Source organism: Chaetodon auriga, chromosome 18 (genome assembly GCF_051107435.1).
Source record: "Chaetodon auriga isolate fChaAug3 chromosome 18, fChaAug3.hap1, whole genome shotgun sequence".
NCBI lineage: Eukaryota > Metazoa > Chordata > Actinopteri > Chaetodontiformes > Chaetodontidae > Chaetodon > Chaetodon auriga.
In genome coordinates, this window is record NC_135091.1 from 2,464,882 (window position 1) to 2,576,935 (window position 112,054).

At 45.5% G+C, this 112,054-nt stretch overlaps 1 protein-coding gene across 4 annotated transcripts; it reads left to right on the forward strand.

The window, feature by feature from the left end:
* Window positions 1-2,338: 2,338 nt before the first annotated feature.
* Window positions 2,339-96,021, forward strand: hivep2a (HIVEP zinc finger 2a). Of its 4 annotated transcripts, none has more exons than XM_076755948.1 (17): window positions 2,339-2,753; window positions 10,944-11,002; window positions 44,772-44,822; window positions 74,715-74,789; window positions 74,915-76,255; window positions 76,664-78,546; window positions 78,793-79,053; window positions 79,501-79,720; window positions 80,029-80,116; window positions 80,291-82,085; window positions 82,205-82,362; window positions 86,581-86,756; window positions 87,458-87,559; window positions 90,047-90,917; window positions 91,078-91,186; window positions 92,627-92,746; window positions 92,862-96,021. In XM_076755948.1, exons 5-17 carry the CDS (start codon window positions 75,265-75,267, stop codon window positions 93,618-93,620), a joined length of 7,533 nt encoding a protein of 2,510 aa, XP_076612063.1. In that variant the 5' UTR covers window positions 2,339-2,753; window positions 10,944-11,002; window positions 44,772-44,822; window positions 74,715-74,789; window positions 74,915-75,264; the 3' UTR covers window positions 93,621-96,021. The 4 variants fall into 4 exon arrangements, with proteins under 4 accessions (XP_076612063.1, XP_076612065.1, XP_076612066.1 ...); XM_076755950.1 differs by having other exon boundaries at window positions 79,501-79,669; XM_076755951.1 differs by having other exon boundaries at window positions 79,501-79,669; window positions 80,035-80,116.
* Window positions 96,022-112,054: the final 16,033 nt, after the last annotated feature.

Here is a 112,054-nt window from a genome sequence, read left to right on the forward strand (position 1 = left end):
CAGAAACACGCATGCACGTGTGCACTGGACCGCACGACACTGAAGCAAACCAGGAAATGAAAGACTTTTTTATGCACGAGTGAGCAGTTCTCATTCAAATGAATAGGAGTTCATATGATACATCCACGCATGATCTTATCTCCACCTCCCTGAACATCCATGAACAGCGGCAACAGAGAAATGACAAGAAGTGCACAGCAGGGCAGGTTTTTGTAGGTGGACTTGCAATAAATATGTCTTGAAGAAAAAATCTGGTATTTTTCAACTTAAATGTGTTTATCCTGAGAGCAGCGGCTGCTGAGCGAGCGCAGAGACAGCATCAGCAGGCTGTAGTGTTTTTAAAGAGCTGGGATGGAGGAGAAGCTGGCACATGAACCGCCATCAGAGCCGTTAGCAGAAGGTGGCATTCACACCCTGCAGACTCACACCACTCCTTGCACTCCTCGAAATGAAGATCAAGGAATCAAGAAGAATAACTACACACTTCAAACAGCTCTGTTAGCTCAGGCCACGTGGTTGGACTCAGGCCCAGGATGTTTGCTGCCTTTAATACCTTTTTTTGACAGCTTACAGCGTGAATAGACAGGAAACACGGGGACAGAGTGGAGCGATGAACCAGGAACATTTTGGTTATGTGATATATATCTGAACCACTTAGACACTGGACACCAAATTGCTTTTCTGCTTCCCTTCATTGCAAGCCTCCAAAAAAAGATTCATGCGACATAAAAGCTGCGACATCGGTGGAAACAAGAACAAAATGTCACTGCATTTCTAATTGCTCCGTTGTTGACTCCGCCCCTGCTGGGCAGCGTCTTGTCCTCCGCCTCGTTTCCTCTCATCTGGGATAACTTCTCATGGTGCTATGAATTGATGGATGCCACCGAGACATTTATCAGACCATTATGTGTCATTATCTGTTCCCAGGTACAATGAGGGCTATTTGGAGAAGGCTGATATCTGAGAGCTGTGCAAAAGTCTCACTGCTTTATTATCACAGTGGTTGGTTACATCAGGACCTGCACGCTGCATTTCATGTTTCAGGCGTTTGACTGATGCTCTGTCCGTCAGGGTAATCAAACCTGTGAAGCTCCAGGTACAAGACGCTTTGTCTCCGGTGATTTATCAAGCCTGCCACCTGTTGCTAAAAGGCGCTTACAAAAGCTAATGTAGTTTATTAGCACAAAGGGGCAGCTGCATCTGAACCTATCCAAAGGGGAAAAAAGGACTTTATCAAGCCTGATTTAATTTATTAGCAAGAGGGCTGCCTAAATGAGCTCCTCTGTATTCCTAAATGCGTTTTCCAGATGAAAGGACTCCGAGCTGGAGTGGGTTTGTTGTCTGAATACTGAGGATTGACCTAAAATCTGGCAAGAGGTGAACAAGATGGCTTCCTGTTGTTGTGCACATAATGCTGGCTGCAGAAAGATGGAGCCACGGCCCATCTGAATGAATAAATTAAGTCTATAGAGAGATGCTGAATGTATTTGGCTAATATCACTCATTTTCCCTGCAGCGGGATGCTCGTGTAGAACCTTCTTGGTCTTCTTGTGCTGTGAGAAGCTACATCACGTTAGCATAAAGGCTAAATGGAGAACATGAGGAGGGAGTGGGAGGGAGAATGGATGGAAGAATCCAGTCGATGAAGGCCCGACAGCAGGTTCATCAGGCCATGTTCCTGCCTTCAGAGTCCAACAGCAGAATTAACCCTTCAAATGTTAAAGCCCTAATTAACGGCATGATGATCATAAATCATTCATGGGGGGTGGGTGAATCATTTTGAGGGTTTTATCATTGCAGTGGTGAGTTAGGCACACGTCTGCATATTTAACTTAGTAAGAACTGCAGTGAGGATGATGCTGAAGACTGTGAGTACAGCAGCCGACTAGTACAAGAAACCATGTCTGTGTTTGTAATATTTATTTCTACGAAAATCTTTGTATTTCTAAATACTAGTATGTTCATAATGTCGGTGTATGATATGATCAGCTTGTACTGCAAACTGTACATCAGTGTGTTCATTTCCAGTCTTAAGCCGTGGCTGAATATACAGCAAAAACGCGGCAGGCAGACAGTCAGACAGACAGGTCGCTCCAGAGGTGACCGGGGAATCCTGCTCTCTCTGTGCCGGCAGACAGAGCCTCCTCCTCGGCCACTGCTCCTCCTCCCCTCCCCTCCCTCTGCCCTGGTTGCGCGCTGGGGGATCCGACGACGTCACACGAGCACACACACATACACACACATACACACGCCCTCTCTCTCTCTCTCTCTCTCTCTCTCTCTCTCTCTCTGCCACTCCGTCTCTCTCACTCTCTCTCTCCCTCTCCTCTATGCTGCTATTCTGGGAAGTGGCGTTTGGAATAACCCCCGTGTGCGTATGAGTGTGTGTGTGCGTGTGTATGTGTCTCCTGATTTCACCCTCGCACACGCACACATACACACTCATAACACAGTCAGACGCACACATTTACTGTCTGTCTGACTGCAGTAGTGGAGCTCCGGCAGCAGAAATCCGGTCGGAAAGGATTCCTTCCATTTTTACGCGCAACTTTTCCTCCGTCGGCCGCCTCGCCGCGCCGTTTCCACCGCTCCCCCTCGACTGTTGTGGATTTCTAACAACCGCCTCCTGGCTGAATTTAACGGACAATCAGCGAGGTGTCAAGCCCGCCCGGAATCGGATCTCCTGTCACTGGGGTAGCCTGTTGTCATTTTCGCACGGAGACGGAGACGCGCAGCCGGAGCGCAGACAGAAGGTAAGCGCGGGGATGAAAAACGAAACCTTACCGGGCATTTTATCACACGTTAAACAGTGACAGCAGGGTTTTCTGCGCCATGACGGACCTTATGTGCTGTTTTCACGGCATTTGATCTTTTGTTTAGCTTATAAGGGCAAGGCTACGCAGGGGGAATACCCCGGGCACGCATTGCATTGCATGCAGATTACCCGGGTTGCGTAATATCCTGAGGAATTTGCAGTAGCCTGCACGGCCAGGCTGGCTGCAAGGCCGGGGAGAGATATTGAGGGAGACCGAGAGGGAGGGGGAGTGTTGGTGGACTTGAAGCTGTGAAAGTGGAAGCTCGGATAGGTGTGATGGTGTGATTTTGCGTCTGGAAGGTCGATTTTCTGCATACATGCGTTGTGCAGCGACAAAGCAGCCCTGCCCGCATCTGGGTGGCACGGCTCGGAGAAGTTCACTTGCATTTCATTTAATATTCCTACGAGGTGCTTAGAATCACTGTATGGTGCTTGTTGAGAAGTGAGTTTAAGCTGTGACCTTAGCGCACTCCCTTTGGTATTTCCTTGTTGCCGCTACAGTGTGATCGCTGTGACACTTACTGTGTGTTGCTCTTGAGTGTATCTCTAAAATACAAACTGTGTTAAAGGCAGCAGTTCTTTTTCTGAAGGGAGTGACTTTATCTCATATGCTCATCGTTTGTTTCCTCTGTTTGTGTGTGTGTGTGTATGAGAGAGAGAGAGAGAGAGAGAGAGAGAGAGAGAGAAATGGTGGGTGGTGCGCTGGCTGGTTCCGGGAATGTTCCATGACGTGTTGCCGTCTAGAGAGGGGCCCCGGCCGGGGAGACTCCGACGCACGGCCCGGCCCTGCTCTGCCTCTCTCCCTCTTTAACAAGCCCGCTGATTCTCTGTGCTGGAAAACATTTCAGCCTTTTTTCGCTGCATTTCTAGAGAGGAGATTTACAGCCTCATCATATAAGCACGTCGTGTGTTACTGCGCGTCATAATCCTGTGATCCGCTGCTCATTCCTCCAGGGAAGCTCTCTGTTTTCCCCGCGCCTCCTCCCGTCCACAGAGAGGGCAGAGGTCAAAGGTCAGGGTCAACACTACTGTATGCTGGAAGGACAATCCAGCAGGGCGGATGATTGACAGTATGAATGAATAACTGGCTCTTAGATCATTTCTTAGATGTTTTAATGTGTCACAGGAATCACAAATAAAGGAAAAATTAACAAGAAGCACCAATAAAGATCAAACATACACTTGCATGAAGGCATGCAGTAAACAAATCAGTCAAAATATTCATTGTATATTCAAACAAATAAAAACAAGTTTAAAATCAAAGGTTATTTCAGCTTTATTTTCATAAACTGTTGTCACTCTGTTGGCAGTGAAAGCAGCTAATTTTAAACTCAGACTGACACTGAAAAGATGTATTTTTGGAAACAACAAGCTGTGCGCACTGCAGAACAATTAAAGCGAAAGGAAGCTGGATGTGGACAGAAAGACGTGAAGTGCAGAGAGAAGCTGCACCGGTGGAAGCTGCAGAAGAACAGCAGCTCGTCCTGAGCGCGTTTGTGGTGTTTGCAGGTTATACGCCTGCAGCTGAAGAGATCATTACAGTGTGTGTTCTGCTGTCAGGACGCATGCTGTGCACGGCTGGGCGTGCACGTGTCTCTGCTGAACGTGTGTGTGAGAACGTGCACGGGGAAAGACCGACCTACGTACCATCTGTCCCACTGCCACCTCAGATGGCCATCGGGGTGTACTGCGTAGGACCGAGCGTCCGTGCAGGCAGACACACACACACACACACACACACACACACACACTGTTACCAGGGTGGATAGGCGTATGGAGAACGTGTGTGAAGTGTGACTTGATTTTCTGCACTAAACACTCAATTAATTTATTACCTAGGCCTTGTGGGAACTCAGTGTGTGTATGTGTGAAGCGCACTTACCAGTACATACATACTAGAGTTGGACAGCAGCATCCAGTACAGCTGAAACGATTACTGAAGTTCTTTGAGTGCTAACAATCCTTGATTCTACGCCATGGAGACTTTGACAGTAATCACCGTTGCACCATGCAGGGCTTACATCGCGCTGTGTGTTGACTTGTGTGAGACGAAAGCAAACATTCATGGTGCAAAATGGAGGAAAGAGGAAGAGCGAGAAGGGGAGACAGAGTGAAACCCATCACACGCTTTTGGGAGCGTTTCAGTTTGGAAGCTGCTGTGTGAGCAGCTGTGCCACACTGGCCGCACAGGGCTACTATTTACCCACAGCACGGCGAGCCCGCTGGCTTCGTTAGCATAAACATGTTCGCCTAAGTCAGTGCTTTCCAACCCGGACTGGGACCTGAAAAATTCTACCACATAAAATTTTGCGTCTTTTCTTCAGACTTTTCTCTGATCTGAGCTCTTCAGGTCAAATAAAGGGTACATCACCAACCTGTAAACGTTTAGGTGTTGCTGACAAACTGACTGAGATCCACTCACATGTGTCTGTCATATAAGTCACCTCATGCATCAGCATTCAAATATTCCAATGTTACACTACATCAGCTGGACAAAAAACGATCTTATCTCAAGGACCACTTGCTGACCTGCACAGCACTTTCCATCACATGTCACAGCCTCCTCAGAGTGTGGTTTGCTCGTTTGTCATGCAGATAGCTCAGCTGTCAGGTGATAACAGGTGGTTGTATATAGAAGGCTGTTGTAACGTCTGTCTCTATTTAAAGATGGTGGAGATGATGAATGGCCTCCTTGATTGGCTTCTTTACAGCCCTCTGCTCTTGATCTATTACAGCCTTGTGGACACTTTTGTCAGACAAATGCTGCTGTCCAATAAAAGGTGCATCAGTCTGCTCATATGTTTTAGTTAGAATTGATTGATGTCTCTTTATCCGTGCACTTGCATTTAAATCCATTGGATTTAATGTATGTTTTGCTTCTGGTAGCGGTCTGCGGCGTGCAGCTGGCTCTGTATCAGTTAGCTTGCTGCAGGTGTGTCAAGTTTGCATTCGCTGTCAATTAGCATGGCGCTCATATCATAGCTGGAGAATCTGAAATGACTGCAGATGCATGGCATGGTGTGATGAAGTAACACACACTCACACACGCCACACACGCAAACTGTGGTGAGATTTCGTTACAGCTTTCAGTTGCTGGTGTTCATCATGAAGTGAAGTGTTTGTAATGATGATCCACACCATCAGCTTCTAATATCTTGCATCAGGTGCTGAAACATGTAACATGTTTATCAGCGATTAGTATGAACATGAGTCTCCAAACGTTGGAAAAATCATTCGTTACAGCGTCTAAGATGTTTGCTTGCTTCCCTCGTATCATTTTGAACTGATGTTTTGATTGACAGTCGAAACTTAAAACTGATCTCAGTGAGAGAAAACGTTGCTCCACGTTGTATTGTGCTGTTCTCCGTCTCACCTGGTCTGTCCCAGTTATTGTGACATATCAGACACCTCAGAGTGGATTATTACCAACAAATAACAGCTGCATTGCAACCCGGCGCACCTGCAACACGCTAACAGCGCGCTCACTGATTCTCCAGCATGAAGTGAATGGGTTTCCTCCAGAGAGCATTAAAAGAGGATTTTAAGCTTCACACTGAACTGATCCAGTTTATCTCACTGAATTGTGCCGTTTTTGAATGCAACTGCACAGCATCACCTGTGTGTGTGTGTGTGTGTGTGTGTGTGTGTGTGTGTGTGTGTGTGTGTGTGTGAGATCACCTGAGAGCTGTAGAGGAACCTGAGAGCGCTCCGTGACCGAGGTCCTGACAGCGATGGCTAAATTATTAAGATACACACTCACATACACACACATATAGAGTTAATGAGTTGGTTGACAGGCGTCTCCTCTAAATTCTTCTTCTGTGGTTTGGTGTTATACCTTGTTGAATATACACCTGAGAGAGACGATGACAAGAGGGGGAAAGTGGGAGTAGAGTGAGAGGAAGGGAGAAAAGGTGGAGGGAGATTGACATAAGGGGTGAGATGAGAGAGGAGTAAGGAAGAAAAGAGAAGGGAGGAGAGAAGGGTAGAAGAAGAGAAAGGAAAAACTCAAGGAGAGGGGAGGTGATAGGAAACAAGTGGACAACGGAGGAAACAAGAGAAAAGGAAAGAAGAAGAAAGGAGAGAAGAGGTGAGGAAAGGAAATGAGGACAGGAGAAGAAACAAAAGGAGAGGATTTCAGGAGGGGGACAAGTGGAATGGAGCAGAGAGGAGAGAGGAAGGGAAGTGAGAGAAGAACAGAGGACATGAGAGGCAATGAGAGGAGAGCAGAGAAAGCAAGAGGGTAGGAAATGAGGGAAGTGGACTAGAGAGGGTGATGAGGGAGGAGGAGAAGGATGAGGAGTAACAGAGATCAGGAAGAGGAGAGGAGAGAGGATGAGAGATTTCCAAGCTGCACTGACAGAGGAGTGTGTCTATTCTGTCAGCTGCTGACACACTTTTCATTTGAAGGACTTTGCTCAGGAGAGTGTGTGTGTGTGTGTGTGAGAGAGAGTGTGTGTGTGTGTGTGTGTGTGTGTGTTGTCCTCAGCTGTACAAAAGGAAACTCCCTCTCTTACCCCCTGCAACATGTAGATGAGGACATTTTTTTGTCCCTCGGCCAATCAGTGAATGCGTTGCTGCTGACTGGGAAGGCTGTTGCTCCGCGGCAGCCAATGGCACGGCAGCTTTTTAACGAGATGGGAAGCGTGATAGTTTCCCTCACGCTCAGCTCCCACCTGTGAGATGCCTGCTAGAGACCGTGTGTGTGTTTGTTTGTGTGTGTGTGTGTGTTTGGCTATTTAAATGGACGGGGAGATGATGGAGATGTGGAGAGAGAGAGAGAGAGAGAGAGACCTTTACCCAAACTGGCCTACTTTCTCAACAGCTTGTAATTAGTCTCACTTCATGCATTTATGCATCAGACAGTAGAACTAAATCAGTGTTTTGTAATCAGAAAATCCCAACTGACACGGCCAGCGTTCGCTGTGCGCTGCCTGTGAATGGATTAGAACCAACACGCCGTACAAAAGTCAGCACTGTCGGAAGGTAACGAAGTACATTTACTTCAATTCTGCCCTGAAGTACAAATTTGACAACATTTGCTTCACTTATTTCCACTTTATGCAGTTTTACACTTCTGCTTCACTCCTCCTCTACAAATATTGCACTTTTTCATCTGCTTCCTGTCCAGTGAAAACCATGTATCTCCAAATTTGGTGATTTTGAATGTGAGTGTTTGTGATGCACTGAAGGATGAAGTGCTCCTTTATGGCTTACTTAAACTAAATAAACTTTTTTTTTAAGCCTCTTGGATCAGCTGAAAATGCCTCCTCACAAAGAGCTCCTGAAGCTTTTTAGAGATACGTGGTTCTCAACATACGATGATCTTCTAGAATATGAATGCATGTAAGGACCTGTGGCCTGCAGCTCCTCCTCATCATCATCTTCTTCTATTATTCCTTCCTACAGTGTTCAGATTAATGTGCTGAGCTAATGACACCGAGCGTGTCTGCATTTGAACATGTAGGCCGACGTCTAGTGAACAACAGTAGGCTGTTGCTAACAAAGCAGACTTAATCTCAGTGGCTGGTGCTTTTCCAGTAGCTGCCTCAGAACACAAGAGGTTCAGCAGAAAGTTGAAATGTGAAGCAGCAGCAGCAGGAACTTTCTGGTTTGCATTAACAATAAATTAACAGAGCAAATACAGCCGGCTTAAGTTTGCACGTGGAAAAAGGCCCAGAGTTGTTTTCTGATAGCGGCCCTTGATCAGAAGCTCTTTAAGGTGAAAGCTGTGACATTTTGGGACACACAGGACGTTTGGTGCTGTTTTGATTCAGGTGGTATCAGACTCATTTTTTGTGGTCCAGAACATGCTAACCTCTGGAAGAGGCTGAGCGAAGGGTGAAAGCCTCCAACAGCTCCAAAATGATCGAATTTATATGTTGCATCTTGTTAGCGACACGCTAGCTACCAGTACGTCCAATGATCGCTGGGATTGGTCAGTTAGCTTCACGATGAGAGGCGAAGTAGCTGGACCCAGCTGTGTGTATATACACTGTGTTTATATCGAGCTGTGCAGAAGGCATTTTGTCTAAAAGTGTTAAATACATGAGTCCCTCTGTCCCTCTGCTTTGCTCGACCATCCAGCACAGAGATGAAACTGATATCGTTCTTTTCAACTGAGTCCTGGCTGAGTTTTGGTTCTTTGAATGTCAATATATGGAATTTCAGTTCTTAAGTATTAGTTATTTATTAACTAATATTGTTGAGTTACACCTACGCAGATTCAATAAGGGACACACTCATACTGGATCTAATAAAATGCTGTCAAACTCTCTCTAATGCACAGCTCCAACACACAACCTTTCGTAGTTTGGTTTCATTATTTTTCTTATTAATATCCTGTTAACTGCTCAGATGGAGGCCTGACATGACGTCCCGTTCCCAGCAGCTCCGGTGTGGTATGATTTTAGAAAATGTTTCAGTCGCCTAAAATACCCGAAACGGGCTTTTGATGTCAGTGTCTGTGAATCCAGAGCCGCTGTTCAACAGTCATACGGGGAGAAATCAAATTTTTTGCCGCCGCAGATGTGAAAGCAGAACTAGAACACGTTACTTGTTCGCTTTTGAGTAAAAGGTGAAACTCACTTTCTCTTTGTGGGAAAGTCTCACTTTCGTGCTTGCAGTAATTCAACGCCTCGCATCTACGTACATGTAAAACCCTGAGCGCCGGCATTTTCTATGGGGGGATCTCCAGTGGCATTTTGGGAAATGTAGTGAATCTAATGACGTAGGCTGCGTGAGGCGGATTTAGGGAAAGTAGGTGAGCCGAAAATTTAAATTCAAGTCAAATCAGCTGCAGACTGATGGTTTTATGTGAATCTGAGGAGGCTTTTTGTCTTTAACTGTATGACATTTTCTGGTGTTTTCTTACAAATAAATTTCATCAAATCTGAAAGAAAAAACAACACTCTTTAAATTTTGATAAAAATTGGATTAGAAAAATAACATTTTGATGAAAATTGGACGCCAAAAGCTTTGAAATGTAGCTGTTATTTTTTAATTACTATGAATGTGGCATGAAATTGGCAGGTTTTGCCATTTAATCTCAATTTTTCTCTTTGCTTCTTGTTTCTAGAACCATTTTCTGAGCTGTCCTCGCTACAAGAGGACCTCAGCTGCTGTCAGCTTAAATTGATCTGTTTCTGAAAGGAGTATTTTCATTATAGATCAATCAGAAAGTAACAATAGATGTTGAATATACGCGTCTTTGTTGAAGCGTCTTGTTAGTGTGCCGTTCCCAGGCTCTGCTGCCCAGTCTGATGTTATCTGCCACAGTGGAGTTAGCGGCAGCACAGTGACGACGCGGAGGCTGTTACCGCTGTAGGTTTAGGTTGAGTTATTTGCATATCCATACAAAAGATAAGAACACTTCAAAAAATATCAGGGGATGAAAAGAAATCCAATCTCAGCGGGGGAGGTGGAACAGAAACCCTAACGGGCTGGAAAAAAAAAGTGACAAAAGAAAAGTGAAAATCAAGATGACACGAGTGATCTGAAGCTCTGAGACAGAGTGTCATCTGTTTTTATTTGTTTATCGGTGGATTCATCGAGGGGTTTGAAATGTCAGTGTCAAACGCTCAGAAAACAACACAGACTTCGGAGTGTTTTTAGAAATTTTAGATTGCAAACCACAGGAACGGCGTGTCACTTCATTTGTCATGGAAATTTTAGAAAAACAACACTGTTGCTGTTCATTTTCCATCGATACTTAGACGCTGAGAGAGTCTTATGACCTTTACAACTATTAGAATAAACCTTTAGTTTTACTGTAAATGGCCAAAACATGTGGACACCTGAACTCCACAGCAGGGATCTGCTTCCATTCAGCATTCAAGAGCATTAGCATTAGCATTAGCACTGTTTCAAGTCTTTGTGCTCAGCTAATGGATCCGGCTGCTGGTCGCCTTGCAGTATATTTTATGGACAGATATGAAGCTGCATCAACGTAACTGTCTGCCAGAAAGCAAGTTAGTGTCTTTCAGTGTTTCGGATATGTTTGGACTCAGCTCGACTCCAGTCCAGGACGCCGCCATGTTGAATGCTCAGGGCCTGACAGGTGTTTACAGTAGGTGGATTTACATAAAAACGCTGAACGTCTTTGTCATGCTGTCTCTGTCTCCTCCAGGGGCCGTGACCAGTTTGTGGACTTGCTAAACTGGACCAGAGGACAAACAGTTGCACCAGGTAGGATCCACAAAACTAATAACCGTATGTGTGCATGTGTGTGTGGCAGTTGCTTGCAGGCATGCAGAACAGCAGCAGACAGCTGACGGCTGAAATGTGGTCACGAGGTCACGTCAAGTTTAGCTTATAGGGAGTAAAATACCAATAAAGTACCGAAAGTGAAATTGGATGACAGTCACATGCAGCGCAGAGACTGGTGAGTTTTCTGGACTTGGAAAAAGAAATTTAAAAAACCCACAAGGAGAAGGACTAACATCTGAATTTAGAGAGAGGGTAGGACCAACGGGCTGGTGTCCGGACAAATGCACCGTGAGTGAAGCTCCTCTGGATGAGGGCGTCCAGAGGTACGACTGTAGAGTGACTAAAAGGGTCCCAGCGTAGAAAGTGCAGTCTTAACATGTGCCAGACTTTAAAATGTAATAAAACAGACTGAAAGTGATGAGTGGCTGGAGGAGAGCAGGGCTGAAAACAAGGAGAAAATGGTGGAAGAAGCTCCTCTCTGTGACGACAACCATGAATATGATTTAAAATGGCTGATCCTTTTGTTATGAGAGAGGGAGCGGCTCGCACAGAGAAACAGACGGTGAGACGAGGAGCGAGTTGAGCCGTTTTCATTTAACCAGAATTACTCTCGCTGTTTTCTCCTGGACGGTTGCCCCGGCAACCGTCCAGCTTCGTTACCGGAGGTGTGACCTCGGCTGGGAGCGTAAATGAAAAAGCTCGCTTTCATGGTCCTGCTGCCTGCCGCCGTGCAAAGTTTCCTGCGCTCCCGTCTCTTTTGCACGTTTTAGAGCGGGTTGTAAAATGAGCGAGACCTGCGCTCGCAAGAGGAGCCGGAAGGAGCGCCCGGGTTGTTCAGGCAGCTTTGTTTTAAGTTCAGCGCTGAAGACGGAGTGTGTGTTGTGATGCCAGGTGTAGTCGAACAGAGACATGATGACAGAGTGGGATGCATTTCAGTAACGTGAGGATCAGCACAGTTCTGCTGGACGCTTCGAGGATGAGATGTCTTTGATCTTTGCTTCATCCTGTCAGAAAAATGAATGAGTTGATCTGGTCTTTAGATGGTCTTTAATGTAGATTAAACTCCTGGACTCGTCAACAACAACAAACAAGGAGCTCCAGGTTGAAAGTTTAAAGTTCAGACGTTCAGGTGACGTCTGATATCACAGGAAGTCGACGATGGAATAAGCTCCAGTTTCTGTGTACATCATTAAAGCCATTAAAGCCAGGCATCATGAAAAACAGATCTATGAAAGCTTGAGCATCCTCCTCAGTGAAAGGTCAGGATGTACCATACTTACATTATTACAGCAGGGTGTTTAATTTAGTCTCAATCTCGTGACTGTAAAACACAAACTCACATCACCAGGTTGTTCACACCTGAAAGCTGCGCGCGCACACACACACACACACACACACACACACACACACACACACACACACACACACTCTCATAACCACTAAACAGGTAAATGTGACCATTAAGGCTAAACAGCTGCTGTGCTGCTGTACTGAAGATGAGGCTAAAAACAAGGATAGATGCAAGAAAGAGGAGTGGTGTTGGATGCTGAAGAGCCAAGTCTTGGCTTTATAAGTGCGTGTGTGTGTGTGTGTGTGTGTGTGTGTGTGTGTCAGCGGTGTCACTTCCTCTTCCTGTGTAACAGACGGCTTCATATCAGGTATGAGATGAACTATGTCATCCAAACACCGTCTGTCTCTCTCTCTATCTCTCTCTGTCGTTCTCACATCAGTCCTTCTTCTATATACGTTATCACCCATGACTGTGTGTGTGTGAGTGTGTGTGTGTGTGTGTGTGTGTGTGTGTGTGCGTGTCAGACAGTCCGCAGACATAGATCATGTAAAGCAAAGATCACTATCTGCACCTCAAAGCACAAACGAGAGGGTTTACAATGTCATCTCTGTAAAACACACAGTCACACAACAGAAAACATGCACAGGATGTGCGTCAGTGCTGCAGACACGCACACACTGTGAGTGTGTGTGTCTGCACTCTGTGTGTGTGCGTGTGTGTGTGTGAGAGGTGGGTTATAAGGACATAGACGGTGACAAATGTCAATGGCGGCTCCAAACGGAGGCAAGCTGTTCAGACAGACAGAGAGAGACAGAAACTATGTCTCCATGCCAACAAGTCCTCCAAATTAAAAGTCAAAATATGCCCCTGTGGAGCCGCACGAGGAGCTTTTTTAAAAGTCTGACAGCATAATTCGTCTGCGGCTCTGAAGCTGTTCGCGTTGAGAATGAGCCTCATGATGTGACAGCTCTATGGTTAAGCGCTGGTTAACGGCTCAGCGTGGGGACAGATCATTGTTAGGGTTGAAAACATGTGGCCTGCTGCGTTCAGGTTCGGGAACCGCCGTGGTTTGGATTGAAATCACGACCTCGTTAAGGGTAGGGGACGTCTGTCGAGGTTAGTCATGGACCGAGCGATATGTATGAGATATGTCATTTGAAATGTGTCCTCATCATGAGGCTTCATTAGTAAAACCAGAATAAAGTTTATTAACAGAAAACATAGAAACATAATTTGATAATGAATTCATTTTTTTTGTGATGAAAGAATATATTGAATAACATCAACCCAGGCAGACGTGCAGCACACTTTGTCCATCGTAGGTGGGAATTGCTGATGAAATGCAGTTAATTCGCAGGAGAGAGAACTGCTTGAATTCTGTAAACGTTTAAAGCCGTCATGACAGTGTTTACATGGGCGTTTTTGAGATTTGGTCTCAGCATCTGCAACAGTTGGAGAGAACCAAAGAGAAACATAAAGAGTGTTAAATCAAAAGAGTGTTATTCCAGCAGCCGAAGTGTGTGTGTGCTGCTGTGCCCTCACGCACACACAGTAAGGCGACGTCCAGCATGATGAAGAGCAACAAAAAACAGATGGATGACAAATGAACCCAACATAAATTTCGGTAAAGTGTTGAGAAGCTTCAGTGCTCCACGTCATCGATTCTCCGACTCTGTGGTGCTCTGCTGGAGGGACGAACGCCGTTCTTTCGAAACATATTCCCTTATTTGGCGTTTTCACGGAGCGCCGTCGAACACGTGGCTCCGAATCCTCTCTCTGAGTTGAGATGTGGTGACTGTTAGGACTGTAGAACGCACCATCCACGTCGTTTTCACTCACACGATTCAGCGAGCCCACGAGCTTCTCCCCTCAGTTTGTCATCAGTCTGTACAAGAACAGCAGGAAACGACGGCAGAAGGCTCGTTTTGTGAGGTGAATCAAAGGTTTAGAGCTTCTAGGCGGCCAAAAAAGACAAAACATCTGGATGATGAGAAGAGGCCGAGCCGAACGAGATCCAAAAGCTGACGAAATGAAAAATGGTGCTGAAAAACAGCTGAAACGCCACCGAATGAAATAAGAAAATATAGAGAGCGAGGGATGGAGGGGATGGATGCGGGCGCCATGGTAACCACATAGTCAGTACATTGAGAAGTACACTGAAAATAAAAAAAAAAAAAAAAACAGTAGTGGACAGGAAGCCAGTGTGGAGCTTCACATCAGTGTCTGTTCACCGATTGGCTGAAACAGATCAGGAAGTCCGCTGCCACACATTAAAGTGGAGGATGGCCTTTGGGTGAGCATCTTCACGCCTGCACACGCACACACACACACACACACACACACACATCGAGTGTGTGCGGGCCAACGAGCGAGATAACGGAGCATGAGAATTTGAATAGCATTATGGGATATGACTGTTGCCGAGACAACAGCAGTTAGTTTGGTTCCCATTTCCTCCAGGTAACCAGAAGTCCACTGGCCTCTTTATTTGTGCATTCAAATCACATGGAAAGTGTGTGTGTGTGTGTGTGTGTGTGTGTGTGTGTGTGTGCATTTGTGTGAGAGAGAGAGTGTGTAGTGGCGAGCACAGTGCGGTACCATAAGGAGCTTTGGTTTCACTTCCGCATCGTTCCTCATGCAAATGACGGCTTTGTTGCTTCTGCAGCCTGCACACTTCCTGTACATGCCGTGTGTATGTGTGTGTGTGTGTGTGTGTGAGAGAGAGAGAGAGAGAGAGAGAGAGACTATACTGTGCATCAGTGTGCATTTTTGTATTTATATTTGCTGTACGTTTAATGTATGTGTGTGTATGAGTCAGGATGTGTATTTTGTGTCCATGTGTTTGGACACCAGTGTGTTGTGTTTGCTTTACATCCGTTGTACATCTGTTTGTGTGTGTGTGTGTGTGTGTGAGTGAGTGTGTGTGTGTGTATGTGTGTGTTGTTTCCAGCAAATAAAGCCTTAATTTGACACCTGAATGTTTCTCCTCGTCCTAATCCCGGTAAAGTTGAACTGTTTGCGTCGACAAAAGGAAAAATTGGTCCAAAGTTATGAAACACCCTCAAAAGACAAGTAAAGGTGTTACTAGGAAACAACAATCACCTGCTCCCGAATATCACAAATGCAGTAAATATCAGATTTTACACATTTTAGCTTCAGATGCTAACTTCAGATGCTAACTTCAGCATGCTAACAATGACAGTTTGAACATACTGATGTTTAGTAGGGGTAATGCTCACCATGGTCCCTGTCTTTGTTTAGCGTGTTAGCATGCTAACATTTGCTAATTAGTGCTAAACTCAAAGTGCAAACGAGGCTGTGATGGGAGTGCCATAAGGTAAGCGTTTGGTCTTACACTAGAGTAGCTTGGGAACATTTCAAGAGGATCACCTGAGTTATTGTATTTCACCTCGAGGAGAACATGAACTTTTTGGAGCAACCAGCTGACAGGCGGACACTGCCATTCCTGGAGCCCGAGCACAAGTGTGGCTAAAAGGTAGCATGAAGTAAACATTAGGTAAACAGCAATAACAAGTCATAAACACTAATCGAGGGCTGTAAATGCTAATAAACTGAACGTTAGGAAACAGCAGCAAACACAAACAATGATAAACACGAGCTGAACAGAAGAAAACTGTAGTACTGGTACTAGTAAACAGTAGTAGCATCGCTCTGGCTCAGTGGCACTGCGGCACATCTTTCAGTGTGAATGAATGAACTGACTTGTCAAGGCTGAAGCTAACAGGCCTTAGCCACACGCACCAGACGTAACCCTAACTTCCACCGAGCGCATAACGTCCACGATCCATCCGTGGAACAGTAAACACAATTAAAACACACACAGAAACCCGCAGTAGAGGCACAAACATCAAGGAAAAACGTCTTCCGTGAACAGAACAATGAGCCTGACGTGAGCTTTAGTCTTCATTCATAAACATGACCTTCGTGTGTTTCCGCGGTGAAAAGCCCTCCAGAGTCCTCAGGGTGACTCTTCATTATGTCCGAGGGTCACGTGACCGCGGGCTGAAGGAGCGTTCAGAGGAAGACGGGATGTTTGTGGGAGGAGAGAGGGAGTGATGAACGGAGGGAGGACAAAGTCAAGAGGGGGGAGGAGGGATTGTGATTAGGCGGCATCACCTCCTCTGCGTTCTCCGCCTCCTCTCGTCTTTGCTTTTTTCATTTAATCTCTTTCCCTTTCTCCCTCTCCCTATTATTCTGCTCCTGCCCTCCTCTCCTCCTCTTGTCCTCCTCCTGCCCTCCTCTCCTCCTCCTTCCCTCCTCTCCTCCTCTCCTCCTCCTCCTCTGACCACTAACCTCTTTCCTGTCTCATCCCTTCTCTTTTGAACACCTTTTATCATCCTCTTCCTCTATGCCATTGTCTCCTTTCTTTCATCCCTCCATCCTCCCTTTCCATACCTCCTTCCATCTCTTGCCTCCTTCCTTTTTCTGTCCCTTGCAGCATCCTTTGCTTTATCTCCCTGCTTTGTTGACTTTTTATCTTCTCTTTACTTTTGCTTCTTCCTCCGTCTACCCATCGTTCTCACCCTCTACTCCTCTCTTATCTCTTTTCTTTCCTGTCCTATGCCTCATTTTTTGTCACCTCTTCTTTTCCTTTCATCTTCACTTCCTGTCATTGCTAGCTTCCTCTTTCACCTCATCCCCTTCGTTCCCTTGTCCTTTCATCTTCACCTTCAGTTTTTCACTTTCATATACCTCCATCTCTCTCTTTCTATACCTCCTTCCATCTGTGCCCTTTGCTTTGCTTTCATTTTATTCCATTTTCTTTTATCTCTCCTTCCTTTTCTTCTCCCCCTCCCTCCACTTTCTTACCCCTTCCAGTCTTTTTTGTCTCATCCCTCATTCTTTCTAATCTTTACCTCACTCCATGGTTTCCTCTTTTGCCTCATCCACTCTTCCAGTCCTCCTCTTCATCCTTCAGTCTCCTCCCTCTAAATTGCTTTATCCCTCCTCCCTGAGTTTCTCAGTCTCATATCCCTCCATCCGTCCCTCCCTCTGCCTCCTTCTATTGTTCTTTCCTTTCCACTGTCCCATCCCTCCTTGTTTTCCTGTTTCTCCCATTTCTGTCTTCCCTGTCTGCTTTCTCGCTACCTCTCCTTCCTTTCCTCAGGCTGTCCTCCTCCTCTTCCTCTGCTCCTCCTCTTCCCCTCGCTCCCCCCGTGTCATTTCCCCCTGCTGTCATCTTTTCATCACTCCCCCCATCCCTCCCCAATCTCCTCTGCCAGGGAGGAACAGGTGGCTCGTCTCTGCTGTGCCTTTTGGTGGCTTCCTGCCTGAAACACACAGTTGGAGGGAGGCAGGGAGGGAGGGAGAGCTTGTGGCCGATGTCAGTGCCCTGGCGCTCTGGCTTGTACCATGTGATGGACGGAAGGAGGAGGATCGGGAGGAAGTGGAAGAGGAGGAGTAGGCGCCCGACTGAAGGCTGTGATTTTCTAGACTGAGAGAGAGAAAGAGAGCAGCAGGTGCTTCAGTTTGAAGCACTCGTACAGACGCACACATGCACTTAAAGATAAGAGCTACCAAGATATTTCTGGGCCCACGCCAGCGTGACATCACTTCCTGTTGTCAAGTCAATGAAGAGCCTGTGGTGTGTCTCAGCCTGGTACTTCATCTGGGAAATGCTCTAAATGTCTCACCATCTCTGCTTCCTCTAATTTTTTCCTTTCACTCCTGCTCGTTTTCCTCCTCTACCGTCTTTTCCAGCTCCGCCTTTCGTTTCTTTCCAGAGAGTCTTTGCAGAAAGTGCATCGAGCCTCAGATGGAACAAGAGCTCGATGTCATCCAACATTTTCAGTGCTTAGAGCGACCTCTTTTTCCCCTCTCCTCTGCTTTATTTTTATTCCCTTCCACTAATGTTAATCTCATGCTGCAGTTTCAAAAATTGACATATTTGGGAAAACAAGGGATTGGGCTTTTTCCTGTAGCCGCTAGGATTAGCCATTGCTACTGTGGCTAGCCATCTCCAGAGCTAACTCCATATGCGTGGCATTAAGACTGATTAGCTCCACGCTAGCTCACTCATACTCAGGGTATTAAGGCTTAAAAGCTAGCACAGCTGGCTAGCACCTTGCATCTCCCATCCATCATGCGACGGGGGATTAGCACATGCTAACGACAGTTAGTGCTGAGAGCGGCCTAGCAGGCTAAGCATTAGCGCTTCAAAGAGGGGAAATAAATCTGGCGCGACCTGAAAAGACATCCCTGCCGAATTTTTTTTTTTTTATGTCTGGCTTTTCTGCAGTCACAAGTGTTTAACTGTGGAGAGGTGTACATCATAGGCCTACCTATTACACCTGGATGAGGGGGTTAGTCTGCCCCTCGGTCATAGCTTTCAGAGAGGAAGACTTCCTTTTAGCAAGACATGAACCAACACCGGAGGCCTGTAGCTTTATTGGGCAGCTCCCAATCTGAATATGTGGACCAGTAAAAATTTAAAGCTGAACAAAAAGCAGCTTGCGTGGCATTTAGTTGAATTTGACTTCAGTCATGGGAAGCGCTTCTGTAAGTTGACAAAAGCATTTCAGCCTGTATCCTATAAACCCCTTTGGAACCTGGACTGGATAAACTTTCCCATCCATCACGGTCGAGCTCAAATCAAAGCCGTTTCTCTTCACCGGAAGCCATTTAAGGACCGCTCCACCAACAAACACTGAAAGGTTTATGCAGAGTACGGCAGTCCTCATAAGCCCTGGTTCCAAGAAACCCAACTATGCTGTCTGGATATGGTACGAACAGAAAACTGTGGCATGGAAGCACCGTATCCTGGTTTCCAATCCCTGTTGCATCTTCAGTTTCAGTGCCGATGTGAACGCAGTCACAGTGTCTCCGCGCTCCGCAGCAGGAGTATGTAGGTTGTTTCTTTTGGCAAAGCGATGATTGTTTGGAGCACGCTGAGTTCATCACACTGCAGGACTGGTGTGAGACGCTTTGATGCATCCATTGTTATAAATCCAAGGAATCAGTGTCAGTGTGTAAAATGACGACAGGCTCATAATTGCTCCTCTTCGTGGTGTGCGTACACTGCTGCTGCTGGACAAGTTGGTCTTTGTGTCTCAGGTTTAAGTGAACCTGTCACAGTCGATTACCGGCGACACGGCCCAGAGCTGCTTGTTTCCCCACAAACTCCTGGACTGAGCTTTTGTCTGTCCGCGTTTGACATTCGTCCTCGTTCACAAACAGCTTCTTTGTGCGAATCGAGACCTTTGATTTGATTTAACGTATCATTTTCTATCTGATATTGAGAAATGTGATTCTCCTCATTGTGACACGGGTGGACGTGTTTTTACTGATGAAATAACTGAAAAATGTCACTTTTTAACAGAGGACTCTTCTCCTCACAGAGCGTCCCTCACTCTTCTCCTCTCCTCCTCTTTTTTAACTCCTGTCAGACTCAAACTTTTCCCCTCTTACTCCCTATCTCTCACTCCTTTCATCACTCTGAATGTTTCTCGTCGTCTTTTTTCTCTGCTTCTCCATCCTTCTTTCAACCTCTCTGTCCTTTCGCTTCCTGTTTCATCCTTCACTCACTCTGATCCCCCTCTCTCCTCCCTCCTCGTCCTCTTCCTCCTCATCCCTCCTCCTCTTCAAAGCTCTGTCTATCTTTCTCTGGATTCAATCCTCCCTTCCCTTTCATCCCCCTCTCTCCTCCTCTCCTCTCTTCCCTTTCCTTCTCTCCTCTCATCTTGCTCCTCTGCTCTCGTCCTGTCTCGACTCGTCTCTTCCCAGTTTGTCTCTTCTCTGATCTGCTCCTCTCCTCTTTCCCTTCATCTCCTCCTCTCTTTGGTTTTTTTGGCCTCTCGTTTCCTGTTCCCTTTCTTCTCTTTTCTTACTGTTTGACTCTTCTTCCTTTTCTCCTCCTCTAATCTCCTTTATGCGTGTCTTTAGTTCCTTTCCTTTCTCTTCTTCTCTTTTCCATCCTTCCTTGTCTCTTTTCCTGTCCTCATCATGTCCATCCTCCAATTTGTCCTCCTCTCCTTCCTCTCTTATGTCCCCTTTCTAAGTGTCTGTCTCCCCTTTTACTTCCTTTTCTCCTTTGCTTTCTGTTATCCTTCCCTTTCCTCCTTCTTCTCCTTCTCTTTTCCTTCTCCCCATCTTTCCTCCTTTAAACTTTCCTCTCATCTCTATTTCTTTCTTCTCTCCTCTCCATTTTCTCACTGTCCATCTCCTCTCCTACTTCCTTTTCTCCTCTCATCTTAGCTCACCCTTTTCTCCTCCCTTGTCCTTCTTCCCCTCCCATCTCCCTCTTCTCTTCTTTACTTTACTCCTTCCTTCCAATTTGTCTTCCCCTCCTTCCTCTCTTTTAAGTTTCCTTGCGTCTCTCCTCCTTCGTTTTACTCCTCTCTTTCTCCTCGTTTATCTCTTCTTGGCCTCTCCTTCCTTGCTTTTCTCTTTTGATCTAATTTTCCCTTTTTTTTATCTCATCTCATCTCTCCTCCTGTTTTCCTCCCTTTTCTTAGATCTCTTCTCCTCCTTTCTTTTCTGCCCTCTTTTCTCCTCTCCTTTCACCTCATGTCTTGTCCTCTTTGTCTTTTCTCCTCTTTTCACTTTTCCATCTTATCTCATGTCTTTCTTACACATTTTCTGCTCCTCCTCCTTCTCCTCCTCTCCTTTCCTTTTCCTCTCTTTACTTTCTCCTTTTCTTTTAATCTCATCTCCTGTTTTCCTCTCTCATCCTTTCGCCTCCTTCCCTCTCCTCTCTCCTCCTTCCCCTCCTCTCCTCATGTCCTCTTTCATCCCGACGTGCCAAAAGAAACCCAAAAACTCAAAACAGATCCTCCTTTTTCTCTCAGCTGTCAGCTGTACCATCTCTCTCTGTCTCTTTCTTCAGTTTCAGTCTTTTAACTGAGGAGACATGAGGCGAAATTAAAAGACACTTAGATGTGTTCACTGTTTGTTTTGTACCTGATGTGTGTTTCCATGCTCAGAAACACACTCGTGCGCGCGCACACACACACACACACACACACACACACACACACACACTGTTGGTGTCAGTGACAGGATTTGGCTGACAACTCGGTGATATTAGACCTCTCTGTTAACTTAAACTACATAGGAGGATCAGAAGCAGCTGTCAGCCGTCTGTGTGTGTGATCTCTTGTTCGACTGCCTCGGTGTCATCAGTAAATTTTGCTCCGTCCTCCCTCGATCTAATTCCCACAGGATATTAAACGCAGACGCGTTCAGCTGAGGACCAGAAATATCTATGCAAATATATTCAGATAAGTCTCGTTTAGAATAAAATGTAAATACGGAGATGTGCCTTCCAAAGTTGTGATTGTTAGCATGAAAGTAAAGCACATTATGGTGCAGCATTAAGATTATGAGTCATCTGAAAGCACTTGGTTTCAGGTCCATTCTGGACCGTAACAGCTATCGAGGCATATTGAAGTTGCTTGGAAATGGCCTGTAGATCATTATCTTCCTCCTAGTTTGATGCATGTCTGCAAAAACGTGATGTTGAGATGGGAGCTGACGGCCTTCAGCCATGTTTCCGCTCATCGTGCAGGTAAGATGAAGGCCAGAGGAAGACGGAGCTGTAGGTTTTATAATGCTGGCCTGGATGGCTGTACTGTGCATGTGTAGTACTGATATATTGAGGTGTAATCAGATATTTAGGTGGACGTTTTAATTTGTGCACACATTCCAGCGTGAGCAGAAAAGTCTGCTTCCTGTCTTTGTCACCACAGCTGGCTGTCATGTGTCTTACTGTAATTCTTTGGTGTTGTTTCACAACTTTTATGTGTTTTCAAGTCAGAAATCAGCTGCTTTTGACAGCTGCGTGTCTTTATTTTTGCAGCTTAAATTGTTACCCTTGGCCCGGTTTTGGCAGGTTGTAGTGTTGCAGATATACAGCGTTTAAGACACTTTTTTATATCTATAAAAACAGAATTGCAGAGAAGAGTACTGCACATAAACACACGTGAAAATGAGGCACGTTTAAATAGACGTGTGTGCGCCAATATGTGCACACACAAACGCAGGCGTGCAGAGGCACACATGCAGAAACATACGTGGTATGAACCCATACAGAGGCATACATGCTGTACATGAACCCACTCACACTCCTAGTTGGTTTTCACTCCCTTCACCAAACCAAACACTGTAATTTATCTCCATCTCGCTCTCAGTCCGACCTCAGGCCGTTAAAGGTTTCCCGTTCGGTTTGTGGTGGGCAGAAATGTCAGAGCTGTGGATTCCAGCGCTGGGCAAAGAGGCTGCTATGTGGTGGCTGATTGCTATGCTATATATGTTATGTTTCTGTCCGTGGGGTGCTGTTTTTTTAGGCAGCTTGTGTGAATATTGAAGTGAAGGCTGCCTGGGCCTCGATGATCCGATCTGAGCTGGAGCATCCTGGCAGGAAGGAGCTTTCCCGCCCGTGAGGTTTGCTTTGGGATCGGATGCTACGGGACTGATGTCGGCGTTCTCACTGGACCTGCGGGGTCGTTCAGTACATTGTCTAGCGTGTTTACTCATTTGTGAGTTTTATGCTCCTTCTTGACTGTCAAAGACCAAAAAGTGTTGGAAACAGTGTTTTTGTGCGGTTCGTCCCATTGTTCTAGGTTTCAGCTCATCTTCAGTTCTGCTGCTACTTGAAACCATTAAGTGGCCCCCGGGATGGACCGACTGTTGAAGATCGGAGGGATGTAACTGAACTTTGGTGGACAGAAGTGGATGTGAACTTTCCCTGGATGTACAAATGATATAAATAGAAGCAGACTGTTGGAAAACAGTTAACACAAATCTGTAACTTTTAACATTTAGTTCTATTTGGCTTCCAAGGAAAGGATGCTACTCCATCTGTTCGCCTTTCCTCTTCCCTTACTTCACTGTCATCCTCCTTTTTTCTCTCCATATGTCCTCTCCTCTCCTCTCCTCTCCTCTCCTCTCCTCTCCTCTTGTTTCTCCGATGCTGCTCACGGCCAGAAGAGTTATATTTAGTTCCTCCTCCTCCTCCTCCTCCTCCTCCTCCTCCTCCTCCTCCTTCTCTCCCTCTGTTTCTGTGTTTTGCCCCTGCAAAGATGGCTTCATTAGCCATAGACCTCAGCATGAAAACACACACGCACACGCGCACACACACACACACACACACACTGGGGTATGGAAGGGGATAGAGTCTGTTACATAAGAGCCTCTCTTATATAATTTGATGCATATTTGATGCTGAATGGTGCAATGGCAATGCAGAAAGCTGTGAAGTGTGTGTGTGTTTGTGTGTGTGTGTTTGTGTGTGTGTGTGCGTGCGTGTGTGTTTGTGTGTGTGTGGATGAGGAAAGCCAGATTTTTTTACAGTTTGGCCTCTCCTTGCCCTCGCTGAGCTGTTGCGTCATCAGGGAAAGCTAAAGGTGAACGGGCAGTCAGAGTGTGTGTGTGTGTGTGTGTGTGTGTGTGTGTGTGTGTGTTTGTGACTACTGAATCTACAACATACTGAAACATCTTCCTGATGTCTCAGCTCCTGAATCTTTTATCTCCATTTCCTCCCCTGTGATCAATATCAATTTAATAGACAGGAATCAATGAAGGTTAATGGCTTTCACCTGGATTCACCTCATCAGTGCATTTCATCAAAGTGCCCCGGGTGTCTTTACACTCAGGTTACAGCAGCGTAATGGATCGCTTTCATTCTAGATGCAGTTATCAAAGCCTGCTTCACCTGTTTTTATGTTTTTTCAATCAACATACAGACTCCTCTTGTTTTATGCTGCCTTCAAGTCATGTGGGAAATATTAGAGTTCACATGAACAAGCCAACAAAGCCCACACACGACCCAGAAAATGAGAATTTATTGGTTCTTTCTTTATTTAAGACTTTCCAAAAAGCTTGTGGTTTTTTTTATTTTAGGTTGCGTCTGTTTGTTTTGTGGACTTTAGTCAAGGCCCTTTACTGGTTTCTACTTACTGGTTGACACAATTACGTTGAACTCTAATGTTTCAGGACTTTCTTTTTTGGCTTGGCACTCAGGTTGCTGGTTCAACTTCCAGTTTGTCCCAGTATAGCTGTCAGGTCCCAGCAGTGCACAGCTGTGGTTAAACTGGGCGGCTCCCAGGTGGGAATGTGTGGAAATCCCCCTCAGAGAAATAATGGCTGAAATAAAAAAGTCTTCCCACGGCGCCTTAATGAAGCTTTCCCGACATGCTCCGAGTGCCTGCATCCCGAATCCCGCGTCTGTGGTAAACAACCTGTTTTGTTTTTGTCGGGAAGCAGAGGGTGACTCGTCAGCTTCTGACTCCTTTATTTGTTTGTTTTTTCCTTCTTTAATTTCCCGAGGGGGAAGTAAGTCATAGAGAGGTTGGATTCTGCCAAACAGAAGCAGCTGAAATGGGAAAAAAAGAAAATTGAGCTACTGCGACACGCGTGACCTCAAGACAACTCAGACCTCCTCAGATGATGCACATGTACGTAAATCAGAAGGGAAACATGACAGAAAGAATCGAGTGGATGATAAAGATCCTCACGTCCGTCAGTCAGAGGACAAAGTCAATTAAATGTTTCACCGAACGTTATGTTAATAAATGATTTAATAATCAATTTTCACTTTTATCACATCATTTCTGTCGTATGTTGAAAAACAAAATCAATTTTGGGTTGATATGTTTTTTACTAGGACTTCTTTTAATGTCTTCAGAACTGTCAAATTATTATTAACAACATAAAAATGTTATGGATGTTTAAAAACTCTGGTATTTGTTTTTATAGTGTTGTACTTGTATTTGTACTCTTGCAAAACTGCAGTACAGTGCACACCGATGGAACTGAAACGCGTCATCACATGAAAATATAATTACAATAATCGAAACACTTTCCTCTTTTTGCTGATCATAACAGGTAATCAAGTACTTTATATTCCTTTACTCAGTACACGTGTACAAAAACACATCAAGTATCTCATTACTCTGTGCGTGTGTGCGTGTGTGTGTGTGTGTGTGTGTGTGTGTGCGCGTGCGTGTCACACTGTACTGCCCTGACCATCAGATACCATCCAGCCAGCTAGCCATGCTATCTGAGCTAATTTCCTGCTGCTAACAGGAAGGCTGCCCTTCTGGTGACATTGGTGTAACACTGGAATTCTCCCCCCACCCCCACCCCCACCCCCCCTCCCCCTCCCCACGCAGTCGCTGCCAGATAATGAGGTTGCGTAACAGTTAAACTCTTCCCTGTGTTGTTAATATCGATTAGCCCGCTCTGTCTGACGTACAGCAGACACACACAGGGCACTCAGTTGCCAGTCCATCAGCTGGCAGATCAATCAGAGCCTAATGAGATAAACGAGCTCACTAATTAGTTAACGAACCGCTGGCTGACTGACTGACATAAGCACACCCAGAGCCAGCCTGGCAGCTTCTCTGGCTGTCGGCTCAGGGGAGGAGAGAGCGAGAGTTCCTTAACGAGATGCAGCGCAGCACATCCAATTCCATCTTTATAAGCATCATTTTGACAAACAAAGACTTAAAATAACCACTTAACTGAAAGTGCCATCATTATGGGCCCATTTTAGATTTTAACCCAGCTGGAATTATGACTTGAAATATCTCAGCTGGAAACAAAATTTGACTGTTTCTGCAGCAGAATACTATACAATACTAGCAGAAAGCAAAGCTCTCGATGGAACTTTTTATTGAGATGCTTTTATTATCAGCATTTAGCTCATGTACAGAACGACGTGCAGTCAGATCTTCCCTAAATAAAAAAAGAAAAAGAAGCTCTGAACTGGATTTATTTACTGTTGATCCTCAGTTTGTGCAGCGAACGCACAAATTCAGTCCAGCTTACCTTCATGAAATAGTTACATTTGATAAATACGCATGTTTGCTTTCTTTTAATGAGATGATTGACACCACTCTCATGTCTGTGTGTTTATTATGGAGCCGGGAGTCAGTTAGCTTAGCTTAGCACAAAGACCGGAAGCAGGGGAAGACGACTCACCGGGCTCGGTTCAAAGCAGCAAGTCCTCGACTGTAACAAGAAGTCATTTATCTGTCTGATCATTTCTTCTTTGCAGCTTGTTTGGCTGTAGCGTTGCCAGATATATTTGGTTAGCACAGATTTCCAAATAGACTTAATGACACCAAACTGATGGATGTTAACTGGTTAGCTTTAGAGTTGTTGGCACGTGTTTATTTCACATTGCACAGAACCAGGAAGTGCAGGAATGAAATCAAAAAGGATATTTCTCATTCCTTCATTATAATATAATTCAATAGCTCCAAAGTTAACAAATGTTCCTCCTACATTTCCTCTCGGCTCGTCGTCCCCTTCACAGGTACACAAAAAGCTCTTCAACACATGGATGAATAAGTGCAAATGACACGCAAAGCATCATCATCACCACTATTTGTTAAAAAAAGGCATCAGGGAACTTTTAAAGAAGGATTTCACTGTATCCTGGAGAGGCTTTTTATTCCAAACAGTGATTCTGATCTGGACTTTTGTGCCAGATCGGCACCGCTAAGCGTCAAGTTTCTCTAAATATTTAGTTACTCTGCAGACACCGTCAGTCAGCCGGAGCGCCGCTCTGATGTAGGCCGGTGGGTTAGTTTGTCTCAGTCAGCTTTGATTGACAGCGCTGTCCTCCTAACCCTGACACACTGTGATTTATCATAGACCCTGTGTGTGTGTGTGTGTGTGTGTGTGCTGGCATAGTTTGCTTGTCTAAACTGGATACCCCCGATGTCTCTGGGACCAAAGTGGCTTCTGTGAAAAGGACACATAGCTGGAGCGTCCGTGGGGACAGACCTGAATAATTTTAGCTTTGTGGGGCAAGCCTGAGCTGGACGACACGCGGGGGGACGAATAGCTGAGCAGACAGACAGAAATACAGACGCACGGACAGACAGACAGACAAATGGCGGTCACTAAGGTTCAAGCAAAATGGATGCAGACTCTCATACAGCTGATATTCATGAATCAAAGCTTAGTTTTGGCTTAGAGATAAGTTAAAGAAAACACGACATAGGAAAAACAGTAAAGTAAATATGGCTAATTCTGACGGCTGACTTGGTTTTGTTCTTGCACAAGAGGCTCCAAATGTTTGTCTAATCGGGCCCATATATGGCTGCTAGAGTTGGCTGAGTTTTGGGTTGATTTAGGCTGATTGTCAGGACGTTTAAGAGCAACTTTAGGCCACGTTCAACAACCAGAATGTATCTGAGATATAGACATCCCTCAGTTTAAGTGGTCTGGTGATATTTCATCATTCATTCTGTACTCAAACAGGAGGAAATAGTGCATTTGTTAGGAGACTAAAGTAATAATAATACACTATTAGCAGAAGATATGATGTTGGAATTCAACAACTACAGCTGCCATGAGGCTTTGACAGCATGCCGATGGCTGGGGCTCTATGTTGCTGCATGCCAACACATTTTTTTAACGTGTCGTACATGTGATTTTACAACAGCAGGTTGTTGGGAGACGACTGTGTTCATTTTCTTGTTTTATCTTCTTCTTTGTCTTCTCTGTCCTCATGTGCTCCTCTGCTCTCTTCCTCGTGGCTTCTGTTGTGGCACCGTGTCACAGGTGTTGCAGGAAAAAGGTATGTGGGATGATGTGAGTTTGTGTTGATTTTCTGTAATTAAAGTCGGGGATAACCTTTGTGTTTTGAGGTTTGACTCGTTAACTTTAATGAGCAGAAGTTTGGGGTAAACACTGTGTTTTGGCTTTTTTTTTGCAATCAGTAATCAAGCTCATGTTAACCTTTAAGAGCTGACGTCAGCTGCTGTTGTCAGCTGTACCTGTGCAGCCACCCACTGCTGTGTGTGTGTGTGTGTGTGTGTGTGTGTGTGTGTGTGTGTGTGTGTGTGTGTGTGTGTGTTACAGAGGCAGGCAGCAGTCTCTTTAATGAGGGTGAACTCGAGGCTTTGTGCTTAGTCTTCACTCGGCCTGCTGGGAAGGTTGCTGGCATACGGGTATGTGTGTGTGTGCGCGTGTGTGTGTCTGTGTGTGTGTGTGTGTGTGCACATGTGCCTGCATATGTGTTTGTCATCCTTGTTATGAGTGGGAAGCCCCCTATACACATTGCAAGACTTCTATTAATGAACACCAACCTCAAGTAAGTCGAGTGTGTGCGTGCGCGTGCGCGCGTGCGTTTTACCACCCCCAGGGGGCGACAGGTGCTACGGGCAACATGAAACCCTGTAGAGTGACATGGTGAGAGAAGGAAGGAGAGAGGGTGTGAAGTGATGGGGGGAGAGCTACACACATATTCTGAAACCACGAGCCTTAATGTGCTGAAGGGGTTCCAGCAGACTGGCTCCCAGTCGGGGCTCCAGTTCTTCCCAGTGGTGTTGGATGGGGTCGAGGTCTGGGACGTCCACACCAGACTGGGAAAACTGTCTCTGTGCGGTGTTGTGCTGATGAAACAGGAAAGAGTTGAAACATCCTAAAATATCATCCTGTGCTGCTGCGCTAACGTGTCCCGTCCGTGGAGCCGAGGGGCCGAGCATGAAAGACGAGACGGGGTGTCCACATACTTTTGTCCATGTAGTGTTGACAAAATGACGGATCTGATTGAGAGATAGTGGAAGAGAGAGGAAGAAAGAGAAAGACAGGGAAGCAGAGATAGACAAATAGACAGAGATAGTTTTCACTGCTGGAATTAAGGACAGCTGGCCCGTGTGTGCGCGCGTGTGTGCCTGTGTGTGTGTTTGCATGGCAGGGTTGCATAACACTAAACTGGATCCCCCTGTGGCTTAGAGGCTAAAGTGGTCCCTCTCTGTTTCTCTCAGTTCAATTCATGAAGCGTTTTATGAAAAAACAGAGCGAAGTCTTTGGGAGATGACTGATAATCTACAGTGTAAACAATCAACGATGATGAAGCAGAGGTGGATGGAATCGTAGTTTAATCGCAGTGTTGGTCGGAAATATGTCGAGCGCAGGATGAAGGACACACTTCGTTTTTTATTTGCTTCTTTCTCATCAGAAACTGTGAAGAGCTGCTCGGTGATGGTGCACACAAGCACGCGCAGTGTCAGTGTCCGCTTTAACGGAGACGCCACCTCCTCCTCTCCAGGCTTTGTTCGGGAGAAACACCTCATTTTAGGACCGTGTTTCCCATGGTGCTTTGCTGCAGGGAAACTCTGCTGTGGAAAGAACAGCCCTCGCATTTTCTCTGCTCCACTTCCAAAGCTGCTGGCTGCTCTCTGTTGTCTATAGGGGTGTGTGTGTCCGTGCGTGTGTGTGTGTGTGTGTGTGTGTGTGTGTGTGTGTGTGTGTGTGTGTGTGTGTGCGCATTATTTTATGGGCGAGCTCACAGGCGCTCACAGTTGTGTGTGCCCATGAATCTTAAGTGTGTGTTTGAATGTTGTGTGTGTAACACTCCACATGTGGGCACTTGCAGGCGCTGCCATGCAGGTGTGTGTCCGTGTGTGTGCATTAATGTGTGTGTGAGGACTTGTGTGCACTTGTCTGTTTACCAGTGAATTTCTATTTCACAGCGAGGGAAACTGTAGTTTGGATTGGTGTGTGAAGGAGCGAGAGACAAAGAGAAGAGAAGTGTGAGAGGACGTGTGCAGACTGGCCAGCTGTTGTCTTAGTGGATGACCAAGTTTCCTTGGATACAGTGGTCTGCTTGGAGTTGATGCAACACAATTCTGGCAGTGAAAATTGCAGAAGAAGAAGCAATGGAGACTTTTCAGAAGATTAAGAGCCCGTTTCCACACATTTCTGAGGTTGATCAGAGAGAGATCTGATGTCAAAAAAGTCTAAAATGCATTCAAGAAGCATTCAAGACGGATTTAAACTGAGCTGCTCGAAGCTCCTCTGGATGTGATCTGAGATGTATTTGAGCCAGGTGTTTAACAGGTGTAACGTTTGCCTCTCTGAGATGCATCCATAATCTTTACTGCTCACACGTGTAACTACATCAGTCTGTGGAAATTAGCCTCCGACAGCATCTGTCCCCAGTGATCGCAGCAAAGACAGTAACAGAAACGAGCCTTCGTTCTGTCCACCGCATATTCAGAACACCCAGAAGGTGCTCTGAGGTGATGGATCTGATCCCAGATCAGTGCAACCACCTGCCGATCTGTGTGGGTGGGAGCGCGGTGTGAATCAGAACCTGTAAGGACGAGCAAACGGTTGTCTCGCTCGTAGTTCGTAGAACCCGTTTGCTGTTAGCTCGCTAATGTTAGCCAAATGGTTGACGCTGCGACTAAAGTGCAGATGTTCGTACTCGTGTGGCATTTCTGCATCATCATGACCTTCTGGAAGCAAGACAGACTGCAATCACTGAGACAGGACCGCTAAACATGTTAGCAGTAGCTTGTGTGATTGATTGATTTCAAGAAAACGAGCAAAAAGACACAAAGTCAGATTCACTGGTTCTTTCTGGCCTCATGCTGCATTCTCATTGGCTGTTGGATATCGAATGTGTTTAAACAACTGTTGCTGGATCGGCGACTCCAGGGTTTTTGGCTGGATCCGCATTATGTCATGTCACTCATGGGAACAACAGAAACCAAGGCTCGGGATCTGGTCGGCAAACAGCCAGACTGAACCCGGCTCACGGCGAGAGGACGGAGAGGAGGGAGCGAGAAAACACTGACAGGGAGGCATTTGAAGAGGAAGCAGATGGACAATGATTTAAATATGAAAAGGAAAAATTAGGAGAAGCAACAGTAAAAGAAAGTCTGGGAGTCGAGGATGAGAGAATGAAACAGAGAAAGGAAAAGGAGACTGAAACACAAGACACAACGCAGCAGACAGGAAGACTTTTTGGAAGACAGAAAGTGAAGCGGCAGAGACACAAAGAGCGAGACAGAGCCCGGCTGGGGACGAGGATGAGACGCTTCCAGCCATATTTAATCATCAAATATTAATGCAGTAAAGATGGAATACAGGAAATTAATATTCCCCATTAACAAAGAAGAAGAGCGAGTAGGGCTACAAAAGACAAACGGTCTCCATTCAGCGGTTTGATCACGGGGTCCAAATTACGTCTCGCTCCACATCCTCCATCTTGACCTGAACTCATCTGGTCCGTCAGTTTTCGGTGTCCTCGCCGCTGCGTGCTCCTCAGCGGTGTCTCAGCATGAACTCATCCATCAGTGACAAAGTGAATTCAGGGCGATTCTTTGGTCCTGCAGGTGGCGCTGTCTCAGTAACGTTAACTGTCCTACTGAGCAGTTTCGCTTCCTTTGTTTACGAAAACAAACCTGGAAGGACGAAACGCATCACTTCCTGTAGAGCAGGAAATAGATAACAGGCCTTCAAACGATGAAGACTTTACGAACTCGGTGACAGTTTAAGATGCATCATCAAAGTCAAGTCAAACATAAACTGACATCAAGATGGAGAAAAAAAAAAGCCTTGTTTACGATCACATTGTAAACCTTGATAAAATAAGACTTATTTATTATTAAAGACTTATTTTTGCCTTAAAAATTCCCCTGCCAGTATTCGTATGAAAAAACTACCAGTGTCATGTGTTGTATTGCACTTGGGAAATGGTGTTGCATAGAGAGGACATTGAATTTCATGAGTCTATGCATTATGCACAATATGCACAGCTTATGAAAACACTGTAGTACTGTAACATATACTGTATATATGTATACTGTACTGTAACAAATATGGTAATAATGCATCATATAGGCTGTTTTTATGGTGTGATCAGCAGGGGTGAGCACACTGGAATGATACGTTAATAAACCCATAACAGGATATCACAACATCACATCCAGAGAGTGTCGCAGCCGAACGGGAGCTGAAGTTGTTGGACGTCAACGCCGATCGTGCTGAGATGTTCAGGCGATGTGCTCGCAGGCTCGGCCTCCGTCTGACGCTTCTTCCCTCCTCCATCCCTCACTCCTCTCTTCTCCGCTTCCCCTCGTCTTTTCTCTTTTCCGTCCTCGTGCTGAGTGATCCTAACAAGGAGGATTATATATTTTCAGACTGAGAGCAATCCAGATATGATCAAGTATTTATGTAAGCCGCACTCTCGCAGCTCAGATACATACAGAGCCCTCGACTCAACAGCTGTTTCATAATCAGCATCGCTACTCCGTCTGTGTGCGTGCGTGTGTGTGCGCGCGTGTGTGGATGTTTATTCGTCTGTGTGATATCTTATAGTCAACAATAAGGCACTGAATTATGAATGTCCAGTTTGGAGAGAACAGATGTCTACCTGGCCCAGTTAGGAGACGTGTGTGTGTCCACACGTCGCCTGTCGTCTCCATTAAATGTTGGCTTGTTAATCAGATGATATCTGATGATCTACAGTAAGTTTAAAGCAAAGACACTTATTGCATGATGTGAAGTTAAATAATAGGATGGTTATTTATAGATAGATTGCTGCACATGTACATAATTCATACATCTCCTTGTGTGTGTGTGTGTGTGTGTGTGTGTGAATACATAATACATAGTATACATCAGTGTTAAACCAGGTGCAGGCTGCATAGTGCTGAGGTCTGCAAATATACTGCATTGTGTGACACACACACACACACACACACACACACACACACACACACAGTATGCACACATACCAGCGCTGACCTGAGGTTGGCCCGCTGCGCATGAATGTATGATTCATATGGAATGAATATGAAATGCGTTGATGTTTAGTATTCTCAGTGCACAACAGGATGGGCCCCAGTGTCAGTGACACACACACACACACACACACACACACCTCACATGCAGACACTGGGAGTGAGACTGAAAAACATGAGTGTGTTGTAGTATGTGTTCATTGTGTACATGTGTGTACTTGTATTATGCATGTGTTTTATTAATGCATGCGTTAACGGCTGCGTGTGTGTTTGCGGTTTCTTATCGTACCGTCCTAATCCAGTGTATGATTTAATGTCTAAATAAAGATGGCAGAATCTGATATTCTGTGCTGGTATTGGTCCTAAAACATCACATACGTTGCTCCAGGACTGTCATCGCAACTGGCCAATCACGTTGTTGTGATGTCATAGCTTTAATAATAATAATGATAATAAACTTTACTCGTAAAGCACCTTTCATACACGAATTGCACCGCCAAGGGTTTCACACTATTCTGATCCACAGGTGGCGGTGTAATGCCTGATGAAGGCAGTGAGGAAGAAGAGCAGCTAGTGAACATGAATGTAATCAATACAGGATTTAAAATGTTGGGGAAAAAAAAAAAAACTTGCTCTGCAAATGTTTTCTGAGGATGGAGGGATGTACCCGGATGCAGCAGTGCAATAAGATGAACGACATGTTTCATGGTTCGTCAAGTTAACGAGGACACAGTGCGTTTCAGCGTCAGCTCCAAGGTTCCCTCCGCTCCGCCCCGCGCTGTCAGCGCCGTCACTGGTCTTCACACAGTGTGAGTGCAGTGTGTGAGCAGGGAGACGGTTTTTGCTTTCATTTTGGAAATGAAACGGTGACGTTAAGGTGCTGATTTCAGCTTCATTTTCAGTGCGTTTGCTTCCACATTAGTCAGAAAAGTAAAGTGGACAAGTAATTTGGTTGCTTTTTTCAGGGTCTTTTTGCGTAAGTGAAACATGGACTGAGGTCACGTGACTGTCAGCAGTTTAAAAGATACCTATGCACTACATTATTATATACACACAAACATGCTACATGCTAAACACACACACACATACAGCATATATACATATGCCTCCATTTACTGTGTCAAAGTTTTCTAAATCTCGGTGCGTGTGTGTATTAAAGTGTGTATTTACAAACAGGAAAAGTTTGTGTGTGAGCGTGCACGTCCTTGCAAAAGTGCCGTACGTGTTGGCCCAGCGCCTCCCCCCCAGCTGCAGCCCCTCCATCTATTTCTGGCTCTGCGTCACGCCTGGGCTTTACTCCTGTGGCAAGAGGAGTGTTTCTCTAGGGCTCCCACTCTGCTACACACACACACACACACACACACACGCACACACACACCTTCCGACAGACACACTCACACATGCCTGCCCAGTGAACGAGTGAGCGCGCTCGGATGTAAACACACAGAGTGACGGACGGACAGAGGAATGGATGGATGGATGGATGAATGGGTGGCTGCTGACGAACTGGACGCACTGGGAGTTTAAACTTGAGCGCGTGTGTGTGACACAGAGAGAGAAAGTGTGTGTGAGGGTCGGCCGGTCGGTGTGTCTGTGTTACCGTGGCGATGGAAGGAGGGAGTGTGAACACGGAGGAATGCTTTCGGTGAAAGAGAGGCAGAGCCGGCCAGGTTGGTTCACAGTCCGTCCGTCTGTCCGTCTGTGTGTGTGTGTGTGTGTGTGTGTGTGTGTGTGTGTGTGTCTGTGTCTGTCTGTACTTCTTTCTCTCTTTGTGACGCTTTTGTTTTTCTAAGTGTGTTAACGGCTGCCTTTCTGTCTGTGCGTTTATGTGTATTTACATGTGATTGTGTGTGTGTGTGTGTGTGTGTGTGTGTGTGTGTGTGTGTGTGTTGCAACCAAGCAGGGGGGATGTCCTCGTCCGCAGTTGTCGTGGCGATGCAGCAGCCGTGAATGACAGCGTGTGGTAATCGCTCGCGTGTGATTTTGTGTGTGTGTGTGTGTGTGTGTGTGTGTGTGTGTGTGTGTGTGTGGCAAGGGTAGCTGTGACATAAGCTTCTTAATCAGAAATTTGCCTTTCTCTTCCTCTCCCTCTTCCTCTCCCTCTTCCTCTCCCTCTCTGTTCTCCAGTGTCCCTCTATCTCATGATAACCCATCTACCTGTCTGTCTGTCTGTCTGTCTGTCTGTCTACTCAAACCTTCATCCCTCATCAACCTCTACTCTCTCCCAGGGTGCTGTTAATGGACACACACACACACACACACACACACACACACACACACTGGACAGCTGACTGTCTCACACAGTGGTGTCAGTTCCCTCCATTAACCGAGGGGTGCCACCGTAACACACACACACACACACACACACACACACACACACACGCACACACACACACACACACACGCAGGGTGTTGGTCGTCTCGAGCCTTGAGAACAGTGATTTACAAGAAAACAGGCTGACTCTGTGTGTGTGTGTGTGTGTGTGTGTGTGTGTGTGTTGCCTCGCTGCTGGGACCTCCCTTGTACGACAGCTCGTATACACAACACACACACACACACACACACACACAGAAATAAACACAAACACAGCCGATCGTCTGTCAAAGCAAAGAGGTGCGATTACTGTACGGTGACCTTGAGAGCGAGTTCTTGTCATCTTCTTCTCCTCCTCTTTTCTCTCTTTACGCTCTTTCTTCTTCTATTACGTCTTCTTTTTCTCTTGTACTTTTACCTTCTCTGCTTTTCTGTTTTTTGCTTCTCAGTTTTGGTCTTTTTTCCTCTTCACTTTGCTTTTAATTTCCTCCTCTCCTCTCCTCTTTCCTCTTCCTTTTCTCCCTTTATTCCCCTTTCATTTTGTCTCCTTTCTCCTCCTATCTGCTCCTCTGCTGTTTCTCCGTAAACTGTCTGTCCTGCGAGTGGAACAGCCTCTGATCTTTGGAAATGCTTTTATTTTGAAATTTGCCTGATCCAGTTGCACATCATTTGGTTTTAAGCTGCCAAAACAACCTTTTGCTTTAATATACATGTCATAATGGAGTCAGTGTGGATCAGGTGACAGACAGACGGAGAGAGACGGTGGAAAAAGACGCAGCTGTCTGTCTGTTTTTCCAGACAAACGCTGACAGACAGTTCAATAAATACTGTAGATGGAAAGATGAATAAAATGACACAAACGTATGATGGGCTGTCAGGCAGACAGACGGACTGGGAGGCAAGAAGACAGACAGGTGGGCAGATAGAGAGTCAAACAAAAACACTGGCAAGCAGACAGACAAGTTGACATTCAGACGGACAGGTAAACAAACAGAAAAAGACAGACAAAAAACACACACACACACACACACACACACAGGAAGACAGGCAGACAAATGGAAAAAGACACTACGCCATAAACAGCCAGACACACAGACATTCAGGCAAACAGTGAGACGGCGAAACAGTCAAAGTGAGACAGACCGATGAGGCTGACAGACAAGCAGACAGACGGACGGAGGGACAGACAGACAGACAGACAGACAGACAGACAGACAGACAGACAATCACTTCCTCCAGTCCTCTTAGAAAGAAGCGTAGGAAGTCCTGCTGCTTCGCCAAGTGTGTTAAACCATTTTTCCATTCACAAATTCTCAGACAGTGAAGTGAGCTGCTTCTGCCCCGGTATGTGCACGTGTGCGTTCGCTGTGCACGTGTGTGTGTGTGTGTGTGTGTGTGTGTGTGTGATGCTCTGCAGTCGGGTGAGTAGGCGATGTGTGTCTGAGGCCACAGTTGATCGCTTTACTTCAGCAGAGACTCATTTAAATGGGATTTGTTTTGGGGGTTGTTGTTTTTTTTTTTGTGACTCTGAAGAGTCTTCTGAGATCTTCCTTCCCAGAAACGTGCTGTTGTACATCACGAGGAGCGAGCAGAGGCTCCAAATAACTGAAGCATGGGGAAACGGGATTAGCACAAACAGCTACGGCTAACGTTCACTGATGCTGATTAAACCCAGAAAACGATGTTTGGTTCACGTTTCAGCCCATTTACTACAAAAAAGCCCATTACTTTATACGGCTGCTAACGAGTTTCCAAAGACCGGCGGTGTTTTTCCCTGCTTCCGGGCAGGTTCCTGTTCATTTGCGTATGAAAATCATCCTGCAGAGACAGCTAATCCGTCACAGAGAGCATCACACACTATCTGCTTTTATTTTTAAGCATGTTGTGTTGCTGTTGCGTGGTAAAATCTGCGGGGCAGCTGTTTCTCAGGAAAAATCCTCTGCTGCACAGGAAGTGGCATGTCGGCTGTTTTGAATAAACACAAAACCGGAGACGGTTAGCATTCGTGTTAGCTAACAGCAGTTAGCAAAATGGATGCCTACAGAAAAGGAAGAAAGGGTCATTTCAGTGGAGCAAGTAGGATTCAGCTGATGTGGTTGAAGGTCCAGGATAAGCTAGCAGGTGGACGCTGAGGATTTTTCTTTTCTTGGGTCTAATTGTCATGATTTTGTCTTTTCAATCACTTCTAATAAGACTGTTCTCACTCACAACGCTACAATAAACAACGTGTATGCAAACGATCGAAACCGCTTTATTTTGAGGTGAAACTGAAAGCGAGCGCCTCTGAATGAATTACAGCCCGTCTGATCATCTGACTGCTCGCCTTTTTTAACACCGTCTGACTTCTTTTACGTGATGTTGCCGCAGCGTCGCCAAAAACTGGACAAAACAGCAAAAATAAGACTCAGTTTATTAGAAATTGGAATCGTCTTTTAAGGAAACTCAAAACTGATCAGATCTTTGTTTTTTATTTGTCTTAATTTTTCCTTTTTGTTGTTTTTCAAGACCAGCTAACGGCACATTTTAGTGTGAAACACCTTCGTATATACAGAAAATACATTTTCCGTTTCATAAACTCACAGTATTTATAAAAAACTTGGGTGAGAGTTTTAAGTTGTACTTATATTTTTTTGTGTTTTTTGTCTTCTCACCGTCTCTCTGACATCTCTGTCAGTTCAACTCTACCTCTGACCTATATTTGTGCTTCTTCTGTGTGTGTGTGTGTGTGTGTGTGTGTGTGTGTCGTAACTCAACCACAAAACTCATGTTACCAAACACAACCCGGCTTCCTCTTAGTATCCTTAACACACACACACACACGCAGAAACACACACGCTCAAGCAGGACAGGTGGCCGTATCACCTTGACGTCCAGTTTTACGACACACTCCACATTCATCTCTCGCTCTCTCTCACACACACGTACACACACACACACACACACACACACACACACACACACACACACATACTCTCTCTCTCTCTGCAGGTATAAGCCCCTTATACCTTCTGTGCTGCAAATGCTGCCAGGACCACACACACACACACACACACGCACACGCACGCACACACAGCAGGTAGTGGCAGCATATCATAGCCTCTGGTCGCCTGGCAAACAGAGCTTCATGATGGAGGGATGATAGGAGAGAGGGATGGGCAGATGGAGGCAGACAGGAAAGAGAAGTAAGCATGGAAGTGAGGATAGAGGGATGCAGACGGACGCAGGGATGGAGGGATGCGGATGGAGTGATGGAAGAGTCGGAGGGATGAGGGATGTTGAAGGACAGATGAAGGAAAGGAGAGAAGGGGAGACGTAGGTATCGAGTGAATGATGGAAGTTAAGAGGGAAGATTAAAAGAGTGATAGATGAGGGAGGGAAGAGGCGATTGGGGGAGGCAGGAGGGAGGATGAGGAGATAAGAGCGAGTAAAGACAGAGAAGAGGTTATGAAGGGAGTGATAGAGGGTGAAGTGATGAAGGGAAATGCAGAGGAAGGCGGAGGGAGAGTGATCAAAGGGTGATGGCATGACTGAGGTGGAGGTATGGAGGTAAAGATGAATGATGGAACAACAGTTGGAAGGAGAGAGTGATGAGCGATGAGGGAGACGGCAGAAGGAGTGAAAGTATGGAGGAATTGTTGCTTATTGCAGTCAAATATTTTCCTCTGTTTGTTTGTCTTTGAGTCATTTACTCCTCTCCTCGTTCTCCTTTCATCTTTCTCTCATATTTCCTTCAGCCTCCTCCCCTGCCCTCACCTCACCTCTCCTTTCATCTCCTCTTTTTTTCCTCTTGTCCTCCTGTGACTGCCTTGTTCTCAGACTTCTCCTGTTCTCTCCTCATCCTCTACCTACTGCTCACTCTCCTTTTCCTCTGCCCTTCCCTCCTTTGCTTCATCTCCTCGTGCCCATTGACCGTCTGTCCTCTCCTCTCCGCTTTGTCCTCTTTTCGCCATCATCTCACTTCACCTCTTACTGAATGACACATTTCCCGTCCTCTCAGGCACGGCCGGCTGCTTCTCCTTCCTCTCCGTCAAAATGAAAGAGGAACGATAAAGAGGCCCGGCGCTGCGAAGACATGGAAACTTAGAGCGTTAACTGTTTTCTGCCGGCCAAACTTTGTCTGTGTCTCCATCTCTCTCGCTCTTTTCCCAGAGGTGTTAAAGTAAGTGCGCTTGTGTGTTGGGAGTGTGTGTGATCAAGGAAAGAGGCCAGTGTGTGTGTGTGTGTGTGTGTGTGTGTGTGTGTGTGTGTGTGTGTGAGGTTGGAATGTGGAGGCTCGTAAGTCACCTCTGATTTTCCACTCCCGCTGGGACACATCCCATTATCAGTTTTATATGAAACTAGGAAATTCCTCTGTGGTTTGTGTGTGTGTGTGCGTGCGTGTGTGTGTGTGTGTGTGTGTGTGTGTGTGTGCGTGGTGTCTGGCTCCATAATGAGCAGCTTAACAGTGGAATAAAAACTGGGCACTTTCCTTCCCCTCTCCTCTCTACAGTGCAGAACTACCATAAAATCCCAAAAATCAATGCGACACAGCTCTGAAGTATGTCAGTATTGTAATTATCCAGAGTTTGTGGATGTTTGAGATGCTTGATTGACGGGTTGATTGAGATGATGGTTTCATGTTCAGAATGTGCGTTCAGATGGAGGACTGTTTGTTACTTCATGTTCATAATGTGTTATTCATGAGTGCTGTTTATTAAGTAGGGTTCGATGTTAATGAAGTCTTGTTGATGAGCTACTTTTTGGGTTCTTGTTTGGTGGTGTGTTGGTTAATTGGTTCTTCTCAACTCGTTTGTTGGATGGTTAGTAAATGGTTGGATGCTTTCTTTGGGGTTTGGTTGGTTGGACGTCTGGATGGTGACACGCTGTGAACTTGATGATTGGTTGATGTTGCTTAGTTTACCGACTGTGTGGTTGGACAGTGAAGGAGCCACGGATGATACCAAACTAGACTGTGATTGGTGGTAACTGGTCGATAGCATAACTGGATGTTTATTGGTTGCACCGTTTCGGTGATGAAATGAATGCGTCACTTGAAGCTCCTGTGATGTTTACTTGCACGGGTTTGTTGGTGGACGGCTGTTTGTTTGACGGTGGAATTTGTTTGTCTTTTTAATGAATCTGTCCTGTTGATTTTGGTTGTTGGGATTCTTGTCAGAGTTGGTTGAATTGTCAAATGGTTTGATTTGTCAAAACCAAGATTTTAGGCTTTAAAGATGGCTGAGTTTTAGTTGATTGGATGGACAGGTGTTGTGTTGCTGATTGGTGTTTCTGGAGTGACAGGAAACGTGGGGAGAGACATACTGAGATGACAAATTCTGTCACATTTGCATGATATGTATAGGCTGCGAAGCGAGTTAATTGGCCGGTTGGTTTGAAAGAGCCAGAAAAGTTAGCGGATCTGTTAGCTCGTCAGGTGTCGCCTTAGCTGCTTTGGATCGCCTCTTACATGGTAGCTGGTTGCTTGGTGGTTGTTTGCTTGGTTGCCTGGTTGGTTGATTGTTTCAGGATTATAAAACTGGGACACAGCTGGAAAGAATAGGGTGATGAGAAGCAGGACTAGGATACAAACATAAATACGAACAGTGGATGGCTGTAAGTTCGCTGTAGAAGAGAAGAGGAAAACAGAATAGGGAAGAGATGAGAATAGAGTCCACATTTTTCCTCACCCGGAGGCCTTTTTACTTCCTAGTCTGCGCTGAATGGAAAATCAACAGAGGAATATTCCACACCTCGTTGTTTCTCGTTTGCTCTCTCGTGTCTCATCTCTACCTTGATCTTTCCATCTCCAAGTCTGGAAAGAAGGTAGAAGAAGTCGAAGGGGAGGGATGCGATTAGTCAGATTTAATCCCTTGCTTTCACAAAGTCACGTGGCTTTAAAGGTTGTTTTTTACATCAACTGTCTTTTATTGGCTAGCACACTGTGCAGACTATCAGGGAAGATGGGAAGGAGACTGAGGCTTTTTATCTGCCAGCCTTTCACTTACTTCCTTCCTCATTTTGGCAGCCGAATATACTACTTAGAACAGAATCAAACTCCAAATGATGGCTGGTTACCTGCCAGAGCTGGGCCCAGTAGACAAGCCTACCAGTCACAGCCACAAGTTGCCAGAGTTTGGCTGGTGGCTGGTGGTAATTTCCCACCCTGCAGCCATGTATTCCAGATGTTGTGGATTTGAATCCAACTTGTGACCTTGTTGCATGTCATCCCCTCTCTCTGCTGAGTTTTTCCTTTCATCGGTTTGTCCTCATTCTTTCCACACTCACTCCACCGGCTAACGAACAGAAATACTGTATTTAAAACTATTTGAACGCGATGAACGCGATGCTTGCGACATGTTCTTGGTTTGTAATTTGGGGCAGAGAGAGTTCAAAGGATTGAGATATAGTGGACTTAATATTGGATAGCGGTTGGTTGAAATTTCCCAGTCTGGCTGGAAAGTGTGTAGAGAGTAAGTGAAAAACCACATTGACATTGAGCAAGGCACCTCCTGAAACAGCCTCGGTCAGGGCTCGAGACTAACGTCATCCCGTCGTCCTGAAGATGATTTAAAATATGTGCGGAACAGACCGAGACGCCTCCGGACAAAAGGGTTTTTTGTATTTATGAGTGATCATCCTCGCATCAAAAATATGACTTTTTAAAATCAGAAAGGAGGCAGTAAATTCATGCACCCTCTTTTTTCCTCATAATGCTACATACAACAAATTTGTCTTGAAATTGGCTGCTAGCTGTTAGCAGCTGGTGGGCAGCAGAGTGACGTTAACAGCTAACTGAGGTAATAGCGCCAATGGAGCTAACAGCTATGCTGCTAATACCCCACAGCTAACAGAGCTAATAGAGCTAACGGTGCTAAACACCGCAGGCGTCAGAGTTTCTGCTCAGTGGAACATGAAAGATTAAACAAAGTAAATAAATGTACTTCAGCTGAGTACAGTTTGCAAGTATAAGTACTTTGAATGCTAATGCTTACAGCTAACAGCTAGAGAAGGGATGATTGAACACGAATGTTACAGAAGCGTGTTTTTTTCATGCATCTAGTTCAAGATTCTGGTTTTGAAATGATATTTTTAAATACAGGATTCATTCACAATAAGAAATATATAGAAAAACACCAGACTTATGCTTGAACTTGAAGGATTTTACGCTCCTCCATTGCTGCTTGCACTTATTAAACCTCGAGAACATGTTATTGATCAGAAAAAAACTGCTTTTGTGATCATTTGGCAATAAGACTGTGGTGGAAACAAGGGAAACAAGGCGACTCAACGTTTCCCTGAGGAGCTGCTGTGCTTCCTTCATCGTGTCACTGAAACAAGTCATTTCTTAAAATGCGTGAACCAGATTTTTCTTGCTGACTCTGACTATCTTTAGATCGCCTGAGTGCATGAAAGTTGCAGTAGTAGCTGCAAATAAACAGGCAGACTGTGAAGATCTCTCCTTGGTGATGATCCAAAGAAGAAAATGAGATGCAAAATGAAAGCAGTTCCTATAAACGCAATAATTCATGGGCTTTCCCTTTAAAGCCTGTGGTGTCACATAACTTACATCAGCTTCATTAGACCTCCTTAAGTGTGTTTACATTCACACTAATGATCTTAACCTGATTAAGGCTACTGTATAACGCCAGCTGCTGAAATTATATCACCCTCTCTGCAGCTGGCGTGATGCAATTATCATATTTGTGGTTATGTGATGATAGTAAGAAGATAACTCGCTTAACTCTCTTCTCAGATGTGTTATTTTGTCGTTTTCATATTTTGTGTGTCAAAGGTCAACTGACAAAAAGGAGAAGAAAAGACGAAGACTCGTCATTCGTGTCAGTCTGGAAAACGAACCCCCCGCTGCTGTGGTATTATAATCAATGAGCAGACCTGGTCAGTTTCACCTCAGGTCCTTTGAATCGTGGAATCATTCGCTGGACGCGCCGTAGATGGATTATGGGTAAAACATGCAGAGGAGCTGCGTTGTAGATTAAGTGTGATCATGTTGTTAGAAAAAGTCCAATAAAAAAAGATCCAGCGCAGCTTCATTTTCCTCTTTGGAAAAGCTCAGTTCAGACAGATGGAAACACACACAAGTCTGCCTCGCCATCTGTGTGTGTGTGTGTGTGTGTGTGTGTGTGTGTGTGTGTTTTGACAGACATGAAACAGAAAAACAGTGTCATAGTTTTCCCTGCCTTCGTCCTGGCAGACCAGAGCAAGAGGACGACTCGGAAAAATCTGATCTCAAAACAGCCATCCCACTGTGTGTGTGTGTGTGTGTGTGTGTGTGTGTGTGTGTGTGTGTGTGCGCGCTTGCGTACACATGTGTGCACACGTGCGCGTGTGCGGCACATGTGACTGTCCACTTCTCCGTCATTGTGTGTTTTGATGTTTTCCATCCATTACATTGTCGCTATGTGTGTGGATGTTTGTGTGTTTCTTTGGCGTTTTCCATCAGCGTGTGTGTGTGTGTGTGTGTGTGTGTATGTGTGTGTGTGTGTGTGTGTGCGTTTCCGTTCTCTGCCACATCTTAAACCATGTGGCTGAGAGACGACAAATGAGATGAATTGAAGGAACTTTCCTGCCTCTGAGATTTCTCTCTCTCTCTCTCTCTCTCTCCCCCTCTCTCTCTCTCCCCCTCTCTCTCTCTCTCTCTCTCTCTCTCTCTCTCACCCCTCCTTCTGTCTCTATCTCACTCTTTTGCCTCTCCCCCTCCCCTTCGCCTCCTCTCTTTACCTCCCACCTCTCCTGCCCTCTAACATTTACTCTATTTACTCCATCTTTTCTTTCCCTCCTCCTTTCGCTTCTCTCCCTCGCTCTCCTCTCTCTCTTTCTCCCTCACTTCATCACTCTTTCTTCCCCTCTTTGCCTCCTCTTGCTCACTCTCCCCATCCCTCTCTCTTTCTCCTCTCCTCTCTTTACCTCCCCCTTCCTATAAGTCTTTCTCACTTTGTCTTCACCCCTTTTTCTGTCTTTCTCCCCCCTCTGCTCCCTCTCTCACCCCTGTCTTTCTCTCTCAGTTTCTCCTTCTTTACCTCCTTTCTGTACCTCCTCCCTCACTCTCACTCCCCCTTTGCCTCCTCTTTCCCTCCACCTTCTCCCCATTTGTCTTGCCCCCTCTGTTTTTCTCTCCCTTCCTCTTCCTCTCTGCCTCTGCTTTCTTTCACCCCTCTCTCTCTCCTCCTCCACCTCCTCTCTCACCCTTTCTCCTCTTTTTTCTCTGTGTCTCTGTCTAGCTCTCGTTTCTTCCTGTTGAATGTGTTTCTGAATGTGTGTGTGTGTGGTAGTAAAGAGGGAGGGAGGGGTATCTGCTTCACACCTCCGGTGACCACTTCCTCCACCACATCCTGTTTATTTCCTGTTACGATAGTGACCAGACTCCCTCAGAAATGCACACACACACACACACACACATATTTAACCTCTTAACATACAGTTTCCCACCTCACTTTTCATACTGTGGAAGTTTCTGAGATCATCTAATATTTCTTCTTTGCAATTCGATGCACATGTTTTTCTCATGGCTGCATCCAATGGAAGATATTCCACACATTTCCCCCGAATTCAGCCTGACGTGTGTGTTGTTTTTGCATATGGTCACACTGACCTGCGCACACACTCATCATCATTGTCTTGTGTGTCTTCTTTCAGGATGGCCCTGTGAGGACGCTGAAACCAAACGGAGCATGTGTGGACCAACAGGTGAGCAAACCACACGTTTTGTAGCTGAGATGACTCCTCAGCGCTGCACTCTGTGTGTGTGTGTGTGTGTGTGTGTGTGTGTGAGAGAAACCGAGCGTGTTTCTTTATACACATGATCTGAGGTTCGTCCAGGGAGGCGCAGGGTCGTGTCCTTCACCTCTGGATGGTCTCCGTACAGCTCTGGGGTGTTTTCCACTCGATGCATTTAACATTTGATGTTAAAACAACGTGAATCCGCTTCAGAGAAACGTTACTCAGTGAAAACAATTACAGGTTTTTCAAAACCAGAGATGATTTTAGAGTGAAAAACAAAACAGTTTCACCATCAGGTGGCACAAAGTGTTTTGTTGGTTTGGCATTTCGGTTTTGGAATTAAACAACTTTGACCTTAAACTGCTGATTTCCCGCTTTAATCTGAGGGTGTTTACATCACATGGACGGTGAAGAGACTGTGATCCCTTTAAACTGGACATCTTCTTCCAGTGTGAGGAGACAGAAAGTTAGTGGATAAGTTAAGATAAACTTAAAGTGAAGGGACAAAAACCCCTTAAGACCACATCTCATGCTGCTGCTGGTCAGACCAGTGTGTTCCTGAGATGGTTGAACTGGACCTGCAGCTGCTTCTTCCTGAGGTTTGCTTCCTTGCTGTGTCTATTTTACCGAAGCAGTCGTTGCTGAACTGGTTTGACTGGTTTCCATGATATTTTTATTGAGCTCTGCAGCAGTGTGAGCTCGTTTCTGTAGCTGCTGTGAAGTCAAACAGCAGTTGGTTTGACAGCCGATCAGATTTTGACAGGTTTCCTGACAGATTTATTTCTTTTATTTCTCTTTGTGCACCTGGTTCTACTGGTTTGTCTCATATCTCTGACATTTGTCTTTGCTGTGCAGAATGAACAACTGGTTTATGGACTGTTTGACTGGTTCATTGGCTGCTTGTTACAGATTATATTGTAAAAATAGCAATTTCAGTTTATATACTGTTGTAGAGGTGGTTATACTGGTTTCACTGGTATTCTGGGTATTTTTCCTAATTATGGAATATTACCAGCTGGTTTCTGAACTGGCTCCACTGGTCTCTGTGTTGTTTCCACAACACGATCTGGTAAAAAATGAGGTCAAATCCTTGAATCTAAAAAGTCACAACAGCAGGAGGGGTCAGCATTTCAACGTGACCACAACCAGAAATGGAACTAAAAGTCAGCTGTGAAACACACACACACACACACACACACACACACACACATTTTTACTTCTATACTTACAAGGTCCAACTAACCCTGACCCTGGTCCTAACCCTAAAACTAATTCTAACCTAACCCTTAAAACCAAGTCTGACCCTTCAAACAGCCGACCAGCCGAAATGCCCCCACTTTCCAAATGTGTCCTCGCTCCCAAGATCTAAACCTTCAGCTGGTTCTCACAAAGATAGATGTACAAGCACACACACACACACACACACACACACACACACACACACACACACACATTCCAGGGAGCTAAATTACCATCAGTTGAAGTAGCTGGGATGATTTTGGTTTGACACAGACATTGTGGTTGGTGGACCAAAAAAGTATCTTGGAAAGCTGTAAAAGAATATGTTACCTGCCCTAACACGCCTACACACACACACTCACACACACACACACACACACTGTAATATAAACATTACTCAGCGACTGCAAAGATAGTACGAGTGGTACGAGCCAAAATAGATATCATGAAAAACAAATCAACACAAAATGTTGCAATGAGGAGATGTGTTCGAGCTCTCCTGGGAAGTCAGAGTGAGGCTGTGATGATGGCTTAGTGCTTCATGATCACACACATACACACGCACACACACTCACACACGCACACACACTCACACACACACACACACACGCACACACACACAGAAATCACTGGCTTTCAGCAGCCTGCTCTGTGCCAAGGTTATGAAATAATTTGCGTGCGCACGCCTTTCAACACAATTCTCCTTTGCTTCTTTGCCTCCATTCAAGCTGAGACACGACTTGGGAAAGACAAAAATAGAACCTCGCTGACCTCCTCTTTCTTTCTCCTCTCTCTCTCTTTCATTGCCATCTTTACTCTCTCGCCCCTCTCTCTGCCTCCAGTCTGATATTGATGCAGCTGTCTTGCTCCAGTTGGGTAATGCTCATGCTCTAACGCAGGCAGAGGGGTGTTCGGGGTCGAGGCTTCGAGGATTTTTACTCTCCCCGGTGGGAAATGTGGCTTTCATCAACACAATACTCCATCACGAAAAACTAAATATACAGCAACATAAGATCAAATGAAACAATAGTCTGAATAGTTCAGTGATTCACCAGAAAAATGTGGTGCGAGAGTTTGTTTGCTGCAGTTTTGTAGCAAATTTGTGGCCCAGAGTGAAGAATAAACGCGAATGTCAAACTGTTTGAACTGGCTCAAATTACGAGTCACCGCAGTATTTGGATAGAGCTAAACAGCAGAATAATTCAGGGGTAAATGCACCCACGCTCGGTTTATTGACAGCGAGCGACGATCCGGTTGCCCAACCTTCAGAGGCAGTCAGGGAGGCATTGGGCCGCGCTGATATCACCACGAGCATAAATCCGGCTTGTTTTTGCAGCCCCGTGCACGGCAACGACGTAAATGGAAATACATGTTCGCATGCGGACAGCACGAGGAAATGCACGCGAAGCAAACAGGTGGCAAACAGCTGGGATAGTAACTTTAAACTAGCTGCGAGTATTGAAGATATTAACTCATAAAAAAGCGGCAGATTGTTGTGGACGCAGAACAAGCGAGCGTCTGCTCTCAATTAAGGTCTGAGCAAACTTGTTAGCAATGACAACAACTGTGGAAAACTCCTCTCCGCTCAGCTGGGTCCGGGACGACGTTTCGGAGAGCAAGGAAAACAACACGTGTGTCCTGCTCTCTCGGAGGCTCGCAGTCTTTTAAAGGATGTAAATACGAGCAGGTCCAGTGCCAGCGTGTGAGACAGAGCGTTACAGTTTCATCACGGACACAGCAGACGTTTGCCAAAGCTAAAAACATTACAAAATGAGATGGTGTCCACAGATCGAGGGTGTAATCTGGCTGGAGTGTGCCCTGACACATGAGCAGAGAAACATCACGAGTGCAGCTGCCTCCAAACGGGTCACGTGGAATCGCTGAGTGGTTTGATGATTATGAAAAATACGTGAGTCACACTGTATGCAGTGTTTTTTACACTCACCAGATCTCACACAATGGAACACCCATGGGAGCCTCAGTGACAGCGCTCTCCACGACCATCACCAAAACACTCAGCGAGTGAGCGTCTTATGGAAAATGGAGCTCATCCCTCCAGAGGAGACGCAGTGATACAGAGCGCCGAAGCTGCCCTGCAGGCTCGTGATGAAACGGCTCACTGAGACCATTTATGTCGGCTTTTCCTTTAATTTGCCGTCCTTTTGTGAAACACGTGTAATCCAGCTGTAACAGGAGTCGATGGCGCTCCGCTCGGGTCAAGTACATTTACTCAAATACTCTGTCTAAATGTCATTTTGATGTAGTTTGAGGAAGGCAGACTCAGATTTCACTTTCAAAACATTCAGTCAGCTGATTAGTTACCAACAGCTGCTTTTACAATCAAATAATACAGACGCTGTATTAGCTGCTGTGAGTAATCAGTACTTTCAATACTAAGCAGTAGGGTTAGTAGTACTTGAATGTAGGATTTTTACGTTGTGGTACTGCTGCTCAAAGCATCTATTTTTAGAATAATGACGTGTCAAATGACAATGTGAAACCAGTGTGAAAGGAGTCGTTTGTGGAGAAAAACCTGCAGTTCAGTCAGTTTCAATTCCGTTTATTGTTGATGTAAAAGTCTGCAGATCGATGCTTCAGTGTGGAGTCGTGCTGAAAGTTAGATGCTCTGCGCCCTGTTGAACCGCCGGCGTTGTCTCGGATATCGGCGTTGTGGACAGATTGCGGACGTTATTCGTCCAGTGGAATTGAGATAGTTATAAGAGGTGGTCAGCGTCAGGTGGTTCGCGCCTCGTTTCCTGGTTCCTCAACGAGGCTGCGTTTCTTTTCAGGCTTCTTCATCAACCTGCTCTTTGTGCTGCTCGCAATGATGTGGAAATAATAATCAAGTTTCTTGGCTGTTTCTCAAAGGAGACCGCGGACAAGCGATGGATGCTTTAATTTGACTGTTTCTCGCTGTAGCACCTGATTGAATCAGCTGTAACCTTCATCTTTTTGCTGAGTGTGCAGGTGCGAGGAATGAATTATGGGCGAGGGTCAGCGCTGCACAGCGGCCTTGTTACTCGATTAACCTTTATCAGAAGTATGTGAGAAGTACACACACACACACACACACACACACACACAAAGGGAAACTCCGCATCACTTGATATGTGATGATAATGCGTCTGATTTACAGACATCACGGCAACCCTGCAGTTGGCCAATCAGAGATGATGTAATTGACCCACTTCCTTATTCTGCGGAAAAGATGAGAGATGAGTCTTCAGAGAATCTGACAGTTTGCTTGTGTTCAGGTGAAGGTGTTGAACGTTGGTGCTTTGGATCCAGGTTGAACTGCTGTTGAAGACTTTTTGTTCCTCGGGAGGAGCCGTTAAACATCTCAGGTCAGGACTCTCTGAAAACCCCAAGATTTGGGGTGACGAACTTCAACCCTAATAAAATCCCTGAACTTCCTGTTTTCAAGCTATTTCAGTGATTCATTACTTGAAAGAATTATCCATTATTTCACTAGAAAACACAGAAACTGATGCTGATGAGTTCATTAATTAGAAACACAGCTTTCAGTTTCTGTGGATCCTGGTGATTTTCCCTCTGGTCCACTCTGGTTGAAAGACAGAGAGGATGAATGAATAAATGAAGGTACATCTGGTGCAGAGTTATGATCACTGAGAGCCTGAACTCGAGAGGCCTGCATGGTTTTTTCATCAGCGTGTAATAATAATAGTTTTATACCACTAATATCACTTTAGTTTGGGGTTTGCACAACAGCAGAAAATTAAATTTTTTATCATACGTTTCACTTTTTCCATTAGGTAATGGACAAATCTGTAAACGCAGAAGGTATTTATTCTCGCTGGGCTGCACAGCGCGCGAAAACGTGAGTGTGTGCTCTGTACTTCGTCTTTGTGAGGAATCGTTTCTGTTTGAAGCCTTCAGAGAGGATTTTGGTCCCGGTTGTCACCTCTTCAAAGGACTGTTTGAAGGCGCAGACTTGGTTTTAGGGTCAAGGTTTGACTCAGGTTCAGGTTAAGGTCGGGGTAAAGGTGGAGGTTCGGCATGTGGCTGTGATGGTTAAAGTTGGGGGAGTCAGTGAGGGTCCTCACTAGTGTAGAAGGACAAATGTGAACAACTGTACAGCTGTGAAAGCTTCCCGACCTGCGAGGTTTTATTCTGAAATGTGAGCTTCTTAAAATATAGACTATAGAAAAATGAAGCACCTTTAGCTATTGTTCACTGTTACTCTCATTCTTGTTCTTAATATTTAAAGTTTGTGTTTGCTTCTGTCTCTTTGTTTCGTCTCTGTCTCTCTCTCTTCTCCCTCTGCTCTGTTAAATTCAAACATCCATCATTGGCACGACTGTCACTACAGTGTTGCCAAAGCAATAAAATACATAACAATCTGAATCTTCTGTGTGTGTGTTGGGTGTGTGTGTGTGTGTGTGTGTGTGTGTGTGTGTGTGTGTGTGTGTGTGTGTTGATGTATTTCCCATCAGTCCTGGTCATCCTTACCCAACCCTTTCCCAGAATCCACCACTGACTCACTTGAAACAAAGTAGGAGTCAGCTGTTTGACTTAAAAACTCACAACGACACAGAAAACGCTTTAATTGTTGTAAAACGAACACGATGTGCGGCGCGGTCGCGGCTGGCCACACCTGTCGAGGTTTGCGACCTGCACAACTGGAAAGACTCGGCCTCGTTGCTGTTTTTGTGCGCACATTTGTTAAGAATTAAAAAATGCAAAGAGAAGCAGCTTCAGGTTCGTCGATGGAAAAAAATAAACTCGCTGAACGGCTCGGTGAAGCTCTCGCCACATGCAGGAGGTTTGTGGAACGATAAAAAAGGCTCCTCGGGGGTGAAGTCAGGAAAAAACTGAATAGATGCGATGACGTACAAACAGGCTTGATGACACCTGTCACAGGAAGCAGCTGGAAGTCTCCCCGACCATCATGATTAGTGGTTGTTGCTCGGTTCTTTCAATGTGTTTACAGGAGAACCACATCAGTTGCACATGTGGAAAATCCCAAATCGCTCCCATGCATTTAGCACATGGACCGCTCCGTGTGCGGCGGTGCTGTCCGTCACGTGGGTCTGAAACACTTTCGGGCGACGATGATGACTCGTTTTGTGATAACGTGATGTGATTTAACATGGGAGCTCATCTTGTTTAGCTGTGATTCTAATATTACCCAGGGTTCAGCGCGGCAGCTGTCGTCCGCCAATCGCAGGGTCGGGTTCGGTCCCCGCCCCCTCCTGTCCACACGTTGATGTGTCCTCCGTCACTCCAGCTCGAGCTGCTTGTTTCCACCTGTTTGATTCGACTGCTCCGTCTGATGTTCAGTTATGGAGTGACGTCATTATGTTGGTTAGATACTGTTTAGTGTTAATGTTGAAGCCAATCAGACGACTCCACATCTCCAGCTTTCTCAAACTTAACTTCAACTTCACGCACTTGGGGGCTGAGAGGATGTTGTGATACACATCCTCATGTGTGCACAGTCTGTGTGTGCTGCTCACTGGGCCCACACACACACACACACACACACACACACACACACACACACACACACACACACACACCTTCACATGCATGAATACATATAAACACTAATGACGCGAGATGTTAGTTCAACCACAGGTGTGAGTTTATCTTTGGAGTGAGAGGCGGAGTGCGACGCCAGGATGATTTGTCACCTCCCAGGTGTGTGAAGGCACATCCACAGTCCACCTGCACAGGTGTGTTCACTCAGTTCACCTGATTATACCTGTCATACCTGCCAATGCCAGCGTCCCGGCGTTGTCTGACCCGGTGCTTTCATCCCTGATCCAGGATCAGACCAGACTTTACCTCCGCTGAACGAGCATGCTGCTGTCTGTGTAAACACATTCTGACAGGCTGTTCAATAAATCTTTCTCTGGCTCCTCGTCCGGGTCCAGTTCGCCTTTGGGAACCTTAAAAGGAGTATTGACATCGGTTCAGGGGGGTCACAGGGAAATCTATCCACCATGATGAGCCCGCCATTAAAAACATCTGGAAAAATTAAACATGTAATACAGCATCTGATAGCTGAGAGGAGCGATTTTGTGTCCTGTCTGCTATGTGAACCCCAGTCAAGAAGTATTTTAGTGGTATTTGGTATCTGAAACCTAATACAAAAGCATTTATTAAGTACACTTAACATAGTATTTTCTGTGTTTACTGCTCAGTCTGTAATCTAGCAGTGTTGACAGTAACGACTTTTTAATTTGGGCTAAAATTGGCAGTATTTTCTGCAGTACTTGCAATATAAGTCTGAGTTTTGTGAGTATTTCCTGCAGCATTTATAATTTGGCAGTATTTTCTGAAGTAAGCATGATCTGGAGCTGAGTTTGGCAGTATTTTCTGTAATGTTTACTCTCTGGAACTCCAAAAGTTTTTGCAGTACTTGTCATATTAAAGTGAGACCGGCAGTAAAGCTGAGGTGAGCTCTGTTCTGTCAGCATTCCTGTGGACTTACAGCACACCGGACTCGGACTGTGGGGGCTCACTTCAAACTCTTTGGGGACTCAAATACCCAGAATGCCGTGGAGGCGACAATGACAGAGTAAACCAGCGAGATCACATCAGATGCATTAGTTTTAGATGACAGAATGAGGGAGGAGAGGAAGAGTGTCATCCCTCCATCTGGTGTCAAGAGGTCATCATCAGACTCCACCTACGCTCACTGGAACGTGTGTGTGTGTGTGTGTGTGTGTGTGTGTGTGTGTGTGTTTCACAGCATGTGTTTCCCATCTGGTTCCACCCAGTCCCTCAGCACTGAGTTCATGCTGACCTCGTTCCCTCGTCTTTCTTTCCTTCTTTCTTTCTTTCACTCTTTTATTGTTTCTGTCAGAGTACATCTGTATCTCTCTCACACTTCTCTTCATTCCTCTCTCCTCCGACTCCTCGCTCTCACCTCCTCCCTCCATCCTTCCATACCTCCTTTACTTTCATCGGCGTAACACAACACCTTGACCTCGTGCTCGTCTCAGGCGTGTGTTTGACGGCGTGATGTCATCGCGAGATGCCACACACGCGTCGTCATCCTCCATCCCTCCCATTTGTCGCCTGTCATTCCGCATCCTGCGCTGCTAAAGATAACCATCAACATGTAATTTCATCTAATTACAAGTCTTAAGAGCTCACATGTCCGACAGTAAAGGGTGAATCCATGAATGGGGCTGAGATCATCTCATTTGTTTCCGCGCCGTGCCACATGAGATTCTGTAGCAACTTGTGCCAATTTCCACACAATGTGTTTCATTTTCTCGATATGCATGTAGAAATCTGCCTCCATCTTCCCTTTTTTTAACATCCTCACACTCGTTGCCAGAGAATTCTTGAAGCAAGTGAACAGAATTGGAAACAAGTGGAGTTACCTCACTCTGCTGGCAGAGGGTTTTCACTGGCCTGAAGGAAGAAGCAACGATTCAAGACTCAGATCTGAAATGAATTGCTGCTCCAAATCATTGAGATTTGTGTTCTGTGAACTTCTCCATTTCCCTGTTGGCCCATAGAGCGTAAATCACCCAGCGGTCCCCAGCAGATCGCTCAGTGTTTACTGCCGTGAAAGCTTAACATACACTGTGTTTAGTGAGGCAATGCTTAACGCTAACACTTTAGCATATGCTACATGAGTGAGAGTCTGGTATGTTATGTTTCGGCAGGATTTGGACCCAATAGCAGACGTGCAGACAGGGAGGAAGGGTAAGATAGGAGCTTATTGAGTGGATAATGAATGGAGACTCGTAGCTGGGAAGTCCTGGGCAGGTGAAGCACGAGGCACTGAGGTGGAGAGCAGCTCAGAGCTCAGGTGGTGTGAGCACAGCGTGGAGGGCATGTGGTAGCAGTGGCACAGGTGAAACTAGGTGGTGATGATTGAGGACGAGAGGCTCCAGGCAGGTGGAGGTAAGAGGCTGGAGCTGGAGAACTCACTGAGCATGAAGAAAAGAAGGATCAACCAATAAAACTCAGTCACAGGTAGCACTAAGCAGCCGACCCTGCCCCTGAGCAGCAGAAACAGTCCAGCAGCGAGTCCTCTGCAGTCCACAGTCTTTATGCTGGGCTTGATTGTGATGAGTCCCAGCTGTGTTGGAGCCAGCTCCCAAACCACCTGGAGAACCACGCCCAGCCTCTGCCCAAAAAAGGACACAGGAACCAAAGACCCAGCCCTCTCCGCAGCACCAGGTCTGCTTCACATCAGGGACAGTTTGAGTTTTTCAAAGCCTAGATCTGAATTTCAAAGTTTTGGTCCTGATTTGTTTTTGTTATGTTGTGATTTTATTCGCTGTCTTAAAGCAAACCCAGAGATCTGCAGGTAATATCCCCTCAGGATGAATGAGAGAGGTCCCAGGACAACCCCTACATGCCAATTGAACACCTTAAGTCTTTAGGTAGACACGTCTCAAGTCTCAGTCGTGTAGTCAGGTTTCAGGTCCTCGTTTGTGTGACTTGAGTCTGACTTGAGTCTCAAGTTTACAGCTCTGGATCTTATTCAATAAGGTGAATTAAACACAATCATGAGGAAAGACGGCCGCAATTACAAAAACAAGCTTGTCCTTGTACACTTAGTATACTCCTGCAGATACTACCACAACAGAAAAGATGCACATGTCCTCCTTGGACAGAGTAATTACAGCCCACCTTCACCACCAGTCACCAGTAAGACTCAGCTGATTGGTGCCACTTTGTCATATTAAAGCTGTGTGTGTGCTCTTATATTGACACAGGCCTGTCAGACAGCTGATGCACCTGCAGTTCTTTTCGTACCTCACTGTGTGTTTGCGTTCACATGCGGCCTCACAGCTGAACGGACGCTTTAGCATGCGCGCAGCATCGCCACTGTGAGCTAACGTTACACAGCGTTATCATCATTAATATGTCAGAAGTGTCACATTTATCCAAACTGTGAGATCTGGACAGTTTGTATTTATGCGTGGGGGCAAATGAAATGCTAATGTTATGAAAATGTGTGTCCATGAGCCAACGGTGAAGTGACATCGGCCTTAATGGCACTCAAGGTTAATTTAGAGACATTTGTCGGCACTCATTTACGTCCAGCCGGTGGGTGACGTCCACGTCTTCACAGTGAAGGAGGAGAGGGGCGTTGTGACCCTTTGGGCTTTCCATATCTTTACAACTTCCGAGGTCGGAAGTTGGAGCTTACGAGGAGCACTTGAAGGCAGCATCAGTCTTCTCATGTGCTCCCTCAGTGTCTGCTGTCTCCCTGAGCGCTATCATTCATCCCATTCAGCTTCCTGCCCTATAAATATTTGAGCAGCCCCATTAGGGAGTGAGGTAATCTTAACACACACGCTCACGCACACACTCACGGAGGCTGCCATTAAGGCGTAGTAGTGCCTAATAGTCTTGTCGGAGTGTTAGGCCCTGGAGCTAACGGGCTAATTAAGAGCGAAACAGGTTTAACGAGTTTAGACTTCATTAAGGCAGAAACCTGATTAATTAACAGTCGAGGGGGAGAGTTCGTTAACGAGTCGCCTGATTAATTAAAACTACAGATGACAGAAAGTGTAACTTTAAATGGGGAAAAAGGTGAGGAATGATTACTACCACAAAAGGAGGGGAAGAAAGAGGAGAAAAGGGGGGGTGAAATACAAGAAAGAGGAGAAGACGGAATAGAAACAGGAGAAGGACGGGTGGATGAGAGAGGGAGAGAATGGAGGGAGAGAGGAATTGAAAGAGGAGAAAGGTGGAAGAGGAAAGAGGGGAGGTGAAGATGGACGAAGAGAGAAAAGATGGAAAGAAAGAGACAAGAGGAGTGATGTGAAGGGATGAGAAAAGGAGGTAAACAGAGGAAAGAAAAGAAAAAGTGACATGAAAGGGAGGAAGATTGAAACTTTTCCAACAATGGACAACCAGAGATGGGCGAGAGACACATAGAGAGAGAAAGAGAGAGAGAGAAGAGGTGGCAGAGGCCAAAAAGACATGAAGACACTAAAACAAAGAGAGACTGTGGAGAGAAAAACAAAGGCTTAATACAACAACCTCTCTCTCTCTCTCTCTCTCTCTCTCTCTCTCTCTCTCTCTCACACACACACACACACACACACACACTTGATTGAATGCTGCTCCTTTGTGTTTGGTGGTGCAGAGGCCGAGTCGTGTGATTGCTCCCCTCGCTGGACATCTGAGGTCAGGGGAGAGAAAGCTCGAGCAGAAACGCTCCAAAACACACTTAAAAGGCTGAAAAGGTCCAAAATTACAGGAACCTCAAAGGCTGCAGTAAAGTGTGTACTTTGGAAGTTTACTTATTTAGATAATGCTTTGCAGGTATTTTCTCCTTATTTTTCCCTTTTGTAATCTGACAGTTTGATTTTTTTATATATTTGTTTTCCTGAAGGGTTTTGAAACCTGAACCTTCAAAGTGTCAAGGTCAATGTGGAGGACCAGGAGGTGTGGAAGAACAAATCAAACGCACCTTTTCAGTAAAGTGAGGGGTCCACATGTGAGAGGGCAAAGACATAAAGAAGGTAGGAGATGAGAGGGAAGAGAGGAGGTGAAGGGAGGAGGAGGAGGAGAGTGGAGGGAAACCAGGAGACTAGAAAAGACGAGAGGAGGTGAGAGAGAGGAGGGAGGGGAGGTGAAGGCAGAGAGGATGAGGGGAGGAGTGCAGGCTGTGGAGGAGGAGCAGGTGCTGCTGACAGTGCCTTCATCTGTTCCTATGGTTTCCTCACCCTGTGTGCGTATGTGTGTGCGTTATATGTGTGTGTGTGTGTGTGTGTGTGTGTGTGTGTGTGTGTGTGTCCTCACAGACAGAGAGAGAGACAAAACAGTAGTAAAGCCTGCAGGAGTAAATGGGAACAGTGTCACAGTGAGCGTGTGTGTGTGTGTGTGTGTGTGTGTGTGTGCGTGTGTGTGTGTGTGTGTGCGTGTGTGGGCATTAACATTTATGATGTGTACTGCTTCGACTCAGGAAGTTGTTAAGTAACATTTTAACGAGCTTGATTTATGCTTGTGTGCTGGAGGATCAAAGCCTCTTTAAAGGAACAAATTTGAGGTACTTGTACTTTGCTTAAGTATTTCCATGTTCTGCAGCCGTGTACTTGTACTCCACTACATCTCAGAGGCTTTAGTGACATGTTCACTTTATTATTACGTGTGTTGGACGTGTCCTCCCCTCACTCTCTGTCTATACAACAAGGTCTTAAACCTAAAAGACAAAATCGCTCGCTTGTCATTGGCTCTCAGAATGATCATGTGACCACTCCGCAGGTAGCAGCTGTCTTCTGATACTAAAGCTCCCAGGTTAAGGTCTGGTTGTGTTTGGTCAACAAAGGATGGAGCGGTGGTGGTTGAGAGAGGACGGCGTGGCCTCCGTCGCTCGCCTGGAGCTCCAGCTTTCCTCAGTGAAACTTTAAACGATGTTTAAACCTCGACCCTCAGTGAGAGCGCGAGCTGACGGGGAGCAGCGTGAGCCTCCGCTGGCTGTCTGCAGCAGCAGGAGGAATGAATCTTTAATCAGTGTGAGCTCTGCTCAAGTGAAAGGCTCATGGATGCGATTTGAATGAATGGTTTTGTTTTCTGTTTCCTGGAAGCTGAAGTGCACCTGACCTCTGCACATGATCCTCTCGCTCTGCCTCTTTGTTTCGTCCACTGTAAGCCTTATTGTTCCTCCCAGCTTCGCGCCATCTCTCTCTCCCTCTTCTCCTCTTCCTCTGTCACATTCTTCATCTCATCCAGCCTTCCCTCTCTCTCTCTCTCTCTCTCTCTCTCTCCTTCTGTCTGTCTCTTCAGCTGGTTTATCTCTAAAAACACATCGTTGTGGTCGGACTGAGAGCGTTAAAGCCGCTGCTGCCTCGTCACATCTCTGTATTGACAGTAAACATCCATCAGGTTTCCACAGCGACGCCGTGTCAGGACCCCCCGTGCGGCATATTTAGCTGCAATCAGGTGTCATGTACCGGCGGCGTGTAGGGTCTTGTCAGAAACACACACACACACACACACACACACACACACACACACAGTCCTATATACAAGACTGTACACATACACTCAGGCCTGCAGGATACACTCACATGCTAATTGGAGGCTTAAGTGGAGATCGGATAAGTCCAGCGCTAATGACAGAGCTGAAACTGATCCCTTTGTTGCACAGTTACAAAACACTACAGTATGTGGCCAAAAGTCTGCGGACAGCCCTGTTTGCATACTTTTGTTTATTGGTCCACTTTGGACTCTTTACTTCCAATGAAGGGCAGTGTTAATGTTACATCTTCTTAAGATAAGATAAGATGAGACATAAATTTATTAATCTCACACAAGGGGAATTATGTTGACTGCAGTAATCACAAGAATAAAGAAAGAGAACATAGAACATAGAACTATATACTGTAGATCTATATATAGATATATGTACATTATATACAAAAAAAGGCTTTTCTCAATGTAGAATTTGGGATTGCTCAGGCAGGCTGTGGATAGTTCAGTACAGTGTTATGTACCACTGCACAAATCTAAACACAGTAGAAAAGAAATGTGATACTGCACTGGATGTTTGCAGGTGATAACAGTTTGTGTGTGTCGCACAAAAGCGGGTCCATAAATGAATGGTTTCCCCAGTTTCCCCAGCATCAGTGCTGGACCTCCCTGATGCTCTAAATGGGAGACGATCCCTGCAGCCAGGATCCAAAACCTCCCAGAAAACCAGAAGACTGGAAGCTGTCAGCAGCAGATCACGGGCCATGCTTCAGGACTGAGGAGGGTGGGGGTGTTTTCCGTCTTTCTCTCTTCTCTTCATGACTGTTTCTTCTCTACGCTTTGCTGACCTGAACGTAGTTCACATGTCACGTCAATAAAGCAAATTAAAGTTAAAAAAAAAAAAAAAGGAAATTACAAGAGAGAGAAAGGAAGAGATGCAAATCAGTGGCACACACTGAAACAGGAAATGGAACAGGAACAGTTCATATGCAGGTGTACAGTAACAAGTTAGAGTAACACACACACACGCACACGCACACACACACACACACACGCACACACTGTCCACACATGCGACAGTCTGCTGCGTCTTCTTGTATATTTTTGGGATGAAACATTTAGGAAGAATAAATCGAGTGTTTCTTGTTCGTCTAGTTTGCTCACTGAGCCATCTGTGCTGCTGAGAGTTCAAGCTTTTTAATTCTATGAGATGTTAGTCATCCTGCTGAACACACACACACACACACACACACACACACACACACACACACTCACACACTCAGACCACACACCTCCTACCTACCTGCTGCTCTGCGGATGTGAGGGGACAGAGATTAGCTCTGTGCGTGGGTGGACAGTCAGCACTGGCGTGCGTGTGTGTGTGTGTGTGTGTGTGTGTGTGTGTGTGTGTGTGTGTGTGTGAGAGAGAGTAACGGGTGTTGGGGACAGTAGTCATTCAACCACCCGCCCCCATTGTGTCAAGAATAAACTGCAGTGCACACACACACACACACACACACACACACACACACACACACACCCACACACACACACCCACACACACATGCATACACAGCACATACCTTTTTGCTGCTTATAAATAAAGAGCCAGGACGGGAGAAGACGCTACGAACTGGCTCAGAAAGCGCCGGCAGCCAAATGTTGGTATACGTTCTGGCGTCTGAGCCTTGAAAGGTTTTTCTGCTCTGACAGCCAATTCTGCAGCGAAGCAGCCGTCACTCGGTCCTTCTGGAGTTGTATTCCTCTGTAAACATCAAGCTGACTGGCAAAACAGAGAGGCTGGCAGTTGCGTCCTGAGCTGTACGAGTGACAGTGATGGCTGCTGATTTAAAAGCTCGAATCAGTTTGCCGTTCTTTTCCTCTCACTCTGGACTTTTCATGTCCGTGTGCGTACAGAAGAATTAGGAAGTTATGAATTTTCACACCACTTTTGAAATTTTAATCTTGAAAAAGTCACATTCAGCCCTCAAGACGGGATCTGTCTCTCACCTTTAGGGTGAAAGGAAAATGTGCAGAGCGTGGAGACTTTCTGGTGTTGATGGCGGCGCTGCGTAATCGCTTCACGAGTTCTTTTATGTCACGATGCCAGTGTGACACATCACTAAAGATGCCACAGGCTCCCATCAAAAAGGCTGGTTGTGATTCAGATGATGCTGAACAGCAGTGGAGACGCACAGCGTTAGATTCTTTCACACTTCTCTCTTCAGTGTTTTGTTGCTCAACAGAAGATCGACAGTGTTTGGAGCATTTAGAGAAGAGATGACAGAGAATGAGGGAGATGGAGGAGGGATGACACGTGATGAAGGTCCTGAGCTGGACTCAAACTCTCCATCTCACCAGACGTGGTGTTTGAAGGTGTCTGTGTGAAGCATGTATGAGACGACCTGTAATTTTAATCCCAGTGACAGTTAGAAAGGTGTCAGTGGTCCAATCAGCTCTTTCACGTTGTGAGAAAAGTGTTTATGCTACATTATGTTAGCGTGTTTCCTTCACCGCTGAAGCAGGAAATAAGTTCTGAGGGACCAGTTGGCTACACGATGTAAAGAACAGTCAGTACACTGATCTGGCAAGACGAACGATTTTGGAAACCGAGGACAGTCTGCTGCATCCTCTAGCCGAGCGAGCGGGTACGGCTTGAAATTTACGCCTCAGATCTGCACAACATCACGTGTATTTGGAGCTTTTTTACAACTGAAGTAGTCGTTTTCGACAGGTAATCCTGGGCTGGTTTTGTCATATGCAACAAAAACTGGGTATGCTGGACTGTTCTCAGCCAGCCTTCCCCCTTTAAATACGGGTAGCAGAAGCTCTAATTGTTCCCTGTTTGGTTTGTGAAGTCTGTTAGTGAAAGTTTGGGTAATTATCAGCCACATAGTGTGAGTTCTGTGAGGCTCAGATTGCAGATTTCTGATGCAACCCTGTGAAAAATGGCCTCCAGGTTGACTCGGTTCCTGAGAGTAAAGCCATAACTCTGTGTTACAGTGCAGCTAAACCCGCCTGCAGGCTTTATTCATGATGGAGAGCAGAGGAAAAAAGTGCAGAAAACGAGGTCTGGGTGGGGAAAAACATGAATGAAAAAGAGGAAGAGCAAAAGAAGGCACACAGAGAACAAAGATGAGTAAACAGCGAGGGGAGAAGAGGCCGAGGGAAGAGAGGAGAGGAGGAGAGGAAGCAAGGAGAGGAGGCTGAGGAGAGGGGAGGCGGGTGGGGAAGAGGGATGCAGATGACAGAAAACAGCTTACATAAGTGTGAGCATCATGCCTGCATGCACACACATGTAAACACACACACACACTCTTGTACACCAGGAATAGGCCTGTGCCCTGAATTTGACTCGAACTTTTTAAAGAGCTGCTGTGGGCTGGAAGCTCCCACTCCGAACGCAGCCGCGCGTCGATGCATCATTCATTCAAAGGCTCCACCGTCTCTGAAGGGTTGTTGCATAAAACACACAACTTCCACAACGGCCTCAGCTGCGCATGATGCTAATTCAGGATGAATGCATGAAGACGGGCTTCCATAATGGCCTCTAGTGTGCGGAGGTTTGTGCAGTTTTGCGTCACAGACGTCTCTGCGGCCGGAGCTGGAGGCATCGCGGCTAAATATACATCAGCCAGGAAAGAGGAGAGATTGTTGTGGTTTGGCCTCAAGTCAGCTCAGTGTTATTTGGAGTAAAAATGATAAAGCAGATATTTCTTAATGTTAATTACTCTGACACACTGCCCTGGTCTCTGCCAGAGGTCCAAACAGGACTCCAATTCAGCCTTTGTTCAGATCTTTGTAGATACAGAAAACGGAGGCATCAACTCTCTGGAAAACCGCTGCTTCGCTATTTTTAAGATCGTTGTAAAAGGTTCAGAGGGAGGCAGAGATTCGATAGCAAAGGCCAGAGGAGAATCAGTTGTGGTGACATAAAATGCTGCTACACTGCTGCGCTGTAAAAACTTTATGGACGCTGTATTTTTTTAAAGCTAGCAAATTAATTGTGGTTTAACTTTGCTGAAAAGCCACTGAGAGACTTCAGTATTTCATTTACATCAAGACGAGGGACTTAAAGGGAAAAGAGTCCAAGCCGTGCGGCAGAGGCCAAGATCAGGCTCCAGAGACGCCACATCACATTTCCCAGAATGCAACTCAATATCTCTTCTTTGGACCCGCCCCACCTGGTTAGCAGCCGTTCGCTCTGAAACCCTGATGACAGGAGACATTAAGCAACTGTTTTTACAGTAGAAGAAGTACAACCGTGATTCAGACAAACGACGAGACGCTGCGTGAAACCTGGACAAGAACAGAACCAGAACAGTGTGTTTAATGTTCAAACTGAGCAGCTTCATTGATTTCTGTAAATATCTGCTTATTCTGGATCTGATGCAGCAACATGTTTCAAAGACTCTGAAAGATGTGGAACGCTCCAAAAACACCTGTTTGGAACATTCCACAGGTAAACAGGCTCATTGGTGACAGGTGAGAGGATCATGATCGGGTATGAAAGGGGCGTCCTGGAAAGGCTCAGTCCTGAGGATGTTCCATCGGAGGTCAGCAAACCCGGGTGTCAGAGCAGAATCAAGCAGCGGCGCGACCGAAGGGTGTTCACCTTCACACGCTTTCATTTAGACTTGCACACGGCGGCAGAGCGATGCTGCCGCGGCGGCAGGCTGAGGCGGATGAAGCGCAGCAAAGGAAAGATCTGATTGATTATCCTCAAGTCACTGATCAGATAAAAGCTGATCAGGGAACAGCTTTGATTCTTAAAGAATTCCACTGCAGTAAAAAAAGACCCACCACTAACATCACATATGTTCTTTGAGGAACTTTGAGGCGTTTACAGGAGAACCCTTAACGAGCTAACAGCGCTCAGAACATGAGAAGAGAGCAGCGTCCATCCACAACACCAGTCCGTCTGCGTCTTCCTCTGTCCATCGCGCTTCCTGGTTTATTTTGCAAACTGTTGTGGAAAATGTAATGAAGCTACACACACACACACACACACACACACACACACACACACACACACACACACACACACACACACACGGGGCTAACTCAGTAATAGTTTCAAGGCTGGCCCAACAGCCCTGTGGAAAATATGACTGCCTTCTCTTTTCCACTGGCAATTTACACCAACAGGACGCCTGTTTTTCCCCTCCTCACCTCTTCACCCCCTCCCCTCTGTCTCTCGCTCTCCATCTTTTCTCCGTCTCTTTTTGCTTTCTCTCTTAAATGGAAACATGTTGGTCAAACAGCCACAGCTGTGGAAGAACCGCTGTTTCGGAAAAGAAAACTGTAGGTACAGTGAGCTGTATGTACTGTACGTGTGAGCGAGTGCCAGGAGACGGAACATGGAATTCTCTAACAGCCTGAATTGGTGCTGTGTCACACCATGTTTCCCATGTTAACCACAGGCTGTGTGTGTGTGTGTGTGTGTGTGTGTGTGTGTGTGTGTGTGTGTGTGTGTGTGTGTTGCAGCTGCAGTACAGCGAATGCACGTTATTGTGCAAAAGACTGAGCAGCACTCGGACAGAAGAACTGAAGAAGTTAAAAGAAAAACATAAATTAAAGAGCTGACAAAATAATGTCGTTTAGTGGCTTCTCTGCAGCGTTTGATCCCATCACATGATCTTCCTCAACAGATGGAGTTAACATGGGATTGTTTCCATTTTTGAGCACTTTAGAGACGCGTGGAGGCTTAAAAGTTGAGGTTGAGTCTGTTTGGAGGAGGAAGACGATCTCCAGACAGCTGCTAAGGTCAGAGTCACGAAAGAACTTTGAACTTCAGCTGAAAGTGGTAATTTATCTCAGATAGAAAGTGGTGCAGGTTGTTTGAATTGTTACTCAGGAAAGGTGGTAAAAGACCAAACTCATCATCATCATCATCATCATCATCATCATCATCATCATCATCATCATCATCATCTCTGCCCTAATGGCTGCTGTGGTGGATTCAACATGATGCACCTTTTCACAGCTTTAATGTAACAGAAATGCTGCTCTCATACAGCATTTTGACCCACTCTGCTTTCAAGCTGCTGTTAATGAAAACCAACACTTCCTGTAGAGGTTTCACAATAAAGGTTTCTCAGGGAAGAGAGGCAGGTATCCCCAGTGCACCGCTGGAAGCATTTTAATTTGAAACAGACGGAGGAAGTGTTGAGTCAAACAGGAGGAACAGCACATCAGCCAATGGGAGGAATGAGAGACCGAGGCCGCTGTTTGACTGACTTTATTTATCTTGTTGTACGGTTGAGGAATGTTTCTATCAGGTGGCAACAACAAAACAATAACAAAACAAACATTTTTCAAAATAAAGTCACCATGAAAACCAAAGAAACCACAAATTCATTGGTTGTTTGATGTGACACCAAACGTACTTTTAGAGCCTTCTTGTGTTTGAGATCTAAAGCTGAGGCCACACACACACACACACACACACACACACACACACACACACACACACACACACACACACACACACGGGGCAGTCGTTCATCTGTGTCTGTTGTGTAACTTGATATTTTTAGCTGTTTCTGGTAAATTTTACTAACTGTATTTACTCTACCGGCCAGTCTGAAAGCTAAAACACCAACAATGAAACAAACAGAGTGTGTGTGTGTGTGTGTGTGTGTGTGTGTGTGTGTGTGTGTGTGTGTTTACTCTCCATCTCGAAATGCCGCAGGCTCTTCTGTGAGTTCATCCCACAGCCAGAAATCCTTTTTTTAACACCACATTTCCTCCTTGATCTGGTTTTTGCTTGCAGACGAATTGTATTGACCAACAGGTTGTTTGCAGTCATGTGACTTTCTGCATCTCCACCCTCATTTTTTTCAACCATGTTTGTTGGTTTAGTTCAGATGTTGCTGCTTTCAATCAGTCAGCATTTTCTTCTGCTCCTTTCTTCAGAAACCACACCAGTTTTCTCTGCTAAAAGGTCATTCAAACCCACGGATCACCTACGGAAGCCCGCAGGCGACCGGATTTGGACTTGTGTGTGAAACATGAAGCTTTGGGAACGTCGAACACTGTCATTGGTCAGCTGTGACGCACAAGTTTTACAAGTTTTCACTCTTTTTTAACAGCTTGTGGAATTTTTTCTCCACATTTTCTGCATCCGCACATTATGATCATTATTGATGTGACTTTTTTAAAATCTGAATGCTTGAATTTGGAGATGAATTTCTCCTCTGAAAAGCAGTTTTTTTGGTCGAGTTTAAAATGTCACACATATCGTCCGGCTGAATGTGAAGCAGTGGATCATAAAGTTTGATCCTCTGCCCGTCAGAGAGCAGCGTTAAGTTTGGAGTATTTCCGTTGTGTAACTGAGGCTTTTATAACAGCAATTCAGCAGCAGCAGCAGCAGCAGCAGCAGCACTGTAACCTTGGCACACCAAGAACTTCCTCCTCCCACACACACACACACACACACACACACACACACACACACCCTCATCCTGTCTCAGCAAAGCTGCCTGTGCTGCCTCCTCCCACACACATACTCTATTCAGGGCACACACACACACACAGATACACACAGACACACATATTTTTTTCTGACAGAAATATCCAGTAGCATAATTGACTTCCTACCTGCTGTAAATCACTGTCTACTAGCTGTCTGCTCGCGCGTGTGTGTGTGTGCGTGTGTGCGTGCATCACAGTTCAGATTAAGTTCATTTGATTCATCTCTCTCACACGCTCTTAGATTTAATTTCAGTCATTTCTGGAGAGCCTCTTCTCTCTGTCAGCTGTGCCTCCTTGTTCTTCACGTCCACATCTACCGCCATGCCTCCACTCGACGCGTGATTGACAGCACTAAATTAAAACAAAACATGGCTGCTTCGACATGAACAGTTGGCAATTTAATCCCTTGGATGACAAAGTAATGATGCTTTTTACACAGATCATAGACTCCAGAGACATGAAATAATGAGTTTCAGGTGATGTATTTTTATTTCCGGATGGGATCTATTTCTGGGTCTGCTTCTGTGGCCGATCATCGTTCCTTACTTGGATGTTTCAAGTAAAACTCCACCCTCAGACTCTGCGATGCTGGAAGCAGACACCCGCCGTGAATCTTGTGTTTGTTTATTTCAGTGCCTGCTCAGACAAAAAGTGGCACAGTGAAATTCGTCTGTGCATCTTTGTGGAATATGTGCTGCTGCAGCTTGTTGATGGAGTGATGAAGCTAACTGCTAGCTAGCTCACCGAGCTAGCTGATGCATTTGTGTGACTGTAGACCATAATGCATTTACTCCAGCGTGGGAGTTTTCAGCAGTGTTTGTACTCACAGGATGATAATGCACTTTGGATTTTGAGATTTGAGGTTTTTATGAGCCTGCAGACTTAAAAAAGTGTAACGTAAAACATAAGAATCAGCAGTGACCCTGTCATTTATCTGAAAGCAAGAAAATCACAAGTGAAGGTGCAAAGGAACTGTTCAAACGTTACTAATGACTGTGTGTATTGTTCATACTGCGTTTTAGTATCTTCACTTTGGTTTTTCTCCTCCCATACTAACACATGCTGCAAACATCCCTCTCACAGGTCAATGGTGAAATCTTAATGTTGGTCCTTCTGAGGGAATAGAGCTGTTTCAAAGAGCGAGAGCTTCTTTCTGGAGCTGCTTTCCTGCAACGCAGTTCAGAACTCTCACAGGGAAAAATCCATCGTAAAACAGAAAGAGAGGCTGATTTTCGCACCCACAAGAGCAGAAAATAGACCAGAATTCAATGCAGCTCCAGTAAAAGACAGGACGGGTTACGAGCAAGCTTCGCTCTTCTCACTACTAAACTGGAAAAGCTCTGTGTCCACCTACACATGTAACCCAGAGGTGACAGCAACCAGCTCAGGCACTTTCTTTGGAGGCTGTCAAAAAGCTCTCTGGGAAATGTAGGAAGTGAGCAACAGAAATAGACGTGGAGGAGACGAGGTGAAGGGAAACGGGAGCGGAGACGGCGGCGTTGCTGTCGATGGGCTGTTTTCACAGCTAGAGTTCGTTAGCTCTGGTTCGAATCAGTCGAGCGTTTTGCCTCTTTGTTCGCTTTCTGTGCACGCAGAGAAAAAGTCGGAGGGAGCCAAAACGCAGCAATTCAAACCACGTGAGAATGTTCACTTCACTCATCGCTCATGTGTTTGTGGCGTGAGCGAGATCATAAACACAAGCAGAAGGTCCTGAAGGAGGTCCACGGGCTAAAAGCCCAGGTCTGACCTCCATTCGCTCTCCGGCTAGCTGCTAGCATCGCTCATCCACGGCCCACCATGCAAAGCACAGCTGGCTTTGGGCGCCGTGCTCTCACCCAAACGCCTAAAATGTAACACTGATCAGCACTGAATCAATCCTGACATCGAAACAGTGCGATTCCCTCCAGAAGCTGAATCAGCAGGTGGATCCACATGTGTTCCCCCCCTGCACAAACCCTCTCCACGCTCATAATGCCGCACACATGTCACGCTGGGAGCTTCCTGGTTAAACCCCGGCCTCCTGCCGTCGGCCCTCTCTGTAGCAGCTTGAGCTCAAGTGCCTTGCTCAAGGGGACAGTCGGCGCGGTGCTGCAGAATTAGGCCGATGCTGCTGATCTCCACTCAGATGTAAGCCCGTTGCCTCACACATGGCATTTTAATTATCAACACAAAGTTGCATAAAACTTTTACCTGGCCTGATGTAAGAAAGCAGGTATTGTAATATAACTGCTGAGCAAGTGTATTTTTATTTATAAAACTACTGGCCGGGCTGGAATTGGCCCTGAAGTTTATTTGGACTGGCACCGAGAGGGTCTTAAAATGTTTTAAATTTAACTTCGCAGCGACCTGCAGTCGGCCGCCGTGCGGTTCACACACTTTCTGTTCTTTTTTCACCCAGAAGCTAAAAGGGATGTCTCCTCTCAGACCAAGCTTTCTTCACAAAATGCTGTCAAACCGCAGTGATGTTCATGTTGTCATAGAGTTCGCTGTGATTTTCCCAATCAGAGGTTAAAAGAGTTTGACCTTTCTTACATAATCTACAAACTGTTTCATTAATATTGTGAATTTTATTTAGTTTACGTCGAGGTAATTGGTCCAGTTTGCCTTTTTTTCCACATGATTTTCTGTTATTCAGATCTCATTTTTCTTGATTTTAACTTCTGGAAAGTATAAAGCTCAGTGAATACATACATACATTAATGATGAGCTGCACAGATGTATGAACCAGATGTGTGCAGACGTCCAAACCTGGACGAGCTGAGAGGTGTGGACGGGACAACCCTTTTTATCGTTTGGTCCAGCTGTTTGAAGACCGTTGCTTCCTACTGTTTGTGAATGGCAGCTGCGTTATGGTTAAAGTTGGGGACAGATTGTGGTTTTAGGAAATGAAATTTCAAAGTATAAACAACAGTAAAGCAGCTCAGCCTTCGGCCTCTGGGTCGACACAGCAGAAACTTCACGATGTCAGGCTGAACAATGAGAACTGAGCGACTCGTCGGCCTGATCGTCAGGACGAAGCTGCGCCGTGATGAATTACGGTTCACTCACATCCAGAGATGGACCGAGGACAGCTGAGGTATCAGGTTATGAAGATGTTTCCAGTAGATTGACCACACGAACACACACCCTCTTCAGCCCGCCTTATTGTTCCAGTAACTCCAGTCTCCCTCCAGGTAAAACAAAGGTGGTGTTTTAATGGAGGTGTGTGTGGTTTCGGTCCAGTTGGGGCCAAACAGAGCGAAGCCAAAAAGCAAGCAGACCGCCAGCTGCCCTCCGTCGCCCCCCCCCCCCCCCCCCCCCCCCCCTCTGTACAAAGTGCTTAATCACTGAATGGAAACCATTAGTAACATGTTTAAATAATTTACGCAGCGTCTGACCACCCAAAGTACCAGAACACTTCGCCTACCACTCAGAAATACGAACCCGGCCTTTGTGTGTGTGTGTGTGACTGTGTGGCTAATCCATGCATACATGTATTTGGTGTACCTGTGCCTATTAGTGTGTGTGTGTGTGTGTGCGTGTGTGTGTGTGTGTGTGTGTGTGTGTGTGTGAGCGGTGGTACAGTAACCTGATATCAGCTGGCATGACTCTCATCCTCAGCCGCTACATCCTGTTTCAAAACACACCGTTACCTCACCTGAGTCCTTAATCCCTCTCGTTCATCCTCGCCTGGAGTCTGTATTATTTAGGACTCTTTGTTGTGTCCTTGTTCCCTTCCTTTGGTCTTTGCTTCCTCGTTTTTGTCCTGCTTTAGTCTCTTTGTTATGTCCTCATTTGTGTCCCTTTTCCTTTATGTTTGTTTTTTGTTTCATCACCTCTTTCCTGCATCCTTATTCCCTCACCTGAGTCCTTAATCCCTCTCCTGTGCCCTTCCCTCTTCGCCTCTCCAGCCTCTTTTTCCCCTCACCTCGTTTGTCCTCACTCTTTTGTGTCCTTGTCCCCTCATTTGTGTCCTTCCTCCTGCTCTTCTGGGTTTTTTCTTTGTTCTCTCACTCTTTCCTGGGTCTGTGCTCCCTTTAACTCGACCCCTTCTCGCTCTGCTCTTGTAGTTAATAATGTTTCTGCCCTTCCTTCCCGTTATCTTTTCCAGTGGTGCTGCTCCCTCTCTCATATCCTCATTTTCTCCATTGTTTCTTTTTTTAATGTTCCCTCTCCTCTGTCCTTTTTCTGCCTCCTTGTTCTGTCCTCTGTATCCTTGTACACTTTCTCTCTCTCCGGCGTCCATGTTCCCCGTCTGTGCTCTCCTTTTCTTTTCTCCTCATCATCTTTTTTTTCCTCCTTTGTTCCTTCATGCTCATTTCCATTTCCTCCGATTCTTCCCTTTAATTGTTTCCTGTCTTGTGTTGTTCCTTGGCTGTAACTTAATTTCCTCCTATATTACCCTTTTCCCTTCTACTGTACCTCTGCATACTTGTTGTCTCAGTACATTATTTACCTCCTCAGCTCTGGTCCCTGGTGCCCCCCTCCCCTTTACTGCATTGTCTCCTTATGTGTGTCCTTATTTTGGGCTCCTGTGTCATTCTTTCCTTTCTGCTTCCTGATTCTCCCTCTTTGTTTTCTGCTCCCTGTCTCGTAGCCTCTATCCCACAGTATCAAATGCGAAACATGAGTCCCACGCGGTGACCCGTTGTTTATTTGTGCTCTGCTTATGGTTTTGTGATTAGAAATATATCATGCTGCATATGCAACAAGGTGACAGACAGGGCAAGACAAACACACACACACACACACACACACACACACACACACACACACACACAGATCCTTTCTCTCTGTTTTTGTGTCACAGGAATTCCAACCATTCTGGTTGGTATGCGGCACCCTGGCGGGCCAATTTAAGAATAACTAGCCACCACACACACACACACACACACACACACACACACACACACACACACACACACACACACACACTGTTATACCAGAAGCCAGCTCTGTCCTCGTCTGGGTCTTTCATTGAAAGTAAATGAGAGGCTTATCTACTGCATATCTGAACAAGACACTGTAGGAGAGGGATTATTGGTGTGTGTGTGTGTGTGTGTGTGTGTGTGTGTGTGTGTCAGTGAGAGAGAGAGAGACGAACGAATGCATCGAACCCCTGATCTGAAACACACACATGCTGATGATGATACAAGGAGAGAAGGGGATTTGCACAAATGTTGATCTATTATCTCGTCATTTTGGCAACATTATTCCTGATTCTGTGTGTGTGTGTGTGTGTGAGAGAGAGAGAGAGAGAGAGAGAGAGAGAGAGAGTTCAGCCCTCAGGATTGAACAGCCTCCCACACACTTCATAGAGCACCACACACACACACACACACACACACACACACACACACACACACACACACACACAGCCCTCTGTTCTTACTGCATGGTTAATGCCCACACAGTATTCATACCTTCAGGGTTTGGGAATAGAGAGTGTGTGTGTGTGTGTGTGTGTGTGTGTGTGTGTGTGTGTGTGTGTGTGTGTGTGTGGACTTGTACATACCTGCATGCACCTCAGTTTTCTTCAATCTCTTGTAGATTATTGTGTATCAGCTCGTTGACGAGGCTTCATTGAACATGTGTCTTGTCGAGCGTTTTTAGATGCTGAGACGTTCGAGTCGTCGTCCCGCGCTGTTGTATGGACGTCTTGAGGAGCAGGTGTTGCTGAAAGAGGACAAAATACTCGAAATTCATCCTGAAACAGTCTGAAGCTGAACATTTTGTCTGTTGCTGCGAAAATATGGCTGGGTGTCAAGTTCCTTTTTTGGTGCTGGCCAAAATAAGATGGCATCAAGAGTCTGCTCAGATTGGTGCTTTCCTAATCTTTGATCAGTACAGTTAAGTACATTTTGCAGTATTTTATCTCATCAAAGTAGAAGTACAGCTGCTGCGTTTTGATAACTTGAGAACTCTGGCTTCATTTTTAATATGAAAAAGAGGGTTTTGTTTACATTATCAAAGTAACTTTGGGTTTACACTTGACGCAGACGGTTAATGGCAGTCCCTCTGCAGACACCCACAGCTCTGACTTACAGCTCTGTGTTGGAAAGCACTAGACGTATGTGCTATTACTTTAATCATATTCTCCACAGTGATATGGTTTCTATTCTCTCATTTACTCTGTGATATAGAGCGACGGTGGGCCGTGCACACACTTATGGCACTGATGTTGCCTCCAGATAGCTTCTATTTCCCTCATCTCGTCGCTGAATGGGACACTGCTGCCGTTCAATAGCCGTGTTTATGTTCTTTAATTTGCTGTGACAGAGAGCAGCTCGTACTCGTGTCACTGAAAAGGAGAACTACTGAGGCCGTCGTCATCATTAACGCCGCTATCTCCACCAGCATCGGCAATCTGACACAGAAAAGTTCCAGTCATGCCCAACACAAACATTTTCGAGCGATTACTAAACGTTATTAATAAGTAAGAAGTGTCCGGTTGTGAGCTGAGCATTCGTTCTTTTTTGTTGTTTTCCTGATGTTGCCTGTCAGAAGGCAGCGAGTTTAAACATAAACAAGTCAGCGGTTGTTCAGTGAGTACGCGGAGGTGTCTGCATTCACGTCACCGTAAAGCATCCCAGAAAACCCCCACGTGTGGTGGGAGCGGTCACATCCCGGTGCCTTGTTGACGCTTCTGTGCGATCAGCCATATTTAGAACTGCTTGTGATTGGATAACTCGACGCGTTCAAGTGCTTGGATCATCCATTTTGCCTACACATGAGCGCAAAAAGGAAAGTTAGCTCAGGTTTGATATTCTGAGCGGAGCGTGCAGTGGGTATAAAACGCAGCCTCGATCTATTTCCATGTCTATGAAAGCTGAGCTGCTCTCTGCTCCTTTATGTTAAGTAACTCTGGTTATTTAAAGCATTCTGATAAATCACTTTGTGCGAGTGTTCGAGTGTGTGTGCCTTACTATTTTTACCTCTGAGTGTAGCCTCTGAATGCGCCTTGCTCTGACCTACCTACAACTGGGGTGTCTCGTCATGCCCTTTGCCAGCCTACACACAAACACACAACTGGTACGCACACTACCCACACTCATACGTACACACCAGCAGCTATGTCTCTCCTACGCACAGGAACTGGGGCAGGTTGTGTCGGTGCATGTATGAATAAAGCTTTATGTAAGCCATTCACTACACACTCCCACTCACTGTGCAGACTGCGACCATTCAGCACTTTCATTACAAAACCAGTCACCTTACATAAGGTTAAACTGGAGTTTAACCGAGAATTATCTGCATGCTTGAAGGTCAAACTCACTGGGTTATTATGGGTGTGTGTCAGGAGGTCAGATAGCTGTCGAGGTGTGTGTGTGCGTGTGTGTTATCATTTGTTCATCCTTTGGTGACCCCAACTGGCAGCAAGAGTTACAGTAAGTGTTCGAATTTTGGGAACTTCTGTAGCCAGAAATCTGTGATCAGGAAGTGAAATGTGGCTGTTTGAGTTTAGATAACAGAGAAATGGAAGTTTCATTGGTGAGTCCAGCTTTCACTGTGTTAATATTTTGTGCTAAAGTTCTTTTGGATGCATGAGAAAGATCTCTTTGGAAAGGTCCTACAAATCGGCAGGAATTAATTTGGACAAATCAGGTGGCTTTGTAGCAGTGGACACAGAAAGGGTGGCATGTTTCCTGTTGTAGCCAGTGTGAAAAATCCAGTCGTTTCAGGGTTAAACTTTGAAATTAGTAAGGCTACAGTCTTAGAAAAGGAACATCATGCAAAGTATGAATGGCTGTCAGGGGGAAAAACAATATTTCTGTTCCACCGAAATGTTTGGGTCACGTCATACAGAAACCTGGATCAGGACGTCATGCAGAGTCTGTGGCTGATGCGTTCTTTGTTTATTACATTTGTTCCTTAACAAAATATTGCCACACACAGTATTGTTCTCGCCAATGTTATCTCCATGTCAACACCACAGAGTCTACTTTTACCTGTAGTTACGTCAGCTGACCCTCCTACTAACCAATCAGCATCATCCTGAGTTTGATGCTAGCCAAGCTGAATATCCGTTGTTTCTAACGGAGAAGACAGTCCTTTGGGTTTTCAGACCACATTCTTGCACTCTTAACACCATGGAAAACATGAAAATACAACCCAGGTCTGAGCTAATGTTTCTGGTGTGTGTCTGTGTGAGAGTGTGTGTGTCGGGGGCTGCATGTGAAAAACACAAGGTAGCCCAAAGTTAACATTCCTGCTGCTAAGAATACAGCATGTTTTCCTCAGGTGCTATTTATAGACCTCACGTTGGGCCCCCAGACACACACGTCATTGAGCCCTGCTTACCAGCACCAAGGCCACGCTGTGTGTGTGTGTGTGTATAGATGTGTGTTTGTGTGTGTGTTGCAATCAGAGTGCAGGGGAGGTTGTTTAAACCCTGAGATGCGAAAATACAAAGCAAAATTGCAACTTCAGCAGGCGTGTGTGTGTGTGTGTGTGCGTGCATGTGTGTGTGTGTGTGCGTGCTATGTGACTGTGCTTCTCCTTCTGTCAGGTGTTGGTGTGGTTAAGAAACGTTAAACAACGGAAACACACTCATATACACTGTGTCTACTGCAGCGTTTGCAGTGCAGTTGCAATGCCAGCTAGTACAGTATGTACGCATGTGTGTGTCTCTTTTTGTTTCTGCGTGCGTGTGTGTTCTCTTGTTTGCTTTCTGAACGAGTACATACCAAGTTAGATCAAACTACGACACCCAGAGAGGAAGGAAAGGTGCTAGCGCTGATGGCTGCTCTTCGGCTTGGCCTTTTTGGACGCCTACACACATTATGACACTCCGACGTCACTTCCACAGCGCTATTTATAAGCCTTTGTGTCTTTTTAGGAACAGCGTGGGTTTGCTTTGCATCAGTGACTCACTGAGTGGAAGGAGGAGGGAGGGCAGGAGGGAGGAGGAAGGGGTGGAGAAGGCAAAAAGCACAGATGGATTCCAATGTGAAGAAACTTAACTGAGCAATCAATGACATTTACATTTGCGCATCAGGCATGTACTTGACAACTTAGTGAGCTCTCTGTGTACAACAAAACATATGGTTTCATGTTGTACTTAGGAGCCAAATTGTTGCGTCTTATTGTACATTGCTTCAAGGTTTCAACACAAAACCAACTTGTGGTAAGAGAGAGATGTCAGGCTTTGACATACATTGTCATCTGTAACGCCTTTGAGTTTTGCATTGTATTAATGGATAATTTTGGATAACATAACTAATTAGCTCTTTTGTTTTGCTGCAGGTCTTTCGTTGAGAAAACTGGATGATTTTTGAAGCTACAGAAAGAGGATCTACAAGCACTTTCCCCTAAAGAAAAGTTAGTATTTATTCTTTGATAATATTCTGTATGTAACCGAGTTTTATGGCAGATATTAAATACACTGCTGACTTAAGATATGCTCTAAAGTCACCAAACATTTCCTCTTGTTGTGTCCTCTCCAGATCACTCAAGGATTCCTCTGCCTTTAGATGAACTGGATAGAAAAACAATGCACAGCAACGTTGGCGTGTTTACAACATGGCAAAGGGAGAGAGACATTTCTGATGTTGTCCACTAAAGCTCCCCTTTTATTTCCACCTCCTGATTCCTGTTTCCAGCCTGGCTTTACAATCAGTCTATTTCAGCAATGGACGGGTACTTCCTGTTTCTGTGAACTTGTTGGCAGCCCTTAAAGGTTCAGCTGTCATGCCTGGTAGTTTTGGGACCTTGTAACCCTCGAGAACCTACCCTCCCAACTCCCCCACCATCCCTCACTCTCCCCTCCTCTATCCCACAGAAGAGCCTCACGAAAATGGAGGCTCGTGAATCAGCTGCCGCTGGGCAGAAATGCTCCAATAAGGAACCAGTGACAGAGAAGATGCCTCTACAAAGAAAGTGGGCGTCTGAGCCCTCTGCAACCACCAAACGAAGCACTTTTGCTGACCCAGAGGCGAAACACCGTGAGAGTTTGCCATGTGGTGCCACCGGGGGATCAGCACCCCAGCAGAAGTACGCATTTACAGGGAATTCTGGAAAGCTGCTATCTGGACCCTCTGCAGTTGGGGCCATAGGAGGCCCACCTTCTCAAGATCCTCAAGGGCCCTTTGCACAGGGGTTCCCAAGGGGATACTCTTACCAGCTGGGCCAGCCGTATCCTCAGCACCCCCAGACTGAGCGCTTCCTCTCAGGAGCAAAACCTCAGCCAGGTCTAGAGCCTCATGCGTGGCCGTTTGCTGGCCAGTTGCCCTCGGATGACCTGTACCCAGTAGGACACCCGGGACATACTCACCCTCATGGGGCTGCGGCAGGGAGGTTTCCACGTCAGAAATCTCCCAGTTTACCCAGCTCCTTTGGACAATATTCTCAGTCAGGCCCTGAGCCTGGAGAGGAAAGCTACAGCAAAAAAGAGCAGAAGCCGAAGAAGCCTGGTAAGTACATCTGTCACTACTGTGGTCGAGCTTGCGCCAAGCCCAGTGTCCTGAAGAAGCACATCCGCTCACACACTGGAGAGAGGCCATATCCGTGTGTACCCTGTGGCTTTTCTTTCAAAACCAAGAGCAACCTTTACAAGCATCGCAAGTCCCATGCTCATGCCATCAAGGCTGGACTCGTACCATTTTCGGAGCTAGCTGTGGCCCGCAGTGGGGACATGGACCAGGCATCCCCAGTGGGTGAGGCTGAGGTCCATTCAGATGGAGACCAGAGTACTGACACAGATGAGGAAGGTGTGGAGGGCTCCACCATGCTGACGGACAAAGACAGCCCCATCCCACAGATCTCCTTTGAAGTTGACAAGAATACAGGTAATTCTCCCTCAACAAGACATATTTTGAAAAGTTTTGAGAATCATCCAAAAAAAATCTTAAAAAGCATTAAGTTAGTGCTGCCTAAAAGCCCAGTTTCTTTCAAAGACATCCTGTCTCTGACCTCTGGCTTCCCAAAACTATCTTAGTGAAATCAATAGGTGTGAAGTTTTCTGGTGCATAAACTACTGGCGGATATGGGCATGGCAATATTTCTTAATGATCAAAACCAATCAAAACAGACTAAAAATGTGTAGTTTTCATTTAGTGTTTATTGTTTTACTCTCCGTTGCCTGCTTCTGTTCTGCCCTCATTCTCTACGTACATTTCTATCTTTTTTTGCTAACAATCTGTTTTTTCAAGCTCTGCTTCACTCTACATCATGGTCCACTCTGTCTCACTGTATAGGTGGTGTCGAACCAGCATATGCAGACTCAGCTGAAGAGCTGCCCGTGGGGTCTATGAAAGTGCCTATCCTTATTGTTCCCAAGCCTGGAGGAGTCCCCTCCACGGGGATGGAGTGCCCACCCTTTCAGGACATAAAGGGGTCACACCACATGTTGGCATCACAGGCTGGTGGAAGAACGCGTTCACTGGATGACTCCCCCACCATCAAACAACGTTTGGCCCTTAGGCTGAATGAGAAAAAAGGTCAGGACTCTGACTCTGCCATGTCCCAATCTCTGAACCTCCTAAGTCCTCACAGCAAAGGCAGCACAGACTCTGGCTACTTTTCACGCTCTGAGAGCGCAGAGCAACAGATCAGCCCTCCAAATACTAATGTCAAGACGTACGAAGAGATTATGTTTGGTCGGACTTGGTACTACCGACCCAACTCCAGATCCAGACAGTCTATCACAGTGGGCATGGCAGGGGCAGACCCCAGCAGCCTGGCTAGCTTAAAGCAACCAGGTGCTATTCTGGACATGGGTAAGATTGCTGAGGATCAGATCTGTTATAGAGGGGATGTAGGAGTCTCTGGAGATGCCAAGCAGTATCCAACAGGACCCTGTCAAAGCAGTACAGGGCTTCTGGAGCCTCCATCAGATTCTGGGCCCCTTATTAGGAGTAATTCCATGCCAACATCCTCCCCTCCTAACCTTAGTGTCCCACCAGGGATTCGAGGCAGCCACTCCTTCGATGAGATGATGACATCGGACGATGTGTTTTACCCGCCTCGCAGACTCAGAAGACAGGCTGCATTTGAACAATCTGCAAATGAAGCCCATGGAGGAGAGGCTGAGGGCTATGGACACATGCCCAAGAATGTAGCTTCATCTCTAGGTATGAAGATTAGTGAGCGTAGCCCAGGAGTCCCAGAACATACTGCCTGTAGCCCATATGGTACTAAAGTTAGCATGTCAGAAATAGCCACAAGAAAAAGGAGGAAAGAGAAGAGTGTTGGAGATGAAGAGGACAGCCCTGGGCACTGGGACAGTAGTTGTAGTGGTTCAGTGGAAATGGCAGGGGACTATGAATTTAAACAAGGCAGTCTTGATGGATCAAGAGCCACTCCAACAGGGAAGGGCTCCCTTCACAGCGCTCACAGCCAGTCTGACAGCTTTGATACCTGTGCCAGCATGTGCTCCGAGGACATTGCAATGTTTCCTGACTCTGAGGGCAGGAAGGCAGCTGGGAATGTCATATCAGTCATCCAGCACACCAACTCCCTCAGTCGGCCAAATTCCTTTGAGAAGTCGGAGTCCTTTGAGCTGCCAGGATATCAGCCTTCAGATAAAGCTCCATCTACCCAGTACTCTGAACAATCAGACACAGAGATCTTTGAAGATGCTTTGAGTCCTGAATCTGTCCTGTTGAGGACAGAGAGCATGGAGCAGCAGCTGCAAAGTGACAGTGACCTGGCCTCCCTCTCATCTTCATCTGCTGCAGCCTCACCTGGCCAGCCTTATCACATCCCACACAAACTTGTCCGACAACCCAACATCCAAGTTCCTGAGATCAGGGTGACGGAGGAACCAGACAAGCCTGAGAAAGATACAGAAGCTTCGATGACCAAGGAACCAGAGAAGCAGACGCAGCATGTGGAGGAGTTCCAGCTACCACAGAGGAGTGACACACTCTCCCAGATGCCATCTGAAAAGCTCCCACCCAAGAAGAAGAGGTTACGCTTGACAGACATGGAGCACTCGTCTGGGGAATCGAGTTTTGAGTCGACTTGCACCAGCCTTTCTCGCAGCCCCAGTCAAGAGAGCAACCTGTCCCACTCCTCTTCCTTCTCCATGTCCTTTGACAGAGATGAAGGCCTCAAGTCTATTTCACCCACCAAACAGGTACCCCATTATATATTTCTAACTCTTATACTTTTATACATACTTTAATACTTTAAGACTCAAATACCTTTCCAGCAGTTTTGGTAGTTTTTTAGCATGCACTGGTAAGGTACATTGTCATTAATGCTTGTAGTAGTTACTACTGGCAATGTTGTCATGCAGCACCTGTAAAAAATAACCTATTCCCAGTGAGCCCAAATAAAGGTGGAAAAATTATGAATAATTGTCTTTGGAATTTTGAACCAGGATGACTCGCTGGCATCTTGTGGTGGACCTAAGCAGTCAGAGTTCCTAACAGTCCCTGGCAGTGGTCACTCCAGCCACCATCAGCAGAGGGAGATGAGGAGGTCTTCATCAGAGCAGGCACCATGCACACTGCCCACGGAGTTGCCTGAAATGAGAAGCAAATCCTTTGACTATGGAAGCTTGTCCTCTTCCAGACAAGGAGAGATATACTCCAGTGCCTCTGCAATGAAGGAACGCCGGCGTGGATATCTCGTCCGACAGGTAGCATAAAAAGTTCCCCTTGACTGGAAGCTCTAGCTGGTCATTTAGACAAACCTTAGAGCTGTTGATTGCCCTCGCCTAGATGAAAAGACCATTAAAACTGGTAGCTCTACCTCCTTTATCCAAATGTAACTATATTAACATTACATTGCAATGGTATTTTTATGGCAATATTATTCTTATACTCTTGTATATAGTGTACATATATATAGTTGATTTTTATTCTGTATCCGTTTTTATTGTCTTTTGATCTTGTCTATGTCTCTCTTTTATTCTTTGCTGTCCGTAGCAATTTAATTTCCCTGCCATGGGATTAATAAAGTTTCATTGTGTTTCATTTCTATGTTGTAACTACACCTACATGTAGACATACTCACTAGTATCAGTAAAATTTACTTCCTAACAACTGACCAACTCCTCTTCCCTGCTTGTGTATACATTTGCCAGGCTTCACTGAGTGTTTATCCAGAGGCCGTCACCCAGGAACCAGGGGTAGCTGAAATGCCAATAAAACAGGAGAGTTTGGAACATGGGGCATGGCCTGGCCCAACAGGATCCCCCCACAGCAGCAGCGATCTAGCCTGCAGAACCAAAAGAGTTGGCAGTAGCATTGGTGGTGAGCCTCACATTGCAGCACTGAAACTGGGTTGTCAAACGATCCACACAGGTTTTTAAGATTTTGTATATTTTTCTATTGATAAATACACTTGACTAATGCTGGAATAAGTCAATTCATAGCTCAGTCATTTGCATTACTTTTCCAAACCTTTCATTCAGGTTTTCAGTTTCATGACAGAATGATTTGGGGTCTTTCTCTACTCAATAAATGACACAGGGTTTGAAATGTTTGGACTACACACCACCAACTGAGTTTATTTTCTAGTACAAAAATGTGGGAGTTGCATATGAGATTTCTTTTGTAGGGAAGAATTTAATTACAAAATACAGCAATATATTCTTATGTTTTATTCTCAGGTATAGGATCTCACCAGCAGCACCACCAGCATCTCCTCCAGCAGAGTATCAGTGAAGACAGCCTGCAGGATGAACCTCTCTATGTCAGGTAATAAAGTCTGGGTTTTCCTGTGCAAGCCCAAAAATATGGAATGCAAATTAATGAACATTTCTACAAGTGCTGTTGCCAGTGACATTTCCCCAACTGGTTGTGCTACTGCAATATTGTTCTCTATATTACTTCTAATAATTATAAGTGCATTCAACCATTTCTCCGTAATAGGTCCCAGAAGCATCGCCTGCAGGCCCAGAGCTCATCATCCGAGGGAGAACATCCAGGTCATGAGGTCATGAACAAGGAAGTAATCCAGCAGTACCAGAGTGGCCCCCCCTTCCTTTCTTTCCAGCAACCAGGTCTGTTCTGGAGTCAGGAGTCTGGTCAGACACCCAGACAGCAGCTGACCCTCCAGGCCCAGCAACAGCTCCAAAAACTCCACATCAAATCATCAGGCAACCTGCCTGGGCACCCACTCCACAAACAGCAACCTCTCTACTCCTTACAGCAAATCCATGATCAACAGCCACATGATGGAAAATCAGAAAATCCAAGTTCTCAGATGTACCCTGTCACTTTCTCATCTCGCACCTCTCCCCTGTCCCAGCAACAACAACAAAACTTTGCCTCTGTCTCCTCCAAGCACGCTCTGCCCAGCTCCACTACCACCCCCATGCTTCTGCAGCAGGTCCAACCTGTCTTTGCCACCCAGAATCTGGGCTCCCAGGCCTCTCTGCCTGGTATGTTGGTTCCTGTACGGATCCAAACGCATGTGCCAACATTTGGTAGTGTAATGTACACCAGTGTTAGCCAGCTAATAGCTACCCATGACAGTGGGGCCCAAGGGGTAGGTTCAGCCAGGCCAGGCATCGCTGACAACAGCAACATGTCTCCCCCAGTTGGTGCTGTGAGTGTCAACAAACCACCTGGAGGAATTGGTGGAGGCATAAGCGGGTCAGGTTTCAACTTATCACACTTCCTGGGACAGACCGATTGTGCAGCTCTCCGCTACCCACTCTGGAAGGCTCCAGATTCACTGCCAGAGCAACGCCTGAACACAGGGATCCCGTTGTCACTAACCTCAGGCACCATATCCACCACAGACGCCTCAGGATCTGGCATTGGAGGCAGCAAGCGCATGCTCTCCCCCGCCAGTTCTCTTGAGCTCTTCATTGAGACTAAGCAGCAGAAAAGAGTGAAGGAGGAGAGGATGTATGGACAGATTGTTAAGGAGATGAGTGCTGTGGAGCTGAGTGGAACTGAAAGCTGTGGCAAGCCTGAGAAAGGGCTGGGCAGAAGTCAGCGAGCGCGTCTGAAGAGTGAAGACTCTATGGATGACTCTGAAAGGATGGCCTCTTCTCCTCCATTAACCGACTTCCCCATTGCCACCAAGATTGCCATTCCCGTCCGTTCCTCTGCCCCCCACCTCCCTGATGTGCCGCGGGTCGAGAGCTTCACCCCTCCTCTCCAGATTGTCACAGACCGTTCCCCGGTTTCAGGTGGCCGGGACTCTCCAGAGGAGCTTGATGTGGATGACTTAGACCCAGAGCCCAACTCCAGCCCCCAGTCCATGGTGTCCTCCAATGATGCAGAAGACACTGACAACACAAAGCAGCCTGCACCCAGTAAAATCCCTGTCAGCATGCTGGTTCAGCTAGCTGGCAATCAAAGCGCAGGGTTATCTGGAGCAGTAGGTCAGACTCTGCTACTCACAGATGTGGCTGACGTCCAGCAGTTTTTCCAGTTCCCTAGCCTACGCACCATGAGCAGAGTCAGCTGGTGCTTCCTGAACTACACCAAACCCAACAGCACCCAAGCTGCCTTGCGTAGCTCTGTCTACAGTTCATGGTGTGTGAGCTCATACAACCCCAACCCTCTGAACCTCAGCACCAAGGCTGCACTGGCCCTGCTGAGGTCCAAACAGAAGAGAAACACAGATTTAATGTACACACCTGCAGCCATGTCGCCTCCCAGCTCTGGAAAACTGGTGTCCTCTGTGGCCTGGAAGCTGAGGTTTGATCAGGTATGACCTGTAATGATGTGAAATGTAGAAGTGTAAAACAGACACCTCTTACATGTGTTAATCTATGATTTACTTTTCTTTGTATCCTCCCACTTATCTTCTCTCTTTTGTCTCTGTAGCTGAAGCCAGAGCTGATGCCTGTTGATGTCAGTAATTTTGGGAGGAAGATGAAGGGAGTGGTGTCGTGGGACCGTTCGAAGGAGGAGCAGGTGGAGAAGGAGGTCTCAGTCAAACAGCCCGCCACTGAACCGACTCGCATCAAGATCTTTGAAGGCGGGTACGTCCAGCAAGTACACACACAGTCTGCTAAGTTTGTTTCATCCTCCTTGGAGACCAGTGGACTAAAGACTGATTGAAAGTCTATTCCTGAAGGTCCATACGAGCCATTATCCAAAAAGAAAAGTTATTAGTTAAAGGAAATATTCACAAAGTCAGCCTTACATAGAAATAAACATGTGAATTCGTCTCTATGAATAGGTGTATATTTGTTATGATTACATCAATATTTTTTACTTTTTCAAATTGTCCACATGTGCTAAGTCTTCATCATGCGTGCCAAATTATGTTTTCACTTCTATTACTTGTCAGTTTCTTTGTCAAATCTATAAAGGAGTTTCAGTGACATCTGGTTCACAGACAGCACTTCTGTTGAGGACTAGGTGGTTAGACTTTGACAGTGATTGGGATCTGGGATCTCTAACATTACCAGCTGAAAGTGAGAAAGCCAGAGACTCGAGTCCAAACCATTAAGGCACTTTTCAGAGTCTGGAATCAGTCAGTCAGCGTTCTGATCAAAGCAACATATATATATATATATATATATATATATATATATATATATATATATATATATATATATATAAAAGACAAGATTAAAATTGTCAAAATCCAGTTTGAGGATGTCAGACTGAATCAGAACCTCAGATACGTAAACTCCTCAGTGTGCAGCAGCTGCTCTCCACTCACATAGAGAAGACTCAAAATCCTGAGCTGTCTGATTATTTCTGTTTTCCTTGTCGTCCTTAAAGCTCAATATTGAACAAAAATGAACTCAGATGACTTTTGTATGAACTTTAAGGACATCTGTTTCATTATGATTAATCTGAAAATCTTCTTAGGTATAAAAAAAGAAGACTTATCCTTTTACAACCTATTCTTCGGGCTTAATTTGTGCCTGTGAGAGTCGGGCCAAGAGCCTGAGCCTGGTAAACCCATCACAGGCTAACGACTTGAGCTGCATCGCTGTAATTGGACGTTTTGGACGTCCACTTTCATAATTCTTGCTCTCACTTTTATAGACTGATTTGAGGTGGGATCTTTCCCTCATTAGCTGTATTTCAAAAGATTTTTCACAGTTTTTTTTACGATCAGCAACTGTTGTATTTATTTAGTTTGTTTAGAAAAGTAGGACTTTATATTTTATGAGACTTCTTTTATATGTATTTCACTTTGTTGTATTTTATAGTACAAGTATCTCACTAATGATAACTAGTATTTATTATTTCTTTTACATTTAAGCTTTTCTTTGTGTTTTCACTGATAACACAAATTTAGGTTTACTCCTTCGCAGCCAAACAGGTTTTCTTCCATGCAGTGTTATGAGAGTGCAGCACAGTAACTGTTGTGAAAGTTTCGCTGATCTTGAAAAGTTTATTTTTTGGAGCCCAGGTCCTAAACATGCCAAACACTGCTGCTCCAGAAACAAACTGTAATCTCATCAAAATGAATAAGTCTGGCCCTCAGGCTCAGATCCGTCATCGTCTTAGACATTTTGGATTTAAATCATATTTTTCCAGTTTTTGATTGCAGTATATCTACAGCAAATGCAGCTGTTTGTGTTTAGATTTTTTCAGAGATCTGGTGCGATGAGATAATTTTCCATTTGACAAAGATGAGTTTGGTTCATCGTCGTCAAAGGCGGACTGTGACAGCCACAAAGGCAATAAATTTTTTTTTTTGATCACAATAAAGCCACGAAGATCCTTCATAATTAATTATAATGTCATTAAAGCCACATAAAGCTTATTTTCCACGTAGAAAGCGCAGGAATTTGTCCTAAAATGTCCATTAAATACTCAAATAAAGGCTCTACGAAGGAGTTAAAGCTAGAAAACCCCTGTAGTGTGAGGCATTCCTACAGTATCATAATGTTTTATAGTCTTACAGTAGAGCCAGTAAGACCAAGGTTACTGAATGGAACAGACGGTGCAAACACACACTAACATGCAAATACCCTCACACACACACACACACACACACACACGTGCAGGGAGTTATTAAATGCAGCAGACAGTGAAGTAATTCTATTTTGTCCCCAAAGGACACTTTAGAAGCAATAAGTGGATAAAAGCATACAAAGAGGGCAACCAGGCGAAGACACACACACACACACACACACACACACACTTCACTCATGCCCTCAGATAAACAGCATGCGCAATAAACAGACACACGGAAACACACACACGAGCGACCGGATCAGATCTTAACGGATGAAAAACATCCACAAAGTGCAAGATTTGGCAGGGCAGACAAACCCATTACTCGTCCCTGCTCCAGTCCGGGTCTCAGTGTTTTTGAAAGAGAATCTGCTTTATGATCTTACCGTGTGCTGTGAATAAAATAGAATAAAACAAAATAATCGCCATAATTCATTTTCATAACTGGCCGCAGCTGTGTAAACGTCTCGACTCAGGCGAGCGTTCAGAGGTATTTCCCACTCGGCGGTGCAGTTGAAAGACAAATTTCCCCTCGCCGATGCAGACGGATTGTTTGATGTACCTGATATTTGACCTCCTTTAACACATGAGGCCCTGAACTACCCATTACCTCCGCCTCCAGCCACTGCAGACAAGACAGGAAACGACACAATTCACCAGCCGCTTTCGCTCTTCCACCACAGAGAAAATAGCATTCAAAAAGAACCTGAATGTGATGCTTCTGCGGCACAGCGAAGACAGACAGAATTTACCAGCATTTGACTGGTGGTTGGTGGTAATTTCCCTCCATGACAGACAGACTCATGCCGACATGCACTGATCCTGCTGCCAAGTGTCCGCTGTTTCACTCGAAGCCTCATTTGGGATAGAAAAGCATGTCTGACAGTGATGGTTTCAAAAAAAAAGTCTTGTAAAAGAAGTGGGACTGGAAGGAGGACTGTGGTTATCTTTTTTTAGAAAAAAGACTCTGAACACAAAACCCAGAGGTGGAACGCTGCATTGTTTCTCCTTTTAGCTTGTGATCCCTGCAAACAAAGACGTCTCTACTACAGCTGCATATTTCTGTGGGTTACGACCAGGTCAGCTAAAGAGGGATTTCTCTCCCGTTTAATTGAAATAGCTCTCAGAGGCCTGCGCAGGTCGGTGCATCGAACGATGCAGGAAAAAAACAAAGGTTACAGGAACATCTGAGCAAACGCTCTCCTGATAAAAGCACCGCTAATCATGGTGAGACTCTGCAGAACGGTTCTGTGAGTCTGATGACACATGAGCACAGACAGATTTTAGCTTCCTGCAGACGTATTATCTGTGTAAAGACGTGGACATGGTTGAGGTTAACAAACAAATTAAATTACTGTAAGATTTTTAAAATATCAGTATCATAATCCAGTATCGGGTCCGTTAACCTTATGTTCATGCCACGCAGGACAGACTTTAAGAAAGTAATCCACGTATGAGCTCACTGGAGATCAATGGAGGTTCATGTGAAAATATATATACCACATAAATCTGTGTTTGCACTGCTCAACAACAACCTGAATTTTAGCTGCGTCACACATCACAAGTGTTGATGATGATGATGGTGAAGTTCTCCCTCTGCACGCTTCATGGACTCCACCCTCGTCTCCATCAGTAAAGCGGAGCAGTTGTCCACTTTCTGATGTCCGTTTCAGAAACAGTTTATTTGCCTCAAATGTCTCCAGGAGTTAGATTGAGTGTTGCCTCCAGATTGAAGGCATTTCTGGCTTTTCTGCCTCTGATGCTGCAGAGAGACGCTTATTTTAGCAGAACCTCAGTGTCAGCAAACGTGTGTCCGAGAGCATGACAGTGAATCTCCACCAGCTGCAGGGCTGCTGACCCTGACCTCTGACCTCTCTGAGGAGGATGCAGACACACAGTGTCTCTGCGGGTCAATAGAGTATACGACAGAGTGTGAAGGAAGAAGCTTCCTCTCGCTGAGGATTCTGCTTTCATGTGTTCAGCGTGTGTGTTGACATGTTGTGTATCTGTCAATGCTACTTTTTAATTGACCCTCAGGGAATTAATCAGCCTGAATTGAGTCGAGGCTGCTGTGAGCTGCCCCCTGCGCTCTGTAGATAGAATGAAATAACACTTTGAATGGTAGAGATTGTTTTGTTTTTGTTTGTTTTTTTAGTATCTTTGGTTTGTAGTGATCGTAGAACAAAAGTAAAAATGAAAAAAATTGGTTTTCAGTTTCACAGAATGAAGGAAAGACACATCACTATACAGTCTTTGTCACTTGCTCTGTCTTCCAGGTACAAATCCAATGAGGACTACGTTTACGTTCGTGGTCGCGGTCGGGGGAAATACATCTGCGAGGAGTGCGGCATCCGCTGTAAGAAGCCCAGCATGCTGAAGAAACACATCCGGACGCACACCGACGTCCGGCCGTACGTCTGCAAGTTCTGCAACTTCGCCTTCAAGACGAAGGGTAGGGCTTCACTTTACTCCACGTGTTTACTCGCTGATGGATGTTTTCAAGGCCGGCTAAGTTTACTCTCTGACTGCAGTCGCCATCAGGTTATATTGATGAGTTTTACTATTTTCATGATAAATTGGGTAGAAAAACCTCCAAAAAACCATTTCAGTCATGACTGTTAGCAGCTTTTTAAGCAGATTTTTAGTCGAAAAACAACATCATATCTTTGACTGAAGAATTAAATCGTAGCTTAAAAATGTAGGTGGTTAAATGAATGAATAAAACATGCAGGAGGCTGTTTTCTGTCGCTGCGGTCAGACAGGGAGATCCATCATATTTGGTGGCAGATGCTGACTCGCTGATATCTGATCTCTAATAAAAAGCCATTATCTGCCTGATAGATTTTCAAACTTTAAACTCCCCCTTTATGTGCGGAGGACTGACTTTGCGTTCAACCAGCTGAAGCAGAGTTCAGACCAGGTTGAGCCATTTTGTCATTAAATCACATTATGTATAAATTATATATAATTTGTAAATTCTAATTTTGTGGTCCCGCTCTTTCTTCCACCGCTTCTATTTCCATTTCACCCTCTTTCTCTTTCACCCTGCATTGATGGAGCCAAACAAGCTCTGGTTTCCAGTAAGACTAGTCGAAGGGTCATTAAATGGTGTGTGTGTGTGTGTGTGTGTGTGTGTGTGTGTGTGTTTTGTAGGAAACCTGACGAAGCACATGAAGTCTAAGGCTCATATGAAAAAGTGTCTGGAGTTGGGAGTCTCCATGTCTTCTGTTGAGGACAACGAGGCGGATGAAGGAGGTAAGAAACACACACACACACACACACACACACACACACACACACACACACACACACACACACACACACACACACTCCAGGAACTGCAGTGACATCCTGCTGTCTTGTTGAGTGCTGCCTGCAGTGTCTTTGGCTCGGAGCGGTTGCACAGAGACAATTAGTGTAATGGAAAGCAGAGCTCGTCCTGACAGTCAGGATCATGTCAGACAACCACAGTCGACCCGACACACAAAAACACACAAAAAACATCCGACCACCATTTGTTTGGAGTCTCCTATGATATTATAATAATATTCAAGGATGCCCCCGAGTCAAGATTTTCCTCGTCGTTAGTTGAATGCGTTGGCTGACTAGTCGATATTAACAATTTAAATACAGACATTTGGGGGCTTTTACTGTTAACAACAATGCTAACAACAGCAAAAGTCGCACAAATGATTCTGAATGTGTCAGAACAACCAGCAGGGAGATATTTTGTTCCTTTAACACAGTATAACATCACACAGGTGTCATTGTTCAAGACTGGAGGATTCCCAGACAGGAAGTCGGACACTGGAACGGTGAACAGAACCTGGTGGATTTTCAGAATAAAACACCCAGTGCAGACTCCCAATTGTACATTAACAGTAAAAGCAATTAAAACAGACAAATTAAAAAAACAAGCCATTTACCAAAGAAGCACAAATAATAAACAAATCAACAAAATCTGAGCAAGTCGGGTAAAACGGTCAGCGGCCATGTTCGCCGTCCACGGAGTCCTCTAAATGACCATAAATCACCTCAGAACTGTAATCCCTGACGTCAGATTGGTCTCTTGCCGCCTGGCTAACAGACACATCGAGCTAACGGCAGCTACAGTTAGCAGCAGTTAGCGAATTGTATGCTACAAGATCATCAGAGCAAATCTCATCTGCCATAGACTTCTAAGGCTGATTACTGGGTGACTATGAAGCAGGTGATCTCTGGGACGTTCTACTGTTGACTACAGGTCTATTCAGATGATGACCGACATGTAAGAGAATATCTTCCAGTGCTTTAGCTTAACTAGCTCCAGGTGAGCGCGCTCTGTCAGCGTCCTACCTGTCTGCAGGTCCGACAAACTGAGAACGTCACTGTTCGAGCGGGTGAAGTGAGCCGTTACCGCCACACTGTGCAAACGTCTGACTGGTCGCTGGTGTTCTTTTCCACCACGCGAACCACCAAATTACATTTCACTTCAATTGTGTGTGTGTTGGCTGGGCACTTAATTGGGACACACACACACACACACACACACACACACACACACACTCAGGGTTTTTGGGAAAGAGAGAGCTACAGAAAGTCAGCCGGTGAGTCGTCGAGACATAAACATTTGTGGTTTGTGAAAAACTGTTGTATATAAGAGACTAACTGGAAAAGTAGTCCAGTGTTAGTGGATCTGATTTCCGCTCGTAGCAGTCGGCTAAATACAATTTATTAACTCCAAACGGCTTCTGCTCCTCTGCTCCTGGAGGAGGCCCAGGAGAACCACATAAAACTGATTATTTGAGCAGAAAATATGGATCATTGAAGCAGTTTGAGATTTGGATTTCTGGCCAGATGAAAGAATCCGAAAAGATTTCTTTCCCCGCGAAGAGTCGTGACAGCAAACCGACATTTTCACTCCCAAACTTGCACTTTTTCCGCCGTCAGCTCTCAGCCAATCAGCTGCGTTTTCTAATAAAGTCAGACTGGGAGTGATGGTTGGTTCCCTGCCAACAGTAACTCTGCATCAGACCTCGCCAGCGTTGTGCTGGAGGCCATCCTGCACAAAACCAAAGTGTCGAGGGTTTTGTCTCAAATAACTTGTTTTATTGTCTTTTCTATTTTATTGGTTTGAGCTGGTGGGAATGTGGTTTCAGCGGTGCTTCGTTTCACGTCTAAACTCTCTCTCTTACCACATATTAAAACAAAATGTTTCTCTTTCTCCACTTTATCTTTCTGTCCTTTTGTGTGCCATTTCCTCTGTTTCTGCTTCCTCTTCCTCCTCTCCTTCCTTTACTTCCTTTGCTATTTTCCTTCTCTTGTGCGTTTGTTCTTCTTCTTCACCCTCTCCTCTCCTCTTCCTCTCTCAATCTTATTTTCCTCTTCCTCTTCTGCTTCCTTTAACCTTTTCCTGTCATTGTTCTTTCCATTTCCTTTACTTTCACTTCTTCCTCCTCCTTAACTTCTTCCCCTGCCTCTGCTTTGTTTTTCCTCCTCTTCTTCCTCATATGCTTCCTTGTCTCCTCCAACCTGTTCCTTTGTTCTTTCTTCTTCTTCTCTACTTACACTTTGTCCTCTTCTTCTCACACCTTTCCTCCTCTTCCTCATCTTGTCCATTTCCTATGTCCTCTTTTTCTCATCTTTATCTCCTCCTGCTTCCGGATTGTTTTTCCTCTTCTTCCTCTTTTGTTTCATTGTCACCTCCTACATCTTTTCTCTCCTCTTCCTAACCTTTCTTTTCTCCTCCTCTTCCTCTGACAGATGGCGGAGAGGAAGGCCAGAGGTCTGAAAAGATTTCCAGAGGCGCCATGGCAGAGCACCAGTTCTCAGATGCCGACGACTCTGAGGGAGGAGAGGAAGACGGCGATGAGGTGGATGATGAAGACGACGAAGAGGACGACTATGATGGCGACTCCACCCCGAAGACTCGCTCGCGCTCCACCAGCCCGCAGCCTTACGGGCTGCCGTCCATGTCGGTCACGGCTGTGGCGTCCTCCCACCCGGCTCCTCACCTCTCTCATCAATCAGCGTCGGACCTCCTGGGAAACACCAACAAGCCTCCGCTGTTTGGCTACTTCACCACCGTGCCGAGCATCCAGATCACGCCGCAGGCTCCGCCCAGCGACCCGGCGGGGAGGGCGGAGCACCAGCGAGGCCAGCAGAGGGCGCTGGGCAGCAGGCTGCTGGTTCCACCCTCCTCCTCCTCCTCCATGGATGAAGACCTCCCCGTCCCCTCCCCGGACCTCTCCTCCCCGTCCTCCCGCCTGTCCTCGCCCGGGCTGGACCACTCCGGCTGCCCGTCCCCCATCTCCCCTTCCTCCTCGCCCTCGGCCCAGCGATACCTCTCCCCGTGCCGCGACCTCTCACCCCACACCGGACACCTCTCTCCCAGGCGGGACATCTCTCCTCTGCGTCACATCTCTCCCAAGAGGGACCTTGGGGTGGCCGGGGGATACCGGCGAGACCTCTCCCCCAGGAGGGGACACCTCTCGCTGCTGTCCCCCCTCTCTCGACCCACCTCCCCCGCAGGAAGAGACTACAAGCGTGACCTTTCGCCGCGAGGCCGCCACAGGGGGATGATCCGGCCTGTTTCTCCTCGCCGAGGGCTCCATCAGCACCTCCACCACCAAAGGTGAGTCGAGGGGAGGACGACCTGACGGAGGTCTCATCATGGTTTTATTTGTGTTTGTGGAATTTAAATAAATAATATGTAACAGGGCACAAAGAGCATTTCAAACACTTCAAAGGTGAGCAAAGATCTCACGTGATATTTCTGCTTGTGTGACTCGCAGCCAGCAGGGCGGATCACGGGGCCTCAGACCGGGTCACCAGGCCGGCGTGCTGGGTCAGACGGAGCTGGACCTTCTGGGCCGTCGCAGAGGCAGCGCAGAAATGGAGACGGTAAGAGTCCATAAAGCAAAGCTGGTCTGCTGGATTCTCTTCTGACGGGTCATTTTTTGGGGCAGTTTTAGGGTTTTATTGAAGGTTTTAAAGCTACACCTGAAAACTCTTTGGCTCAATTGGCTGCATGACATAACTGAATATACAGCAGTTTCCTGAAGTGTTCATGTGTTCATCTCCTTCATCCTTCATGTGTTCACAAAGTGCTGAACTCGCTCCGTCCTCTATGATCGACTGAGCCTTTCCGGGATGCCCCTTTCATACCCAATCATGATCCTCTCACCTGTGACCAATCAGCCTGTTTACCTGTGGAATGTTCCAAACAGGTGTTTTTGGAGCGTTCCACATCTTTCAGTCTGTGAAACGTGTTGCTGCATTAGATTCACAATAAGAGATATTTACAGAAATCAATGAAGCTGATGAGGAAAACGTTAAATGTATTGACTTTGAGCTGATTCCAGGTCAGTTTATGTCAGAGAGGACCAGCAGGTGATCACACTCTGTTTTATTTATGTTTCATATGGTGACCTGACTGTTTTTGAATCATGGTTTTACTGCACGCTGATGGAATTGGTGTATTTTTTCATAATAGAGTGAATACATCACAATAATTAGGGCTCTGTTTGAGACATTTGCCTTCCTCCACATTAACGTTTCAGCTTCAGCTGTGATTTACTGAACTTTGGGCCTCTCGGCCTGTGGTCCGATGCGGTAAACCTGAAGTAGAAATGTGGGTGGAAAGAAGAGGAAAAAGAGGGAGCGGAGAAGCTCTCAGAGACAAAGTGGGAAGAAGCAAAGCGCCTGGCAGCCCGAGCAGAAACATTCAGGGAGGATGAGGGAATAGAGAGCGAGTCAGATACACTGAGCGTGTTGGAGAGGGATGATTGAAGGTGGGACGGCTGGGTTTTGGTGGTAATGGGATCTTGGCTGGCGGCGGCGTGGTTAATAACGCGGCTGTTTTTCTTCTTAAGAACCCTCCTTCAAACTCTGGCTTCTGCTGCTGGTCCCACTTAAACAAAGCGTGAAGCAAAGAGTGAGACTGGCTCGGCTTTGATAACCGGCCGCTCTTCCAGTGATATATTGTTTTAACAACCATTATTCATGCACAAGATGTTCGACCCAGCCTTCGTGCTTTGTCTTTGTTTTTTTTACCAGCACCTGCCGTCCAACACGACCACACATTTCTGTTTTTGCTCTTCTCATCAGGACTTATTAATTTATTTTGTCACATAATATTTGGTTTTCCATCGCGAAGCCTCAAATGTGTGTTTATTGTAACGAGCGCTGTCCAGCGCGTGTGTGTATTTCATTTGTGGGTTTGTGCCACGACGTAAAATCAACACTGAGGTTCCTTCAGGGTTTTTGTGGAAAAAGAAATTTTAAAATCATCACGACCAGACGACAGCGTCTTTTCATGTTCGCCTCCTCTCGTGCTTCCAGGAACACCACCCGGGCTCGCCGTCTTCAGGGGAACGGGACCAGGGCGGCAGCCGTGCTACCCAGTCCAGCCCACCTCACCAAGTCCTGTTCAGTCACCTTCCTCTCCATTCTCAACTCCAGGTAAATAATTGTGTGAATAAATTTTATTTTATAAAACTGATTTGCTTAAACGTTCTTTTTTGGAATTTAGTTAGAAGGAAATATGACGTGACTCAAACAAAACGTTTCCTCTCAGGTGCGTTCACCGTTCCCGATGATCCCCATCGGAGGGATCCAGATGGTACACTCCGTCCCCACGTCCATCAACACCCCTCTGGCCCAGCAGGGGGCGCAGCAGGCCGCGTCCCGCCTGGCGCTGCAGAAGAGCACATCGGAGGACTCCACCGCCAGCGAGGCCGCCTCCACTTATTTCACCTCCTTTGCGGAGAGGGGCGTCCGAGGAGGAGCAGCAGGAGGAGGCGAGAGGCAGAGGGAGTCTATTTCACCTCGCCCTTCATCGCAGGAGAAGGAAGGAGGAGGAGGAGGAGTGAGGCAGGAGCAGGAGGAGAGCATCCACACCTGCACCAAAGCCATCGCCTCGCTCTGCATCGATTCCGAGGAGCTCGCCGAGAGAGGAGGAGGAGGAGGCAGAGGGGATAAAGGGAAAGATGGAGGCAGAGCTTCTTCCTCCTCTTCCTCTCCTTCTGTGTTGTCCCTTGACTCCCAGCAGCAGCAGCGCTCGCCATCCATCTCCATGTCGCCGCCATCTCCTCACCCTTCGCCATCTCCTCCACAAGGTCCCGGGATTCAGCACTTTAGCGGCCTGGAGCTCAGGCCCCCCTACCCGTCAATCCCCGCCTCCCCTCACCCCTCCTCGCCCTCCTCCTCCTCCTCCTCTCCTCACCCTCCCAGCCCCGGATCTGAAACCCTCCAGCATTCAACAGCGTCCAGACCTCTCAAGCTGGAGAGAGACAAGGAGGCAGAAAGCACAAAAAGAAGCAAAGAGGCGTCGTAGGGCTGCAGAGGAAGAGGAGGACGAGGAGCAGCGATGGCTTCCTCTTTTGTTTCTGGATAATAGGAAGGGATGACGTGCAACAGAGAGAGAACAATGACTTTTGCACACTTTACACACATATTCTTCTACTTCAGTTTATACACACACATTCTCTCTCTCTCTCACACACACACACACGAATACGATGCATACAAAGAAAAACAGCTCTTGTCAAAAAACGACTAAAACTCAAATGGACTTGTGCAGTTTTGATGTTTGTGCACAGCATGCCTGTCCTGACCGGGCCTGCTCTCTGAAACGCTCGTATTTAAAGACTGAAGAGGATCCGGTTCCACGTGGATGTTAACTCCCACCAACACATGAGCCCGACCAAAATCTGCTAAAAAAACAACAACAAACAAACAAAAAAAAGACTCTGATGAAGCGGTACGTCAAAAAAAAGAAAAAAAAGACAGCTATGTGTGTGCCTTTTCTTTAATCTCTTTTGTTTGTTTTTTTGCTTATATTCTTATAAGCAAACAAAGCAGGAAGGTAAATGTAAATACAATACTATCACGATTTGCGTATCAGCTTTGTAATAAATGCAATCCCTCCTCCTCCTCCTCCTCCTCCTCCTCCTCCCCCCTCCCCCACCTCCTATTTCTTTTTTTTCGGACACCTTAAAGTCTCGACAAGCGATGTGAAGTTATGGATATTACTATTACGTACGGTTGCACTAAAACATATTTTTATATGAGTGAAATTTTAAAAATGGCTTTTTTTGTGTACAGCAGCAATTCTATAATACTATTTATTATTGTTACCATGTTTCATAAATTGTACATTTTTTCTTAAATGTCGTGGATGCCTTTTTCTATGTAAAGCATGGGTTTTTGCTATCGCTTACATTAGGGCGAGGATATGTACACTGTAATATGGCTTTATATGTTAGACCTATTTATATACGTCTAAGTGAGCCCCCTCTACTTGGAGGTATATACACATAGAAGTAAGATTTACCAGAATATTTACCCAGCATATGAATACATACAGTATATAGAATCTATCAACCTGTCTATCTATCTATCTATCTATCTATCTATCTATCTATCTATCTATCTATCTATCTGCACTTAACATTTAGAATGACATTCACTTTACGGTTATGGTAGTTTGCTTGTACATTTCCTCTGCTGCTCTTTGCCTGTCCCTGGTTGGTGATTTTTCCTGTTTTTTACTTACTTTGGTGGTATTATTTGATTTTTACGAGGCACAGATTTGCTCTCAGCATTAAGTGAATGAACATGCCTTCTTGCACGGTGGCATTCTGCTCAGCTGTTGGTTTTTAACCCCCCCACCCCCCCACACACGCGCCCACGCTCCTCCCCAACACCGCCTCCACGAGATGCTTCAAAGTGGCTCCGCAGTCTGAAAACTTTGCCTGAATGAGTACGGTTTGGTGAACGGGGGAAACATTCCAGTCCATGTAAATACTCGTCGACTCCCCTGAACTCACGCATACATCGTTTTGGCATCGATGCACGTTGTGGCCATGGCAATCAACCCACCCAGACTTTTATTTAAAGCCTTTATTTCTGGGGACGCGTATACAAACACGCCAAACTCTCTGACAAATGCACCTTATATTTCGTAGGATCTGGGCTATGAACGTCCCAGCACTCTGGTCAGGTTTGTGCAGCGACCTTTGATTGAAGTGGAAGTGTTCAGGAGGAGAGCTGCTCTGAGCTCTCAACCCCAAAATTGTCTGAAAAATAATCACAATGATCCGTTTAAAGTTGTGACACTGAGGCTTTCCGCACTGCTTTTTGACCCTTCTGCGATCCCTCCTCCTCTCCTGGACATCTCTCGTGTAGCTAAGCAATATTTAGCCAAACTCTGCTCACCAGCAGGGAGTGTTTTTGTTGCAAGGCAACAATGATCGTACTTAAAAATCCTAAAATCGGGAGGAGACGGGAGCAGCTGGGAGGTCGTGGTGTTTTCAGTGGCACAACTCTTTTCTCTCTCGACAGTTTTGGGTGGAGTCGGGCAGGCTGCAATGTGAGTGTGTATCTCTGTATTCTGTATCAGTGTGTATTCGACCAGTATATCCTCTTCTCACGCCTTTTTTTCTATTTCGACCCTCCCTCTGTTGATGTACACTTATCATGACAACAATGATGTCTTTAAAAAAAATCTCTTTCTCTCTTTCAAAGATATCAAAGCACAAGTCATTGTTTAGAAATGACAACAATACAAAAAAAAAAGGACAAAAAAAAGGTAAACGTGCATATAAAAGGGTAACTTTTGTGATGGTGTTCTGTGGAATTAATACAAATATCATGTATGAACCCAGTTGCAACAAGGAATCGCAGTAGAAGTGGAAAAAATGGATTGTTGTTTTCAAATAAATATGAATAGAACATTTTTGTCTGCGCTCCCTTTTTATTGCTCGTTATCGTGTTTCTGTGATGACGGGATCCATTTCGCACTTTTACAACACTTACAAATACTAAAAGCAATGGCGGTACTTCTGCAGTACACAGTACGCAGGGGTCAGAGGTCACGCAGACGCTGCAGAGCCTCCGCTTTCACCCGACCAGCATCAGCAGGGATTGAGCCGTGAAGGTCTGCAGCGTGACACGAGCTGATCACAACCACGGCTGGAACTGAAAAAACGCTTTCTCACCACCTTTGTGTTTTCACACGTCAGAATCGGTCCTGCCTGTGATGCCTCTCGAACGTCTTCATGTCCCGTCTTGTCCCTCCGCTGACTCAGCTGTCAATCAAACATCCAATCCCCTCAGAGGCTTGAGGGCTAATGGTTTTTTAGATATATTTCCAAATACCGTTTTTCTTTTTCATCCTGTCATTAGCAAATAACAACTCTGACTGCAAAGCAACCAGTTTGGTAACATCATTTGGACCAGCGCTGCCTTTTTTTTTTGGACCTGCATTTGTGCAAAAGGAAAAAACATGCTGGTGTCAGTGTTGGGCTGGATGGGAGGGATCCATCCATCCATCCAGAATTCCTTCTTACAGTAATGTCAACAGCACCTCCACTCATAACGGCTCAGAGTAAATAGCAGGAGGTGCAGTAAAGGAGGAGCAGCAGCACTAATTCAAACCCCATCAAGCACAAACGATCTGTTTGAAAATACTCTTTGAAAAAGGTCGGCTAATAAGTCCTCACCACATATGACTCCACCTGTACTCACTCCTTTCTTCTGTCTTCACCCTCCTTCTGTCGCCCTCTTATTTCTAATTTTAATGTAGTCCCTGTCATTAGCCATGTCCCACATATGTCTACTTGTCTACTTTTTTTGGTGTTTTTTTTTTTCCTTGTTGACACAACTGGGTTGGTGTCAACTTACATTTATTCTGTCAGTCTGTCCACGTGTCGGTGAGTCCCGTGGCCTTTGATAGAAGCTGATCAAGCGAGTTATTTTGGTCCTGATTAGCGTTTGGAGGAATCACTTTCATCACTGGTTTGTTAGGTGTGAGTGTAGTTTTCATGGTTCAGCGCTGCGAGCATATGGAAACCTCCCCTGAGACTTGTGTGTGCTGCTGTTGTGTATGTGTGCACGAGTGTGTTGCTGCCTTTGTGTCTGTATTTGTAGGTGTGTCTGAGTGTTGTTTGCATGCATGTGCGTAACAGTGTTTAAGCATGCGGACAGACTGTACCCGGACATTTTACACAAAGAAGTTCCTCTCAGCCAGTCAATCAATCAGTCAGTCAATTGGCGATTATGCAGTGATTGTTGAGGCTACAGGCGATTAACAACTGATTAACACCTTTAGAGGTTTCATTAACACCTCGCTGCTGTTTGTTAAAATCCAAAAACCTATTACTAATAGAGCTCACTGCATGAAAAGAGGTATTACTGTATATATCTGTACATTAATCCATCTACATGTACGGACAAAATAGGTGACTTTTTTTGTGCTTTCCAAAATGATTTGCTCAAAAACAACTTACAGGCACCCTTTCTGAATTTGTTTCATCATTACTCACACATGTGCAAGAGTGTGACTCGTCCATCCTTCTGACTCAATGACAGAAACATGGGCTGTTTGAAGGTTCAGCTGAAACCACAATCAGTCAAAAATCAGGTTTTTTATTCAATTTTATTGTTAATAGTTGCTTAACATAAAGAAAATGCTGTTGGGGAAATATCAGACATGTTCTTCTTGCTCTGAGTCATTGGGGGATCTGTTGGTGTGTTCATTCAGCTGACAGGCTGAGCCCCAGCAGGGGAACAGAGACGAGGGCTGTGTCCCAATTCACTCAAAAGGCACTCCCTATTTACTGTCCAGTGCACGAAATATCCATCCATCAATCAGTTATCTATAACCGCGTATCCTTTGTGCGGTCCCAGGGGCCTAGAGGCCATACAGAGACAAACAATCAGTCACACTGACAACTAATTCAGAGTCACCACTTAACCTGCATGTCTTTGGGAAACATGCAAACTTCACACAGACAGACTCCTGCAGCTGGCGGATCTAAACCCAGAAGCTTCTTGTTGTGGGGCAGCAGTGCTAACCGCTGCACCACCACATAATTTCGCAGTATGGTTTGCACTATAATAAACCTACACAATGCACTATACAGTGAACCGCATTTTATTTAAGTGTCTGAACCCGGAGTGTAAAATTAGCCACCGTGCAGCGCTTTCAAAAAAATACACAATGGAACAAAAAAAGCAGCGTCTATGGCACGTTCACGACGTTCAGCCTAGTGTCTCACAATGCATTGAACTGTGTTTTAGAAATGCAAAAATTACCACTGTGGGACTCTACGCCTGTCTGTGATGACACGAAATGATCAATTTCCTGTCCGACCTAGAGGAAATTGAAAGAGAAAGATTTCGGAGAAGGGAACAAAGCTGCACTGATAATCATCACTTACAAGCCACAAACTTATTTCTAAAGACGAGAGCGACAAAGTAAGAAGTCACCAGCACCTGAACAGAACAAAATGGCATTTGCAGGTGACTTTTAAACCAATCAGTGAACTACAGCTGACCAGCTAATCGGCCGACTAGCCTGGAAACTGACATTAGCGGTGCCCTTTTGCCTCATGGATATTTGATAAACAAGGAAAGCTGCAGGAGGAGACCTGTGCTCACGTCTGCTGTCCAGGACTTAGTGAAGCTTACAGGCTTTAAATGGAGTGATGCAGTTGGCTGCATGAGAAGAAGTTCCCCAATCAACGCGGACGAGAAGCAGAGGCATTCCCACTGGGTCGAGTAAAAATAGGTGGCACGCTCGTGATCACAAAAAACGTGCACTTTAATTTGAGTTGGACTTTAAATTAGTGAGCGAACTCGAACCCTCTACAAAGACAAATTCAGGATCGCAGAGACAACATGAAACTTGAAACTAGCAGTTTGTTCATTATGCAGCTCGTCTTGGCAGCGCTCGCATGACAGAAATAAAAATAAAGCTGAATAACCGACAGTTTTCTGCTGTGGGGATCACCAGCTCTTAAAATATCCTCTGTGCCGGTCCTGTTTCACATTCCTTTTCTCACACATTGACTATTATGATTTATTATGAAGCATTTCGCAGGCAGTAATTATGCATGTCGCTGAGCGTATCATTTCACAAGTGGGAGTTATTTTGCAAAGTCACGCTATCGTCGCCACACTGTCAGACACGGGACGGATCTCTGAGCGCGCCCTGGGAAAGCTCTCATTTCTGGTTGTGTGTCACCCAAATCGGCTTGTTTACATGCCTTAATGGTTAGTAGCAAACAGCCTGTGGTGGGACGCCCCGTGTGTGTGTGTTAAAGGGAATACCACGTTTAGCTGCACGACTGTTCCCAGCTGTAATTAACTCTAAAGATAAAGCAGGGTTTTCTCCTTCTGCCAGGCTCCAGGAGATTTCTCTGCAGCATTTTGAGAACTTCAGCTCGCAGATGATCCGGCGAGCAGCACATGCAGTGTTTAACTTCAGCGACGTCGTTCATGCAAACATTCAGGGCCACATGTGAACTTTGGGCCTGATTATTTTAACTCAGTCTTCTGAGTTTAAGCTGAACATTTTACAGTCATCCAGCTTCATCTGGCAGCGATTATTGTGATGAGCCAGCACGATAATGACCGAACAAAAAGCAATTAGACAAATTACTCACCAAATTTAGACTAAAATGACAAATTGAATAAAAAATGATGTGTTTACTGAAATAAAGTTTGGCTGGTAGATTATTATGCATTGAAAAACAAGAAAGGCTTTTTGTATTTTGGGCAGAGACAGGACAGTGCTGACTAATGGATCTTAGTGAATCATATTTTATTTTTTTAAGATTTTTGTGTCTGTACTTTTTTCACAGTCTCACCAAAACCAGCCTGAACTGCTTCTTTAACTACAGATGACTCCACCCGTGTGTGCCCCCTCCACCTGACCAGTCCTTTACAGCCATAATGAAGGCTACGCGCGACGTCTCCTGACCTCTGGCTCCTTACATGACCTTAAAAAAACAGCAAATATTCAAATTAAACTGCAGTCACTTAATACAACCAGTCAGTCGAGTTGAATGATCTAAATCTGCTCTCCAATACAAGTAACTGACATTTATTGATGGGATTATAACGTTTGTTTAAGTTTCCAATGTGACCATTAGCTCGCTGATTAGCATCCGATGTTTCTGACCTTCAGAAGTAAGCTAATGTTAGCTTTGCATTGTATTTCCTGAACCGCTCACCTGATGCCTGCAGGTGAATTGTAGAAGTGTTCTTCTTGCATTTGCTGCATCTTCTGAATCTATTGTGCACCGACCAAACCAACAGTTTGATTTGATTTTGATCCACATGAGGCTCAGTTTAGCATAATTTTTGGATAAAGTCATTCAATAGGACATAGTTTAAACTGTGTTTTATTTTTTTCATTTGCATGGAGAGCGACAGCAGTGATGTCTTTGTGATGACGTGGGAAAGCGCACTGTGGCTGGACATGGCTTTGATCAAGAAGACCAGCCTGACATCAGCGAGCGCGGGAGAAACCGTCTGATTTCAGCCTCCCGAAGATTAAGATGGTGCTCAGTCACAGGTTCCTCGAGGCCTCTCCAGATACTAAAACCACATTTTTACCAAACCGCACAGGACTGGCTGAATGAGAATAAATAGAAATCCGAGTCAATTCAATCAACAGGTGTTTTCAGTGGAAACAGACACTTTGATTGTTTGTCGTACTGAGCAACCGTAACCAAGCAGTGCGGAGGAGAGGCGAGACTTGACAAAGGGTCAATTTGGCCTGAAAGTGGTTTAGTCTGTCCCACGACTGAGCGATCCAACTTCTCCGCCAACGCTTTGAAAATCTGCACAGATCCATTTCCTCCTGCGCTCCGAGTATTTTCAGTTTTTCTCCCTGCAGGAGGGAGAAACGTCACATCAAACGCCAGAGTGAGACGAGGCAGCTGATCACGGCCTGACTGACTGGGAAACACACATACTGAGCGTGTGTGTGTGTGTGTGTGTGTGTGTGTGTGTGTGTGTGTGTTTGTGTGTGTCGAGAGCAGTGTGTGTGTGTTTGATGTGAGATAAAATGAGGGGGGGTGTGTGTCTGTAGATGAGCATACACATGCAGCCATGGGTGGTCTGTGTGTGTGCGTGTGTGTGTGAGTGAGTGCGTGCGCATGTATTTGAAGGTCTGACTGTGTGTGTGTGTGTGTTTATTTGTGTGTCATGGAGGCATCTGTTCATTGGAATAAACAACTTTCCATTTTTAGCTGCCAGGAAAAAAAGGTGGAATTAGCAAAAAAAAAAAAAAAGAAAAAAGAAAAAAGAAAACAAACAAAAAAACCCTCCCTCTTTGTGTGTGTGTGTGTGTGTGTGTGTGTGTGTGTGTGTGTGTGTGCGTGCGTGCGTGCGTCCAAATGGAAAGTGACGATAACTCAATTTGAGGTCTTCTTTCAAAGGGAGGTGCCAGCAGGAGCAATTCTAAAATTCATTATTTTCAGTCTTTAAAGAGGAGGAGAGAGGAGGTGAAATGAACCGAGAGAGAAGAGAGAAAAAAGAGAAATCTCTGCCTTTTCTAAATGAATGGGATGAAGGAGAAGAGAGGGAGGAGGTCAGGAGACGAGACGCAAAAACAGAAAGGAGCGAAAAGGAGGACTGAAAATGTTCCATTTTAAAATACGAAAAGAAAGGCTGGAAGAGGAGGCGAGACGTGAGCAGAGAGAGAGGAATGGAGGGCAGGGAGAGTGATGAATACGAGGGGAGGAGAGCACGAACCCAGAAAATCTGCCTCCATCATTTCCAGAACAAGAGGAAAGGATAAGGGACAGGAGGATGGATAGACGAGGTGGAGTGAAAGAAAAGGTGAGGAGGCAGAAAGCAAGACAAGAGAAGGAGGACTCGAAGACCAGAAGAGGAGGTGACGTTAGAAAAGACTGGAAAGGAGGTTAGAAAAGAGGACAAAGAGAAAGGAGTGAAGAAGGAGGAGAGGATGAAGCAGAGCCGAGCCCAGAGACGGAAGATGGGAAGAGGAGCGAAGGGCGGAAACTCCTCAGATCTGAAGAACATGAGGAGGGCGTAAAGGTCCAAGCAGGAGTTTTGGGAGCGTTCCACATCTTTAGCCAACAGAAATCAATGAAGCCGATGAGCTCAGACATTAAATATATTAACTTTGTGCTGTTTTCAGGTGAGTTTATGTCAAAAGGATCAGTCAGTGATCACATTCAGGAGCAGGGATGAGGTGAGGTGAATAAAAAACGAGAAGATGTAGCTCTTCTTAATATCTGAGGAGCAACAGGAAAAGCAGACAACGGAGGAAGTGTGGACACCAGGAGGAGGAAGTGAAAGAGGAAGACAGGAGGAAAGAGACAGAAGAACCTCTGCTTCTTCATAGACTAAGAGAACAGGTGGAGGTGGTCGGATGGTTATTGAAGAAGAAGGGAGGAGAGGACGAACCCAGAAACACTTCCTCCTCTATAATTTCCAAAACAAGCAGGAGAAGATAAAAGGACAGAAGAAGAGGAAATGATGACAAATAAGACAAAATGAGAAAAAAAAGAAGCTCCAGAGAAGACAATTGAACCTTTAGATGTTTGAAGAACAAAAAGAGAAGAGGAAAGACACTGCACAAGGGTGGAGACTAAGGAGGTGAAAGGAGGTATTTAGTTTAGTTTAGGAGAAAGGCTTCCTGAGGATGAGGGAGAGGAGGAGATGAGGAGAGGAGGAGAGGAGACGAAATGAGATGAGGTGACAGGAAATGAGAAGAGAGGAAGGATGGACGAATGGAAAGTCTTAATGTTTGAGAACAACAGCAAAACAAATGTGGAGACAAGGCAAAGTGAAGATGAGATGGTAAACAGCAGAAAGCTTCCTGTTATTTCCAAAACAAGAGAAGAAGAGCTGATGGGAGAGAATGAAACAGAGGAGGCAGGAAATGGAAACTCTTCCTAATATCAAGAAAGAAACTGGAGAAAGAAAGGAAAGAGGGTTGTGGAAAGAAGGTGAGAGAAGCGAAAAGGTCCTCCGTGCTATTATGAATGGTGATAACAGAGAAGGAGGGATTGAAGAAAAGAGAGCAGCGAAGCTGCTGTAGTTACACACTGACCCCTGTTGGCAGGCGGAGGTACTGCAACCAGAGATGTTGTCATTTGGAAGAAATGAGCAATGTTGTTTTCCTTCAGCTTCCTGGAAGGGCATCAAGAAACTGGGAGCCCATAAAACACCCTGAGTCATGGGGACACTAGAATGAAAAACATTATTCCATCAAAAGGACAAAAACCACACCTCAAACATTAAAGGAGGACTGAAGACATGATCGCTCGCTTTCAAAGCAGCCAAGGACTTCCAGGTAGCAGCTGGCATCAGGCTGCCTGAGAACTGCTGACTGCCTGCTTTCCAGCTCCATCTGGGTTGAATTACATGAACAACAGGTGTAATTTGTGAATCACCAGTGTTTCTGTAATCTGTGTATAGGTCCCGTTTGTGTGTGTGTGTGTGTGTGTGTGTGTGAGTGTGAATCCGGTCCATGTCTAACAAGCACCAGATGTGGACACAGATAAGTTGTTTACTGCCGTATGTCTGCTGGTTGTTTGCTGTTTCCCGCTCTGTTTGTGGTGGGAGTCAGAAGCCGGGCCGACCCCCCCCCCCCCCCGTGGAGATAAGATTTGTTATTTATTTGCGGTTCGCTGCACGTTGTTTGATGAAAACCCTCTTTTTCCATCTTAAGTTAGAAAACCAAAGCTTCTCGTATGTGCAGCTGATCAGAGGTTATAGATGTGCTGACCGGAAGAAACTCCACGACTCTCAACTCCTCTGCAAGCTACAGCTGCACCAAAGCGTTGACGAGTTAAAGGGCCATACCACATTTTTGCTGACATTTCCAAAAGCCAGTTACAGATGAATCTGGGTTTTCGGCGGATGCTGACATCACTGTGGCGGCGTCTCACTTGTAAACCAGCCTGTAAAACACACGTCAAGGTAAAGAATTTCACTTTTCAAGCACTTTTAACAAGAAATCTGTGCAGGAGATCCTGCAGAACTGGTTATATGTTGAAAATATGTTGAAAATATAGTCATTATATGGCTTTCAATTTAGTCAGCTTTTAACAAAATCGGTAAACAGGTCAAATCCACAAAATTCTGCAACATGAAATACATGTGACGTTCAGAAATCTCCATTAAATCTGACTGAAGACCCCAGATATCTCTTGCTAGCTCGGTGCTACGTCCCCTTGGCTGCTACAGCATCACGAGTATCAGCTTTTTATTACATCAAACATTTCTTGTGATTACAGTGACTGAACTGGCACATTTTTTCACTCAATTTAAGACTTTAAAGCAGCCATGATTGATATTTGATGACAAAATGAAAACAATGCGATGTGAAAAAGTTGCTTGTAGTTATGAACCTACAGAAAATTATACTTGAATACACAGCTTCCATCAGAGCTTCATAACATGTTTCAGCTCACTATTTACGTGACCAGACCACAACTTTAATGTTTTGATTGAGTCCCACGGCTCTCATAGAGTCGTTTTCTATCGTAGAAGGAATCTGCGAAAAACATCCCGACAGACGCAGCTAGAGATTAGCAGGTGAACATAATGGAGCATTTAGCAGCTAAATAGCGAGATATTTCCCTCAGGGAGTGTTAGAAACCAAAAACAGAGCTAGAGGAGACTAAATGTTGCACTAATATTAATCAGGTGGACACAAACATGAATGAATGATCACGTTTCTGTGTAGACGCCAGATTTGTGACAAAGCAGCTGTTTGCTAACATATCAACTCTCAAGGTGATGATGTCAGTTTGTGTTCACAACTTGTTTCTGCTGCCCCCCAGTGGACAAAAAATAATAATATTGCAAGTTGCAAAAGTCGATTAGAGACAAAAATATTAGATTAAAGTGTTCATCACCCTCCTTCTACCTCTCAAAATCACCTATGGTTGTGACGCCTAGCGTGCTAACTAGCTAGCTAGCATTGGTAGAACTAAGTTTCTGTAGAGGTCACATGACCAGCTCGCTGTGTTTTTTTTTTCATCTATCTGCAGAATGATGAAGACTTTTCATTTCAGTACCAGAACAGAGCAGAAGCTGGAGGAAGAGGACGAAGAGAGGAAGATGTGCTGATGGTGCAGATACGGCAGGAGGCAGATCGAGTCTGGTTTGGAGGATCCTCCCTGTGGACCCCCCCACACCTGTCTCCTCCTCAGCACCTGAACCTGAACCACCACTTTGTGGTCTTCAAGGTGCTTGCAGTGTTTCCTATGTATTCTGTAGATTTTCGCTGAGCAGGTGGAAAAATCTGCTGACGGTGATGCTGACTGATTGAGCTTTGAGTTGCTTTTCCAGCGACTGCGAATCTGTTTTGGAGCCAAATTTAAAGTCTTTGATGTTGAAACTCAGCTGATCTTTAAGGGTCAACTGCTTTGCTTTTTATACCATTTCCTCTTCCTGAAATGTATTTTAAAAAAGAGACATGATTTTGAAACGAGTTCTTTGTAAAACGATAATAAATGAACCAAAAAGTATTAAACATTACCTGGAGCTGGAATTTTTGTTAAAGCCTCATCTGAAGCTTTCTGACGGTGTCTGCCGCAGAGTTGTGATCTCTACAGTCTCTCAGGATCTTTTCCATCTGGGTGTCCTCCAGGTGGCCATGCTGGCAGCTACCCATCATCCAGACTGTTCATCACAGCCGAGGTGGATGGTGCCAGTCCAGCATAATGGCCAAAAACACACTCTACTCCCCTGACAAACATCCAAAGGTTCTGCTCTATTTAAAGCTGTAAATAACACATGGTGACTGATCTGGTGGTCATGAAAGGGACGCTATTTTGTCGTCTTCTGTCTGTTTTTTTAAAGGCAAAAACAAGAAATATCAACATTTTTGGTTTCTTTTCAAATGTCTTTGTAATGTCAAAGGAATCGTTCATGAATAAACTGAATATTTTAGTTCGTTACAGCTTATTTCTCTGCTGGAGAATCAACCAGAAGGAAGCGTGGAGCGCTCCTTTAAACGGCGTGTCCGGACTGTAACTACAGTCTGCTTCATCTTCACCTTCAGCGGCGGATGTTCTGGACGTCTTTCTTTGTGATTTATGACCCCGACAATAAACACACTCCTCATCCTCCTCGCTGCCGGGCGGAGTGTGTGCAGACCGGGTCTTTACAGGACCGACATTACCCACAATGCCTTGCAGGCGGTGTCAAAAGAGGTTGAGTTGTGGCTGGAGCGACAACTGCTGTTCAGAGCAACTTGTGTGTGTGTGTGTGTGTGTGTGTGAGCGTGGAGGTAGAGACAGCATCCATTTCAATGACAGAGAGAGAGAGAGACTATAAAAGTAACCTGTTTACGATCCAGCACGCCCTTGCCCTTTCTTACAGGGCATCAGCTGAATTGATGGTCTTCCTGTGTGTGAGTGTGTGTGTGTGTGTGTGTGTGTGTGTGTGTGTGTGTGTGTGTGTGTGTGTGCAGCCTGCAGAGGATTTATTGTGCTCACCAATATCGAGAAAAGAAGGTGCACCATCAATAAACCGCACACCGACACACACACTACGACAAGTACACACAGTGTGTTTACATACCACTTGAACACACACAACGAGACACAATTCCGGGAACAAACACACACACCCACATGCACACATATGTTTGTACACACACCCAAACACACACACACCTGCACATGTTGGTACCTTGAAACTGTCCGGTGTTGCACTGAGAGCCAAGGCTCATGGAGAGACTGTGACAGGAGTGATAACTCTGCCAAGACTCACTCTGTGAGAGAGTGTGTGTGTGTGTGTGTGTGTGTGTGTGTGTGTGTGTGTGTGTGTGTGTGTGTGTGTGTGTGTGTGTGTGTCAAGTCAAGCTCTTCCGATGAGGACAGACTCTTGACAGTGCACTGGCCTTGTGAGGACATTTGGAGGCGTTTTGGGGACAGCCCTGCAGAGAGTGATGCTGGTTTAGGGTTAAAATGAGGTTTATGTTTGAAAGGTTACAGGATGTACGAGCACACGTTCACCACCAATGAGTGTTTGTGTGTTTGGAGGGCAGAGAGAGGAACAGAGTGGCTTTAAGGTTGTGAAGTTTCTATTCAGTATCATCGTGTTCCAGCTTTTCCTTGAAGCTCTATGATGTTTACTGAAATATTCAAAAGCCTCCATGTTTTTTTTTTACAGTCCATCAAATGGAAAATCTCGACTTTACACAATCAATCAATCAATCATCAATTTATAGACTTTTCCCCAAGATTCAACCTGACATGTTTGAAAACTTTAGAATTTAAAATAAATTCAGTGGATTTGAACTAAACTTGGCTAAAGGACACAAGTTTGCAGAAGTTAAAAAAAGTTCATTTCTATGTGTTTAATCTCGTCGAACATTTTGACTTTGTCACAAAAATCTACAAACATGTGGTCTGAGATGCTCGCGGCTTGTCTTTATGTGTTACATGACATGTTTTTAGATGTTTCTTCTGCACAGTCCTGTAGAGTCGGAGCGTCATTTTGTTATATTTTAAGACTTAAACAAGCTTGATCCTGGCAAAGGCTCTAAGATACGTGTTTTTTAAATACTGAAGATGGAAAAGCAGGTTTGGGAATGTTTAAGGTGTTGATGTCTCATTTTCATTTATTTTTTTGTCCACTGGCTTACAAAGTTACACCAAGCTGCAGAAAAATAACAGCAAAGGAAACATGAAAACACAGCTGAAGGACCTGAGCCTTGTTCTGTCTGCATGTCGTCAGCAGATGCTCTGAAGTGAAGCACGTGAGGCAGAAAATGGAGGAAACATTCTGTAAACTCTGCTCTGATCCATCACACAGGATTTCTGTCACGGACGTGAAGCCGCTCTTCATTTCATGCTGTTTGTTACAGGGTTGAAAAGTGCTCCATAAACAGCTGTTACGACTATTTTAAAGGCCAAGATCCCAAAATGTGCAGCGAAGTTTAGATTAAAACTATGAAAATCATCATTTCTCTGTTCTTGCTGTCTTTCCTGCTGCAGCTCTCGCTGGCTGTGACGTCTGAAGCGTCAAACACCAACACTGAGGAAAGTCCTTTGTTTGGGGCTGATGAGTAGGACTGGACTCACCTGCTGACACAGCTGCTCTGTGTTAACGTGTCGTCTGTGCTGATTGTCTGAGCTGCCGGTGGTCTGATCTGCAGAGAAAGACTTTTTTTAAGCTGATATTTGAAGGGCGATGAGGGTGAATCCTACAGATAACTGCTGACATTTGATCCCTCACAGAACATCAATCTGAATCTGTGAAAATAATCACATAATGACAGAAATGTTTTTTTTTGTCCATTACAATATTGCACAAATAAAACACAAACTCCAAATTCAGTAAATATATTTTACCATTTTTTATAGCTCCATAATTTACCTACTGTGTGAATGCTGAACAGAGCTTTAACAACTGTAAACCAACATATTATTTAAAAACTCACACTCACAAACTCAAAACTGCACAATTCAAATATGAAGTAAAAAAGTTGTTTCAATCAGAGTAATTTCAATTACGAGCTTCAGCCTTCACCTTGTCAGTCAGTACAAACGTCACTGTTTCATATATTTGAGTTGAAAATGACTGAAATAAACAAACTCAATTAAAAATCCTCTGAAAACTCAAAAGTGTTGATTTCTTCCAATAAATTTGATTGGCTGTGGTATTTCATCATTTCCTGTTGATGCAAAGTGCTAAAATACGATCCCAGTCCGGTCGTCATGTAACAGCACTGAACTGGGAGCTGGGAGTGAAGAACTGGGACACAGCTGCAGCTCTGCTGTACGACTCATCACAGGAAGCTGATTGGACGGATTGGCCTTCAGGTAACGTTACGACAAAGACCAGAACATGAGCACAACCATCAGCCGCGGTCAATTACTCATGCAGTCAATGCAGCAAAGCGTTGGCCTTCAGTGGGAGGTTTGGGACACGTGACAGATTTCTGAGTGAGCACCATTGTTGAAACGCTGACACACAGACCTGTTGGTAGGATGGTTGTTTTTGTGCGTTTCAGCTCCTCTGGACGCTCGTCACGGAGCACAGAGGTGGAACTCTTTCAGTAACAGTCTTCATCCTACAGCAGGCGCTGCAGAGGACGGCCGTGCAGCCCTGACTGAAGCGGGAGAAGGCAGAGAAAGCCATGAATGTGGAGGAGAGGTGGCGTTTCTAATCAGTGTGACGCACAAGGTGGACTCCTGTCTGTGTGTGTGTGTGTGTGTGTGTGTGTGTGTTATTCATAGTCACCATTGGCGTCATCAGCTCTGAGCTTCCCACTGCTGTTTCAGAAAGTCACGCTGTGATGCAACATGTTCCCCATCAGCACGCGTCATGGCCCACTCCCAACTACACACCGAGCTGCTGCTGCGTGTGTGTGTGTGTGTGTGTGTGTGTGTGTGTGTGAGTAAACCTTTTATTCTGTCACCTGTGCTGCAAACACCAGATTTCCACCAACACAAATCAGCGTAAATCCAAAACAATAAGACGGAGACTCTCATGTATTCGAGCGTCTCATCTGGCATTTACAGAAAGATTTCGCACCTTTTCCTGGTTTTTATTTGTCTTTCTCTGCTTCTCGCTGCTCATTGCGACACTTATTTTTAGAAGCGTTTTCTAGTAGCTCATAACAACCCTGAGTGGAAACACCAGGAAGAACTTGAAAAGCAGAGCAGGAGAGCGTCTGCGCTCGGCCGAGGTGGAAAAGTCGGTGTATCGATGACAGAAAAGTGCAATGGAAGCAGACTGAGCGAATGAACGATGACGCACAGGAAGCGTTTGACTTAAATGTCACTGAAGCTTCCAGGGAAGGGGAGCGATGAGGAGACCGTAGCCTTCCTCACATTAACACAGCAGCGCCACAGCTCCCTCACACAGTTCTCCTGTTTGAGCTCTGACTGACGTTCTTTAACGAATCTTTCTGCACCTTCTCCTGCAGTGATTTAAGGACACCTGTCTGCAGAGCTCTGTGAGCCACATCCTAAAGTTCACACAAGTGGATGGAAACACATTTGTTTGACTTCTCTTTTGCCTTTTTGCTGGAAATAATCGTCTGTCCACGAGTCAAAAACACAAAGACACCGAAAGAAGAAATGTGAAAGCGTTCAGCTTTAACTTAACAAAATAAAAGACTCATAACAGAGTGTATAAAACACTTCATGTTCACGACATAGTTCACATAATGCAACACAAAAGAAGTCGTGTGTGTCCTCCTGCCTCGTCCTAAAAGACTCTGAGCTCTGTTAAAGTTAGCCAAACCAATAGGAAGCCATCCGTCTCCATGCTACATGCGGATTGGTTATTTTCCCTCAAGCGATGCCAGAAATGTCGATGCCAAGTGTGTCTCAACATGTTTTCAGCATGTTTTCAGGGCTTCAAAGCGTCACTGCAGGAACTCCCAGAGTCACCAGAAACCCATAAAAACACTGTAAAACTGCTACGAGTAGCAATTCAGAAAGGGGTGCTTTTCTGGTTTTGGTGCAATTATGACTTAAAAAATACATGTGGGGGAAAAAGAGGGTTGAGCCTGAGCCTAAGCTCGGTCGTGTTATCTTAACCCCTTCATAAAGCACTTTATATGTGGTTAGCTGATGAGGCTTACTGGAAACACTTTGGCAGGACGGAGCCATTTAGTGGAAAAGGATTCTGTTCCCTGACGTCTTGGGAGTTCGGTCAGTTTGTCGTTTGACACAGGATTTCATGCTGCTGACGTCCTGGTTTTATTTTGTTTTAAGCTGCTAAAATGCTGAATCCTACACTACACTTTTTATCTGGCGTACACTCTGACGAAGCTTCTCCAAAGACCTTTCGCACACCTGAGCGCTGAACTCACCTTGATGTGACCCATTAACTTTGGACTAAAAGCGTCTGTGGAGGACCTGCTTCAGGTCGCTCTGTCTGTGCTAACATGTCGGCACAAACATGAAAGGTGTAACATCTCAGCTGGCTGAGGTCAGGTGTGTCTGTTGTACGTGGCCTGTATGTCTTAGCTTGGCTTACCTGCTTTTTAAAAGGTACCTGTGAAGTTTTTGGAGTCAGATTCATCTTTATATTCAGTGTTTCTCACCTGGCGTCCTTACAAACTTACCGAATGCGTTTCCAAATGTTGCACGCTAACGTCCCAAATGCCAAATTTTCAGAAGTTCAGAGACAAACTTCTATGTTATAATTTTCTTGGTGTTATTTTTAAGCTAATTAGCATGCTAATTATTCAAATAGACTGTGTACGTTGATATCATGTTAGCATTTCATTGTGAGCCTTAATGGCGTTAGCATTTAGCTCACACAGGCAGAAGCTAGTTTGGCTGCCATGGTGCTTATTAGCCTCAGACGTAGTTATTTAGTTTGTCAGATTAGATTTTTGGTTGCTGTCGAGACTTAAATCGAGATTCAAAACATTTGACAAACTGCTCTTAAAATACTCGAGCTTTAAGGTGAAGGGACAGATGGTGGTCTTGGTTATGTCTCAGCTGAACACTATCTTTGCTCAGTCTTATCCAAACGCTGTCAGTGCTCAAATAAAACCAGAAAAAGGTCAAATAATGCTGCAGTCATCATGAGAATAAACGTGAGACGCTGTCAGACAATATTCTACTGCTGCATTCAAAATCAATATTTTTGTGACTTGCCATGTACATTAATGAACAACATTTCCTCATTACGCTGATAGAAAGCCTAATCCGGCCGTCGTTATGGTTCCCTAAAAACATATTTGCTTTTGTAAATGAGTTGTGTGTAAACGTAATTTCCAGGAGACGGAGCTGCTGTGGGTCGCTCTGACAGTCTGATACAGGAGAGACTCGACCGCAGTTTGGCTGCAGGGCTCAGCTTGAGGTTTGGATGTTGTGGTGGCACTCAAGGGAAACAGTATCTGAGTGCACACGCGCACACACACGCACACACACACACAGTGCCTGGCAGCCATAATGTTCCTGTCCACAGGCAAAATGAGGGACAATCAAGTATCATTTCCTCTATTACTCTCTGTTC

Coding starts and splice junctions, on each gene's coding strand:
- hivep2a (XM_076755948.1), top strand. CDS start 75,265: ATGGAGGCTCGTGAATCAGCTGCCGCTGGGCAGAAATGCTCCAATAAG. Junction 79,721..80,028: donor TTGTCAAACGATCCACACAG/GTTTTTAAGATT, acceptor TTTTATTCTCAG/GTATAGGATCTCACCAGCAG. Junction 80,117..80,290: donor GATGAACCTCTCTATGTCAG/GTAATAAAGTCT, acceptor TCTCCGTAATAG/GTCCCAGAAGCATCGCCTGC.